The sequence below is a fragment of the Paroedura picta genome, chromosome 3, assembly GCF_049243985.1.
Source record: "Paroedura picta isolate Pp20150507F chromosome 3, Ppicta_v3.0, whole genome shotgun sequence".
NCBI classification, from domain to species: Eukaryota; Metazoa; Chordata; class Lepidosauria; order Squamata; family Gekkonidae; genus Paroedura; species Paroedura picta.
Window position 1 is genome coordinate 125,504,938 of NC_135371.1, and position 121,896 is coordinate 125,626,833.

The window sequence follows — 121,896 nt, forward strand, 5'->3', positions numbered from 1 at the left end:
CATTAAAACCAATTTCTGAAGGTGAGGGAGGTGGGGAGGAGGAGAAGGGGCACTGACTGATGTTAATTTGTGCATTAGATTGGCCTCAACCATATGCTTGGCAGAAGAGTGCCCTTTCGAATGTGCAGGCCCTTTGGAACTCTGTCCGTTCCAATAGGGCTTGAGTCTCAGCTGGCAACTCATTCTACCAGGCTGGAACTAGGGCTGGAAAGGCCCTGGTTCTGGTTGAGACCAATCACAGTTTCCTGGGGCCAACCAGTAAATTGGAACTTACAGAATGCAACACTTTGGATGTACTTGGAGAGTACCCAGAGGGTACTTGTTAGTGGTTCAGCATCTTCTTGGAAAAGAGTGACAAGTGGAGTACCCCAAGGATCTGTCCTGGGGCCTGTGTTGTTCAACATATTTATAAATGATTTGGATGAGGGATACTTATTAAATTTGCAGACGATACTAAACTGGGAGGGGTAGCAAACACAACTGAAGACAGCAACAGAATACAGGATGATCTTGATAGGCTCGAGAAGTGGGCTAAACTGAATAAAATGAAGTTCAATAGGGACAAATGTAAAGTTCTGCATTTAGGTAGAAAAAAACAAATACACCAGTATAAGATGGAAGAGACTTGTCTTCGCAGTAGCATGTGCAAAAAAAATCTAGGAGTCTGAGTAGACCATACGTTGAACATGAGTCAGCAGTGTGACTCAGTGGCTAAAAAGGCAAATGGGATTTTGGGCTGTATCAAATGGAGTATCGTGTCCAGATCACGAGAAGTGATGGTACCGCTTTACTCTGCTCTGGTTCAGCCTCACTTGGAGTACTGTGTTCAGTTTTAGGCTGGTTCAGTTGAAGAGGGATGTTGACAAACTGGAATGTGTCCAGAGGAGGGCAAAAAAGATGGTGAGAGGTATGGAGATCAAGGCATATGAAGAAAGGTTGGGGGAGCTTGGTCTGTTTAGCCTAGAGAGGAGATGACTGAGAGGGATCTGATAACCATTTTCAAGTATTTAAAAGGGTGCTATATGGAGGATGGAGGAGAATTGTTCTCTCTTGCCCCAGAGGGAAAGACCAGAATGAATGGGATGAAATAAATTCAAAAGAAATTCCAGCTAAACATCCAGAAGAAGTTCCTGACAGTTAGAGCTGTTTCTCAGTGGAACAGGCTTCCTCGGGAGGTGGTGGGTTCTCCATCTTTGGAAATGTTTAAACAGAGGCTGGATAGCCATCTGACGGAGAGGCTGATTCTGTGAAGGCAAAGGGGTGGCAAGTTACAGTAGATGAGTGATTGGCATGTGAGTATCCTGCATAGTGCAGGTGGTTGGACTAGATCAGTGGTCCCCAACCCCCTGGTCCGTGGATCAGTTGGTGCCAGGCTGTAGCTCCTCCTTGTCCTCCTCCCCGGCTGCTGCCTCAGGGGCTGCCCTGCCACTCTACTGCCAGATCACCTTTGGTGCCCCCCAGGGGGGGGGAAGTCAGGGGCACCAGTGGGAAAGCAAGTGGAGCAGGGGCAGTGCTCGGCAAAAGACTACCCCCCGGACCTCAGTAAAATTGTCAAGCATTGACCGGTCCCCAGTGATAAAAAGGTTGGGGACCACTGGACTAGATGACCCATGAGGTCCCTTCCAACTCTATTATTCTATGATTCTATGATTCTAGGTGGTACCTCAAGTATGCAGGTACCAGACCATGTAAGGCCTTAAAGGTCATACCTTAAACTTAATCTGAAATTCAACTGGTAACCAGTGCAGCTGCTGGAGGACCAGTCAAATACGTGCCCTCCATGGGGTCCTTGTAAAGACCAGAGCTGCTGCATTCAGGACTAGCTGCAGTTTCTAGGTCAAGGTCAAGGGTAGACCCACTTAGAGTGAGTTACAGAAGTCTAAGCTGGAGGTGATCATTGCATGGATCACTGTAGTAATTGTTATGGGGCCAGACAGGACACTAGGACACTAGTATCTATTACTAGACACTAGAGAGCCAGTTTGGGGTAGTGGTTAGGAGTGCGGACTTCTAATCTGGCATGCCGGGTTTGATTCTGCGCTCCCCCACATGCAGCCAGCTGGGTGACCTTGGGCTCACCACGGCACTGATAAAACTGTTCTGACCGGGCAGTGATATCAGGGCTCTCTCAGCCTCACCCACCCCACAGGGTGTCTGTTGTGGGGAGAGGAATGGGAAGGTGACTGTAAACCGCTTTGAGCCTCCTTCGGGTAGGGAAACGCTGCATATAAGAACCAACTCTTCTTCTTCTTCTTCTACTACTACTACTACTATAATGTTAGGGTTACTGACTTCATGGTAGGGTCCAAAGTTCTGTTGGAATTACAACTGATCTCCAGACTACAGAAATCAGTTCTCCTGGAGGAAATGGCATCTTCAGAGAACAGACTATGGCATCACATTTCCTCTGAGTTTTCTCCCCCTCCCCATCCATTCTTCACAAGCATGACCCTCAAATCTCTGTGAATTTCTGATTCCAGAGTTGGTAGCCCTAATACAATCTGTACTCAGTAATCACATCATCCATCCCTAAGAGTTTGTAACTTGAATTTGTTCTTCTGACAATAGAACCTGACATGCATCTCATTAGGACTGAAGCATACCAACTATATAAAATCACAACAGCAGATTCAATGTGTAGCTACATAGGCTATCAAGTATAAAACTCATCGAGGGATCATAGAATCCTTCTGTTAATATAATATGATAAACTTAGTTTAAACATGAGATTAAAATATTTTACTAATTAGATGACCTTTTCCATATTGTGAGCAAACAAAACATCAGAACCAACAAAGGAGCCAGAGGTACAATTATTAGATAAGGTATAACAATTTTTGGAGGGCAGGGGATATGCAGAAAATTGAGCGACCCATCACTGAGGAAAATATTGGACACATATTCATGCCTGAATCTTGTATTTACTAGAGGAGAACTAGCTGGAAGACTTGGATAAAAATAAAGGTCTTCTTAATCTGAATCTGAAGTGGTGGTGAGGCTAAGAAACTAAGCCCTCCGCCTGCTAGCACTTTTGGTGCTCTTTAAAGAATCATAATACCAGAAGGAGGGGCCAAATAACATGGCTCCCACCTTTCTTACTGTCATTACAGTTATATTAAAGAGCAGCTGTTGAATAGGTAACGGCCGCATATTGCCGCAGCGGGTTGACCAGCCAGTCTGAAGAAGTGACACTTGCCTGGCAGGCATCGGGCGTGAGCACCTGTCTGGCCCATTATGCATGGGGGGGGATAGCGCACATTCGGGGTGAAATGGCGGCGACTAAAATCACCAATAACGTACGGAGCCGGCTGCAACTGGCCGCAGATTCTGTGCATGCTGCCGAAAAAGCCGCGTTAGCGAAACGCAGAAGAAAGCGCAGCTTCCAGGTGACCGGGGCGCAACCAGAAGTGGCGCTGGGGTCACCGCGTGCATAATCGGTTACTCTGGGTTTTGCCACCATTGTGTCCCATCCCGTGCATAAGCGGTTTGCTTCACTTTTTCCCCCTCCGCATTTTCCATGTGGCCCGAAATTGCCGTTTCGGCGGCCGTGCATAATGGGCCTATAAGGTGCCACATGCAGTACTTCTGCCTGCTTCTGCCTCTCCACCATGTCCTGCCTCCAGAAAAGTTCCCCTCACTCCTGCCCCATGTTCAGGGGGGTTTGTTTGTATTTGGCTATGGTTTGTTTAAGTTCTTCACAGCTTCGGTTTTTGGCACGGAAATAAGCTTGGGCACTGGATCCCTGAGTCAGAGGGGTCTAGTAAAAGACCGGCACTAAGGAGTGTGGTGGACCCAGCTGGGCAGATCAGGGGCTCTGAGCCAGGCACGGATTGAGTCTGAATGAGGTGGGCATCCATCAGTCCTCATGTCCTGTGTCTCCTCGCAGTGAGGTCTCCAGTGCCAGGGTTCTGCCTTTAAAGACAGGAAGGGACAGATCCCTATAGCATCTGGAGCCCAACTGAGTAGCAGCCAGATGGTTGAAATGGGGGGCATTGCTCATTTTCTGTGTTGTGCCAACACTCATTCATGGTGAGGGAACAAGTTAATAAAGCTGTGGCCTTATATTTGCCAAAAAAGGAATGTGTTGCGTCTTCTTGGCTGGATGCCACTCTACTAGTCAATTGTTAGTAGCAGAAGGAGTGGCCAAAACCAGAAGTCAGGTTTTACCATAGCTCATTATGACTTGCTATTATATTATTTTTACATACATTATTTTTCTTACTGAATATTTCAGCAATAATGCTTTAGGGCAGATCACATCCTAATAGAACTCCTGGCCTTTACAGCAGTTTTGCCTTACGTCTTTGTTCATTTTACATGCATATGTATTTATTCAATTTATTCAATTATCATCTTAGGGGCATCAGAACTGAGCTAAGCCCAAAAGGCAAGTGACAAAGGTGTTATGTTAATATTGGATCAAGATAGCTCTGTAATTGGTAGTTTCTGAAACAATTCAGACATTAGACTATATTAGAGCAGGCTTTCTTAATCAGGGTTTAGTGAACACTGGGATTTCTTAATGGCCCTGAAAAGATTTCCTGAATGGGTGAGAGTTAATTAATTTTAAAACATTTTAAAAATTTGTTAAGCATTTATCAGAAGATATGAGCATATATGGTCATGTTGATCTCCCCCCCCCCTCAAAATGGCCAGTGATGGGCCTGGGTGGGGTGAAAAGGGGAGCGACCCTGGGTGGGCATGTACACAGCCATGCTTCCCAACCATATTCTGCACAATCACATCATTTCTGGGGTTTCTCAAAACTTGAAAAATGTTTCAGGGGTTTCTCAACAGTAAAAAAAAGAAAAGAAAAGAAATGTTGAGAAAGGCTGTATTAGTCATGCTGAATTACTTAGTCTAATTTTGAATTTGCCAGCCACCTTGATTATGTCAATAGAAGGGGATATTGAAAATAAAACCTTTATATTGTGCTGTCATTGCCTGTCATCTCTGCAAGCCCAACCATTATCAAGAACATCCCTGAATTAAGAATTAATTTGTTTCCCTACTCAATTTTCTTGATTATTGCTAGTTGGTATTTATTTGCATATTCTGACAGGTAGCAACAACAACAACAACAACAGGTATTTCTAATAGTAAGATGCAGCTGGTTCTCAGAGACTTTATCCACAAATTTCATGTTTTCTCAAAGACAATTTTGTCGTTGCTCTCTTGATGGTGCTTTGTAATTTCTAGATGGGGCCCTGGCAACACAATGATGGGGCAGCTTGGAAGTCTAATAGCACTTTGCAGTAGCACTGTCCTACACTCACATTGTCCATCACCACATCACTATCACCCCTTCCCCATGCCAGTTCCTCTAGTCATGTACATCATGCATATAGTGCCCTCTCCCCAACATGAACCTGACATGGCTTACACCACTCCCCTTCCTTCCATTTCATCCTCATAACAACCCTGTGAAATAGGTCAGGATGAGAGTGTGTGACTGGTCCAGGATTATCCAGCCTGCTTTCATGACACAGTGGGCATCCAAATGTAGCTGGTCTAGATTCAATTCCAATTCCCAAACCAATATTTGTTACATTATTGAACCAGCAGCAGGATTTGATGTGATGGCAACTGATGAATGGAGTTGCCAGTACTGACCCCTGTTCCTTTACATACTGTACTGGGAAGCATAATAAATCTACTGTACAGCTGGTTAAATCCTCCCATAGGGGAAGAGGGAACCAGAGTAAGCTGCGAGATGTGCTTAGGTGACCAGGGGATCCCTGTAAGATGGGGAGGTGGGAGGCATGCTGGTAGACAGAGAGGTTTAGAAGGAGATTAACATCTGAATATGCTCGGTCACCTTTTAATTTCCTTCCTATTGCAAGGAATGATGATCTGTATTCCCAGACTTCAAGCTTGATGTTGTGCAGTTTCAGATCAATTATGAATGGGATCCCCCCCCCAAGAATTTTCATCTGGCATGCTTGATGGAGATCTGGGTGGGCAAGGATTAAGGCTCTCACTCTGTTGATATCTCCTCCCCCCGGGATACTCAGCCCTTCATTAACCATGAATAGGATGATGGAGGGGGGATTCTCATCCAGGATTCTTTCTCCTTTAAGTGGCTTCCTGCATCAAACACCTCTGGCACTGATTGTGTAAGCCTGGCATGAAATGCCAGGGAGAGGATGGGAGCCTTGCTGGATTATTGTCCACCCAGTTTACCACCAGACTCCCTGCTGAGGTTGGTTGAGGCAGTGGCAGAGTGGGCCTCGCATTTCTCCAAACTGATACTTTTGGGGGGTTTCAATGTCCACACCGATGCTGCCTTGTCTGGTGCCTTCTTAGACATTATGGCTGCCATGGTTGTTGGTTGAGGCCGGACGGCAAGGGAAATTAGCCCCCCCTATGGGATTGGAGTAGCAATAGTGAATACCAACAGAGCCCTCCTGTCCTTTCTCCCTTCCCTCCAGTACAGTTTCTTCAGGGTATTGTGTTTTACTGTGTACGGGAATTTTTATTGGGGTTTTTAACATTGTAACTCACCTCGAGCCTTCAGGGAGAGGTAAGTAATAAATTTAAATAATAATAATAATAATAATAATAATAATAATAATAATACTAATAGCATCATTAGGACACTTAAACTAGAAGTGTCCTTATGGGAAGTTGAAGGGCCCCAAGTGTACATGAACACAGCTATGCTTCCCAACCACATCCTGCGCAATTGCACTACTCCTGGGGTTTCTCAAGGCCTGAAGAATGTTTCAGCGGTTTCTTAACAGTTAAAAAGTTGAAAAAGGCTGGTCTAATCTATATGACAACAGTAGAGCTTGGCTGTAAAAGCTCTTTTCTCCAAATGGAATCAGCTAAAGTTTACCCCTCTCCCCAACATGTCAAGGGATTTTTAATTATCTGTGTTTGCCCCATGAATAATCCTTTCTTGAGGTCTTCAAGAAGATGCAGTCTAGCCTCTTGCACTCCCAAGTCTGTGTGTCAACTTCTAGGTATCAGATCCCACGTAAGGTGTGAGCTGTCCGTTTCATTATCTTCAGCCACGATGTCAATTAGCATATCCAAAGCTTTAATGGTTGGTGCTTAGGTGTTGTTTGGGAACAATTGACTCCCCCTCCTCCCACCTGTCTTCTACTAGGAGGAAGATTTTTAAAAAACAAAATGAGTTCCCCAACCTCTGAAATAAATAGGCATTTTCCCCACAGAAGGATAATATGGGAAGGCACTTCTGAGTGTGAGAAAAGTCCAAGGGGTCCTGCAATAGATAGTGGCAATTGTTGTTGGTGGTGGTGGGGGGGGGGGGAGGCGAGCTGGTACCACCCATGCTAATAAAATATGTTTGTGTGTGTGTTAAATTATACATTTTAATATGAATTAACTTGCCAAATGTTTTATTGCAAGTTTCTACTCAGATGTTTGTGGTTCTGGAAGTAAATGCATTTTCAGTTAAAATTGTCACTTTTTCTGCCTAGCACCAATACATAATTGCATTGTATTTATACTGCAGCTATAATTTGCATGAAACATAAAGCTACTTGTATGTCAAGTAAAGCAATTTTGTTTTGCTGATGATTATGAATGGATAGCTGGATGAAGATTGGTGTTCATAAAATGAAGATTAGTGTTCATAAAATTTTATGCGGCTGCTAATGTGAAAAGGACTGATCAACAATTATTTGATAATGATGGCAACTGTAAGCTTCTCCCATACTGTACATTTTAAAAAGGAACATTCCATCATTTGAAAGAGTGCTGCTTAAAGCACTAGTAGAATAAAACTAATTATTTGGGCAGTATCAAAATGTTGGTGTTGAATTATTTTTTAGAATTTTTTTCTTCAAAGAGAAATTACAACTGCATAGCAAATTTTGATAATAAATGCATAAGGTTAGAGAACTGCAATATCTCAGTAATCTCAGGAGAACAATAGGAACTGATAAATTTACAAGGTTAATTTGAAATTGTCAGCTGAAAAATTATGAATGAGTTTCCATCCAAAGCAGTCCTCTCTTATATCTTATTCAACATCTTTATGCACCCTCTCACTCAGCTGGTGTGGAAGTTTGGGCTGGGTTGCCACCAATATGTGGATGACACCCAGCTCTTCCTCCTGATGGATGATTGCCCTGACTTTCCCCCAGAACCATTAGCCATATGTCTGGAAGCAATCAGAAATGGAACAAGCGGAGTCGTCAGAAGCTCAACCCTGCAAAGACGGGGGTCCTGTAGTTGGATAGGAAGGGACCATTGGCAGGAAGTGCATTTGCCCATTCTGGACAGTGTGCAGCTCTCAGCAACGCACTCCGACAGGAACCTGGGCATGATCCTGGATGCTTCTGTTACAATGGAAGCTCAGGTCACAAAGGTAGTGCAGCTGGCATTTTTCCACCTCTGCTAAGCCAAGCTACTAGCGCCCTACCTGGACCCAGAGTACATAGCCACAGTGATCCATGTGACGGTCACCTCTAGACTGGACTTCTGCAACTCGCTCTATGCAGGCCTATTCTTATCCTCGATCCAGAAACTGCAACTGGTGCAGAATGCTGCGGCCAGGATTCTCACTAAAACATCGTGGAGATCCCACATCCGGCTGGCACTCCAACAACTTGGCTGGCTCCCAGTAGAATTCTGGAATAAGCTTAAGGTTTTGGTAATTACCTTTAAGGCCATACATGGTTTGGGCACAGTGTACTTGAGAGACTTCCTCCCTGCATATACCCCCAAAAGAGCCATACACTCTGCCACCTCCAATTGGCTGTGGATCCCTGGCCCCAGAGAAGCACGTTGGACCTCAACAAGGGCCAGAGACTTCTTGATCCTGGCCCCCACCTGGTGGAATGAACTCCTTGAGGAGATCAGAGCCCTGCCCGAAATGCCACAATTCCATAGGGCCTGCAAAAGGGAACTCCTCCTCCAGGCATTCGCTTGTGGCCAACTGACTCGGAACATCTGCTGGTCCCCCACCCCGACACCCTTCCATGATTGAACACTTTGATTGCCCCAGTGTTGTTGTTATTCATGTTGTGTTATGATTGTTACCTGATAGATTGTTTTGACGTTCTATTGAAATTTGTATAATGTTATATATTGTTACAATGTTCCATGTAAATTTATGCAATGTTCCATGTAAACCGCCCAGAACCATAAAGAATGGACAGTATAAAAATACAAACAAACAAACAAACAAATCTTATGCTGATTTACCCCAATCTAAGCCCAATAAAATCAATGCATAGAATTGTTCTGCTTGAGATAATGATGTCATAGAATGGAGTTAATTTAACTGTATAGTGTTGCCCTTTCCACATATACTTTTGGTCAAAGTTAAGGAGAAGAAATTTCATCTTGCATTACAGTAACTGAGAGGCTTGCTGAAAGAAGCAGGAAGAATTGCCCTTCTAGCTCCCTTTACACAACTGACCTGGTAGATGATAGATGATTTAACTCTTTCTAATGGTTTAACTCTGATACACCTCAAAATGAGGTGGCCTTCTAGGAGCCAGTTTGGTGTAGTGGTTAGGAGTGCGGACTTCTAATCTGGCATGCCAGGTTCAATTCTGCGCTCCCCCACATGCAACCAGCTGGGTGACCTTGGGCTCACCATGGCACTGATAAAACTGTTCTGACCGGGCAGTGATATCAGGGCTCTCTCAGCCTCACCCACCTCACAGGGTGTCTGTTGTGGGGAGAGTAATGGGAAGGCGACTGCAATCCGCTTTGAGCCTGCTTTGTGTAGGGAAAAGCGGCATATAAGAACCAACTCTTCTTCTTCTTCTTCTTCTTCTTCTTCTTCTTCTTCTTCTTCTTCTTCTTCTTCTTCTTCTTCTTCTTCTTCCCAAATAATAATTTGTGTTTGTTCTTACACCATCTCATAAATTGCAAAGATATTTGTACCTGAGTGTGTCTTCCATGGAGAATAAACACATTTTTATTATAACATAGAATGTGGCTGAATGGGAGGTTTAAAATTATGTGTTATAAATATGTGTTGTATATATGGAAACAAAGGAGACATCCCTCCCCATCTCCTGCAATGCCATTTATTATTATTTAAAATTAAATATTTATAGTATTAAAATTCACTGCCAGTGTGAATGCAATGATTGTCACTATCATAGATAGCTTTAAAAGGCCACGGATCAGTATCTATAGACATGATGACTAACAGAACCACCCAGTCCAAAGACAGTAAACCTCTACCAGTTCTAGGAAGCAGAAGGAGGTATGTGTCTGTGTGCTCTGTTTGTTTAGCCTGTAAGGCAACTGGTTGACAACTGTGTGAAACAAGATGCTGGAGTAGGTGGATCACTAGTCTGATCCAGCAGGGCACCTGTTCCCTGCTGTAGACTATACCATTAAGTCAATCTCAGTCAAAACATAAACTCTGTGGTTTGCCTTTCTTTAGCATGTTTTCCTTTGGTAAGATCCTTGAACAGAGAGGGTGTTGGAGGTCTCTGAATTTATTTGGGGAAATTACCTATTTGATTGGAGACTTAGCGAGAGGCATGTAACTACAGGATGTCCACCTATATATACCAGGTTATTCCATTAAGAACCTCTCAAAAAAACAATCAGGTAAACAACTAGAAGTTTGCTTTTATAAGAGAGTATTTGAAGGAGTACAAGCACATAAATCCATGTGAAACATACACACAATTATCTAAGAAAAGGCAGGGGTGAAAGGAAATAGTGCTTAGGCAAGGAGGCAATGTTTACAACATGAAAAGGGGAGCCCACAGATTCAGCAAAATGACCAATGCCTTGTGGAAAGAAGAAAGCCTACACACAGGTAGGCAGTGTATGGAAGGCATCCAAAGAACACAAATGCAGATCGGTACTTCATGCTTTATTTTTTTATAGGGAAAATGTAACTTTGGACTATGGCTGACATGCTAGCCCCTAAAACAATGTTCTGATGATATTGTCTGTTATTGGAGGCATGTTCTATTGGAAGTTTGTCTGTGTTTGGACAAGCTTCTGGAAGCAACCATGATGGGTTCCAAGACAATAACTATGATTGCTCTACCAGAATAGAACTAAGATTGTTAACAATGTTAACCCCTTGATATATGGACAATAAACTGTCAAAGTGAGGCAGCTGTTAGGAATAGGAACTGCTAATTGAGAATAGGAATTGCTAATTGAGTTCCATGGGTACAAGAGGAAGGAGACATTAAGGAATTGGCAAAATTAGTTACCAGTCTTGAAGAGCCTATTTCCCCAAAGGTATGAATCTCATTTGGCTATGGAGAGAAAGCCATCAATAAATCATAGAGTCATAGAGTTGGAAGGGGTCATATGGGCCATCTAATCCAACTCTCTGCTCAATGCAGGATCAGCCTAAAGCAGCAGTTCTCAACCACTGTAATGTTGTGACTCCAACTGTTATGGCAGTGGTAGTGGCAGCAGCGTGCCCAGTTGTACAACAAACTGGAGGTGGTATGGAGGCAGCCAATGCCATGGCTTCACCACCACCACTGGCCGCAATCAGCCGTCACCGCTACCCGCCACTGCCCGCTGGCCACCACCGGCTACCACTGCTGCCACCAACATGTCCTGCCGACCTCACAGAAGGGGCCAGGTGACCCTACTTGGGGTTGGGACCCCAAGGTTGAGAACCAGTGACCTAAATTATCCAGCTTTAGGGTCTGTCCAGCTGCTGCTTGAAGACTGCCAGCCAGGAAGAGCTCACACCTCCTTAGGCAGCCTATTCTACTGGTGAACTACTCTGACTGTGAATCCCCCCCCCCCATATGCAGCTGGTATTGTTCTACAAATTGTTTAAGCCCATTACCATAGGTTTTATCCTCTGCTGCCAACAGGAACCACTCCCTGCCCTCCTTCAAGTTACAGCCTTTCAAATATATAAAGAGTGCAATCATACCCCGTCTCAATCTCTTCTCCAGGCTGAATATTCCCAATCTAATCTAAATGTCCAGGTATGTTTTAGAGATTGACATCTGGATGGTGTTCATGTTTTCTGTACCTGCTTGAAAGTAGATACTGCATTTTGGCAAGTGGAGATGCAACTAGTATCTATTCCAAATATCCTTCCAGCAAGAATTGATATTTGATGCAGGGTTAAAGGGAGGTTCTTTTATGTAAGCTGCCAATAAACTACCCCTCAATATGAAGAGGGGTCTAGATGCTAATAAGAGAGGAGAAGTGATAGGAGTCAACAATAGTATTACTAACATAACTATAATGCAACTCCTTTAATAAAGCCATTAGGATGTAATGAATTCCATTAGCTGAATTTTATTTTGAATATCTGCTCTGTTTACTCCATGATTGCCAAGAATGTGTGGAAACAAATGTAAATCCAAGAGAAGTAATCCCTCCTGTTAGATGTTTTCAGGGCTGTATAATGTGTTTGATTATACAAGCTATATCCAGAAGAGATCAGTTAATCTCTTCTGATATAACTGAGATCCTGAATTCCTAATACTCCAGCTGATCTCTTGAACTCCTAATCTTCCTGATGCTAATCTCATTACGGATGCATCTCCCCAATTCATAAAAATGAGCGTCTAAGTCTTCTGCTTGCCTTTTCTAAGGTCATGCCTTCACTGGATAAATAAATGGAAAGTGGTAAATGCCATAGATGAGAACAATCTCTCTCATTTTCTTTCCTTTCCCTTTCTCCAATAAAAGCTCTATGTTTCAATGACTTGAGCAATATATGAGTGTGGAACCTCATTTATAATCTCTGTTTATTTTTCCCCAACCCCCCCCCCCCAAAAAAAAAGATTTTAAAAGGCCAATCATACATTTTGGATTCCTTTTTTAAAGTAAAAAACACTACCTTTGACTTCTGGCAATTTACTTTCAAGTCTTACTTGCACCAGTAGTAAAAAAAACAACTTTAAGGATCTCTGGAAACCAATATGAGTTTGGGATAATAAAGTTGCATCATGTGCATACAGCAAAATAGAAATACTATGATGTGCTAGAAAGGAAAATGACAGGATTTATCTAAATGGATTGACAGTAGAAAAAAGTTTGTTAAAGCAATAAAATAATCAATTACACTTGTCCCATGGGTACTGAGGTAAATAAAATCCCCTTCTGGGTCTACTTTGGCACAGCTTTTACTATCGCCAAATTCCTCTGGAAAAGAAAATTAGCCAATTCTAGTTTATTTGCATTTCTTACAGAATGTTTGGATGATTTATCAATCCAGAAGGTTTTGAAGAAATTCCATATAGAGGATTAAGACCCCCATGAGAACTGGAGCTAATTTCTTGCAGGCCTTTAACTAAAAAAATCATCAGAATTAACTATCTCCTTGAGAAGGAGCATTGATCTTATAATAGATTTTCTTAAAGGTATCTGCAATTAAGAAGGTTTGATATGCCAGGAGTTTTAGGATCTCTCTCTTTGTAACAAAATATTTTTATTCCTCAGGAGAAACCCAATTTTTATCTCAAGATATTATTTGAAGGAAATACAGTGGTTAATCTGAAATGTCTAAACACCTTGTACAAGAAAGCAACCTATCAGAATTTTCTGTCTACATAGTTTGAAGTCCTTGATCTTGTTCTATTGGTCTGGGAGCTTGATGTAGAAGTCATTGTCTTAATAAAAGATAGTGTGGATTGGTTTTAATGGTTTTAACTATGGGTTTTATTGTAATTTTTATCTTGTAATTTGCCATGAGCCTAAGGGAACGGCAGTGTAAAAGTTTAATAATAAACAAATAATAAATAAATAAAAGTTAGACATATCTCTTGTAGGTTTTTTAGATTTTGGATTGTCACAGTACTCTCAGGCCTTACAGAAAATTCTATAAAATGGCATCATTGGTAGACAGGCCACAGTCCTTTTGGTTACTGGCTGTGCTGGTTGACAGAGTAGTGCCAGAGTATTAAGGGCAGCCAGACTATGTGCTCAGTCTTGCAGATAATCCAGTGGGGATTTATCCAGTATATAACATCTGAATTTAGATACAATCTGTGTATCCTGGAATCCTTTTATACGCCACACTCTGGAAGGAATTAATCACATTACGTATTCATTTATCACCTTCAGCTTTCTCCCATGCCTGTTCTGAAAAGTATTCATGCGTTGTCATATACATACTGATTTTAATCCAGTAATCACTCATTCTAAAGTTCCTATATGAAATGAAATCACTGAATCGTGTAGATATTGTTGCTCTACTTTATTTTCATAAACTTGACTCTTACCCATTTCCTTTAATATTTGCTTTCTCCACATCTGTGCATTTAAATCATTTGAAAGTATCGCTTGATTCTCTCATTTATAAAACTATGCAGGGTTTGGGCCTCTCATGTAAATTGCCTTTCCCTGTCAATATATTATCTCTTTATGTTTAGATATCATTGTTGATGATTAAAATTGATTCAGTTGGTCATTCTGATATTGGTAGTGATCTGATGAAACTGAGATGGGTTACGGATGCTCAAACAATTCAACTCATGTCCTGTGTGCCACTTGCGAACAGGAAGCCAATTTTTCAATGGGCTGATCTTCAATCTGTTTGTATCTGTTTGGCTGGTTGCTTCAATATATTTCCTGCTTCACATTGCAGAACAGTGCAGTTTTTCATGTATGCATGTTTTCCTAAAACCCAGGAGTATTTCAGAGGTGGAGCTTAGCAATGGGCAGTGTTGCAGGTGTTGTGATGTCATGGTGTGCATGACACTTCAGGAATTCCCCCAATCTCCATGATAAAAACCATAGAAATTTGGGGACATTCCTACAGTGTTGTGGGCTCCATAGTGTCAATTTTAGGCATCACTTCCAGGAAATGAAGTTGTAGCACCCATTTTTTCTCCTGCTGCTCCATTTGCTGAGTGTGGAGAAGGAATTTGATGTGGAGGGCTGCCTGCTACAAAGAGTAACTGGTAAGCCTTTTCTAACGCCTTCATATTGGCTGTGATGCTGCTCCACTCAGCTGGCAATTGTTAATTCAGTCATAAATCATACATTCCAGCATAAAAATATTCTGTGGTTTAAAAAAATTCTACCACTCAATATTAATCTAAGTAGCTGTTTGGTTTAGCAGCGTTTACATGCAAGGATACTTTTGAAAACCTCCTGGTGCAAACCTGTTCCAGAGGCATTAAAATCAAGTATTGAACAGAACAGGCTTGATGATTGGCTCATGGCTGGTTGCCCCTATTGAACATGGAAAGCTCAATCATCAAACACGTTCAGTGTGAAATTCACAGCATCCATACCATGGCTTGACTGGTGTGGCCTCCTGGCTCCGTGGAGGCAATTGTCTGCCGCACGGCTCCTTTCCTCTCTAGGTACCTCTGTTTGCACATTTCTGAAATTCCCCAAAAGAAATAAACTTTGCAGCAAAGAATTACCTATGAGGTTCCAGGTAGTTTGTGATGAATTGTATCCAGAGTACTTATGAAATGAAGTTTTCCACCTCACCCTTTTGCTGCAGCCCCCTGTCATGGTGCCCCCAGTAGTCAAGGAACCATCTGGGTTCCAATAGTTTGTGTGAAGCGAAAGCCCAAGCTTCTGTATAGCTCTCCTGTATTGAAATGACAATAACAATTCCTCATTTTATAGGATGCTTAATTGTTTTTGCAATCATTTCCTAATAAGCTATACATAACAGGGAGCACTATCAACCCCATTTCCTTGCAAGAAAAAAAAGCAATAAGATATGAAAGCAGTGTGTAGGAGGTCATTCAGCAATGACAACACCAGCAATAGCACTCAAGAGGCCTAATGCCATGCTTTGGCTTTCTTGAATAGCCCAGATTCTCTCCTTTAAGACCCTTGTGATATTATTTATAGGGCATTTTCTCACATAGTCGGTAGGACATCAAATATTTCTAATTATATCCAGTCATGTCAAATGACAATTATGTCTTTAGTCAAGTTTGCCAAACAATGCTTTATGGAGAAAGGTTAGCCAAAATGCCTTGCATGAAGAATGGCTGGGGAGGAGGTCAGGGGCTGGTACTTGAGCTCATCCGATAGTATAAAAGGGCGTCTAGGACAAATGTGCCTTGTCCTTCTTAAGATATTTAATAAGTAAGTGCTGGGGGGATATGAAGGGGGATATGGTGGGGACAGCATCCCCTGAATGCAGCACATGCTGCTTCATTCCTTCTGCATCATCCATTAATGCAAAAGGATTGCCTGGATGAGCAAGGATTTCCAATGTGCCCATCCATCTCCACTCAATAGTCACCAGGGCAAGGATTTCAAAACGAATTGGTGAGGAGTGATTCACTTTTAATTTTTTTATTTTATTTTGCAGTATTGGCCAGTGTTGATCCTCTACAATACCCATTTTGTACATCAGGAGGTAAGACTGATTTTCTCTTTCTTGGTGAAGGAGGGAGAAGTATTCAGAGAAATACCACCCTTTAGTGTGAGCAGGGGGGCACTCTTTTCTATTGATTTTCTGCACGAAATGGATATCGTATTTCAATTGTGCTGCATGGCATTCATGGTGACTTTTATGCGAAGTCTTATTAACAAATGCTCCTCCCCTTCAAGCACATGCTTGGAGCTCTAGCTTTTAATTGCTTTCTAGGGCATAATCTGTCAGAGGAAACCTTACTGCCATCAGGAAAGGATGCCTTGCCATTCTTTTTTAAATATTGTTCATTATGTTTGAATATATTACTTTTTGAGTATTTTTATCCTGCTCTTCCTTCCGGAAGTGTATGTGGTTCTTTTCCCTCCATTTTATCCTCATAACAATGCTGCCCGAGAGAAAAATATTTGCCCAAGATCACTCAGTTAGTTTTATGGCAAGTGGGAGTTGGAGAAGAGCTGGGTTTTGTATATGCCACTTTTCTTTACCCTAAAGCGTCTCAAGGCAGCTTACAATCACCTAACTTCTCTCTCCTCCCAGGTGAGGTAGGTGGGGCTGAGAGAACTGTGACTGACCCAAGGCCACCCAGCAGGCTGCATGTGGAGGAGGGGTGGGGAATCAAACCTGATTCTTTAGATAAGAGGCTGCTACTGTTAACCATTATACCAAGCTGTAGTGCAGAAAATAAGTAGGGTCAAAACATGGATGGGAGAGTACCAAGCAAGATTCTGTAGAGGAAAGCAGTAGCAAACCACCTTTGCTTCTCACTTGCCTTGAAAGTCCCTCTCTTGGGGTTGCCACCATAAGTCAGCTATGACTTTACAGCACGTTACACACACACAGTCACTATTCTTGCATGAATAAGTATAGACAGAATCTGACTTAATCCAATGCACGGTACACAGTAAAGCACGGCTTCTGTAGGGAGAGGTGGACTGCAGTTTCTTTTCCTCACTTTCTATTGTATTTTAAAAAAATAACCTGCACAGAGGCGCAGTCCAGTTCAGAAGGGCCAGATTTCCCAATCCATCATGTCAGGTTCATGAAAACACCTTTTGGGAAAGACTTTTAACCACTTCACCAAGCTGGCTCTCAACCCAGATTGCCTAGTCCAACTTTCTGGCTGCTGTACCTCCATCACTGAAGCTATGCTATTAGCTGTATTGACAAACTTGAATGCGCAGAACTGATGTTTCTCATAGGCCTCTACTAGAGCTGTTTTATGCTAGATGAACTCTGTGTGAAGTACAATGGCAACTGAGGGAAAGGCAGCTGCTAGGCTTGAATGTGATTTTGTGTGCAATTCCTGTCACGGATAGCTTTAAGAGGCAGGATCTAAACTCAAAGAGACTCTCTCATATGCTGTCAATATCTTCCCTTACCCCCTCCCGAGCAAACAGGAAAGAAAAGAAAGGAGAAACTTTAAAGATGTAAGAAAAAGGCTAGAAACAGAACCAGATATTGAGAAAGCTCAAGAAATATGCTCATTTTAAGAGGCCGTCAATTTGAAAGATCAATGCTTGATAGAAATCTGGAGGAAAATATATCTTAGAATCACCCCCCCTCCCCAGTTCCTGAGTGATTATATTTCTGTATTGGCAGCTAATTAACTATGCTTCCAGTCTGTTTTAGATACTAGTCATTCTGCCAACTCTAATCCATGCATTAAAGAATGCGAAGGTTGGGTCCAGGGTCCCTGTCCTGCGTTCTGTGTGACAATCACACTTAGATCAGTTCCTCCGCATGCAATGCCTGTTATGGTATCTGTATTGGTTGCTATTTTGTTAAATTAAACAAAAGTCTAGCAGCACCTTGAAGACTAACAGCATTTATTTAACTATGAGCTTTCGGAAGTCACAGCTAGATATGTGAAGGAATATCATACTGGAGTACCCCTTTGCTTATTTGCGGTTAGAGTATCAGACTAGGATCTTGCAGACGTTCTGAGCCTAACTTACCTCATGGGGTAGTTGTTAGGATAAAACGGAGGAAAACGGAATATTGTAAGCTGTTTTGGGGCCCCATTGCATTGAAAAGCAGGATATAAATGAAGTAAACAAATAATACAGTTGATAAAGAGAGAAGGTAATTGGTTGGTGGGAAGGAGAGAAGGTAGCAGGGAAGGTAATGATATGGGGGGCGCCAAGGAGAAATAGACGGGAGAGAGAGAGATACAGGGGGAAACTATTTTCCCCCATTAAGTCTTTGCCTGTTCCCCTCTGTGAAAGTTGGCCCAGCTCAGCCTCCAGTATTGTACAACTGGGCAAGAGTTTTCCCAGGGAGAAGTCATCAGAGGAAGGGAAGGAGAGAAAACTAAGGACAGGGGCAAGAATGATAGGTTAACTGGTGGATGGGAAGAAAAGGAAGCAGGAAAACTGGAAAGGAAATGGGGACTTACAGGAACGGGAAAGAAGAAATAGTGGGAGAGGGGAAAAGCCCTTGTCCAAGTCCTCGTGGGCCCCTACAGCTATTTCCTAATTCCCATGGTTCACAGATGGCATTTTCTTCTAGCAATAATGATGGTGATTACTATGGCCTATTATGCACGGAGGGGAAGGTCCGCATTCAAGGTGGAATGGCGGCTGCTAAAATCACTAATAATATACACCGGCGGCAGCAGCCAGGCACAGAATTGACGTAGGCCGCCGAAAAAGCTGCGTTAGCGAAACACGGAAGAAAGTGGAGCTTCCCGGGCGACCAGGGCACAACCAGAAGCAGCGCCAGAGTGGCCACGTGCATAATCGGGGAGGTCCGTGGTGCACAGGGCTTCTGGGTTTGCTTGCTCTCTCCTCTTCCGTACCCTTTGGTTCCGCTGACAGGGCCTGCACCTGCGCGTGCCGTGGCTGCCCTGCCTGGCGGCTGCTTCCAACACAGCACCATGCTTGGCGGCCCAGCCTCGGTCAGCACCACGCTCGCCTCCCTTCCTGTTTTCTCCGCATCGCCGCTTCGTTGACCACAGCCAGCAGCTTCTATGGGTTTTGCTGCCATTGCATTCCATCCCGTGCATTTGTGGTTTGCCTCGCTTCTTCCTCCTCCGCGTTTTCCATGCGACTGCCAACCACCGTTACGGCGGCCGTGCATAATAGGCCTATGTGATGTATACACTAACAATAAATTGTCCCTTTTCTGTAGAAATCCAAGAACAAATAAAAAACCTCTTTTTATTGAAGTTTGGAAAGTGTAAGCAGATTTAAATTAAATGTACTAATTAATTATTTTTAAACTTGCTCAACTTAAACATCTTTGTTTGACGGCCCTAAACTGGACCACTGTTTTTGTTTTTAAATTATGAATGTTTAATACATTAATTTTTCTAGTTCTCTCTAGTCAGATTTGCTCACTACTTGCTATAACCTGATCTTCAGTAACCTTGAGGCTAGATCACTGTAATGTGCTCTGCATGAAGCTGCCCTTGAAGGCAATCAAAAAATCTTCCGCTGGTGTAAAATACCCATTTCTTATCTAGCTGTTGAGATAATGTCATTTCTACTCTGAGTTTCTTTGCTGGCTTTCTATAAGCTTCTGGATCCAGTTCAATGTGCTGGAGCGCACCATTAAAGCCTTTCATGATCTATGATACAGCCTTGGAAGGACTCCTCCCTGCATTTTCCTATATAGTAGCTTCATTCTTTCCAGCAAGGTCTACCATCAGTCCCCTCTTATCTAATAAAGGAACCCAACAACCCAGACATCATCTCTTAACACCCCAGTACTCACTGAGTTTTAATTTCACAAGGCAGTCTCTAATCACTTCCAACAAGGGATCTCTCCATTTTTCAAAGCTATCTCCCTGATCTAACTCAGTACAAAAATTTCTTCTCTTACTAGAAGGCCTTTTTTTGTAGTCTAATTATCCATTCTTCCTTGCCAACTTTCCCTCAGTTCTCCATGTTAAACTGTTCTCACTCAGGGCTGAATTCAAAATCTGACAGTATTTGACCATTCTGTGGCTGAATTTCTCCTCAGCTCTCAAGTCTTTCTCTGCTCAGCTAATGTTGCCTGTTACTGAAGGCCTATCTAGGTCTGTGAAGAATAAAACCTTCATGGTTCTTTGCCTGTTTTCTACAGCAGTGGTCCCCAATCTTTTTATCACCGGGGATCACTCAATGCCAGGGACCACTCACCGGGGACCACTCAACGCCTTTTACTGAGGCCTGGTGGGGGGGGGGGTAGTTTACTCCTCTACTCTCAACCACTGCCCTAACGCTCTCTGATCACTATGGTAATGTTTAAACATCCCTTCAAAATAAGATACAGACACCCCACAACAATGAACATAAGGACAATGACAAATCAATGGGAACCCTGAGCTTGTTTCTCTGCAATGAGATAGTCCCATCTGGGAGTGATGGGAGACAATGACACCCGAAGTGTGTTGTAAAGGGCCGGGGGGGATGAAGTAAAGGGCCGGGGGGGGAGAAGGCGTCCTTCGGGGCCCACCTCCAATTAGTCAAAGGACCACATGTGGTCCACGGCCCACAGGTTGGGGATCACTATTCTACAGCACTTCTAAGATTTTAAAGTCCGTCATACCTACACTTGGGCACCAAATACTTAGGAGAAAGGGGGTCATATACATATTTTAAATAAGAAATAAACCCATACAATCTTAATTAAAACAATTTAACAAAATGCCTTACACGTGCCATAACTTTTCAATACTTCGCACCATATGCCAAACTTATGAATGTAAGATATTTATGTACAGGGTGCTATAATATTGTGATCTTCATGCGAGTTATTTTTCCTCTATCCTAGTGTTCTTTCCTAAGCCACAGCCATGGGTGACGCTGAGATGGCAGCCTTCGGGCCAGCTGCTCCCTTCCTCCGCAAGTCAGAAAAGGAGAGAATTGAGGCTCAAAATAAGCCATTTGATGCCAAGTCATCAGTCTTTGTGGTGGATCCAAAGATCTCTTTTGCAAAAGGTCTTGTCCAAAGCAGGGAAGGAGGGAAAGTCACAGTTAAGAAAGAAATTGGTTCAGAGGTGAGCAGGGACACATCAACCTGTATAGAAAAACATAGTGGCTTGTTTTGTTCTGCCCTTCATAATTCTAACTGGATGAACACGTGTTTCTTTGCAGGTTGTGACTGTTAAGGATGACCAGATTTTTCCTATGAACCCACCAAAATTTGATAAAATTGAGGATATGGCCATGATGACCCATCTCCATGAACCTGCTGTCCTGTATAACCTCAAAGAGCGTTATGCAGCCTGGATGATCTATGTGAGTGCAGTTTGAAGTTTCCCAGAATCTTCACCATCTAGAACATTATTGCACAGGGAAGCCAATTTACTATCTAGTTTTCCTCCACAGACGTATTCAGGTCTATTCTGTGTCACTGTCAATCCCTACAAGTGGCTGCCAGTGTACAACCCAGAGGTGGTAAACGCCTACAGGGGCAAAAAGCGTCAAGAGGCTCCTCCTCACATCTTCTCCATCTCTGATAATGCCTATCAGTCCATGTTAACTGGTGAGTAAGTCAACCTAATGCAAAAACTATTGTGAACGAACAGTTTCCTAGAATGAGACCATGTCCTTTCCAGAAAGTATAATACATGAGCAGTTGCAGCAAAGGATTACATATGTGTTCATCATATAAAGAAATATATGGATGATAGATAGACAGAATGCTTGATTAATTTATTTTATTTAAAACATGCCTATGCCAGCTTTCCATGCAAATTCGGTGCCCAAGGTGTCCAAAAACATTAAGACAGCATTTAAATTAAATGTGTGTATGTGTGCAGAACATTCTTCCTCTGAAATATTCTAACTGCAATACCAAATGAGGTTTTCAAAAGACAAAAAGTGTAACAGTTCAGATTAAGTCATTATGATTTATGATAATCAAGCAATACAATTATATATTTAAAACCAAATCTGTTATTTTTTTCTAGATCGTGAGAATCAGTCAATCCTGATCACGTAAGTATCTAGAGTATCTAGAGTCTAGCTGAAATTAAGCTTGGCATGCATTTCAATGTTTATAGTGTGCTGTATTCCATCTGCTTGTCTTGATAGTGGAGAATCTGGTGCAGGAAAGACTGTGAACACAAAACGTGTTATTCAGTACTTTGCAACAATTGCAGCAGTTACTGATAAGAAGAAGGAGGAGCCACAACAAACAGGCAAGCTAAAGGTGAGTAATGGATCTGGGATAAGGTACTATTTTTCTTTTTGTTCACTGCTACAGGTTTAAAATAGATAATCTGGTGACTATATTTTTGCAGGGGACCCTTGAAGATCAAATCATCAGCGCTAACCCCTTGCTAGAAGCCTTTGGGAATGCCAAAACTGTGAGGAATGACAACTCCTCCCGCTTTGTAAGTCTGACTTTCAGAAATGTATTTGGAATCACTGAATGAAATATTTTAAATTTATTTGTTCAAAGATTTATATCTTGCCTTGTCTGCATTAGAGAAGCTAAAAGCCTACCACTGAAAAATACATTTGCAGCCATATACTTATTTTTATGTCATCCTTTCTGGCATTTAAATACTGATGAATTTTTAAACTCAGCTGATCCCGACCAAGGACCAGTACTATGATCCAGTACTACGAAATGGGAATCATTCATTATACATAGCAAAAAGAGGCAAATATCAATTTATAAAAGCACTGGATGCTCTTCTCCTTTACTAAAAGATCCAATAAATTTCAAGGTTGTGCAGATCTAGAGGTTCTGTGGTTGATGCTGAGACAACATATGCCAGCCCATAAAACAAAATGACCACCCTAGAATCCTAGAGGCATTCTGGTAACTAAAGAGGTTGCATTATATTATACTGTTTGTGCATGTTTGGAATGGTGCTCAAAGCCTACTCCAGTCATGTGGGTCTTTTGGTTAATGGGAACTGAAAATGTGGCTCTCTGTGTTCCACAGAGTATATACCATTGAAACAAATATTCCTGTGAATGCTTTACTTTTATTTAGTGAATAGTGTACAGTGTTATTATCATGTATCATCTCTCTTAGAGGCCTAGCCAGCAATATTTCATGTTATTAATTCAATTGAGTTTTGGGGACTTGGCCTAAAAGGTCTTTTTTGGTTGACTGAATGTCAGTTTCAGCTTTTGCATTAGTTTGCAAACTTTCTGCTCAAGTAACTCCTTTTTGGCCAACATGTCTCCAAGAAACCTGGTCCAAGGACTGTAATCCATAGATGGATGCATAATAACCTTCTAGCCACATCAGAGGAAAGGAAAGGAATAGCCAAAGGAGGCCTGGCTCTTTTTATAGCTACAAGAGTGCATGTAACAGTCAGACTGATTCCACACAAGGAATCTGCCCCTTGACAGCCTCCTGTTGCTGGTGGGTTTTAGAACCCACTCCACATGATATTGTCTGCATCTTGGGGCTGTCCAAATGCTGGATCAAGTTTTGGCCAGATTTGCCTCGAGATGAGGGAAATCGCCAAAACTAGATTTGCCACTTGTTATCTCACTTCACATCAGGGAGCAACCAGGGGCAAGCCTGTATGGAGGGAGAAATGTGCGACAGTCTCAGCAGCATTTTGCCTGCCCTCATACCCACCCTCCCCTCTCCATTTCCTGCCCCTAGAATATTTTTTTAATGGCATGGTCCACTGCTGCTGGACCATAAACCTACTTTGTCAAAAAAAAATCTTCTGTAAAGTGTCCGTGGTCTTTTTGGGATCAGGCAGGCAAAACACAGTCCTATTTGTGTTTTCTGGCAGTGGGGAATGAACAGGGAAAGGGGGGGGGGCGCATGATGAAGCCCTCTCCCGATCAGGTCCCCAAGAGAACCGCTTTGCTGTGATTGAAGGCTTGCTGTGATTGACAAGCTGAGGAGCAGGGGGAGAAGTTCAACTAGTTTTTCCTTACAACCTCATAGGGAGGCAAAAACCTGTGATGAGGCAGAGGGAAAGCCACACATTTGCAAGCAGGAGGCAGCAGGAAATTTGCGCCTCCATGCAGAATTGGTCTCACCATGCCGAATCACTAATATCATGTGAACACTGGGCTCAGGCTTGCATGGTCCAGTACAAGAAATAAATCCTTCTGATTATAAAAGTTCACCTACTTTCTTATGGCAACAAACAATGGGTACACAAAATGAGAACCAAATTTGAGTTATATCTAAACTTGCTGCTCTTTTTCAAATATACCTCTTGTGGTCACAGGAGATTTCAATTCCAGACCTGGACCTGCAGACAAATCACTATATACCTCCAACTCAGTTACACAAATGAAAGTTTCCTTAATGCATCCAAAATTTCTCTAGAGCTGAAAACCCTAAAGCAGCACTACAAAAAATGAAAAGCACGCAGAGGCTCCTGGACCTGAATGATCTAAGCTTCTAAATCAAATAACCCAACAACTTTTTGGCACTTAATTAGGGCAGAGTTCCATAGAGTCCCCAAGGATAAGCTGCAATATCTCTCCTTGGCTTTGAGAATCTCATTTCCATATACTTCTCTTGAGATCCAACTGCAAAACCTCCCAACATGGCCACCAGTATTGTTTAATGAAGTTATAAAATTAATAAATCAGTTGAGATCTGGCAAGGCTCCTGGAAATAACATGATATCTCCAGATATGATAAAATCCACTATTGTTTGGTAGGCCCCAATGTCATAGAATCATAGAATCATAGAGTTGGAAGGGCCCATACAGGCCATCTAGTCCAACCCCCTGCTCAACGCAGGATTAGCCCTAAGCATCTTAAAGCATCCAAGAAAAGTGTGTATCCAACCTTTGCTTGAAGACTTCCAGTGAGGGGGAGCTCACCACCTCCTTAGGCAGCCTATTCCACTGCTGAACTACTCTGACTGTGAAAAACTTTTTCCTGATATCTAGCCTATATCGTTGTACTTGAAGTTTAAACCCATTATTGCATGTCCTCTCCTCTGCAGCCAGCAGAAACAGCATCCTGCCCTCCTCCAAGTGACAACCTTTCAAATACTTAAAGAGGGCTATCATGTCCCCTCTCAACCTCCTTTTCTCCAGGCTGAACATTCCCAAGTCCCTCAACCTATCTTCATAGGGCTTGGTCCCTTGGCCCCAGATCATCTTCATCGCTCTCCTCTGTACCCTTTCAATTTTATCTATGTCCACGGCATTCTGTGCTCACATTAATCTGTTGGCCAATATCCGCTCAGACTGGCGCCTTGCAATTATTGTTCCACCATACAAGAAAAGGGGAAAATTGAATCCTGCTCACTACCAATCAATTGGTTTCCTTAGCATCATTAGTAAGTTATATTCAAGATACTTATGATGGAAAATCCTTGACTGATTAAATGGAGAAAATATACTGATAGATGAGCACACAGGTTTCAGAGCTGGTCATTCTACCACAGACTAGTGTCTGATCTTGCACCATCTTGCAGAGAAGTAAAGTTCTAAGCCTAATGGAGCACTCTGTGCTGCCTTAGCAGCATTAAGCAGCATTAGACAACATACCCAGGAATAGGCTTTGGGCTAAACTTGAGAAGACCTCAATAGACTGAAGACTCGATATACTTATTTACACACAAATACTTCTATAGCTCAGATAGTTTGATTTATCATGGAGCTGCTGCAGTTTTGTGAGGGGAGCCCCAAGATATTCCTGGCCCCACCTGGCCTCAACCATACACCTGGCAGAAGAGCTCTGTCTTGCACGACCTGTGGAACTGAGACAGGGCCTCAATTGCTCCAGTTTTGTCAATGTTACCAGAAAGATCTCAACAACTTTGTCTCTTTCTTGCAGACTCTTCAGGAGATAACAAATAAAGTTGCTGAATTTTGCCTTTGGGCATGCGAGCTGCACAAGCAGCTGAGTTCCAATAAATTTACCTGTCTGTCAGAGGAGGGCATTATCATCTTCTCTGCTCCCCCAATCTGCACTTATTGTTTTGTGCTTGTTGCACTACATGTGTTCTCCCCCCCATTACTGCCGATTCTCTAAAGCTGATTTTGTATAATGTTTTTTTAACTTGAACTATCCCATATCAAATTCTGGAAAAGCACTCTGCAATTTAGAAAAGTAATGTAAAATCTGTCATTAATTTTTTGTAATTAAGTGCTGTTTTTCCCCCTTAGGGCAAATTCATCAGAATCCACTTTGGTGCTACAGGCAAACTGGCTTCTGCTGATATCGAGACATGTAAGGGAATTTGTCAGAAATCCTTCTGTCTCTACTTTCCCTGCTTCTTTTCTGTTATGGCTAATTGTGTTTCACTGCCTTACCAGATCTGCTAGAGAAGTCCAGAGTTACTTTCCAGCTAAAAGCTGAAAGAAGCTACCACATCTTTTATCAAATCATGTCCAATAAAAAGCCAGAACTGATTGGTAAGAGGCATAATTTCTGGTGACAGCAGCTAATAAACATTTAGCTCTAATGCTTGATTCCATGACTGATGAAAATAAATTCTTACCTACTGTTCTCTTTATTCAGAGATGCTTCTGATTACTACCAACCCTTATGACTTCCATTTTGTCAGTCAGGGTGAGATCACTGTAGCCAGCATCAATGATCAGGAGGAGTTGATGGCAACAGATGTAAGTAGCTGTCACAATGGTGTACATCAAGTATTAACTGTTTTAGGCAGGATTCTCATTATTGGCTCACTTGACAGGAAGCCATTGACATCCTGGGTTTCAATGCTGAAGAAAAGATAGCCATTTACAAGCTTACTGGAGCTGTAATGCACTATGGGAACATGAAGTTCAAGCAGAAGCAGCGGGAGGAGCAAGCTGAGCCAGATGGCACTGAAGGTATTTAGAAAAACTGATGGTGTGTTTTCCAATATCCCCCCAAAATGATCACTCATTCCGTGGAATGCTATATTAGGCCTAACTGGATGGGAAACCACAGAAATCGGGGTCTCCTAATATCACAATACCATGACCAGAATGGTCCAGGTTAGCAATCTTGTTAGATCTCAGAAGCTAAGCAGAAAAAAAGAAAAGAGCTGTTTTTTTTATAGCCTGCTTTTCACTACCCAAATGAGTCCCCAAGTGGCTTATAAACATCTTTCCCTGCTTCTCCCCACAACAGACACCCTGTGAGGTAGGTGGGACTGAGAGAGGTAAGGTCATGTGGAGGAGCAGAGAATCAAACCTAGATCTCCAGATTAGACATGGTTGCTTTTAACCACTACCCTACAATGATAGATTCAAATGGGTAGCCGTGTTGGTCTGAAGTAGCACAATGAAATCAGAGTCCAGTAACACCTTTAAGACCAACAAAGATTTGGTCTTAAAGGTGCTACTGGACTCTGTTTTCATTGTACCCTACACTGAGTCAGCCCTGGCTAGTGTTTGATTGAGAGACCCCTGAGAGTACCAGCATCATGACATGGAGGTAGGCAATGGCAAACCACCGCTGAACATTTCTTGCATTGAAAACCCTGCAGAGTCACCATCAATCAGATGTCACTTGACGGCCCATTCACCACCAATTTTAGAATAGTGATATTACTGGAATAGTTGTACAATCTTCCCCCTTGGGCACAATCTGATACATCTAAATCTGAATATGTGCTCTATTTGCAAAATAGCCACTGCTGTTTGGCACCAGGAGAAAGATTTGCTTTCCAGAGGGGGGTGGATGCAAAGGTGCTCTTACACATCTGGAAAATAGTGTCTACTCATGGAAAGGGTGTTTTAGACCTCACACTAGAATGCTGTGCAAGAAAATAATAGAAATGTGTCTGTAACCATCCATTATTAGGCACAGTTACTGGATGGGATATCAAAGAATATGAGATGCAATTTTTAAAGAGAGCAGTTAAAAACTACTATTTTCTATATTTCCCATTGACCCCACCCTTCTGTACTACAGAGCTCAGTGTTGCCTAAGTGCTCCCCTTTCCTTTTATCTTCACAGAATTTTGTAAATTAGATCACCTTGAGGCATAATGACTAACTTTGAATCACTCACTAAGTGTTATGAATGAGCAGTCTGATTTCTTGGGCAGAAGTCCAAACCCAGTCATAACACCACACTACATCTTAAAGTTTGAAATTTGTGGAGGAAACTATTGTGTCCACGATTTCACATTATATGAATGCTGGGTGACGACCACTGACTAATTAATGTTCCTGTGTTGATACTGATATATCATTCCTCTCATGTCATTATTCAGTTGCTGACAAGGCTGCCTACCTCATGAACCTCAACTCAGCAGATCTGCTTAAAGCTCTGTGCTATCCTCGAGTCAAAGTCGGCAATGAATATGTCACCAAAGGCCAAACTGTCCAGCAGGTGATGTCCCTATAGACAAAGCCCATGGTTTGATTTAACTGTCAGTAAGTTACTGCTGGAAGAAAAGGACATAAAACCAAACACTTTCCTCTGCTATATAGGGTGACTCCTGTCTTTATTTTACCTTTCTAGGTGTACAATAATGTGGGTGCCCTGGGAAAGGCTGTCTATGAGAAGATGTTCTTATGGATGGTTATTCGTATTAATCAGCAACTGGATACCAAGCAACCCAGACAATACTTCATTGGTGTGCTGGACATTGCTGGCTTTGAGATCTTTGATGTAAGGAAATAGGCAGAAAGATGGGATAATGAGATATAATGTGATGATAGTGTGATCATGTAATCGATTTAGTTTTAAAATTTCCCTTCTAGTATTACTTTTTAATCACATTATTAGCAACTGTGAATTTCCAGCCCTAAGCCTACACCTACAACAAACCACTTCATATATTTTTTAAAAGGCTATGGCATCTACATAAGATTCAAAATGTGCAGAAAGTTGGGATTAATCTTACATTTACATGAGCATGATAAAAACGTCTTGGTTTGGATGAGGGAGCAGAAACATAAGTCTAGATCTAATCACAAACATGCAAAGATCTCATAAGACTGAGAAAAAAGTTTTCATAAACATTGAATTGATACATGCATGCTGTGCACATGTATCTGTAAATGTTCTACAAGAGAAGAGGATTGTTGAGACTTTGAGGACAATAAATTACCTTGGTGAGTCATAAACATGCCTCTCTTTTTTTCTGTAGTACAACAGCCTGGAGCAGCTCTGCATCAACTTTACCAATGAGAAACTGCAACAGTTTTTCAACCATCATATGTTTGTGCTGGAGCAAGAGGAGTACAAGAAAGAGGGAATTGAATGGGAGTTCATTGACTTTGGAATGGACTTGGCTGCCTGTATAGAACTCATTGAGAAGGTATCTTCAGCAATACAAATGCATGCTATTCTTTGGAAATTTGCAGTTGTTAGGATTCCCATGAGCCCATATATATAGTTTATGCAAGCAGCTCTCCCATAAGCACAACATTCTGCACAGTAAAAAGCTGCTGATGAAGGAAAGTTGGATGGATGGTGTGACAGTAGATAACATTCATGCACAGAGCAATGTATGCAAGGTATTCCTGATATTTCACATTGAATTTTTGTCTTCCTCATTTTATCATTTAAGGATTTTGTGTTCAGCCTTTGTTTGTGCAGATCAACTGATAAATAGGATCCTGGTATCTGTTACTACAAACAATCTCAATTTCCTGAAACTTGTTGAGAAAATATTATTCCCCTTCAACCTTTAATAATTTATTTATTTTATTCACATTTATATACCGCCCTCCCCGAAGGCTCAATCAGTGGTGATTGTGGTGTGCAGAATTGTACTCATGCAAGCATCATAGGCACCATAACATTATTTTATGGCTATTATAGTTAGTGCTAATAATAAGGAATTCATAATCTCCCATTATATGGCACAGAATACTAAAACAGTCTTAAAAAACAGCAGATCATTAATACCCTCATAAAATCATAAAAACCCTTTGCCTGAACTGTTAAAACTTTTATTGGGTTTTTGAAAAAAGCATGATTTGAGGCTGAGGGTTAGGAGTTTCATTATTAAAATATTGGTGTATGTGAGGCACAGGGTGGTATAGAGCATATCCTATACACTTTCTGTTCTGTGAGAGATGTATAATGTGGTATAGTGCAACCCACATATACTTATATTTTTTTATGTAAGAAGTATGTTTTCTGCCATGGCTAGATGCAGAGGCTGGTTTTGGCCCTACTCCCAATACAGAATGAAGAGTACAGTGTTGCAGGCAGGCAGAGTGGCAACAGGATGCCTTATATAAACTGACCAGGAACAACTGAAGACCATTATACCACTTATACATAGGCTTTTTGCCTTGGTACCTCCCCACCCTTGTGAAGAGTAATATGGGACTAGTTAACGGCTTTGGGACCAAGTAAACCAGGATGCCCATATGCCTGCAGCTTACAGATGGCAGTCCATTAAATAACCCCTTCTAAAATGTGTGGGATATATTAACTAGAATATACAATCCAGTCATAAAAATAAAGCCTAGTTTAATCCATAAAATGTGTCTCATGTTTTCATTCTGCTTTGTGAGGCTAATTGAGCATTAGATCAGACATAATGTTCAGGAAATGTATGCATGAACCATTTTCAGTCTTAGTCACCGCACCTGAGCTATCAGGGTGGGCTGAATAAAGTATGACATGCATAGTTTGCCCTGCAGCTCTAAGAATGTATTTGGAATGGAAACTGATGTAGTCCTGTTCTTCATGCAGTGACCCCAATCAGGATTTGACTCTGTCTAATCTAAGTTATTGCATATGAATTTCAAGGAGTCACACCTAGTTTGGCCTTGAGTGTAAATAGATGCATTTCAGAATTTTCTAATGCTGATTGCATACACTGGGTTGGTTCTTGTCTGACAAAAAACACTTTTTAGCCAGCGAGGATCACATTTCACATACAGTGATTCTTAAATATCTGTCTTTCACATCTCTCTAGCTGTCACCTTTTTGATCTTTCTTCTAGCCAATGGGCATTTTCTCCATCCTGGAAGAGGAGTGCATGTTCCCCAAGGCAACTGATGTATCTTTCAAAAACAAGCTCTACGACCAGCACCTTGGAAAATCTGCCAATTTCCAGAAGCCGAAGCCTGTCAAAGGCAAAGCTGAGGCCCACTTTGCCCTGGTGCACTATGCTGGCACTGTGGACTATAACATCACTGGCTGGCTAGAAAAGAACAAGGACCCCCTGAATGAAACTGTTGTAGGGCTATACCAGAAATCCTCCATGAAGACCCTGGCTCTTCTGTTTGCTGATCGCCCTGCTGATGCCGGTAATTACTCCATGGTCAATGTCCATATGTAAAGAGATCTTTATGTTAAATGGAAATATTAATAATTCATGGATCTATGTGCATTTCAGAGGGTGGTGGAGGTGGCGGCAGCAAGAAAGGTGCCAAGAAGAAGGGTTCTTCCTTCCAGACGGTCTCTGCTCTTTTCAGGGTACAGTATAATCCCATAAATCTTCCCCCACCCCCAATAGGAGTTAGAGAAGTGACTCATGAAATGTCATTTTTGTGCATTTATATAAAAGCCACTTTGAATGTTCTGAGACAGATATAGAACCTGACAAAGTTTATGGAATGCCTTTCTTTAGTTTTTGTTGCAGAATTAAACTGCTATGTCCACTTCATTCCATTCAGATATGAAGAAAATATGCTGCATATCCATTTTAAAAATCTCTAAAATAAAAACACACAATCACATTCATCTCTAAGGAAAAAAAACAACATACATATTTATTGATATACTTCAAAAACTACTTTGCCTAAAGCAGTTGTCTATGTGCTGCAGTAATGTATTAATATAGAATTAAATCCAAATAAGGAATATATGGGTTTAGCAGTATTTAAAAAGAAATTTTTGCATGATTTCAGGAAAGCAGTTCATACAACAATGGAGAAAAGTTGTTCTTAAATTTGATTAGTAGATTGCTTCTCTGACAATGTAAAATACTGCAGCCATAATATTTTTAAAAGTAGCTTTAGCTGTATGTATTAGGGTTTTCTAGCAAACTATGCTTGTTTGGATTATTGCCCAAAGTATTTGCTTCTGTCCTACAGGAGAACTTAAACAAGCTGATGACCAATCTGAGAAGCACCCATCCCCACTTTGTACGCTGTATTATTCCCAATGAAACAAAAACACCTGGTAGGTAGTGTGGTGTAGAGAGATAAAGCTGTGACAATACTTGTGTCTCTGTGGTTTGGTACTGATTTCTGCTTTGATATGTTTTTCAAGGTTCAATGGAACACGAGCTTGTGCTGCACCAGCTGAGATGTAATGGTGTGTTAGAAGGCATCCGTATTTGCAGAAAGGGGTTTCCCAGCAGAATAATTTACGGCGATTTCAAACAGAGGTTAGATGAGACCTCTTATGGAGCTTCATTGCACATGCTTTCTTCATGTAACAGTTTTAAAGCTCTTGAACTTTTTCAGTTTAATTTGTTTGAACTGCAAGATTAGATTTGTTTAAATATCACTGTTGAGCCATCTCCTCTCCACTCTGCTCCAAACATCCTACGTTATGACAGTATTTTATAACAGCTGTTGGTATTCCTTGATATGGAGTCCAGGACAAACAAGAACCACTGTTTATATAGCAGCTAAATTTAACAGCATGACATCCACACTTTGTGCTTCTTCCAACAGGTACAAGGTTCTAAATGCAAGTGCCATCCCAGAAGGCCAGTTTATTGATAGCAAGAAGGCTTCTGAGAAGCTTCTTGGATCCATTGATATAGACCACACTCAGTATAAATTTGGCCACACCAAGGTAAACTTTTTCTATAACCAAAAATTCTATAATCGGGTTTGTTGGGACAGTGAGCAACATGCTATCAGCATCAATCACATCCAGTACAAATTTGGACATACCAAGTTATGGACTATCTTTGATGTGAACATGGCTTATTAAAGCTTATTTAGAGATTTTATAACATTTCTTTGCTTCAGGTATTCTTCAAAGCTGGCTTATTGGGTCTTCTAGAGGAGATGAGAGATGACAAGTTGGCACAGCTGATTACACGGACACAAGCTATGTGCCGTGGTTTCTTATCACGTGTAGAGTACCAGAAAATGTTGGAGAGGAGGTATGAGCTCCATGATTACATACAAAAACACTATTGGAGTACTCGGTATGTTTACTACATGCCATTTAATATGTATTTTACCTTTATCAACAGAGAGGCCATCTTTTCTATTCAGTACAATATCCGTTCATTCATGAATGTCAAGACTTGGCCTTGGATGAAGCTCTTCTTCAAAATCAAGCCTCTGCTGAAGAGTGCTGAGTCAGAGAAGGAGATGGCCACCATGAAGGAAGAGTTTGAGAAAACTAAAGACGAGCTTTCTAAATCAGAAGCCAAACGGAAGGAACTGGAAGAAAAAATGGTATCCCTGATGCAAGAGAAAAATGATTTGCAGCTCCAAGTCCAAGCTGTGGGTATAAATAATTAAATGATTCAAAAATTGTACTCTAACCTTCTGAACTTAGCATTAAATTTAGCTGGGTTTTTCTTTTGTTACTATAAATGTGAAACCCCATTTAGAAAAATTTTAAAACAGAAAACTAATTGCATTTGGGCATAGTACATGAGAGAGAGTGTGTGTTGAGAGGAAGGCAGTGCCAGTAACAAGCTTATATTTTGATCCTGTTGAAATGAAAAATAAAAAGTTCATAGAGTAAGGGCAATACCTGTGATCTGCAAGTAAAATGTTAAGTTTGGAAAATTATCAAAGGCTGTTTGTGATTCTTGGAAATATCAGTAAACCAAACAATGGATATTTTTACCCTTAGACAACCTAACATCTTTATTGAGATTTGATATAGTAAAAATAAAAAATATTATAAAAGGCATTAGGTTTAGATACTAAATTTATGGGCATTCAAAAAATGTAGGGGAGAATCACTATAATGCTATGTTAATCAAAAATAGGTAGGTGGCTAAAGTTTTTTAGATCAAAAATAGGTAGATAGCTAAAGTTTTTAAAAAACAATATTTTAAAAGGCTTCTTTGTTTTAGGAAGCTGATGGCCTGGCAGATGCTGAGGAGAGATGTGACCAGCTGATCAAAACCAAAATTCAGCTGGAAGCCAAAATTAAGGAGCTGACTGAACGAGCAGAAGACGAAGAGGAGATGAATGCTGAGTTGACAGCCAAGAAGAGGAAACTGGAAGATGAATGCTCAGAGCTGAAGAAAGACATTGATGACCTTGAGCTCACACTGGCCAAGGTTGAAAAGGAAAAGCATGCCACTGAGAATAAGGTACTACCACTGACCGAAATATACCGAAATCCATAAGAAATAGTAAGACTTCACTAAGGGTTGCCAGGTCCACCCTGCCACTGTTAAGGGATGGGGAGGTGGGTATGGCTGCCTGATCCAGGTTTGTAGATAGGGCCTGGGGAGAACAGGATCCTCAGTGGGATATAATTCCATAGAGTCCATCTGTCAAAGCATCCATTTTCTCCATGGGAACTGAGCTCTGTAGTCTGGTGATGAGCTGTAATTCCAGAGGATCCCCAGGTCCTACTTGGAGGTTGGCATCTCTAAATGTATAACTGTCATTGCATAGTATAATCAAATCCTTTATTTATTTTAAAAGGTTAAAAACCTAACTGAAGAGATGGCAGTTTTAGATGAAACCATTGCCAAACTGACCAAGGAAAAGAAAGCCCTCCAAGAGGCCCATCAACAGACCCTGGATGACCTACAGGCAGAAGAGGACAAAGTTAATACTCTGACCAAAGCAAAGACCAAGCTGGAGCAGCAAGTGGATGATGTGAGTTTAATAATGTGAGAAAAAAGTTCTGAGATGAAGGTAAATTCATTCATTCATTCATTCATTCATTCATTCATTCATTCATTCATTCATATTTGCATTTATTGACCATCACTCCCGGGCCCTGCCAGCTCATGGCAATTTACAGTAAAAAACATTAAAACATAATGTTTTTTATATAAAAAAATAAAAATTAAATGATAAAAATTAAATGATACATGTTAAATGACTTATTTCTCTTCAGCTTGAAGGGTCACTGGAGCAAGAAAAGAAGCTTCGCATGGACCTTGAAAGAGCCAAGAGGAAGCTTGAAGGCGATCTGAAATTGTCACAAGAATCCTTAATGGATTTGGAGAATGATAAACAGCAGCTGGATGAAAAGCTTAAGAAGTAAGGGTGGTTTACTTTGAAAGATTTTCGTGGACTCTTTAATTTGGACTCTTTGTGCCATATATTAGATATGGCCACTCACACATTGTGTTTTGTTGTGAAAAGGAAAGACTTTGAAATCAGCCAACTCCAAAGCAAGATTGAAGATGAGCAGGCCTTAGGCTCTCAACTTCAGAAGAAGATCAAGGAGCTACAGGCAAGTTGTGTTGCGGTCTCCTTGGGTCTGGGTGAACTGATTTATCTGAGAAGCAGGTTTGACTCTTCATGGTCGCTTCCCTTCTTTTAGGCCCGTATTGAGGAACTAGAGGAGGAGATTGAGGCTGAACGTGCATCTCGGGCTAAAGCAGAGAAGCAGCGGGCTGATCTCTCCAGGGAACTTGAAGAGATCAGTGAGCGCTTGGAGGAAGCTGGTGGGGCAACTTCAGCTCAGATTGAGATGAACAAGAAACGTGAGGCAGAATTCCAGAAATTGCGCCGGGACCTTGAAGAGGCCACTCTGCATCATGAAGCTACAACTGCTGCTCTCCGCAAGAAGCATGCAGACAGCTCAGCCGAACTTGGGGAACAAATTGATAGCTTGCAGCGTGTGAAGCAGAAGCTGGAGAAGGAAAAGAGTGAGCTGAAGATGGAAATTGATGACCTTGCCAGCAACATGGAATCTGTCTCTAAATCTAAGGTATGCTTCAGCAGTTTGCCAACCTAGGATACATTATTATGGCTATTTTCATCCAGCTTGTCTTCAAAAGTGGTGTAATATGCTTGACAGCACCCGTACAATGTTCATTTGATTGTCCTCTTTCCAGTTTTCCACCAGCTTTGCTCCAATTTTTCCCAAGCCTACTTTGTTTTCATCTTTCTAGTTGGTTCTAAGAGGTTTAGTATACCCTCAGGATTGTAGAGTCCATCTACAATGGACTATGTGCATTTTGGAACCTTCTGCTATGTTACTCCTGAAAATTAGAAGTATAGCATGATGTGTTTATTTCTTAAAAGCCTTCCAGGGAAATGGCAGCAGGAGGGAAATGGTGTGTATGCAGAAATGACTAAGGAAAGTATGTAGAACATTTCCATATGAACATCCCCTTGCTTCTGTAAATGCTTCCATTCAAAGCAGCATTAAACTCACAATACAGAATAATCATTGTACAGATGCATCCTTAATGTCAAGTTATTTACATATTTGTGGCTTTATGCTGGAATGGAGCCAGATCATCATATTTGTAATATTTTACCACCTGTGAAGAAATGAACAAATAGAAGAGTATTGTTAAAAAACATTCCAGTCAATATATAGTATACATTGAGAGTCTTATTTTTCTTTGTGTTGAGTAATATACAGTACCATCCTAAAGAGAGTTACATATTTTAGGTTAATTTAAGTCAAAAGAATTAGAAGGGTATAACCTGCTTAGGGTAGCATTGATCTCTCCTAATTAATTTTTATTAATTAAGACTTACCTCATTCTCCAGAGCTTCATGTCTATAGAACCTTGTCTTTTTATTCCTCCTTTAAATATCTTTCTGTCACTTCAAATATCCTTACTCAAATATATGCTCTGAGTATGAAACAAGATAGAATCCACTAACATGAATCTTTTTCACATTTAGGCCAATCTTGAAAAGATGTGCCGCACACTAGAGGATCAGCTCAGTGAACTTAAAACAAAGGAAGAAGAACACCAGCGCAATATTAATGACTTGAATGCTCAAAGAGCTCGCCTACAGACAGAAGCAGGTAGGAGACTAGGCAAAAGAAGATGGATTCTTGGCAGAATGACATCATTTGGCTTGCAAAAGATAGCCATTTATAGCTATGACCACTGAAATATTTATCAAATTATCGGCTGAGCTGATTACTTAGATAAACTAAGAGTGATTAAATTAAAATACTTTATCATTTTAAATAACTTTTTTACTACAAAGAACAATTCACTTGTGACAAATCCTGTTATATCTTCTCTGTGTCAGGTGAACTTTCACGGCAGGTAGATGAAAAAGATGCGTTGATTTCCCAGCTCTCAAGAGGAAAGCAAGCTTTTACTCAACAAATTGAAGAACTAAAAAGGCAACTTGAGGAAGAGATAAAGGTATGGATTTTCAAACATGAGTTTCTTTCATTGACTTTCATGATGCCAACACTCTGTGCCCTGGAAAACTTTGTTACCATCTTCCTAATACAATACTAGTCTTGCAAATAGTTTTGTTAATGCTTTTTCCATCTCATACCCTCAGTAATAACACCTTCTAATAACTTGATGGATGGACAGGGTTTATTTATTTATTTGCATACTCAAACAATACTATGTTAATTCTGTAGGCTAAGAATGCACTGGCCCATGGCTTGCAATCTGCTCGCCATGATTGTGACCTCCTTCGAGAACAATATGAAGAAGAGCAGGAAGCCAAGGGTGAGCTCCAACGTGCTCTGTCCAAGGCCAACAGTGAAGTTGCCCAGTGGAGAACTAAATATGAAACAGATGCTATTCAGCGGACAGAGGAACTGGAGGAGGCTAAGTATGTAGAAGCATTAGAGCCAATAATGTGTTTTATTGGGGGAGTGACAAACATATAGTTGTGTAAGGATAGTTAGAAAACAATGCATCCACTTGATGGACAAACAGATTCAGATATAAGTTGTTTTTTATTATTTGATCTAGGCTTAATTTGAGTTAGGAGAATTATGTATATTTATACTGAGTTCTAAAGGCTTGAGTGATGGCCACAGAACAGAGTTGAACTACATGGCCTTAGAAATCCATACTTTCTTGAATGAGATAGATTATGCAGACCAGGGGTCCCCAACCTTTCTAAGCCTGTGGGCACCTTTGGAATTCTGACACAGGGTGGTGGGCACAATTACAAAACAGCTGCTGTAATGTCCCCTTCTTACCATGGGTTCCTTGGTTATGGTACTCATTCAGGCACCCGGTTTAGATCCATTCAAAAGAGAAAGCCGTTTCAAAAGACCAGGATCTATTCCATGTGGTGGCAGCCACACTAGGCCACTGCCAGGAGTTTGCAACAGGGCTGTTTGCCCTGCCGCTTCCTGTGTTCCCATGGGGAACCATTTCCAGCAGTGAACCCCATTTGCCCTGGATTTCTGCCTCCACATGCGGCATCTGGAGCTGAAAGGTTCTACCATGCAATGGGGCAGGGGGGTTATTTTCATGAAGGTGGGATTGTGCAACAACCAACATTTTAAAATGCCCCAGTTAGCTCTGTAGTGCTGCTGAGCAGCCTGGGGCATTTTTGTCCCTTCTGGGATGCTGTAGGCAGGGGATGAGCCGAGCCTTGAAGGCCCGACTCTTTCCCATCCACAAGGACCTGCCCTGGGATAGACCCTGTTGGCACCCAGGGCAGAAAAGAGAACAGAGAAATATCCATGTTCCCTGCCTGCAGGGCAACGGAGGCACTAAAGTGAGCCAGACTGAGGCCAGGGTCGGGTGAGTGCCGATATCATGTGGAAGCAGGGATTAATTCTGCTGCCATATAAGCGCTGGCCTGACCTTTTCCCTTCATGCGGAAAAGGTACTTGAGATTATTTACAAGGAGAACACTCCAACAACAAGAGCTTCAGCTAATAAACAAACTGGAAACTATAACAACAGCTCTACTCAATAGGGCCAAACTAAAACACACAGATAGTAATGGAAAAGCAGACTGTTCCATTACATAAATACATATATACAATCAATATACCACAACTGCTATTGGAGTAGAAGCTAGTCACAAATTAGCTACTGCAGGAGGTGGAGCCAACCACAAAATGTCAGGGAGTGAGGTTATATATAATTCTGATACTACCTCTTCAACATTTCTGGCACAAGCCCTGTTTAACAGGATATCTTGTAATCTGCACAGCCAATCAGAAGTCCTGCTGGGCAAAGGCCCCACTAAGCTCTCCCCACTTTCTAAAAGCACTTGGCAGGACCCAGGAAAGGTGTTTGCAGGCATCCCAACAGGAACTCCTGATTTATATCCATTTCAGTCTGAAGGCACAGGTGTGTTTGTTGAGGGCAAATAAACAGAGACTCAGACTGGGCCAAATTGAGATGTTGTTAGTCATCAGTGTCAGGGACTGAGCAGTCAGCTTGTCCTGGGTGGGAACTGCACTTTCCTGAAATGAGTTGGTTCATAGATTGGGGGTGTCTATTGTGGGGAGAGGAATGGGAAGGTGACTGTAAGCCGTTTTGAGCCTCCTTCAGGTAGGGAAAAGCGGCATATAAGAACCAACTCTTCTTCTTCTTCTTCTAAGATCCATGATTACAGAAAGAGAGATCTGGCCAGTGGTCTGCATTTTATATGGGCCTGCCTCTGAAGACTGTTCAGAAGCTTCAGTTGGTTCAAAATACTGCAGCAACATTGCAGGCTGGCTTAAATGACAAAGAGCACACCTCTCCTGGTTTTAAAGAGTGTACCTTCCAATTTGAATCCAGGCACAAAGAGCACTAGTTCTTACCTTTAAAGCACTAGCTGTTGTGGGACCATACAAAATTGGAATTTTTATACAAATAATAGTAAACAGATTTGTTTATTACAGCGTTCTATTTGAGGGTCAAGCCTGTGTGTCACCATGTTCAAAGGCAATATGAGTAGTAAACAGCTTTTTCTACAGTAGTGTATCAAATGTGGAATGTTTTCCTCATAGTACTGAGACTTGGTTTATTAAGGTTTGGGTACCTGATGAAAACTTGCTTTGCTTTGATGTACATTGCCTTTGGATTTTTCCTTTCCTTGTTTGGCACTTTTTACATGTGTTCTTTTGGCCAGTATACTGAAACTTTAATGATATTGATCTACTTTGAATCCCTTTTGATTGGGTGACAGGTTTTTAGCATACCTGAGGTCTAAATGCTTCAGACAAAAATGTGCTTAGGCGAGGCCATAATAGGAATAGCATTCCTCAGGTAGGGTCTATGGATCTTCTGAAATTACAGTTCATTTCCAGGTGACAGAGATCAGTTACCCTGGAGAAAATGGCTGTTTTGGAGAGTGGACTCCATAACATTAGCCTCCACTCCCTGACCCAATCTACCCATTCCCTAAGTCTCCCAGTATTTCCCAGCTCAGGGTTGGTAATCCTGCATATTGCCAATTTACTCTAAATTATCATATATCCTAAAGAGGAGGTTATAGCACCCCACTAACAGCTGCTTACACATGAATTTGATATTTATTTTACCCTTAATGAGTAATGTTTTACTATTTCATTAGGAAGAAGCTTGCCCAGCGCCTGCAGGAAGCTGAAGAGCATGTAGAGGCTGTGAATTCCAAATGTGCTTCCCTTGAGAAGACAAAGCAGAGACTGCAGAATGAAGTGGAGGATCTGATGATTGACGTGGAAAGGTCCAATTCAGCCTGCGCAGCTCTAGATAAGAAGCAGAAGAACTTTGATAAGGTAATTTCGGCCACTGTAAAACCATATGAGCATATTGCACAAAAGTCTCTGGCCCATGGAGACATTGCTGGCCAAGTCATAGTAGCATACATTCTGCTGATAAAGCTTCCTTTAGTCTTTACATTTCTGCATTGATATTTCACAGGTTCTGGCAGAATGGAAGCAGAAATATGAGGAAACCCAGTCTGAACTGGAAGCTTCGCAGAAGGAGTCTCGCTCTCTCAGCACAGAGCTCTTCAAGATGAAGAATGCTTATGAGGAGTCCTTGGATCAGCTGGAAACTCTGAAGCGCGAGAACAAGAACCTGCAGCGTGAGAAAGGCCATAATTTTTAACAAATGCTTTCAAAGTCAAATATATTTATTTGTATTTCCAATTATTTCCATTTTTCTTTTAGGTTATTTCTGGGTGCAACCAATACCTCTAATTAAAATCAGTGGGAAAACTTTAATTGATTTTAATGATTGGTGTGCTGTTTACCATGTACTCTGCATATATCTCAATGGAGGAGTATTCTCATATGTCTTCGACCTGCTGTTTTTAATATATGTCAACAGAGGAGATTTCTGACCTAACGGAACAAGTTGCTGAGAGTGGGAAGGCAATCCATGAACTGGAGAAGGTGAAGAAACAGATTGAGCAAGAGAAGACAGATATCCAAACTGCTTTAGAGGAAGCTGAGGTATATAAGCAATTATACTTTGGTATTTTATGTACTAATTCTGAAGACAAAAAAGTTCAATATGTATGAAGTTGTTTTTTTTTTTAACTTGCTAAGGCATCACTGGAACATGAAGAAGGCAAAATCCTCCGCATTCAGCTTGAGCTCAACCAGGTGAAGTCTGAGGTTGACAGGAGAATTGCAGAGAAAGATGAGGAAATTGATCAGCTGAAGAGGAATCACCTGAGAGTGGTAGAGTCCATGCAAAGCACACTGGATGCTGAGATCAGAAGCAGGAATGATGCCCTGAGGCTCAAGAAGAAGATGGAGGGAGATCTGAATGAAATGGAAATCCAGCTGAGCCATGCCAACCGCCAAGCTGCTGAGACACTCAAGAACCTCAGGAACACACAAGGACTGCTCAAGGTATTTTTATACTTCATTAAACCAAAAAAAATAATAGTGGTTAGTACTGTGCAAGGAATTCTGGTTCCACCACAGTATTGTATTATTGTTTGACAGGACACACAACTGCATTTGGATGATGCTCTAAGAAGCCAAGAAGACCTAAAGGAGCAGGTGGCCATGGTTGAGCGCAGGGCTAACCTGATGCAGGCTGAGATTGAGGAGCTCCGAGCTGCTCTGGAACAGACAGAAAGGGGCAGGAAAGTGGCTGAGCAGGAGCTCCTGGATGCCAGCGAACGTGTGCAGCTCCTCCACACACAGGTCAGCTTCTAGCCTCTAATATGGCTATAAAAGCCCTAAAGTAGACAACACATGTGACAGTACAGTTGTTATTTCTGTGATTCTGAAATGGTCATTGCATGTTATCCATCCTGCCTAGTATTTATTTATATGCATACATCCAGTTCTTTTAGAAATGTGATTGGATACATTTTATTATTTGTGTTACTGAAAGAAGCTTTATGACATGGCCAAGTGTATCCAATATGTCTGCTCATAAAAAATTCCAGTCATACCAATGGAGCTTGCACCAGCAAAATGTTTTGAGTACTGTAAAACCAGTGTTAAATGTCATAACGTTACATCAGTTTAAGTGGTGGAAGAATTATCACTGTTTACTGCTGTTGACCTTAATGCTTGTCAAATTACTAGGGGTAACACCCACCTCCAAGGAAGAATTAAGTTTATTCTGAAGACATGAAGACTTTCAGGCTAATATAAATTTCCCAATTTTATTATTTTTAAACAGAACACCAGCTTGATCAACACCAAGAAGAAGCTGGAAACAGACATCGCCCAAATCCAGAGTGAAGTAGAAGAGACAATTCAAGAAGCACGCAATGCAGAAGAGAAGGCCAAGAAGGCCATCACTGATGTGAGCTTGAGGGAGTTTCTTTTGAAAATCTGAATATGCCTACAACTGGTACAAATAGCTTTCTAAATGCAATTGATTCTTTTACTTTTAGGCAGCCATGATGGCAGAGGAGTTAAAGAAGGAGCAAGACACCAGTGCCCACCTGGAGAGGATGAAGAAGAACCTTGACCAGACTGTGAAGGACCTGCAGCATCGTCTAGATGAGGCAGAGCAGCTGGCATTAAAAGGAGGAAAGAAACAGATCCAGAAACTGGAAGCTAGGGTATGTATAGATAATATAAGACCATCTCTGTTCATTTCAATTCTTGTACAATAATTTCCAAATTTTAATGAAAATCTTGCAGTCTTCTTTTTCTAAACTAATTTGCCTGTGCAGTACAAGGGTCTCTATTTCAGTATGCTTTCAAGGTGGCATGCATAATTACCACTTGATTGAATCCTCACAACTTGGTGAGGAAGGCTAGGCTGAGTCTTGGGTTCTCTAGTTCAGGGGTCCTCAACCCCCGGTCTACAGCCCGGTACCGGGCTGCAAAGGCCATGGTACTGGGCCGCCAGCGGCCGCGCCTTCCTCCCCCCCCGCAGCGAGAAGGGGGGAAGAAGCAGGCACGGCCGCCGGCACGCCAGCAACGCAAAAGCGCACGCACGGAGCTGCCGCGCATGCGTGTTTGCGCCCCTGCTGGTGAAAACGCGCACGCGCAGCAGCTCTGCGCATGCGTGTTAGCTCCACGCAGTGGCAAAAACGTGCATGCACGACAACTGCGCGTGTGCGTTTGCGAGCGGCGGCAGCGGCCGGGCCGCCGGCTCTCTCCAACCCTCGGAGGCGGTCCCCGACTACTAGAAGGTTGGGGACCGCTGCTCTAGTTGACCTGGTGGGAATTTGAAGCCAGATATCCATAATCTTGACACTTGCTAACTGGTACACCGCAGTAGCTTAATGTGCCACATTCTATCTGGTATATTACATCAGCTATCCAGTCAGTTTGATGACTATCTTACTAGCATGTCCACTTGGATAGACTGTGTATGAGTAGGACTGAAGGGAAGAAAGAAAGGAGATAGGGATAAAGATTAGGCAACAGATGACGATGACTATTACTACTACTGCTGCTGCTGCTGCTGCTACCCATCTCTACAATCAGGTTCATGGCAGTTTACATCATAAATTAAAACATTTATAATCAAATTTTAAAACATCCTAAAGTTAAAACTAAAGATGGCCGGGCCAAGAGCGGCAGCATATAAATGCAAGAGATTAGATAGATGATGATGATAGATAATTCCCACCTCATTCCAATCATCTTCAGTCTGGCATGCAGACTGGCTAAGAACATATGCCCAGCCAAGAAGCCCCCCCCCCTTCTTGGCTGGGCATATGTTCTTGGCCCCCAGACCTGAAGAGGAGAGGCAGAAAGCCCATGTGATGTTAAATTGCTCTGGCCTCAGCCATAGGCTAGGCAGAAGGACCTGAAGAACTGTGACAGCTCCATCAGGGCCCTAATCTCAGACATCAACTCATTCCACCAGGCTTCTGACATTTTTGGACCTGGCCCTAGTCGAGACCAGGCAGATCTCTTTGTGGCTAGGGTTTGCCAATAAATTGGCACTTGATGAACACAGTGTTCTATGTGTATATAGATAAAGACAGATAAAGGGTTCCAAGTGATTAAGGGGAGGAAGAAGTAGGTCCATAGCTGCTAGTAAAAGTAATGACTGTGATTAATTCATCCACCTCTTGTAGCTCATCTTTATGGCCATGTTTTCATATAGATTCCCACAGTCCAGTAGAAGTCTCACTAACAGGCCAACAACAAAAATATTTATTTTTTCTGTATTTCAGGTGCGTGAACTAGAATCTGAATTTGAGAATGAACAGAAGCGTAGTGCTGAAGCTATCAAAGGTGTGCGAAAGTATGAGAGACGTGTCAAGGAATTGACCTATCAGGTAAGAAAGTAGACTTTCAAAGGTGTTGAGAAAAATAAATATGTATGGATGAAACAATGGAAGTAGCATTTTGCATATTATCTCAACTTTTCCTTTACTTTTTGATTCAGTCTGAGGAGGACCGGAAGAATGTTATGAGGCTCCAGGACCTGGTGGATAAACTTCAGCTCAAAGTGAAAGCATACAAGCGTCAAGCTGAGGAGGCTGTAAGTAGTACATAGAATATTGCTATATATAGTGCTTAAATTAACATATGCATTGTGTTAAAGTAAACTAAGTAAATAATGAAGTTCTTTTTAACAAAACATGGTTTAAATTCAATATGAATATTGCAAATTTACAGTGTTGCCCACAAACATGTTGCTGTCATCTTCCTATGTTTTCCTGGTGAACACTTGAAATTCTACACTAGGGTTTCCTAACCATGGTACCACAAAGGCCCTTCAATGGTATTGCAGGATGGGTGTTTTCAAAATGGCATCTGCAGAGAGCCCTCCCAATCTATGTTTACTCTTTCTGGTTCCAAGTGATAAGGGGGGGGCAGTTTTAATTTTAAAAATGCTGCCCCCATTTGGGCAATTTGACCCACCTCCTCCCAAAGTGGCCAATGATAGGCCTGGAGGGGGTGGGAAGGGGAGAGGTCTCAGCCATTTAAACCTTTGCCAATCATGGCTTCTTTCACTTCCAGGGATGGGTTGGCATGGAGGTGTGGCCAGCTGCCATGACTTCCTGGTACCTCAAAGTCTGACAAATATGTCACTAAAACCTCCACAATCAAAAGGTTGGAAAAGGCTGCTCTACACTAATAGGGATTACCCAGTTTGCATTCCTTGTTTTTAGAGTTTGGCTTTATAGATTTTTTTTTTTAGCACTTTGAAATAATGTGAAGTGATTCAGAGTTGTGTGTTCCCATTGCTGGGAAGGAGTGGCTGTGACTACAGCAGGGCCACCAATTGATGCTGCAGAGGGCATCCCCTGCAAGACGGGCCATGGCACGGCCCAGCAGGAGCGTGCCAGGATGGCACACTCGGGAGCTGGCATGGGAGGCAGGCTCACAGGTGCCTATATAAGGCATCACATGGAGGAAGCCCTCTCTCTCCCAGCTTTGCTTTGGGACTGTTGCCCCTTGTTAAGGTTAATTTTAATGTATGTAGAGTGTTATTGTCACAGCTGCGATATGAGGCATGGGGAAGAGCCTGTTGGCAGGGAGTCCAGTTTACACACTGGGCTCCCTGAGTTTGGGGAGTCTCAATAAGAGGCTGGCTGAGGGAGAGGGTGGCCTATCCAGCTGGGAGACTAGGGGCTCAAAGCCGGGCGACCGAGGTAGCCAATTAGGTTGAGCACCTGTTGGCCCGCATCCAGGTCACACCCCTGGTAAGGGATTCCAGGTGGCAAATGACCCACTCCTGGCTGGGAATGAGAGGGTCCCAGGGCACTAATGGACCCTGGGCACGGAGCAGCTGGGTGGCTGTGGGGATTCAGGCTTCTCTCCAGCGTGCCAGGTCAACCCTCTGGCTGGAGGGTACAATCAATAAAGCTGGGGCCACGTTTAATGCCAAAAGATCTGGTGTCACATCTGATTGGAGACTGAATGCCCTCCTGCTAGTCAATTCAGTTGTGCTAAATGAAAAGTGGTCTTACATATTTCTTTGTTTCTTCCCAGGAGGAACAATCCAATGTGAATATTTCCAAGTTCCGCAAGATTCAGCATGAGCTGGAAGAGGCTGAGGAACGGGCTGATATTGCAGAGTCCCAAGTTAATAAACTACGGGTGAAGACTCGAGAAGTACATAAGAAAGTTGTTGTAAGCGAAGAGTAACTCTCAAGTAGAAAATGCAGAGTGATTGAAGAGATGCACAAAATGTGAAGCTCTTTGTCACTTCTTGTATTTATTGTTAATTTCCCCTCCAGTCTTAGGAAATAAAGATGGTAGACAACTTTGCATACTTAAAATTGGTGTGGCTTTTCTTTTTCATGCCCAGTTAAAACATAGAATGTAACAGACTGTGTTCAGCTCCCAGATTCTTTGTAACCATAAAATGTGCTCTGCTAAGTAGGGATGCCAATCCCCAGGTAGGACCTGGAAATCCTCTGGTATTGTAGCTCCTCTGCAGACTAAAGAGATCAGTTCCCCGGGAGAAAATGGCTGCTTTGGAGGGTGGGCTCCATAGTATTATACTCCACTGAACTCCCTCCCTGCCCCAAATCCCTCCCACTCCCAGCTCCATCCTCAAAGTCTCCAGGTATTTCCCACCCTAGAACTGACAACCCCACTGCTAAGGCCTACCCATACTAACCATGCCTGACTGTAAGGGCCAATTCAAATGAATCCAGGTGGCACCACTACTATTTGGGATCAGATGTGAGCCTAAACTCCTCTGCTAGGAACTCAGTTCCTATCCCACAGTCCTAATCTTAACTGAGAATGAACACACCCAAGAACTGAATTTCTAGCAGAGAAGTCTAAGCTCACATCTGGGCCAAAGTAATTGTGGTGGCCACATGGACTTGAGTGAATTGGCCCTTACAGTCAAGCATAGTCAGTTTGTGTAAGCCTTAGCAGAGAACATTTTCATGAAATATATGCAAGCAGAACGTTAGGCCAGACCCTTTATATATGTAGAGAGAATGCAGTTTTATGACAAGTAGCTTTCTCTTTCTCTGAGGTCCACTGTGATTGCTATGAAAGATCTACCAAAAAGAACTGATAACCTCAAGCTGTGGGATACTTTGCAAGCAGGATAAAGAAAATGAAAAATGAATCGTGCTTAAATAAATTGAACCACATTTAATTCCATTGCTGGACTGTAGCCATGGTGTCTGAGGAAATGGCTTGGCTTCTGGCTGCTCTCCAATGAGCTATGCAGCTCCAAGGATATACAAGTTCAAGGGGCAGAAATATGAGTCTGTTAAATCAGAATCACAAACTCTCCATGTCATTAGTTATTATAAAATGTCAAGTGCAAGTATAAGCAGCTATGAAATCAACACATGTATCTGGATTCTTCTATACCTTGCTGTTTAGTACCATTAGAACTCAAGTGGAGGGAATATTAACTATCTGGTGCATCTCAGCAAATAATCTTTAGCAATATGTTATTTAGTAATCCAGTTCTGTAAGTGGCTTGGAGGGATCAACTATGTTCAGCACTATTTCAGGGACATTGTAAAAATCTAGTACTGTGGCATTGATCTATTAAGCAGATATAAAAGCTTCTGAAATGCTAGCATAGACTTCTCAGTCAGTTACTGTTTTGAAATATGTACAATTCACACACACATCTCCTACAGTGAAATAGCTTATACAGAAAACAGTACCTGAATCTGTTCAATTATAAGGCAAGCAATGACCTTAACCTTCAAGTGTAATCTTTGGCAAGCTTAGTGTAAACCCATAAGATGGCCTTAGACTGCACTGAAGTCTATAGTATTATACTCCACAGTATAGTATTATACTCCACAGTATAGTATTATACTCCACTATAGTATTATACTTCACTTGCACAGTTCTTGAATAATAAAACATTAAATCCTATTTTGGATTTTAGTGCTTTTGATTTTTGGTGCTTTTTGGTGCACTGGCAGTCTTCAAGCAAAGGTTGGATACACACTTTTCTTGGATGCTATAGAATGCTTAGGGCGTTGAGCAGGGGGTTGGACTAGATGGCCTGTATGGCCCCTTCCAACTCTGTGATTCTGTGATTCCACTGGTAGATATTTGTATTTATACTTGCAGTACTTCAAATGATGTAGGAATACAGGAGGGGATCCCTCCATGACGATTAACCAGTCTGCAAAAGAAATTTGAGAATGGTGAGGAAAAAACTCCTAGCAGTTTTCAAGTTCAAGTATCAGAAACATAAATTAATAGAAAAAATCCTTGGGATGCTGAGAAAAGTGTGCCTGGATAACACCAAGTCTTGAAAGTTTAACCAACTGTAGCTAAACCTGTTCAGGGATTTACCTAAAATGTTTTTAAAAAATGATGGTTAAAGGTGGCCTGCACCAAATTTCAGTGATTTTTTCTGTTGTTTAATAAACTCATTCTAGTGAAATACTTGAGTAATGTTTTCTAAGGAACTTCTCCCTTCTAGGAACTAAGTATTAATTATATATTAATGAATTAACCTGTTGTCCTCTTTTTGATGGGCACAGAAAACCATTGGTTTCCATCTTCAGTTAATTTTCTTTTAGCAATTTTAGGATTTGGGAAAAAAAACTTTTCTTCTTGAAGGCATATATATATATATATATATATATATATATATATATATATATATATATATATATATATATATATATATATATATATATATATATATATATATATATATATATATATATATCTTTAAACAGCCCCGGACTGAATAAAGCAGTAAGGGCTCTGTGGGAGGAGTTAGGGCAGGCCCTGTCCGGGATAAAAACTTGGAGGGGCCAATCAGGAGCCGCAAAGCTCTTTCTAACAGCATTAGACAGTTATGTTGCATTTTATAATCTACTTTATAATTATTCTCGTTGTTGCTAATTTTCCATGTATAGTATTTGTATTTTGTTAGGACTACATCTAAAAGAAAACACAGTTCTGCTGACACAACCAACATCTCCAAGTCAGTTTCTCCATAATGTATAGCAACACTTGCTCTACAGGATATTTATAAGCAGCTTTGGAACTGCCTCTTCTGTATTGTGTTTGCAGGATTGTGTATGTTTGTCCTCTTCTTTCAGCTGCTGTTGAAAGGAGCTGGATATTACCACTGCATCACAATATGGACAGATTAGTACATGTAAATAAGCCTTTCATGGTAGCCACCTCTTGTTTTGTCTGAACTGCAACTTAGTACCTGGTACATAGTTCTAATTTCTAATAATTTGGAGGTATAATGTAAACCGGATCAGTATTAAGGAAAGGAAACTAGGTTCTGCATGCACACAAGCCTGAGATAAAATGCTCAACAGAAATAGGTCATAAATTAGAATATGGAGTTGGTAAGAGTTGTAAGTTCTTAGAAGACAATATTTTGGGGACTATAATTAGGAAATTATCTTAAAGCATTTTCTGTCTCTGATAGATATATTCCACCTCATATTGTTTGTTAAGTTGTACACATCTTGGAAAATCTGGAATTTTCTTTCAGATGACGTGGAGTCGACATAATGGTGGAAAGGGATGAAATCTCTTTGTTATACCTATCATCACAACTGTTCGTATAACCATCAAGCACTTAACAGTTAAGCTCTTACTGGAGCACCTGAACAGACACTCTTGGAATGCCAGCTTCCAGTTACCCCTTAGAATTACAGCTCATCTCCAGAGATCTGTTTCCCTGGAGGAAATAGATGCTTCAGAAGGTGGATTCTATGGCATTGTACCCTATTGAGGTCCCTGTCCTCCCCAGGCTCCATCCTCAGATCTCCAAGAGTTTTTCTACCTGGATCAGGCAACTAACTCCTCCCACCCCATCTCTCATTGTTGGCCAGGGAGGACCCAATAACCCTACTTGATTCCCCTGGAAAGTTTTGCTGATGGAAGGGATTTGCATCAGCAGAACACAGCCTACTCACTGAAGCCTGAAATGCCATGAAATGTTTTTCAAACAACATGAGAAGGAGCTGGAGGTCAACAGATGAACAGAGGAACTGGCAAAAACCCTCTACCCAACCCAGCTCAAACAGTGGAGATACTATAGCCTCCTGGAGTTTCTACAATAACACAATGTTCACTGTCAGTTGCTTTATAATGTTGGAAAGCAAAAGGGATTGAATAGGCCCTGAGCTAGACAGGAGAGGCATACTGGAGTATTCTCAGACTAGTGTCTGGGAAGAAGAAGAGCATGGGGGAATCTGATCTGCAAAGAATAACTTCTCAAAATAAATGGAGTTCCTACTGTAGCAAATGAGAACCACATACCTTTATTCCTAACTAGAAGGTCATTCATTCCCCCGTCACTTCTGTGCTTCTTTTTTCAAGTGTATTTGGCTTGCAGTTGCATAGGGCAGGTCCATTCCTTCTCAAGAGCTTCACTTGGATTGTGTTGCATGCAGAGCACAAAATTCTCATCATGGTCTAAAGGCTTTTATGAGTACTGCGTTTGTCCAAAGTGGTAATCATAGATGGGATGCCATCTAAATCTCTTGTCACTTGCAAATGTCTATGAACATAGCTCCTTACTAGACCTCATTTCAGAACAGTAGGCAAGTTTACATAGCCCCATCATAGAAGGTTTGTGTGTGTGCATGTGAGTTTAATACTGAAAATTAGGTCTTTGAAGTAGCAAAATTTTAGAATTAATATCCTGATGGCTTTTTTTAACCCAGGGTTTTTTTCCCCTGGAGGATGGAAGGGGGGAAATAAAATCTAATTTATTTTCTTTTCAGTTGTTTAATCTGTAAAGAAAAAAATTGAGGTTTTAATACAAATGAACTTTAAAATGACGTCTTTTGTTTATTCTAGGCATGGAAATAGTTGTGTGTGCTTTAATGTTTTAAAGTGAAAAATGTAAAAAGTCAATGAGCTCTGTAAAATATATTTAGAAATCATACAGTTGCTTGTAGGAATGCAGTGACTCGAATTTTTTTTCTATTCTAAATATATCCATGGATAATATGAGTAAGAATCATGCTTGCAGTCAACTTTGCCAAACAATACTTTGCCAGAAATATTTGACCTGTGGAAGAGGAGTGGCCATTCTGACAGACCTTATATAAGAGATTCTAAAACCTGCTCTGGCTTTCATCTGCCTCCTCTTTAGCCAGAGCTCAAAGGTAAGTTCACTGGAGAAAGATGATATATTTGTAGCAGAGGCCTGGAAGTTTGCACAACCCAGGGCCATACTGGTACCTGTGGAACTCATTTATTATACGGATATCCCAAGCTGCTCTTGCATGCTTCCATCCGTGTTCTGTCTATAATTTATTCTTCATGTTTTTTGACTGCAACAACAATTAGTTTCAACATTTAAAAAAATATATTTTGCAGTCTCAAGCCAGCATACGATCTCATTTGTGCAAGTTGAGGTAAGAGACAAGTATATTAATTCCCACAGTATGGGCAAATATAGTTTTAAATGCATACCATCACTAGTCATTTTTTTTAAAAAAAAATTGGAAATCAGAATTTTAACACCTATGGAATTAATAATTGAAATGAAATATTGACTTTTTAAAGCGAATCTGAAGCAACTTTTAAATATGATATTTCAAACCAGAAATATTTCCCTATTTTTTATTCATGTCCTATCAGAATATTTTACATATGGTTACATATGGAATTTGAAAAAACTTTAAAAAGATAGGAGCTATGTGAGACTGGAAGATGGACAGATGTTGGACAGATGTGTTTTCCCTAGTACTACCCATCCTCTTTGCCTCTGGTTCATTACATTCTTTGATTAAATATAGAATCAATTGACATTAGTTCCCCTTTGGATTTTCAGTACACTACAGAATTCTGTTTATATTATTAATATTTAACCAATGTTGTTGACTATGGAATGTATACCAATGTCATAAGATGTTGAGTTCTACAGACATGGAATACACGAACAGAAAACACTTAATGTCTCTTAAAAGAAATTACAAACAATATCTTACCATTCTCAATGAAGAGAATGTCAAGGTTCTTTAGAAATGGGAAATGAAAATAATATTCACTATGAACGAAAGAAACATGTGCATTCCATCTATGCTCATGTATTCAGATGTACATGTTAATAGTTTGCATTTATGGTCTTTCTTTCAATGGAGGGATAATGTATTTGTGAATGCACATATAATTTACTTGTGTATGCAAATCAGAAGTACTTGAAACAAGAAGTTCTATATTCACACAGGTCCTCTGTACTCATAAATTATGGTATAGCCTTGATGAAAATTTGCTGAAGAAAGTTGAATCAGTTTCATAGGAGGTCTTCAATCACTCCAAGAACTGATGGACCTTTTTTTTGTCATTAGTGATCGTTGCTGGGGTACCTCCTCCAAACTGAAGCCATGTCTTCGGATGCTGAGATGGCCATCTTTGGGCCAGCTGCCTCTTTCCTCCGCAAATCAGAAAAGGAGAGAATTGAAGCACAAAACAAGCCATTTGATGCAAAGAACTCTGTTTTTGTGGTGGACCCTAAGATCGCCTATATGAAGGCCAGTGTCACAAGCAGGGAAGGTGGAAAAGTCACAGCCAAGACTGAAAAGGGGGAAGTAAGTAAAAGATGGGAAATGAATTGTTAAAATGGTCTCCTCTCTCCCTTCCATAAACATATTAACTGTTGTGTTTTTTTGGTCAGTCTGTGACTGTTAAGGATGACCAGGTTTTTCCTATGAACCCTCCCAAATATGACAAAATTGAGGACATGGCCATGATGACCCATCTCCATGAACCTGCTGTCCTGTATAACCTCAAAGAGCGTTATGCAGCTTGGATGATCTATGTGAGTACAAAATATTTTGTTTTTCACTACTGCAACTTTTAGGTAAGGTCTAAGTGTCAGAAACAGAAAATGTTTCTCTTTGGAACTATGTAGGCTATTCATTGTCTGAAAGTTACAATTTAAGGCATTTTCTATACCCTGCTAATTATGCCTTCAACATTTTTATCATTGAAACATTCTTCTGGCTTCGAGGAATGCCCCATATGGGCCTATTATGCATGGCCGCTGAAACGGCGGCATGGAGAACACGGAGGAGGAAGAAGCGAAGCAAACCGCTTATGTACGGGATGGAACCCAACGGTGGCAAAACCCAGAGTATTCGATTATGCACACAGTTACTCTGGAGCTGCTTCTGGTTGCGCCCTGGTCCCGGGAAGCTCCACTTTGACCGTTTATGCACTGGAGGTTTCATGCTGGGTTGCAGGCTGGAGTTTTAGTCGTGGCAGGTGGCCCCACCTCTTCCTGCACCCACACAGGGGAGCATTTGGCCCAGTGCACCTCATCTGCCCCCTATTTGTGTTCCTGCACGAGAGCTGGGGCAGTAAAGTGCCCAGTGCATAAACGGTCTTTCTTCCACATCTTGCTAACGCAGCTTTTTCGGCAGCATACGTTGACTCTGCACCTGGTTGCCGCCTGCGGCGTGCATAACTGGTGATTTTAGCTGCTGCCATTCCACCCCGAATGCGGACCTTCCACTCCGTGCATAATGGACTGTGGTTGAGAAGCATAGCGTTATACATGCCGACCTGGGGCCCTACCCCTTTCCACCCCCTTTAAGCCCATCACTGGCCATTTTGGGAGGGGAGGGCAGGTTGACATGACCATACATGGTCATATCAACCAATAAATGTTTAATAAATTTAAAAATATATATTAAAAATTAACTTCCACTCATTCAGGAAACCCTTCCAGGGCTGTCAAGAAACCCCAGAGTTTCATGAAGCTCTGGTTGCAAAAGCCTGGCATAAGTAATAGGTGCATGGATTTCTATACAAATAAATCTAAAACACAATGTGCAGAGTTGCATAGATCATGATGAATCCAGAGATTCTCTGACTTATTTAGACTCCTCAGGATGCTTCCCTAAAGCCCATTATGCACGGCCGCTGAAACAGCGATTTCGGGTCACATGGAAAATGCAGAAGGGGAAGAAGCGAAGCAAACTGCTTATGCACAGGACGGGACGCAATGGCGGCAAAACCCAGAGTAACCGATTATGCATGCAGCAACCCCAGCACCGCTTCTGGTTGCGCCCCCGTCACCAAGAAGCTGTGCTTTCTTCTGCGTTTCACTAACGCGGCTTTTTCGGCGGCATGCACCGAATCTGCGGCTGGTTGCAGCCTGTGCCCCGTGCAAAATGGGCCTAAATGAGCATTACAATAAGGATGTACATACCTCTAAATGAATCATTCAAAGCACACTTTCTAAAAAAAAACAATGAAACTACCACCCTGCTACTAAATTGTTAGTTTAGTGGATTATAGTTCAGAGGTGGTGACTAATTGTTGTAGGTAGAAGTCTAGTCTGATATATAACTCTTCATTGAGTTGGAGCAAACATGAAGGAACAATTATATCCTTAAGTTTCCTGTCCTTATGGTTGAAGTTGAAAGAATGCTTTCCTTCTGTTATAAAGGCTGTGTTTTTTAGATATTCATTTTCAGCATATAATTAAAGATACTGTAAAACAAGTGGCTCAGTCTTACTGTTCTATAGGTACTAAGCAGTGTAGATAATGCAGCTGTCTTGTGCCCCCGGACAAATTGTGATTTACGGGTTAACATTTATTTGCAGCTCTCATGAAGTATTCACATTGTAAAATCCTGGAAGAAACAGAGAGTTGGTTGGGTAGACTATACTGGCTACCTGGACCTACCAGCCAATATTTACTTAAAGGTAAAGGCATCCCCTGTGCAAGCACCGGGTCATGTCTGACCCTTGGGGTGATGCCCTCTAGCCTTTTCATGGCAGACTCAATATGGGGTGGTTTGCCAGTGCCTTCCCCAGTCATTACTGTTTACCCCCCAGCAAGCTGGGTACTCATTTTACTGACCTCGGAAGGATGGAAGACTGAGTCAACCTTGAGCCGGCTGCTGGGATTGAACTCCCAGCCTCATGGTCAGAGCTTCAGACTGCATGTCTGCTGCCTTACCACCCTGCGCCACAAGAGGCTCTTAATTTACTTATTGACCCCCAAAGCCATTGGCTGGGTATCTATGCAATTCTCATCCATATTCTTTCAAGCAGTTCAGCTACCACATGATGGCAGCCCAAATTCTCAAGAAGGATTAAATATTCACTACTGGCAACCCCAAAACAGTTTGGAGATTGCAGAGATACAGCTAATACAACTCTTCTTAGGGTGGATGCAGGTTCTGGCAGCAGTCTTTCTCCTGAAGATCTGTTGTATATGTAGAATTTATGCATCCTGTTGTCTGCGTGCAAAGCCAAGAAGCTGGATCAAATTGATCAATGAAGTAGTTGTGCAATTAACTGAAACATGACCTGAAACATGACCTGAATAGGCCAAGAACCCTTCACCCCCATAGTATCATTATACCATGACCCAATCTTTTCTCTCTATTGAGCTTCTCTCTCCAAATTCTCCCAGTCTTTGCCCTGCACTTACTATGCTTTGTCAACAATGTTTCATGCTGCCTTGTCACTGTTAGTCATGATACCAGGTCTACCAGGTCTACAATAAAACAAAAGTTAAGGAGTCTTGATTTTCCAAAAAGCAAGGTTCTGGACCTGTTTTACTATACTTGCCCCAATGTTTGTAGAAGTACCTGTAGTCTCAGCATTTCAACGCTTTAAGTATTGCCAGTAATAAATGTAACAGGTTGCCTAATATCAAGAGTAATGTTATAATAGAAACAAATTTCTATCAACATTTGATGGCATATCAAAGAAACAGTTTGATTTTGCTATATGTGTGCACATTACTGAAGAAACATCTGACTAAAGTATCCCAAAATATTTAATTTGTTCAATGCATTCCAAGTACTTACTGTACATAATATGGCAACACCAGCAAGGAAGCTACAAAGATTTGTAAGAGTCACTTCATCTTTCTCTGTATCCCCTTCCCCACTCTGTATCCTCTTTCTGTCCTCCTAGAAGCCCCCATATCATCTCTTTTCTCTTTTTCCTTCTCTTCTTCCCACTTCCCAACCCATTTCTCTTTTATCTGCCCGACTAGTCCTCTATTTATGCCTCACCTTTCTCCTCAGTAGGAATCCAAAACAACGTACATCAACCTCCTGTCTTTCATTTTAACCTTACAACAACACTGTGAGATTGATTAGTCTGAGAGACAGTTTGGTGGCCTTCATCCACCAAACAAGCTTGTATGGGAAAGTAGAGATTTTAACCTAGCTCTCCCAGATCTTACTCCAGCACCCTAGCTACTACCCCACACTAGCTTTCAGATATCCCTCCTCTCCCCTCACTCTTGGAAAAAATTGTGTCGAGAGCCATCTTGGTGTAGTAGTTAGGAGTATAGATTAAGGTGACCAGATTTTAACATTGGTAAAGTGGGACACCATTGACCGGTTCTTGATTAAAAATTTGGTCTATATGGAGCAACAAAAAGTTTCATAGAATGCAAAAATAGTATTGTAATATATATATATATTTATTTCAACAGAAGTACAATTTGCCAGGTACCCCCAGATGTCCCTCCAAAAATGGGACAATCTGGTCACCTTAGTGTGGATTTCTAATCTGCAAGCCAAGTTTGATTCCCCATTCCCCCACATGCAAACAGCTGGGTGACCTTGGGCTCACCCATGGCGCTGATTAAGCTGTTCTGACTAAACAGTAATGTCAGGGCTCTCTCAGCTTCACCTACTTCACAGGGTGTCTGTTGTGGGGAGAGGAAAGGGAAGGTGAATGTAAGATGCTTTGAGAATCCTTCAGGTAGAGAAAAGTGGCATATAAGAACCAACTCTCTTCTTCTTCTTCTTCTTCTTCTTCTTCTTCTTCTTCTTCTTCTTCTTCTTCTTCTTCTTCTTCTTCTTTGTGATAGCATATTGTTCAAGTGACTTGTGGTGGCTACTGCAGGGCCCATCCAGGTTCTGCAAATGGTGAGGAGTCTGTGGCAAATCCCAGTCAAGTTGTGTGGCATAATGCTGTTCAGTAGCCAAGTCACAATGATTTCCCCCTCTAGAGCAGGAAGAAAAAGAGCATGAATGAATTACGAAGCTAAAGCAACCCAATAAAGTTCCCAGTCTTCTGCCTTTTCATGGCAGAAATTGATTTCAATGGCTGCCACTACTATTGTGATTGCCTAGCAACCCACAAAATGGTTACTGAAATCTCAGAGGGCATTCATTCCTTAAAGCTACACATACTGCTTCTGTTTTAGATTTCAGATTTTTCTGCAAGCCTAAATTTATTAAAAGGTCTTCATCTGTTCATTGCTCTTATCTCTAAATTTAAGTATCCATGGATGGTTCCATGCTGAGAATAAGATACACTGGTGTAATTGATCAATGCATTACCCAAGTTTTACAGATATTTTCTGGACAAGATCAAGATCTCATTAATCATTAAAAAATGATAATCCAATTACCACTCAGTTACAGTAACATGTTACCAATTAGTTATAACTGATTCACCATAGATTCCAATAAGACGTTCTCTGAAGAATTTCTCTCTTACAGTCTGAATCCAGCAGGAAAAGAGAAAAATTGAATTATTTTCCAATGCTTTCTTTTAAGCAGTGTTTTCCCCTTTCTAGTTAAAATGGCAGTGGTAGAGCTATTCATGTGTTCTTAAGAAACAAGCAGCAGACAGACAAGCTTTTTAAATATTATCATAACACTCTGCTAATTTGGGATCCCTCCTTTAAATAAAACTTTTAAAATATTTGGGATTTATAAAGAAGAAATGTTTGTGGGATAATCCAAATTGTGTCTATAATGCCCTATATCCCCCGCAGGGCTTTACGCTCTGCGGGGGCTAACCTACTGGTCGTTCCCGGCCCCAAGGAAGCCCGCCTGGCCTCGACTAGGGCCATGGCCTTTTTGGTCCTGGCCCCAACCTGGTGGAATGAGCTCCCGGAAGAGCTGAGGGCCATGCGGGAATTACCAGCATTCCGCAGGGCCTGTAAGACGGAGCTCTTCCACCAGGCTTATAACTGAGGCCGGGCGGAAAGAAGATCAGCCCCCCCTCACAAACTGGCGGTAGAGAGTGTCACCCCCCTCCGTAGTTGAGGATGCGGAGAGCAAATGAGTAGATTACGCCATCGCTGTTGCCATTACTGTAAATTATTGGTTTTTATTGTCATTTTATGTTTTTAGGGGACGGGGTTATGTAAGCCACCTCGAGCCTTTGGGGGAAGGCGGGGTATAAATATAAATATAAATATAAATATAAATATAAATATAAATATAAATATAAATATAAATATAAATATAAATATAAATATAAATATAAATATAAATATAAATATAAATATAAATATAAATATAAATATAAATATAATAATAATAATAATAATAATAATAATAATAATAATAATAATAATAATAATAATAATAATAATAATAATAATAATAATAATAATATGAAGGACTTGGTGTTCTGAAAATTAAAAATTCCTCACCAAACATTTTTTTTCTGGAACTGCTTAGAATACATCCTCTTCTTCTTTCTCCACCTCGATAATGAGTAATAATTATTTATATAAGATATTTTCCTGCATATATGTGAATAAAAATGTGACTAAAATGAGCTGCTAAAGTGCCAGTTACTTTGTTTTACTTTCACAGACGTATTCAGGTCTCTTCTGTGTCACTGTCAATCCCTACAAGTGGCTGCCAGTGTACAACCCAGAGGTGGTAAATGCCTACAGGGGCAAAAAGCGTCAAGAGGCTCCTCCTCACATCTTCTCCATCTCTGATAATGCCTATCAGTCCATGTTAACTGGTGAGTAGACAGATACCTTTGAAAGTATGGATGTTATCTCCAAGTGTCTTTAGTGGTGTGGCTTCAATAACAGGTCTGTTCATTGTTTCAAATGGAGATAAGACTTAAATAGATGTGGATCTGTCATAGTTTTATATATATAATAAATGGAATATATTATATATATATATATATATATATATTTCAAAAGGCTGTAGGGTTGTATTAACATATGTATATTGATTGATTGATTGGTTGATTGATTGATTGATATACCGCATTCCCGTGAAACTCAGGGCGGTTTACATTGAACAAAGAAGAATACAATGAATTTATTACTTTTAATTATTTCACATTCATTATGTTGATATGAAACCATCTGGTTTCATTCAAAGTAATTGTTTTTTCATCTTCCCAGATCGGGAGAACCAATCAATTCTGATCACGTAAGCATTCTTTCTTATGTTTGTGTCTCCTACGCTCTTGAAATTTGTCCTAAGGCATTATCACATTATTAGGAAAAGTATCATGATATCATTGTCATTCTAAGATACAACTATAATATATACTTAAACTGGGTGAGAAAGAAGGTCTGGTGATCTCTAATAGAAAATTCCCAAGTGAACAAAATTTGAGTCCAGTAGCATCTTTAAGACCAATGAGGTTTAATTGTCTACATGCACACATCATCCTTGCAAAACAGCTAATCCCAAACTTCTGCCACAGCAGGTTAAGCTGGTATAAAACCAGTGGACATTGCAGTGTAAAGCGAGGACAGTCTTTGCCATTACAGAATGCAGAGTATATAAGAAAACCTCAATTTTATGATCTTTCTTTATTGGCATTCTTCTTTCTGATCAACAGGGGAGAATCTGGGGCAGGAAAGACTGTGAACACGAAACGTGTCATCCAGTACTTTGCAACAATTGCAGCCACAGGTGATAAGAAAAAGGAAGAGGCAGCACCCCAACCTGGCAAAATGCAGGCAAGTGTTGTTTTTTTAAACAGTAAGGCCTCTTATGCATGGAGGGAAAGGTCCACATTCGGGGTGGAATGGTGGTGGGGGAGGAAATCACCAATAATGTACGCTGCCGGCGGCAGCCAGATGCAGAGTCGACGTAGGCCGCCGAAAAAGCTGCATTAGCGAAATGCGGAAGAAAGTGGAGCTTCCTGGGTGACCAGGGTGCAACCAGAAGCGGTGCCAGAGTGGCCGTGTGCATAATCAGGGAGGTCCGTGGTGTGCTTGTTCTCTCCCCTTCCGGGCTTCTGGGTGTGCTTGCTCTCTCCCCTTCCGTGCCCTTCAGTTCCACCGGCAGGGCCTGCGCATGCCGTGGCCACCCTGCTTGGCAGCCCAGCCTCGATCAGCACTGCACTCGCCTCCCTTCCTGTTTGCTCCACATCGCCGCCTCGTTGTCCACAGCCCGTGGCTGCTCTGGGTTTTGCCACCATTGCGTTCTGTCCCGTGCATTTGTGGTTTGCCTCGCTTCTTCCTCCTCTGCGTTTTCCATGCAACTGCCAACCGCCATTACAGCGGCTGTGCATAATAGGCCTAACTAATGACACATGAGTTTGCTCAACTGGTCTACAACAGAGGATAGACATATTAACAGTAATATTGTCCTTACAGGGGACCCTTGAAGATCAAATCATCAGTGCCAATCCCTTGCTGGAGGCTTTTGGAAATGCCAAGACTGTGAGGAATGACAACTCCTCACGTTTTGTAAGTCTTTTGCATCATCGAACATTGGCCTGCATTTTGGAAAGTTTAGAGGGCTCATAAGGGACATCTTTGGCATAGCATATTAATGACATGCCTTTTCTGTCTATAGGGTAAATTCATCAGAATTCATTTTGGTACCACAGGCAAACTGTCTTCTGCTGACATTGAAACATGTAAGGGTTTCTTCTTCCTTCTTTGGTAGATAGGCAATTATTCAATTTCTGTCCCACTGGCTTCTTATTTGGATGCTTCCGTTTGTCCTTTCTTTTCAGACCTTCTAGAAAAGTCCAGAGTTACTTTCCAGCTGAAAGCTGAAAGAAGCTACCACATCTTTTATCAGATCATGTCCAACAAGAGGCCAGAACTCATTGGTAAAAATCATATTTGCCATTTTCCACTAACAACAGCAAACAGGTGTTTAATTGAAGCAATATTGATGGAACCTGTTCTTTTCTTCCTTCAGAGATGCTTCTGATTACCACCAACCCTTATGACTTTGCGTATATAAGTCAAGGAGAAATCACAGTCGCCAGCATAGATGATCAAGAAGAGCTGATGGCCACAGATGTAAGTGACGTGCAGAATGGAATTTTGGTGTATCTCCCTTAAGTGTATTCACTTACAGAGCTTGCTCATTCAATCGACAGAGTGCCATTGACATCCTGGGTTTCACGGCTGAAGAAAAGATAGCCATTTACAAGCTTACTGGAGCTGTAATGCACTATGGGAACATGAAGTTCAAGCAAAAGCAGCGTGAGGAGCAGGCTGAGCCAGATGGCACTGAAGGTACTAGTTAGATCCACTTCACATTTCCTAGTTATATTATAGCATGGAACCCATCATGCTGAGATACCTAATATAATATTCAGGATATATTAAGACATATGGAAAGAAATGGGGGAAAATAATCTTAGCAGACATAGGCTTAGGGGTTGAATACTTGAAATGAAAAAATATTAAAACTTGTTCATGTGTAAAAATGAATGTAGAAGATCAAGTTTCTTCCGGCATATTTCTTCCATATATTCAAGGGTAATCCATATCCATAGATGATAAGTGTGCAGAGTTACAATCATAGGCTTTCTGCACATAGGAAACTTAATTTTCTGGGGGTGGTAGGATTAGTAGGTGTTACCCCAATTTCTTCTCCACATGTAGTATTTTATGCCAATCTACGCATGAATAGTCTTTTAATTAAAATACACCCAAGTGTAAGGAACAGGAAAGCTATACTGCTGCTAGGTAGCATATGTGAAGAATAACAATTGCAAGTAAAAATGCAGGATCGTCTAGAAATGCTATCTTTTTTGATTACGTGCGGATAATCCCTTCCTATCATCTCTGTGTTAAGTTGCTGACAAGGCTGCCTACCTCATGAACCTCAACTCAGCAGATCTGCTTAAAGCTCTGTGCTATCCTCGAGTCAAAGTAGGCAATGAATATGTCACTAAAGGCCAAACCGTCCAGCAGGTGATGGCTTATGAAATAAAATTTCCAATTTGAAGTTGTCACATTATTAATTATTCTTTGTGAGCAATTCCCTTTTGATCTAACTCTCTGTTTCCTGCTCATATTCTGCTTCTTCAGGTGTACAATTCTGTTGGTGCTTTGGCTAAGTCTGTCTTTGAAAAGATGTTCTTGTGGATGGTCATTCGTATCAACCAGCAATTGGATACCAAGCAACCAAGACAGTACTTCATTGGTGTGCTGGATATTGCTGGCTTTGAGATCTTTGATGTAAGGGAAAAAACTTGGTACTAGACACTAGGGTAGTTTTCATTCACTTCTTCTCTGGGATCTTCCTTTGGAAACAGCCCCAAAGTTTCAGCTGGTAATTTAGAAGCTATTTTAAAATGTTATGATAGGCCAGCATTCTTACAAAAATTTATTCTCTTTTTGGCTCCCTAGTTGAGCTCTGACTTTCCCTAACAGTTTATAGATAATTATAAGGTCCTAAATTTTCTGAATCCAGTCCTGTTCAGATGGAGATTATAGTTTCCTCCATGGTTGGGTAATCACAAGACTAGCAGCCACTAATAAATTATGGATTATGTTTCTATAAGCGTATATTGCGTGTCCATAATTTATATATCTTAACAACATTGTCAGTGGGTCAAAACTTAGGTCATAGGCAAGAATCTTTGATTTTTTTTTTTTTGCTTATCATAAAATGATGAATAGAATTAAAAAGTAGGCAGTACTTAACTGTGTTTCTTTTAACTGTTTCTTATTTTATTCTTCTAGTACAACAGCCTGGAGCAGCTCTGCATCAACTTCACCAATGAGAAACTGCAACAGTTTTTCAACCATCATATGTTTGTGCTGGAGCAGGAGGAGTACAAGAAAGAGGGAATTGAATGGGAGTTCATTGACTTTGGAATGGACTTGGCTGCCTGCATTGAGCTCATTGAGAAGGTATTTTTAAAAAGAACTTACTAATCTTACATACTGCTTCATTCAGGAGGTCTTTAAGTGGGAAAACTACATCCATACTTTCAGCAGAATAGTAGCCTCATTTTGTGTACAGACACAAGAGATACAGAGAAACTCAGTCATAGCCTAAATATGCCATATTTCTGAAGGATTTGTTTACCTTCATAATTTAGAACATTACTTTTTAAATTTTAAAAGAATTGGAATGATAGTGTAGAACAGTGGTTCCCAACCTTTTTATCACCGGGGACCAGTCAACGCTTGACAATTTTACTGAGGCCCGGGGGGGGGAAGTTTTTTGCCAAGGGATGTCGCTGGCGCCTGAGCCCCGGTGCCCCTGACTTCCTGCCGCCCGCTGGGGGGTGCTGCCAGCAGCAGCTGTGCAGTGCCACGCCGAGGGGGAGCCCCAGCCATGGCTGCCACCGGAGAGCACCAAAGGTGAGCCGGCAGCAGAGCGGCAGGGCAGCCCCTGAGGCAGCAGCCGGGGAGGAAGATGAGCTACGGCCCGGTACCGAATGATCCACGGACCGGGGGTTGGGGACCACTGGTGTAGAAAGATTCCTTGGAGCTACCTGGGTACAACTCTCAAGTGACTTTTTTTTTAAAGTGCAAAATCAAAACGCTTATTTAGAGGTCACCCACATTCTTTTCTTGTTCTGCCTTCCACAAATGGAAAGCTATTCTCTTGTTCATGAAGAAGTAGATTTTTGCACGTATTGAACAGCCTAAAACATTTGGAGCACAAATCTAATTGGAGTCCTAAATCTATTGATTCCATATTCCATATTTTCTGAAAGGGCTTTGCAGTAGTAATGTCCAGACAGGCCTTCTATATTTTTTGAAGGGCTTTGCAGTATAAATGCAAACTCGTAGAAAACATTTCCTACTTACAAAAAAAACACCACCCTTGTTTGTTCAGTCAGTAGCCTTTCTACATTCCTTGACTATATAAACAAGGAATCATTCTCTTTGCTTTCCACTATGTAATGATAGCTTTCCTTTTATGTTCAAATATTTTATTTTCAAAAATGCTTAGTGTTATTGTAAAAGTCATGTACCAAGTTAAGTAACTGCTTGAAAATGTTAATGTAGTTACATTTAAAAATCACTTCCTCAGATGTACCTATGAAAGATATGATTGGCAAACTCTTTCTTTCCCTGTGTTTCTTCTAGCCAATGGGCATTTTCTCCATCCTGGAAGAGGAGTGCATGTTCCCCAAGGCAACTGATGTATCTTTCAAAAACAAGCTCTATGACCAGCACCTTGGCAAATCTAACAATTTCCAGAAGCCCAAGCCTGGCAAAGGGAAAGCTGAGGCCCACTTTGCCCTGGTGCACTATGCTGGAACAGTAGACTACAACATCACTGGCTGGCTGGACAAGAACAAGGACCCCCTGAATGAAACTGTTGTGCAGCTATTCCAGAAATCCTCCATGAAGACCCTGGCTCTTCTGTTTGTTGATCGCCCTGCAGATGCTGGTAATCCTGGAGCCTCAAAACAGATTCATGAATAAAACCTTGATCGGCACGTGACGTTTTATGGCCCATTATGCACGGGGGGGGGATAGCGTGAATTCGGGGTTGATTGGCGGCGACTAAAACCACCGATAACGCACGGTGCCGGCTGCAACCGGCTGCAGACTTGGTGCATGACGCCGAAAAAGCCGCATTAGCAAAACGCAGAAGAAAGCGCAGCTTCCGGGTGATCGGGGCACAACCAGAAGCGGCGGCGGGGCCGCCGCGTGCATAATCGGTTACTCTGGGGTTTGCTGCCGTTGCGTCCCGTTCCGTGCGTAAGCAGTTTGCTTCGCTTCTTCCCCCTCCGCGTTTTCCATGTGACCCGAAATTGCCGTTTCAGCAGCCGTGCATAATGGGCCTATGTGGTGTTACAGCACTACAAACCAAAACCAGTTCATTTTGTTAAAAAGTAGCAATATTTCCTACTGTTCTGTTCTCTGAGCTCTGTTCACTAGTTAAAGTGAACGCATGTAAATACACTTGGTTTTTATTTTAAAATACACATCGGTAATTCTTATGTTACATTAAATGAATGTGCAACTGAATGAGCACTTGAAACCTTTCTTTATCCAGGGGACGTTTGCCCATTTCACTTGTAAAGGAAATGTGTGTTGGCTTTTATATAGAGGCAGGCTCTAAGTGTGTTAACTGTGGTATGGGTCTACTGTTATCGATTATCAATATAACAGTAGCAAGATAAATTAATCAGGATTAGCACCTTGCTGCTCTGAATTAGTCAAACAGCTCAGTGTATGGAATTGAGAGGTTTTAAGAAGATGTGAGAAGGACCATGACTTTGGAAACAGGCTCATAAGCCTCTTTATGTTTAAGCCTCATTTGACTGACAGGAGGGCAAACTAGGAGACAAGAAGATGTGCACTCAAAGTAACTTTTTATGGCTTAAAACACAGCCATACCTTTTTATTCAACATTTTTGGGAAGTGTTGGCATGGCATAAGGTTCAGAAGCCTGCATAAGTGGTCAGCCAACCATGCCCCTGATCCCAGCAGACCCCAAGTGCTACCTGCCCATTTCCCAGCCGGGAACATGGGCTCCCTTTCTGCTGAGATCCCTTACTAGGGAAGCGTACCACCTGAGGTGTCACAGAGGGCATACACCTCCATTGGTCCACCTCAGGCCCCCTGGCAGTGTGAGCCCAGTCTTCCCAGCTCACACCCTGCCACCTCTTACAGAGCCCCCTGAACCTGGGGAGTCTGGTATTCCAACCATATGTTTTCCCAAAGCAGGCTACACCTTAAGCCAACCCACAAGCTGTGACAATTGCTTAACTTTAATCAATACAACCCAACTATAACAAGTTCAAAAACCACATAAAGAGAGGGTGGGTGGGTGGGAAGCTGTCAGGCCACAGCACGAGGTGAAAGAGGCTGGAGTCAGTGCACATGGCACCATTTATAGGCTCTGTGCCTCCCCGCCCCTTGCAGCATGACATTCCCTTGTGATGTGCTGCCAAAACACGTGTGTCTCTTGCGTCTCCTGCCTGCACCTCCTCTTGCTGCTTGCTCCTCCACTGCGTCAGCTTGCAGCCCAAGTGAGTCAGGGACCTTTTATGTCATAGCCAGTTTAAATCAAATACTATTTTAGGCAAACTGAAACTGACCTTTATGCCAGTTTTTCTTTCTTGACTCAATCTCAGTAGCACTCAGTCCATATGTAGCATAATCATTGACCCAAATATGTACATGTCAATATGGAGAACAATTTGCCTAATGTGATCTCTGTGGCAGAGTAATACTTGAAATGTGAGTCTTTTAATTGTGATATTTTCTTTTATTATTCAGAGGGTGGTGGTAAGAAGGCTGCTAAGAAGAAGGGCTCTTCCTTCCAGACCGTCTCTGCTCTCTTCAGGGTACAGTAAACTCTTTTCTTAAAATGTCTTATTTTTAATGGGAGAACATTTTGGTTGTGTAGCCATAGATAGCTGACCAATTTATAAAGAACGTAAGGATCTAAAGGTTCCTATCTCCAGAATAGGACAATAAAATCAGAGTTCAGTAGCACCTTTAAGACCAAGTAAGATTTATTCAAGGCGTGAGCTTTCAAGTGCAAGCACTCTTCCTCAAACTAAGACCCATTCCACACAAGGACCAATGTTGCCAATTGGTCACACAAAGCAGAAATGCTATTTTTAAAAGTGCAATCCCGGCGTTACGCATACCTGCTTTTTTAGTGGAATCCAGTAGCGTTTCATTCGTTTCCTACAGGTTTCCAGTCTTGCAAAAATCGCTAGACAGGAAGCGATTTTTCCTGTGCTTTGTCCTGACCCTGGCCATCAGTCAAACAAACAGCCAATGGGCGGTTGTTATCATGCTCCAGGAAAGCCCCTTTCCCTTTAAGAAAACTTTAAAAAAAAGAAAAAACACGTTGCAACGAATATGCGTTAATTCGTTGCAACGGAGAGACCCATATAGCTGGCAGCTGGCGTGTGAGCTAGCGATTCATCATTGCCACGCTCCCCTGAGTGAAAAGAAAAATCCCCCCCCCCACGGGCACAATTTTCGGCAGAAAATAAAGGGAACTTGCAAACGGGGCTGTGTTGTGCTTGGTGACTTAGGGGAGCTTTAAAGCAGTGGTCCCCAACCTGCGGGCCGCGGCCCGGCGCCGGGCCGCAAAGGCCATGGCACCGGGCCGCGGCTCCCTCTCCCCGCCCCGCCCCCGCAGTAAAAAACTTCCCAGGCCGCAAGCTTGCGGCCCGGGAAGCTTCTTACTGCGGGAGGCGGGGAGAGGGAATCAGGGCCGGGCCGCGCCTGTGCGGGCCATGCCCGCTCGGCCCGATCCGCGGGCGCGGCCCGGGCGCGGCGTGGGCGCGCGCGTGGGCGCGGCGTGGGCGCGGCCCGGGCGCGGCCCGATCCGCGGGCGTGGCCCGCACGGACGCGGTCCGCGGGGGCGCGGCCCGATGCCCTGCCGGTCCCCAGCCTCGGAAAGGTTGGGGACCACTGCTTTAAAGCACTTCTGTGGAGGGACTATAGCCGGAGAAGCCTCGCTGGGTGAATGAAGGCTCTCCGGTTCATTGGTTTCTGCTCGCTCCAAGAAAAAAAAATGGTGATGCTTTGCCAGAAGTTCGGAGGAGAGAGCCAGGGGAAGGGACTTGGATGGAACCGCAACAATGGGAACGCACAGGTCTTTTTCGCTACTGCTGCAGATTGTGCTAGAGAAATTACAATAAACCAGACCACCTGGCGCTTTGTAGACCTGTTGAAGTTTCTCAAGAAGTGTCCCATAGATCACATGGTAATTAAAAGTTTTAGAAGTTGTCAAGGCAAGCATGGTGGCCAACTCTACAGCTCAGGATAGAGGCACACCTAGTGAACTGTAAAAAGATAATAGAAAGCATTTGTGGAAACAGATGCCACCAAGTATCTCTGCAGCATCCTTGAGCAAAGAGCATATTTCTTAGGGGAAAGTTTGACACCATTGCCCACATGCAAACCATTCCCATAGCATTTTTTATAACACCAAGGGCCATTTCGCACGGCTTCAAAATAGCACAATGGTTGCTAATTGGAAACACTACTAATTTGCCATAACCCACGACGTCGTAGACAATCTGCAACAATCCTGAAACCGACCCGCAAAAAGCGCTTCATTGTAGCGCTTTCAGGGGAATCCAGAAAAGTGGATTCACCCTCCGGATAGCGATACACTCCTGCAACCAATCTGCAACAGTAGCGCTAAAGACCTGTGCATTACCATTGTTGCTGGTTCTTCAAAGTCCCTCCTCCTGAGCCTGTCCTCCAAACTTCCGGCGAAGCGATCGCCATTTTTTTTTCTCCGAGCAAGCGGGGATAAACGCACCAGTGAGCCTCTTTCTGTTTAGAGGCTTCCCTGGCTTCAGTCCTTCACCTTTAGTCACTAAGCACAAACCACATGAAAGCCCGTTTGCTGAAATAAAGTCCCTTTATTTTTTACACATAAATTCAGCCGAAAATCGGGCCCGTGAGAGGGGGGGGGGGATTTTTTTTTTATCACTCGAGGCAGCGTGCCAACGATCATACAATCAAACGACAGCTCACATTAGGCAGCTGGATGGGTCTCTCCGTTGCAACGAATCTACCTAGATTCGTTGCTATGGGTCTGTTTTTTTTTTAAAAAAAAACCTTTCTTAAAGGGAAAGGGGCTGTTTGGGAGCATGTTAACGGCTGCCCATTGGCTGCTTGACGGCCAGGGGCAGGACGAGCTTGGCAATAGCGCTTCCTTTCTAGCGATTTCTGCCGAGACCGGAAGCCTGTGGGAAACGCTAAAAAACGCAACTGATTCCACTACAAAGGCAGGTATGCATAACGACGAATTCCACTATTTTAAATGGCGATTTTTCATTCCGCAAACAATTTGCAACAAAGATCCCCGTGCGAAAAGGCCCCAAATTTTCCACTAATTTATTGACTGTGTTCCTCATGTGAATAGCGCTCCGGGAATTTCACTGTGCATTGATTTTTTTCCCCTGATATTATATTTAGACGTGGAATTTATTAACCAGACCTTGACTTGTGATCACACAGGAGAACTTAAACAAGCTGATGACTAACCTGAGGAGTACTCATCCACATTTTGTACGCTGCCTCATTCCCAATGAAACGAAAACTCCAGGTAAGCTATGGAGCTTGCTCAGATTTTTAAAAGAGGTGTGATATATATGCATGTATATATCTCTCCTGGTGTATCCTGTATTTTCATACTTTCTCTTGTTTTCTAAGGTGCCATGGAACATGAGCTTGTACTACATCAGCTGAGGTGTAATGGTGTACTGGAAGGCATTAGAATTTGCAGAAAGGGATTCCCCAGCAGGATCATTTATGGTGACTTCAAACAGAGGTCAGGCTGGTTCTATGGTTAATATTATACTTGGGTTGTTTAAAATTGATGTGAACCTGATTTCACAGAGCTTATACAGTTTTGGTAGACATAATCTAATGTGGAAAGTGGCATTCATTTGTAGATACATTTGCCCTGGCTCCTTTCTGTCAAAGGCAGCATTGACCAAGGTTGCAGATGTTCCAGACAAGGGGGTGGAATAAGAATGGATGAAGAAGAAGAAGAAGAGTTGGTTCTTATATGCTGCTTTTCCCTACCTGAAGGAGGCTCAAAGCGGTTTACAGTCGCCTTCCCATTCCTCTCCCCACAACAGACACCCTGTGGGGTGGGTGAGGCTGAGAGAGCGCTGATATCACTGCTCGGTCAGAACAGTTTTATCAGTGCCGTGGCGAGCCCAAGGTCACTCAGCTGGTTGCATGTGGGGGAGCGCAGAATTGAACCTAGCATGCCAGATTAGAAGTACACACTCCTAACCACTACACCAAACTGGCTCTCTGGATACCTAACCACTAAACTGGATAAGCTATACCCCTCCAAAGTGTGCATTTACAATAACCGTAGCATGTAACTGTGTAAAAGAAAAGTCATAGAACATGACGGTTTTAAAAAGCTAGTACAGAAAATCTCAGGAATAACAACTGTCTCCTCATTACCAGTGAGATTTTACCAATCACTCTTGTTCAGGTTTGCTTGGAGACCATGTTTTCTTTTGACATTTAGGGCCGTCTTACCATTTCTTACCATTGCTGGTAACCTGGTACTGGAAGAGGTAGACACTTGTTTGATCCAGGAGTTTTTAACCCTAGGTTCTTACAGTTACAGCTTTGAATGAAAAATATCATATTTTACTTTTTAAAACAGATACAAAGTTTTAAATGCAAGTGCCATCCCAGAGGGACAGTTCATTGACAGCAAGAAGGCTTCAGAAAAGCTTCTTGGATCCATTGATATTGATCACACCCAGTATAAATTTGGCCACACTAAGGTAAAATTATTCTGCGGTTGGGGGACAAGACCAAAAAATCTGGCTTTGCTGGTATTATGACCAATATTCTCAACTATTTTACTTCTCCAGGTGTTCTTCAAAGCTGGACTTCTGGGTACACTAGAAGAGATGAGAGATGACAAGTTGGCCCAGCTGATTACACGTACCCAAGCCATGTGCCGGGGCTATGTGATGAGGGTTGAATTCAAGAAAATGATGGAAAGGAGGTAGAATTTTTACATCATTGACAGGATTCATAACCTAACTACACAGTAACTACAGAGATGTATAGTGCTATTAGGGCCGCAAAAAATATGTCAGCAAATATGTGTGTTTACCACAATGTGCATATGTGATCCACGCACAAACCCAGTTCCAGCTCATTGGAACAGATAACTTTCCTTTCCTTTTGAAAGCTCCTATGATCAGATGATCTTGAGTAATGTCTAAAAGGATAATACATTATTTACTTAAGGAAAAAATGTTTGACAAAATTTTGGCAATCAAGTAGGTTATGTTTGGGTCACAGTCTAGCATCAGGAGAGAATATTATCCCCTTGGAGTTTATTAAAATAAGAGCATGCTAAAAGTGGTGAGATCCAGTGGTTCCTAAAAATGGTAAAAAAACCCTACATTCCAATATGTTAGAGTATCAATTTTACCCTGATAGGGAATGTCACATTAAAAATGTATTTGCTGTGCATGCACATTATGTTTTAGAGGGCTTGAGAACTGAAATGTAATAAACAAGCTTTAGTCACACCTATTTTTTTTCCCTGGAATCATCCTTAAGATGTCATGTCACCTTCTTTACAGGGAGGCGATCTTTTCTATTCAGTACAATATCCGTTCATTCATGAATGTCAAGACATGGCCTTGGATGAAGCTGTACTTTAAGATCAAGCCTCTGCTGAAGAGTGCTGAGTCAGAGAAGGAGATGGCCAACATGAAGGAAGAATTTGAGAAAACTAAAGAAGAGCTTGCAAAGTCAGAGGCCAAACGGAAGGAACTAGAAGAAAAAATGGTGTCCCTGATGCAAGAGAAAAATGACTTGCAGCTCCAAGTCCAGGCTGTAAGCATTACTGGTGACCTTAAAATATGCATTTTTTTCTCATTGACTGTATGCTTAATGATGCCATCCTGAGAATACTTTCACAGGAATATAATCACTGAGTAGATAAGAGTAGAATTCTGAAGAGACCTGCTCAGGATCCTACTGTAAAAGTAATGGGAATTCAAACACTCCAGAAGCATTTCTGGTGGGAGGGGAGAATTAGACTTTTCTAAAAATGAATACCGCTTGTCCCAGTATATATATTTCATGTGAAAATCTGCCCTGTTTATTTCAAGAACAGAAAATAAGAAAATAAGTTATATTGTATTAGTAGATCTTTGCAACTGAGACAAATTTTTGTTGAATTATTTGGATATATATGATGGTCTGAATAAGAACAATGACACTATTCTGAGACAATTTGAGACATATTTTTTCCATCTGTAGGAATCAGATGGTTTGGCAGATGCTGAGGAGAGATGTGACCAGTTAATCAAATCCAAAATCCAACTGGAAGCCAAAATTAAGGAGCTGACTGAACGAGCAGAAGATGAAGAGGAGATGAATGCTGAGTTGACAGCCAAGAAGAGGAAACTGGAAGATGAATGCTCAGAGCTGAAGAAAGACATTGATGACCTTGAGCTCACACTGGCCAAGGTTGAAAAGGAAAAGCACGCCACTGAGAATAAGGTATTGAGAAGAATATGTTCAAATCCATAACAACAGCTCAGAATGTACTACTGTTATTGTATAATTCATGGAGAATAGGCCTATCAGTGGTTACTAGCCATGGTGAGTGAAGGGAACATTAAACCACTAAATCCCAGAGACAGTTTACACACTGGGAACTTCACTGCCCCAGCTCCTATGCAGGACCACAAATCGGGGGTGGATGAAGTGCACCTGGCCAAATGCTCCCCGTGTGGGCGCCGGAAGAGGTGGGGCAACCTGCCACGACGAAAACTCCAGCCTGCAGCCCAGCATGAAACCTCCAGTGTGTAAGCAGTCAGAGTCAGGAGGCCACATCAGGGGAAGGCCTCAGCCTCTGTGCCCTGTTGTTGGCCCTCCAGAGGACCTGGTTTCCCTGGTTGGCCATTGTGTGAGACAGGATGCTAGACAAGATGGACTGTTGGTCTGATCCAGCTGGGATCTTTTGATGTTCTTAATATGATATGATAAAAAGCTTCGATCTATTTCCATTCTAAAAGGTGAAAAACCTTACTGAAGAGATGGCAGTCTTGGATGAGAGCATTGCCAAACTGACCAAGGAAAAGAAAGCCCTCCAAGAGGCCCATCAACAGACCTTAGATGACCTGCAGGCAGAAGAGGACAAAGTGAATACTCTGACCAAAGCAAAGACCAAGCTGGAGCAGCAAGTGGATGATGTGAGTTCAATAATGTGAGAAATAAAGTTCTGAGATGAAGGTAAATTTCTGTTGGCAGGGTCATTAATTAATTAATTCATTTATATTTGCATTTATTGACCATCACTCCAGGGCCCTGCTGGCTCATGGCAATTTACAGTAAAAAACAGTAAAACAAAAGAACCACATAAAAATGAAATGTTAAATGACTTCTTTCTCTTCAGCTTGAAGGGTCACTGGAACAAGAAAAGAAGCTTCGCATGGACCTTGAAAGAGCCAAGAGGAAGCTTGAAGGAGATCTGAAGCTGGCTCAGGAATCTACAATGGATTTGGAGAATGATAAACAGCAGCTGGATGAAAAGCTTAAAAAGTAAGTACAGTTTATTCTGGAGGAACTCCGAAGAACTCTTTATAACATATTTTTGGTATGGCCTTTCATGCATTGTGTTTTGTTGTGAAAAGGAAAGACTTTGAAATCAGCCAACTCCAAAGCAAGATTGAAGATGAGCAGGCCTTAGGCTCTCAGCTTCAGAAGAAGATCAAGGAGCTACAGGCAAGTTGCGCTGTGGTCTCCTTGGGTCTGGGTGAACTGATTCATTTGAGAAGCAGGTTTGACTCTTCATGGTCGCTTCCCTTCTATTAGGCTCGTATTGAGGAACTAGAGGAGGAGATTGAGGCTGAACGTGCATCTCGGGCTAAAGCTGAGAAACAGCGGGGTGATCTCTCCAGGGAACTTGAAGAGATCAGTGAGCGCTTGGAGGAAGCTGGTGGGGCAACTTCAGCTCAGATTGAGATGAACAAGAAACGTGAGGCAGAATTCCAGAAACTGCGCCGGGACCTTGAAGAGGCCACTCTGCAGCATGAAGCCACTGCAGCTGCCCTCCGCAAGAAGCATGCAGACAGCTCAGCTGAACTTGGGGAACAAATTGATAGCTTGCAGCGTGTGAAGCAGAAGCTGGAGAAGGAAAAGAGTGAGCTAAAGATGGAGATTGATGACCTTGCCAGCAACATGGAATCTGTCTCTAAGACTAAGGTATGTGATGATATTTTGTATGGTGCTTCACCTTTATCAGACAGTGTCATAACACAGTAGAACATTCACAATAGTATACCATTGATAATATGTATGAGCAGATTAAGATAATAAATTTACATAAGGATACATATAATAGATTTATAATCTAAAATATATAATCTAAAATGGTACACTGTTTAGCATGCCAGTTTTAAGTATGGAAAACCATGTTTTTTAGAGGTGTACACAAAAGTATTTTATATATATTTATCATAAATTCGTAAGTGATATATTTCTGTCAAAGCCCTTTTCTAGTTGGGTGCATTGTTTAGGTGTACATGCCAGAGAGCCTGGGCTGGCAGTGTTTTCCTAAAAAGTATAAACATGGCAGAAAATACCTTTTAGCTGCTTAATGTGTTGGGTACTCAGTAAAAACATGTAGTGATTAATCATATAAATGCTTTGCACATCCCTGTGTTATCTTTCTGAAAATTCTGTTTCTGCATTATGATACACAGTACAGGGGTAGATAGTTAGAGGGTCTTACAACATAGAAACTACTTATAATAAAGAAAAAGACAGAATAAGACTTTGTTGTTGAAGAAGTATTAGAATAATAACGGAGTGTTTTGATGTTGCATTCTATTCAATTTTTCTAGACCAGATTTCTATAGCAATGTATTCCTTCTTGTTATTAAACCCCTTTCTTTGAATACAAAATATTTTTGGCTCACATCATCAAACTCTTTCCTTTTGAACAATTCACATCTAGGCAAATCTTGAAAAGATAAGCCGCACCTTAGAAGACCAGCTCAGTGAGGTTAAAGCCAAGGAGGAAGAACATCAGCGCACCATCAATGACCTGAATGCCCAAAGAGCTCGTCTACAGACAGAAACAGGTATGAAACTGGAGCAAATAGCATTAATCAGTATCTTAAGAACATAAGAAGAATTCTCCTAAATCAGACTACTGGTCTATTTCACGAAGTGGCAAACAAGTTGTCCTTTGGGGATGAAAAACAGGTCATGGAGAAGAAAGTCTCCTTTTAATGTTGAGTTAAAGCACAGATTTGCTGCCTGTTGGTCATCATGAACCTATCCTCCATGAATAGTAGCCATTGAGGGGTCTATGTTCCGTGAATCTGTCGAATCCTCTTTTGGATGGATAACTATGATGACATGACCGTTGGCAGTTATTTCAGCAGCTTAATTAATCATTGCATTAAAGAGAATTTGACATCCTGGGAATTGCAAACTACCCAGTTTGTGTTATCTACTTCTAACCTAATTCAGGTTCCTTGATTATGAAAGTAATTTTGTACCTTTAATAGACCATTTGCTTTATTCAGCCTTATCCTGTTCAGAAGTCCCACTAATTTAAGTAGGACATATAATGGAATAGCTGAGGATATTCTATTGCATTATTATGCCACCTAAATAAATTATTTTCTACATTTTGCAATCTGTTTTGACTTCCAGCAAGAAAAGCAAGCTATAAATTAATTAATACTTGTGGTTACTTTTATTTTAAAAATACTTGTGGTGACTTTTATTATTAAAATAATGTGCAATTTTAAATTCTGAAAGTTTAATCAATTTTCTCTTAATTAGGTGAATTATCACGTCAGGTAGAAGAAAAAGATTCATTGATCTCTCAACTCTCAAGGGGCAAGCAAGCCTTTACCCAACAAATTGAAGAACTGAAAAGGCAGCTTGAAGAGGAGATCAAGGTATGACTCTAAAAAAAATTACTTTTACATTTCTATTATTTGCTGTTTACTGTTGCCATTATTCTGATCATTATTCCATAGACTTTAGGAAATAAATGGATTTATAGATTCCTTATCCAAACACTGAAGATAGTTTCCCATGTTTTTTTTCTTCCCGTGTACAATTGGGTAAAATGTCCACCATTGGGTAAAATGTCCACCTGCTGAGAGGCTTACCATCCAAGAAAGTTCTCAAGGGCTGATTCTGCATGGGCAGAAAAGGCCATGAGGGAGCTCATATGGAAGTAGGGCTAATTCCTGCTTTTATATGATGTTGCCACCAGGCTGGCTCCCTCCTGGGTCTGGTGCACCTTAGGCTGCTGTTGCCCCGATTTAAAAAGAAAAGTTCTTATATGCCAGGAGTCTCAAAGTAAAGTAACTCTTTCTTTCAGGCAAAGAATGCACTGGCCCATGGTTTGCAGTCTGCTCGCCATGACTGTGACTTGCTCCGGGAGCAGTATGAGGAAGAGCAGGAAGCCAAGGCTGAGCTACAACGGGCCATGTCCAAGGCCAACAGTGAAGTGGCCCAGTGGAGGACCAAATATGAGACTGATGCCATTCAACGCACAGAAGAGCTGGAAGAGGCCAAGTGAGTACTGGCAGTGATGGCATGTGCATGGGGAGAGGAATGAGGGGGAAATCAGATATGAAAACATCAGCTTATCGAAAATGGCTTAGTTCCTTTACATTCTATCGCTCACTTTGTGCCTTTATACATTCCATTCCTCCAGGAAAAAACTTGCCCAGCGCCTGCAGGATGCTGAAGAGCATGTAGAGGCTGTGAATTCCAAATGTGCTTCCCTTGAGAAGACAAAGCAGAGATTGCAAAATGAAGTGGAAGATCTGATGATTGACGTGGAAAGGTCCAATGCAGCCTGTGCAGCTCTAGATAAGAAGCAGAAGAACTTTGATAAGGTATTTCAAGCTAAAATCAGAGGTCTGAAAACAGCTCCTTGCTTATATTTTCTTGATGAATCAGAATACCTTTATTTTCTTGATGGTATGTGCAGGTTCTGGCAGAATGGAAGCAGAAATATGAGGAAACTCAGTCTGAACTGGAAGCTTCACAGAAGGAGTCTCGTTCTCTCAGTACAGAGCTGTTCAAGATAAAGAATGCTTATGAAGAGTCCTTGGATCAGCTGGAAACTCTGAAACGGGAGAATAAGAATCTTCAACGTAAGGCCATTATTTCTTAAATTCACAGGCTACCAGTTCACTTGTATAGTAGCAACATGTCAGTTACTACTACAGTTACTACACAGTTTTTATTATTTATCTATTTCATTTATATCCACATCTTTTCTCCCAGTGGGGATCAAAAGTAGCTTATATTGTTATTTCCTTCATTCTCTCCTCACAGCAAATAAAAAATAGGGCCAAGGCTGAAGGTACAAAATCAGAGAGAAATGTTTTATTACTCAGTTAAATTTCCAAAAATTCCTTATGCATTTAGCCAACAGGCTTCATTAGGGGAATCTATAATATACAATAGCAACACTGAGTATAGTTAAAATTATATAATTAAGACATTGTATTTAATAAGCTCTAGAAGTTTTGTATCTGACTGATGTTTTAGGAACTGTATTTTAACTTTCAATACAATGGCTTAATTATATAGTTTAATTATATAAGCTCAGGGCCTTTCTGAACCCGTTAAATATAGTGAAATGCTTACCTTAGGTAGTCGTTATATTCCAGCCACTCCGCATGACATCGCCAACACCCAGCATCCAGGCAGCAAACAACTGGCTACATCCTCCATTTTAAAGTGCTAGTTGGGGAATCACATAAAGTGGATTCCCAAACTAAAAGTGCTTTTCACCAGCGGACAACCAGAACACTACATGCTAAAGAAATGTATGGAGGCAGGCAAGCACTATCTCCTCCTCCAATGTTCCACTCTCATACCCACCTTCCTCTCCCTTCTCCTGGGAATGGGATTTTTTTTTAAACCAACGGCCTGCAGCAATGAATAGGCATACAAGTGTGCGGGCAAAGCCAAAAAGATTTTTTTCCCAAAGTTGTCACACAAAGCATGCCTCTCTACAGTCCCCCCCTCTCAAAAAGAAATGAGATTCATTTTTGAATGACTGAAGACTCGTAATTCCATAAGGGGTGGCATAAAAAGCACTATGCATCTATGATGCCGCTATCCCACCATCATAGGGGTATAGAAATGCCCTGTTCAGCTCCACAGCACCGCAAAGCCGATCACGGCATTTTCTGTCCCTACAGGTACACTGTAGGTGTGGGTGAGGTTCCCTTACACACAGGCCTGTCTCAGCTGGGCCTCTGCTGGCCACTGGAGCAAGACAGGGAACGTGGGAGAATCCATGTTCTCTTGCCACAGGCCATCCAAGGCTCTGATTTGGGTCAGGGTCAGGAGGGGGCCAGGATGGCAGTGACATTGTACATATGCAGGGATTAACATCACTGCCCTGTCACCACCAGCCTGGTCTTTCTGCACTGTGCATAATTGGTTTTTCTCATCCTAACCAATTCACAGGGTTGTTAGGAGGCTGAAATTGAAAACCTTGTTTAATGGTGTTACCTCCTTGCAGGAATAGGGGGATAAAAATGCATCAAATAAATAACAATTTTGTCTTTTCTCTTTTTTTCGTGGAAACCAACAGAGGAGATATCTGACCTCACGGAACAGATTGCTGAGGGAGGAAAGGCACTACATGAACTGGAGAAAGTGAAGAAGCAGATTGAGCAAGAGAAATCTGAAATCCAGGCTTCTCTAGAGGAAGCTGAGGTAAACAATATTGTTCAAAGAAAAAAAAATTCTTTAACACTGTGAAACAATATGATGGCAAACAAAAAGGACTATGAACAAAATGTAGGAAATATAGGACAGTTAATATGGGTCAATTTTACTCCACTATTAACAGTTTGAAATGTTTTTTTAAGGCCTCACTTGAACACGAGGAAGGCAAACTCTTACGCATCCAACTGGAGCTCAACCAGGTGAAGGCAGACATTGACAGGAGAATTGCAGAGAAGGATGAGGAAATTGATCAGCTGAAGAGGAATCACCTGAGAGTGGTAGAGTCCATGCAAAGCACACTGGATGCTGAGATCAGAAGCAGGAATGATGCCCTGAGGCTCAAGAAGAAGATGGAGGGAGATCTGAATGAAATGGAAATCCAGCTGAGCCATGCCAACCGCCAAGCTGCTGAGACACTCAAGAACCTCAGGAACACGCAAGGACTGCTCAAGGTACTTTTATATTTCATTAAACCAAAAAACATATAGTGGTTAGTATTATACAAAGTATTCTGGTTCCACGACAGTATTTTATTATTGTTTAACAGGACACACAACTACATTTGGATGATGCTTTGAGGAGCCAAGATGATCTGAAGGAGCAAGTGGCCATGGTTGAGCGCAGGGCTAACCTGATGCAGGCTGAGATTGAGGAGCTCCGAGCTGCTCTGGAACAGACAGAAAGGGGCAGGAAAGTGGCTGAGCAGGAGCTCCTGGATGCCAGCGAACGTGTGCAGCTCCTCCACACACAGGTCAGCTTCTAACAAACCGTGTACCCTTACAGGGCCCCTGAGAGCGAAGAACAGAGAATATGCAGGCCTCGTTCTAGAAAGCAACAATTGTGCTTGGTCAATAGGTTACAGAAATCTGTTTTCCTATCTTTATTTCTGAATATTTGGTTGTTTCCATGACTAATATTTGTTCGGCTTGACATGAAGCATGAATGGCGATTTAGAAGATTGCTATTAAATCCAAGTATGGAATTCGGGGGAATTTGTAAGTTTAGAAGTGAGACTAGGTATCACACTCATTTGCATTAATTTCTGAGCTGATGCCATTTGCTCTTGAATATAATTCTCCCTTTCAAAGTATTATTGCTTGACAGTTAAGACTACCTTTTGTATTTAAGCAATAATGCTAAACATTTTCTTTCCCAAACAGAACACCAGCTTGATCAACACCAAGAAGAAGCTGGAAACAGACATTGCCCAAATCCAGGGTGAAGTGGAAGAGACTATACAGGAAGCACGCAACGCGGAGGAGAAGGCCAAGAAGGCCATCACTGATGTGAGCTGGAGGAGTTGTTCTTTGAAAAGTGTATTGTGGTTTTCATGGCATGGCTGGTTTCTTGAACTGGGCCTATGTCCTTATTAATAGGCAGCCATGATGGCAGAGGAGCTGAAGAAGGAGCAAGACACCAGTGCCCACCTGGAGAGGATGAAGAAGAACCTTGAGCAGACTGTGAAGGACCTGCAGCACCGTCTTGATGAGGCAGAGCAGTTGGCTATGAAAGGTGGCAAGAAGCAACTCCAGAAACTGGAGGCTAGAGTGAGTAGCCACAGTAAACTGGTTCCTACCAGTAGAAGCCCTTAAGCGCCACAAAAAGGAGGAACTATTTGGAAATACTATCAAGTTTTTCAAATTCTTCCCCACCAGCATTCACTACATTCTCAGGAGCATCAGCAGCTTTTGTTCTCCCCCTTCGTCTCTTTAACTAATGCTCAGCTGCTTTCATCCCTTCTGGAATATTTTTGTTATTCATCAAAGTAGTTTTTGAGAAGTTTTTTTGGGGGGAGGGGCTTTTCATTTGAAAATCATATATATTTTTTCTGCATACCAGGAAAATCTCCCAAATAACTGTATGTGGGTGACCTGGGTTTGAGGCTTTCATCATTCACATAGGGCCAAATCACTTTACAACTAGATATAGTGGTATTCCTAACATACAAGTTACAACTGAAATTTCCTATTTCCTTTTTCTTCAGGTGCGGGAATTAGAAGCAGAAGTTGAGAATGAGCAGAAGCGTAGTGCTGATGCTATTAAGGGTGTGCGCAAATATGAGAGACGAGTAAAAGAGCTGAGCTACCAGGTGAGGATAGAAGATTTTTAAAGGGAATTAAATGTTCATCAAAATTTCAGAAGTACCTTCAGAGCCACTCATTGTTCTGTATTGTTATCAATTCTATTCAGTCTGAAGAAGACCGGAAAAATGTTCTTAGGCTCCAGGATCTTGTTGACAAATTGCAATTGAAAGTGAAAGCGTACAAGAGACAATCTGAAGAAGCGGTAAGTATATTTCTGAATTTGGTTTTTATTTGTATCAGTAATGAAAGAAATTACTTAGCACAAAAATGAGTTCTATAAAACACCGAAACTGAGGACCCAGACATATCTATGTGTAACACATGTGCATCCTAATATAGTGATTAGAGATATGCAGTCCCAGTTGTAAACTAATTCATAGGAAACCTGTGCACATGTAGGTGTGAAAGGAGTGAATTAGATTTGCAGGGGTGCCAGCTGATTTTGTAGCTGGGAATCTGTGAATTAAATCTGGGACTAGTTATATGCCCTACTGTTTACACAGAGCAGTTCTAAAGCTCAGGTTCTTACGGCTGGTAAACTGAAGGGTAGCCATTTATATTCTGAATAATCAAGAAGCATTTACTGAATCCAAAGACATGGTGTTGGACCCAGTGCAGCATTTCCATAAACTCAATGATTTCTGCTCACAGAATGTGACTTTCATGGCTGTCTCCTCCTCCAGAAGCCCAAAATGCTTCTTGTTGAATGATGCATGTAATTTTTATACTCTTCCACACAAATCTTTAAATAGGACAGGGTCCTATTAAATAAAGAAGTAAGGCCACCTGGGGAGGAGTTAGGGCAGGCCCTGTCCAGGATAAAAACTCAGTCTTCAGCTTCGCGGCTCCTGATTGGGCCCTCCGAGTGTCCATCCAGGGCCAAGCAGCCAATGGGGAGGCGCGCAAAGTGCCTTCCTATTGGCCCCTCACCAGGACAGACCAAAATTCCATTCACCCAGCCCAGTCTGGCTGCCAGTCTGCTCCTGACCACCAAAGGGAGAGGAGGTCAGAAGGGAGGGGGGTGAGAACAGAGGCTGTGCCAGCCCTTTTCACCCCAAGGCTGTGCTAACTGCCATGTCCAACTGCAAATTGCCTCAAAACTCTGACAGACCTGGCTGGAGGCTGCAGAGTGCTCCCCCTCCCCCCCTTCAGGCCTGCTGCGAAGGAACCTCTGACAGGCCCTGACTGAGGGAAGGAGGCCTTTCCAAGAGCAATGCAGGGGAGCCTGAGGGCCTTCCTTTTGAGGGGGGGGACTTTCCCCTTCTGCCAAACAGTTGCCTGACAGGGAGGCCACAGAAAAGCCCCTTCTCACTTAAAATACTGCTCTGGCCGGGGGTTAGACACAGCCAAGCCATGTGTCTTTCTTCTTTGCAACTCTCTGCAGATTTGAGGCCACTGCACAGCGTTATTCTGCAGAGGAAGCTGGCTCTTTTGTCTCCTGTTTCATCTGCACAACAACCCTGTGCAGTAGGCCTCAAGTCTTTCAATTCAACAACAACCTGTGTGGGAAGCCTTAAATATTTCTTCTCTACCACAACTGTGTCCAAAGTAGCCCTTTCTGCCTGGGAGCTGATCTTTATACTCTGCAGGTGAGCTGTAATTCCAGGAGCTCTCCAGGCCACACCTGTAGGTTGGCTACCCCTGGGTTGGAAATATTCCTGGAGGTTTGGAGGTGGGACTTCAAAATCGTACAATGCCTCAGAGTCCAGCCTTCAAATGAGCCATTTTTGCCTGCAGTTGGTAGGGAGTGGTGCAGGAGTGTCCCTCCTGGCCTATGGGTTATGACCAGCCCTTATCAGCAACTGTTTGTAATCTGGGGCGCAGACAGGCAGACCAGCATCAGTCCTGTGAGTCTGGAAAGTGCAGGAAGATCTAAATAAATAGTTACAGCCTGAAACTAAATAGAGAACAAGTAAATGTGAAGCTAAATAGAGAACAAGTCTGGAGACACATCGTAACTGAAATAGTAACTGGCAAATAACTTTGGCCTGGCAAATAAAAAAAAAACAGTATTACAAACCTTACTAAGTGACTGTGCACAGACAACCCTTCCTCTTAGGGTTGCCAGCTTCCCCGTGAGGCTCGCTACCCCACCTCCCTCATGGGGAGTCTGCTATGGGGAGAGAAGGGGAAGACGATTGGAAAATGCTTTGAGACACCTGAGGCCTGCTGGGTCACTGCGGCCCATTCCCAGTTCTCTCAGATCTCTCACAACCCCACATACCTCACAGGTTGACTATTGTGGAGAGACAAATGGAAAAGGTGTTTGTAAATGCTTTGAGACTCCTTTGGGTAGTAAGCAATAGGGTACAAAAATCCGTTCTTCTAAGGAGCAACCATGAAAGAAGCATGTGGGCACATAACATTTTACCAACAGTGAAAATATGGGAGACAGAAGGAACAGGGTGGACACTTGTGTACTGTGACTACCCTATGTGTATTAGGGCAGAGGGGCATTTCGGTGAATGTGGCCTAATTCACACAAGAAGGGAAATGACGCAGAACTGGGGGGAATTGGTTGCCATGTAATCTCCAGTCTCCAGTCTGATTTTCCCTTCACATATCTGAGGACATGGCTCTGGAAAGCTCATCTGTAACCACTATGCCACAATTCCCAAAGGTCAGTCCTTTCCCACAATCAACGAACATTCCACACCACAGGTTCTTGACACCCATATCTCCACACCCATACCCTCATTTGCCACCATGCCACCACAACCTCCCACACAACACACATGACAACCCCATGCCCTTACAGACTGGACAACTCCTCCCCTTCCTCTTCCCACTGCCAAGCTCTAGCACCCGTTGTATTCTTGGAGACAACGGGCTTTGCCCCTAGTATTTCATAAAATTGCAGTGTCTTATCTACTTAAGAGATCAAATTGCCAGTATTTGGATTTCATATTTAATTTTCTCCTTTCAGGAGGAAATATCCAATGTGAACCTTTCCAAGTTCCGCAAGATACAGCATGAATTAGAGGAGGCCGAGGAAAGAGCTGATGTTGCAGAGTCCCAGGTCAATAAACTCAGGGTGAGGACTCGCGAAGTACACAAGAAAGTTGTGAGTGAAGAGTAAACTCACCAAAAGTGTCAAAGTGATTGAAGAAATGCACAAAATGTGAAGTTCTTTGTCACTTTTAACTCCTGTTTATTTGTTATCAGTTTCTAGAAAATAAAGATTGGTAGATTCCTTTGCAGACTGAAAAACAAGTGGCTTTTGTGGTTTACTTGCTGTCTACTGCTAAGAATTTTTATGTTGTTGTATCACACATGACCTTAATGAGTGATGGACCTTCTAACGGTCATGAGGAAACTGTGGATTAAAAAATTTATTCATCAAAAACCTAACAAAGAAGTAAAAACTTCATTAACATATTCATACATGGAGTTAATTCAGTCTAAAGCTGTTGTCCAAAGAACAGGTAACAGTAAGCAATAGTAACTAAAATGGGATGTATTTCTGAGTAAACACACAAGGGCTTGCATTGCAAGCTCATTGATATCATTAGACTGGAATAGGATTAAATTTATAGAATTTTTATCCCTTTATAGCCCACATACTGTCCATTATAGTAGCGATCCCCAACCTGTGGGCCACGGACCACATGTGGTCCTTCGACTAATTGGAGGTGGGCCCTGAAGGACGCCTTCTCCCCCCCCCCCCCGGCCTTTTACTTCATCCCCCCCAACCCTTTACGACACACTTCATTGTTGTGGCGTGTCTGTATCTTATTTTGAAGGGATATTTAAACATTACCATAGCGATCAGAGAGCGCTAGGGCAGTGGTTGAGTGTAAAGAAGTAAACTACGCCCCCCCACCGGGCCTCAGTAAAAGGCATTGAGTGGTCCCCGGCGTTGAGTGGTCCCCAGTGATAACAAGGTTGCATTATAGAACTCAATATGGCTTACCAATAATGTGGTTTGGTAATTTTTGAATTCTAACTTAATGGTCTTAACTTAGTGAACGTGTGACTCAAAGAAGTGACAAAGTGAGCATGTTTTGCCACAGAAGGGGGAAGGAAGAGCCAACTACAATGATGCTGCATTCTTTGTGATGGATTTGGGGAAGGAAGATGATGTCTGTATAAGAGCTGGTTATCAGCCCCATCCCCTCATCTTTTTGACCCTTGGCAAGGGTTCTCTCCTAAAAAACTTCTTTGGGGAGTTTCCTGCAAACAATTCAACATTTAAATTTCAAATGTAGAGGGTTCAGACTTATTTCCAATGTGCAACACAAGGGCAGAAAGAATATACATTGGAGAGGAAGACTGTTCGTCAAATAACAAAGACATCAATTTGGTTCTCTAGAGTCTTCAGGCTTTGGACCTGAGAATGATTAGGCTTATAAAACTTTGTTCTGTGACTCTTTTGAATAATTAAAGATCATGGTATAAAAAGTAACAGTGCCTTTCTGAAGATAACATAAAGCTATCAGGCTCACAAATTCAGGACTCTGCTTCCTGATTCTCAAGTACAAACAGTGGCTGGACAGCTGCTTATCATGGATGATTTAGGGTGATCCTGAATTGAGCAGCAGGTTGGACTGGATGGCTACTCTGGTCTCTTCCAACTCAATGATTCTATTATTTTCTTTATTAACTACTTTCATAGTACACTTTATGATAATCAAGAATGTCAAGAAAGATTCCCAGGAGGTCTTCTATGTCACCACTGAGCAGACTTAGATCATTTTAACTTCAACCAAGTTACTGAACCATGAGCCCTCCAACTATACCTTTAAACAGGTGCAGTACCTGTTTACAACTTTGGCATTCAAAATGCATTAAAGTCAACAAGAAAACAATCACATTCACTGTGGGGTTTTTTTTAATTTGCCAGTAGGAAAAACTATTTCTTCACATACCTCTTCCATAAAGAGCTCTCTGGTAAAATGACTGGCAATTGTAGTGAAATGGCTCAGAAATGCAGGCCTGAGATAGTTTTACACCAGCCTTACTCAGACTTTTGTGCCATCCATTTCCAGACCTCTGTGGCAGTATAAAACCATCTCTTTACTGTCTGTTTTGTACATGCCGGAACCTGGAAGCAAAAGCTTGATAACTAAACAAACATGAAGGATGAGCATATATGCCGGGAAGCATAGTTTTCTTTCCAAATAGTTTCAAAAGTGCTACATGGATTTAGAAGGGAGGCAGTTAGCTATATGCCCAGAGCACTGGTACCTACCAGCAGTCATAGAGAAATGTGTGCTGTCAGTGCCTTTTACACACAAATTGCCCGAGGGACTTGCAGTTGTACTGCCGCAAGTCCTCAAGGCAAACTCATGAAAGAAGTAATGTGGTTTGCTCTCAGGTTCAGCTTGTTTCCACCCCACCTCCAACTGTAAACCATAATGGCACAAAACAAAGAAGTTCTGTGAGATAATATATGTGAAGTACTTTGAATACTTCAGGACACATGCACACTTCATTTTTTTTTTTTTTGCAGCTGAAGCTTAAAAGCTATGGATTGCCATCTAGAATAGATTTTCTGCAATTTGGCTACTGCTTCCACACAGCCCCAATGTTAAGAAATAATTTTCTATTTAAATGAGTTAATGTGTATGGGTTATTTTTCCTTGTGAAACAAGGGTTATTTTTCCTTGTGAAAACTAGGAGTAAATATTATAGTATCACTTAGCATCACTGGCCATGCTACCAAATGGCCTGAAATCACTGTGTTATTGAGCCTGCCCCATGAGCATCAGCCTTGAAAAGATCACTAGAGTAATGCTGACTTACACCAGCTGAATGTCTGGTTCTTAGCTTTTGGGTTCTTAGAATGCCAAGCGCTCCTGAAGAATAGCTTTGTGCCCAGCATGAAATTCAGTCTTCCCAATCTCACTGAAGCCTTCACATTCAGATCTACTAAACAGGCAACAATCTGATAAAACAGGAAAAGGAGAAGTCTGAGGCCTGCCTCTGTGAAGGAAACACTGGTATGGCACTGTCTCTGCAAGTGAGACTCATGAAGAAGGAATGAATCATGGCATTGGATTCCCCCTCCTGTGTTATTTCATATTTAGCTCTGTATACTGCAGAAATTGATGCCTAGAAGGGGCAAGAGACACCTTTGGAATATCCTCTCCCTTGAGGACCACCTGGTGCCTACCTTACTGTCATTTAGGTATCTGGCCAAAACATTTCTTTTGACCCAGGCTTTTAACTGAGGTGTTCCATCTTTTTAGCTGTTTTCAAGAAGAGAAGTGTCATCCAACAAATCATGTCAGTCCTCCTGTACTTGAATCATAATGAAATTCCCTTAGAATCATAGAATCATAGAATAATAGAGTTGGAAGGGACCTCATGGGTCATCTAGTCCAACCCCCTGCACTATGCAGAACACTTACATCCCAATCGCTCATCTACTGTAACCTGCCACCCCTTTGCCTTCACAGAATCAGCCTCTCCGTCAGATGGCTATCTAGCTTCTGTTAAAAAAATTTCCAAATATGGAGAACCCACCACCTCCCGAGGAAGCCTGTTCCACTGAGAAACCGCTCTGTCAGGAACTTCTTCCGGATGTTTAGATGGAATTTCTTTTGAATTAATTTCATCCCATTTGTTCTGGTCTGTCCCTTTGAGTAAAGAGAGAACAATTCTGCTCCATTCTCCATATGGCACCCTTTAAATACTTGAAGATGGTTATCAGATGCCCTCTGAATTGTCTCCTCTCTAGGCTAAACAGACCAAGCTCCCCCAACCTTTCTTCATATTTCTTGGTCTCCAAACCCCTCACCATCTTTGTTGCCCTCCTCTGGACACGTTCCAGTTTGTCAACATCCCTCTTCAACTGGGGTGCCCAAAACTGAACACAGTACTCCAAGTGAGGCCGAACCAGAGCAGAGGATTAGATTAAAAGGTGCTACTACTCAGGACTGGTTTAAGGATTTGCAGGGCCCATTGCACTAGAGCCAGTTTAAGGATTTCTGAGGCCCAGCAGAGTGCAATGGAGACAGGAGCAGCCAGACTGTGGGTGGAGTGGCCCCTCACAGTGGAAAGGGGTGTCACTCCAAGTGTCCTTTGAGAGGGAAAAGGGGAGAAGAGAGGGGCTACAGCCCTGATTCATGCTGAGCTCCTGGAAACACGGGGCCTGTAGCATGTGCTACATGGATAAACCAGCCCAGCTACTACTACTACTTGGTCACCATATGCCAATGATAGTATCTCCAAAGAGAATGCATGTGGAATGCGCCAATTGTGTGACACCATTTGTCATTGTTACACTAATTTAGGATAGGTAGTGCTGGTGCAGAAACTGTGTCTCATATGTGTTCCACACATCACTAGTTGGAATATAATAAGGATGTAGCATGGCAACCTTGGAAATAGCAAGCATACAACAGCCTTACATTGGAATAAGGTTAAAGATTCTAAGTAAGACGATAGTAGTCACACATATAGCTTCCCATAATAATGACTTTGCATCAGAGATGTATAGGGTCACCAGCTCTGGGTTGGGAATACCTGGACTGATTCCACACAGAGGCGTAAAATGCGTGCTGCCTCCTGCTTGCAAACACGCAACAGGAAACCGCGCATTTGCATGCTTCCTGATGGGAGACCCCTCCCACATTATCCTGGTGCCTTGTTGCAGCTTTTCGCCTCCTGAACCCGAACTTCTCCCCCCGCTCCTCGGGTTGTCAATCAATGCAAGCTCCAAATCCCTTCACAGCAGTTGTTTTGGGGACTCAAACTCCCCCCGCCCCAAGTCCTGAAATTAATCTTTTTATTAAAAAAATACACTTCCATGTTGCTATGGGGAAATGCCACAACAATAAAATGTTTATTTTTAAAAAACTTGCACTTCCACATTGCTTTAGGATCACACCACAACAATAAAACATTTCCTTACATCTCTTTTCTGGATTCTTTGTAATAATGGTCTCACTTTGGGTAGATTTGTGATAGGCTGGCCATGGTAACTGGTCCCTGATGATTGTGTGCTCATGATAAAATTTAAAGATTTAAAACAAAGAAAACAGACGCCAAGCTAATAGGGAGAGGGAAGATGCATCCCCCCTCTTTCCCCATTCATACCCCACTGCCATAAAACACAAACAGAAATGTGTTTTAGCTGCCCGATACCATACACACTGAAGAAATGATTTTATTTGAAGTGAGACACATTGCTTTGCGGTCCCATAGCTACACAGCTCACAACATTTTGTAAAAAAAAAGGGAAGGGGAGGTGCAAGGGCGGGCAAAATACTACCAATGCTGTTGCACATTTCTCCCTCCAGACAGGCTTGCCCCTGTTTGCGCCCTGATTGGAAGCAAAACAAGAAGTGGCAAATTGTGATTTTGCGACTTCCCTCATCACGAAGCAAATCTGATGAAAACCTGCGCCAGCCACTTGAGAGCTCCAGGTTGCTGCTGACGTCATGTGGAAGCAGCACTAAAACCCGTAGGCAATGGGAGGCTGTCCAGGAGAACATTCCTCATGCAGAATTGGTCCTGGAGTCTTTGGGGGTAAATCTGAGATTTGGGGTGGGGAGGGACTTCAGTGAAAAATAATGCTATGGAGTCCAATCTCCAAGGCATCCATTTTTTCCAGGGTAGCTGATATCTGTAGTCTCAAGATGAATTATAATTTCAGTGGATCCCCAGGTTCCAACTGGGGACTGGCTTCCCTAGAGATAAATACAAATTTGTTTGCAAAAAATCCTTCTCATATTTCTCCTTTCTGAATTTTGATGTTTCATAGAATCATAATGGAGTTGGAAAGGGCCATTCAGGCCATCTAGTCTGTAACCCTGATCAGCCTCAAACATCCATGAAAAGTCTCTGTCCAGCTGCTGTTGCAAGACTGCCAGTGAGGGGGAGCTCACCATCTCCTAAAGCAGCCTATTCTACTGCTAAGCTACTCTGACTGTGAAAATAATTTTCCTGATATATTTAATATTCTCTGGACATTTACTGTTCTCCGGAAACCATTGATCCAATGACATGTAAGGTTATTTGACATCTGGTAGCATTTGACAAATGACAAGCAAAATATTTAATGCCTGAATGCATGTGATTGTTGAAATGCAAGACTGATATTATCAATCTTTAATTGATACTGCTGACACTGTGGAGAGAAATTCTCCTTTTCCTACACATGATACAATGTGATTTTTGCAGCCTTGATCTTAACTATAAACTGTCAGCACTCCAAATTGTCACTTATGACTCTGGTCGGTACTTTGTTTATCCTCTATGTTCCCTATCGACATTTTACAAGACCGTTTGTTTTCCCCCTGTCACATTCCCTTTTGTTGCACTGACCACAGTCCCCTCCGTTCCAGGAAGTTCTCTTCTGCAAGTGTTCTGACCCTCTTACTGGGATATGCAATTTTAATCCTGTTTTGGAGTTTTCTTTTTATCCAGTCTCTTGCTGCTCCAGCTTTTGGATGCAATCCTAAAAGCCCATTTCTGGAAGTAAGCCCCACTGATAAAACAGCACTTCTTAGTAGACCGGTTTAGGATTGTTCCCTTAGACTTACGCAAAGTAGGATTCTTCCTAATTACACTTCTTCAACTTGATTTCTTGATGGCTGGAGCACAGTATATATGCAGCCACTCTTTCTCGCCCTGCCCCCTCGCCAAATTATTTATAGATCAATTCATGGAGCCAATACATCTAATTATATCTATTCAGGTCAAATATGAATGGGAATCCTGCTGGAAGATGGACTGCCAAAAAGGTTTTGACCTAAGTCAGAAGGAGAGGCTGCTGTGTATGCAAATTACTCTCTATATAAGTAGCCCTGGGACGAGTCTCTCATGTTGTAGCTCTGACAGCTTGAAGGTAAGAGTATGAGGAGATTGGGTTTAAAGAAGTGGGATCACACACAGAATTCCTCATATCTGAGTACATTGCTGCTATTTTTGACACATCTGTACACCGACTGCCTGTGTCATTAAGGGATTTACACTTGGCCTCCATTCATTTTGCTCTGTAATATTTACTGGAGCTTCGGTAAAGCAGTAAAGAAAGGATTTGTCACTTTTATTTTGCAGTATTGGCCAGCTGGACCCTGCATTGCTACCTGCCTTGTACCAAAAAAGGTAAGACCCTGATTTGCTAAACCTCTGGGGGCAGCTAGATACCCTATAGTAAGGGATTTGAATGTTGCTGTGTGGACAGTGTTTATGGAGTGTGTGCAGTGATATCAGTTTTATTGAGGTTTAATTGTCCGTAAGCCAACACTTATAAGTTCATGATTTTTTCTTTGAAAAACCAATCAAACAGAAGTTTGCTACATCAACAACACAATTTTAACATAAATTGCTCAAAAACAATCATACATTATCAGGAAAGGAGGAAGTATGCTAAGGTTCTATCCTAAAATCACTGAAACCCTTATTAGCCCTTCTAATTAAATATTTACACTGATACAATCCAAAAAAGAATGCTGGAGCTCCATAGACATCATACCACATACTTACAAATAGCTATAATGATGCCATGGTTTAGAGTGCTGGGAACAATTTTGTTTGAAAGCACATTATTTTTATTTCAAGTGGGAGCATAAGAAAGTACCAGAGTAATAAAACAAAGAGTCTCAGTTGGGCACAGAAAGTGAGGCCCCAGGTTAGTACTGCTGAATTAGAATTCATCGAGGAGTTCAGTACTATCTGATTAGGTCTCAATAAACGCAGAAGAGTCTCATCACAGAAGTTTCATTAGATTAGCCTGTCTAGCCAGATTTATCACCTCTTACTGCTGTTGACAACGATCGCATGTTTTTGATTTATCTTCAAGGGGGTAGCCAATCAACATCAGAAAAGCTAGATCTGGATCCAGTAGCACATTAGAGACCAAAAATCTTGTTGCTCTGCAAGGTGCTGGGCTTGAATCGAGCTCTTGCTTTTTATTTGCATGCAACTGAGGTCTGTACAGAAATCACACAGATTGCCTCTTGCATTTCATTGACTTTTGACACCCTTGTTTACATTTCATTCTTTATCTTGTGTGTGTCTCTCCACCTAGCTACTTACCTACCTGCTAAGAAATGTAATCTATCTGATAAAATAGATTCTAAATTATAAATATTTATCCCCCAATTAAGCTGCTAGTCTTTAAGGCACACAAGAATTCTGAAAAGAAAGAAAGAAGTAAGCAAACTCCTTTAACTCCAATATTCCAATTACAGCAAATCAGGCTGAACAGCTCAGTTTGCACAAGCCTGCAGGAAATGGGTTATGATCAGTAGACATATAGTTTCTGGGTCTACTGTCAGTTCAGTCCATAAATTATATGCATAAAATTATATGGTGTTTCATCAGACTGGAGAGAGATGAGTAGCAGAGTACCTCAGGGCTCGGTGCTCGGCCCGGTACTTTTTAACATATTTATTAATGATCTAGATGAGGGGGTGGAGGGACTCATCAAGTTTGCAGGTGACACCAAATTGGGAGGACTGGCAAATACTCCAGAAGATAGAGACAGAGTTCAACGAGATCTGAACACAATGGGAAAATGGGCAAATTAGAACAAGATGCAATTTAATAAAGATAAGTGTAAAGTTCTGCATCTGGGTCAGAAAAATGCAAAGCATGCCTACTGGATGGGGGATACGCTTCTAGGTAACACTGTGTGTGAACGAGACCTTGGGGTACTTGTGGATTGTAAACTAAACATGAACAGACAGTGTGATGCAGCAGTAAAAAAGGCGAATGCCATTTTGGGCTGTATCAACAGGGGCATCACATCAAAATCACAAGATGTCATAGTCCCATTGTATACGGCACTGGTCAGACCACACCTGGAGTACTGTGTGCAGTTCTGGAGGCCTCACTTCAAGAAGGACGTAGATAAAATTGAAAGGGTACAGAGGAGAGCGACGAAGATGATCTGGGGCCAAGGGACCAAGCCCTATGAAGATAGGTTGAGGGACTTGGGAATGTTCAGCCTGGGGAAAAGGAGGTTGAGAGGGGACATGATAGCCCTCTTTAAGTATTTGAAAGGTTGTCACTTGGAGGAGGGCAGGATGCTGTTTCCGTTGGCTGCAGAGGAGAGGACACGCAGTAATGGGTTTAAACTTCAAGTACAACGATATAGGCTAGATATCAGGAAAAAAATTTTCACAGTCAGAGTAGTTCAGCAGTGGAATAGGCTGCCTAAGGAGGTGGTGAGCTCCCCCTCACTGGCAGTCTTCAAGCAAAGGTTGGATACACACTTTTCTTGGATGCTTTAGGATGCTTTGGGCTGATCCTGCGTTGAGCAGGGGGTTGGACTAGATGGCCTGTATGGCCCCTTCCAACTCTATGATTCTATGATTCTATGAAAACTGAAGAAATTGCACAGCCCTATTTTTTGAAACTCAAATAACACCTGGCTGGTTCTAAATAGAATAGATACTGATATCCCAATAAAATATGTGACAATGGGAACATTCGATCTTACATTTTAACAAAATTAATATTATTTTAATTTTTATCATAAAATAGCTTTGCTGCACTCGTTTTGATCCCCATTTATTTACAGAACATTAAAAATATGTATTTCCCTAGATTTCTCATCCTACTGGGCCTGTCATGCTTTCTCAGGGATGTTGTGAAGATGTCTTACCGTATGGTTAAATGTGATTCTCTGAGAGATAGACAACCTGACTAAATAAACACCATAGTCATATTCATCAATAGATTTAATTCTTAATGTGGTTAAATATGTAGACCCTTAAATCTGGGGAATGGAGCCATGAACAGATAGTCAGATCTTTTTACAAACCTGAAAAAGTTTTCAAATCTGAAACATAAAAAATAAACGATGTCAACAGTGGCTGTTGCCAGGCCCTGAAGTCTTCAGTCCTGTCCGTTAAAGGCAAGGAGAGGAGCAGGGTCCTTTCCAGGGCTGTTTTGGCTTTCTTTGTATTACATGTATTGTTTTAACTGTGTAAACTGCCCTGAGTCTTCAAGGGCATGGTGGCATATAAATGCAAAAATAAATGACATAAAAATTATGAATAATAATAAATTTATTTGTATAGCCTGCCCTTCCTGGTTGGCTCAGGGCAGGTAGCAACAGGCATGTTCATGTAATAAAGTTACATTGATAACAAGAAACCTTTTCAAATTAAATATTAATTAAATTATTTTGATATTTTTAACTTAATAAACCACCTATAAATATAGTCGAAAATTGGGGCCTGATAAAATGTAGGTTTGGGAGGAAGGAGAGAAGGAAATAGGGAAAGGTTATGGGAGTTGTCAGGAGAGATAAGGGGAAAGGTAAGGGGAAATGAAGTTTCCTTTGTGGGTCCGCTGTGGTTGGTCCTGTGCAACTGAGTCATCATTTCTCCTGGTAGAGAAGGAGAGAAATCTTAAGCCAGGAAGGCAGATAAAGACAGATAAAAGTGTGGTAGTTGGGAAGGAGAGAAGGAAGCAAGAAAAAGAAAGAAGATATAGAAGCTTTCATGGAAGAGAAAATAGGGGGAGAGGGGTAAATGAGATGCTCCCACAAGTCCTTGTTTCCCCCTCCCAAGTGTAATCTGCCTTGATTGGGAATGACACAAGTAATAATTGTAAGAAGAAAAACATTTCTACTGTTTTATGACATAATGTATATTTTTCTTTTGTTCAGTGTTTTCTTGGTGAGCTGTGCCCCATAAATCTCAGCCATGTCATCCGATGCTGAGATGTCCATCTTTGGGCCAGCTGCCCCTTTTCTCCGCAAACCAGAAAAGGAGAGAATTGAGGCACAGAACAAGCCCTTTGATGCCAAGAACGCTGTTTTTGTGGTGGACCCTAAGATCTCCTATGTGAAGGCCACTGTCACAGGCAGGGAAGGTGGAAAAGTCACAGCCAAGACTGAAAAGGGGGAAGTGAGTAAAATGCAATAAATGAAATATTATAATTATCTCCTCTCTGCTTTCTAAGATGATGGTAACTAACATTTTGATTCCTTGTCAGTCTGTGACTGTGAAGGAAGATCAAGTCTTCTCCATGAATCCTCCCAAATATGACAAGATTGAGGATATGGCCATGATGACCCATCTCCATGAACCTGCTGTCTTGTATAACCTCAAAGAGCGTTATGCAGCCTGGATGATCTATGTGAGTATGCTTTACAGTAGCATTTCGCTGCCCCTTTGTGGTGAAACTGGGTTCAACAACCATTCCCCCCCCCAAAATAGTGTATTTCCATTATCCAGTGCTTTTTTTTGGCACTTTGGGAGGGTGAGGGAATAACTAGTACCATATTTAATCTTCCCCATCTATTTAACATCTTGGACTTATCAAGGACAGAAGCATAGCAAGCATATTTAAATCCAATGACTGGAGCTGTGAATAGGCAAGAAAGATCTTTTTATAAACCTGAAATGTCCCAAGTTTTCAGGAAATGTGCAATCTAAAGAAATTTGGGTTTTTTAAAAAAACAAAAATGAGAAAAGAAGTACCTGTAGCTTTAAGCAATGTATTATTTCAGTTCCTGTTACTAGGCAACCTCAGTAAAATCAGGGAGGGGGACAGAGCCCTTCCTAGGCCTAATTTGGCCTTTGAGGGAGGGAACCTTGGGACCAGGCCTGACTAAATTTGCCAGCTCCAGTTTGGGAAATCCCTGGATTTTGTGGTGGAGTCTGAGTTTGGCAGAGTTTGGAGAGGGAAAGAGACTCAGCTGGATATAATGCCATCAAGTACACCCTCCAGAGCAATCATTTTCTGCAGGATGGCAGATCTTTGTCATTTGGAGTACAGTTGTAATTCTGGGAGATCACCAGGTCCCACATAGATATTGGCAAAAGTAAACCTAATAGGAGCCTCTGGATGACTTGATACCACCCATTTTACAAAACTCAACTAGGACTGATTGCTTGCTAGCCTATTGCAGCTACCCTATAAAAGCCAGTGTGGTGCAGCAGTTACATCACAAGAGTAAAGTATGGAAGACCAAGGTTCAAATCACCAGTCTTCCATGGAAGCTTACTAGAGCCAATTCCGCACAGGCAGAAAAGGCCAGGAGGGCTCTTATATGGAAGCAGGGCCAGTCCAGCAGCAGGACCATATGGACAGAGAAGATTATAGAATCATAGAATCATAGAGTTGGAAGGGGCCATACAGGCCATCTAGTCCAACCCCCTGCTCAATGCAGGATCCAGGCCTTCCAGGCCCTGAACGGGCCAAAAATGTCCCACTTGGCTTCATGGCACTTTGCTGTGCCAGGGGGTCAAAGGGGCCATTTGTTTTTGTTTTTCAGGAAAGCAGGATTGCATTCTGGTGCAATCCCACCTTCCTATAAAACAACCCTCCACTGTCGTCCCCCTCCCAGCAGAACCTTTCCACCATGGCTGTGCCCCCTTTGGGGACACATTTCAGCTGTGAACCTGCTCCACCAACGAAACATGTCCCCACGGAGGACACAGAAGCAGTGGAGTAGTCCGCCACTGAAATGTGTCTCCCGTGGGGACAGTGCACCAGCAGCAGCCCGGAGCAGTGTCACCAGTGTGGAATCAGCCTAGGTGATGTTTTGCCAATAATATACTTTCAGCCAAACCTACTCTGCAGGGTTGTTGTGGAGATAAAATAGTGGGGAGGAGAATTATGTAAGTTGCTTTGGTCTCAACTGTGGAGAAGGGCAAAGTATAAATGACATAAATAAAAAATACAGCTGAAGATGGGAGGCAGATAAAAACATAGGCAAATGAATGGCTAAGAAGGGGAGAATGAGGCAGAGGAAGGGGAGAGGATTTGGGAGTTGCCAGAAAGAGGGAAAGGGAAAATATGGTGGCAAGGGTGATACAAGGGAAAGTGATGTATTCCTCCTAAAATTCCTTGAGGGCTCCCTACCTTACAAGTGGGCCTGGCCCAGTCATCATATTCCTAGGTAAAGGATTCTAGGGAGAGGCAAGCTGAAGACAAACGGGCAGACAAAGATAGGTTGGCTGTATTGTGAGAAGGAAGGAAGGAAGGAAGGAAGGAAGGAAGGAAGGAAGGAAGGAAGGAAGGAAGGAAGGAAGGAAGGAAGGAAGGAAGGAAGGAAGGAAGGAAGGAAAAAGAGAGAGGCTCAGGGGACTTTCAGAAAAGGGAAAGAAGAAATAGTGGGAGAGAGGGAAATGAGATTCCTCTTACAAATCTTTGTGAGAACCTGCTTGTAAATCATGTTTCCTATTTCTTACAGACATATTCAGGTCTCTTCTGTGTCACTGTCAATCCCTACAAGTGGCTGCCAGTGTACAACCCAGAGGTGGTAAACGCCTACAGGGGCAAAAAGCGTCAAGAGGCTCCTCCTCACATCTTCTCCATCTCTGATAATGCCTATCAGTTCATGTTAACTGGTGAGTAGACAGATATCTTTTTAACTTAAGATCCTTCTTGGGAAATGAGAAGCCCAGTCTGTATAGCACAGAAATTTGTCATACAAATTCAGTTTGTCCTAATCCCTGCTCATGAATTAAAGCTCATGAATTTCCACCAAAAATTAATGACAAAAGAAATAACCCAAAAGACCCAATGAAAAAGTCTGCGGCGGGAGGGGAGAGAGCTGACGACTGAGAGGCAGATAACTGTAGGCCAGCTGTTGAGTAGGAAGGAAAAAAGGAAGCAGGCAAAGGGGAGAAGGTATGGGAGCTTTTAAGGAAAAGAAGAATAGTGGGGAATGGGGAAGTGAGATGTCTCTCACAAGTCCTTCCTGCTTGTCAGGATATACTTAGGAAGTTATGCATAACTGGAAAAAACTTAGATTCAAATGAGTAGCCATGTTGTTCTGAAGTAGCACAATAAAATCAGAGATCAAGAGCTCACAGCCTTGACTCTCCATGATACAGGAGCATTTGCCTCATTATATTCAAACTAGTAAAAAAGCCCATTGTATCCAGAAGACAATGGGCGCTAGCAGGCAGGGACCAGAGGGAGGGGCAGGCGAGGGACAGAGCAAGGGACAGGGTACCTGAAAGAGGAGGCGGGTGGCGGCTCCTCGGCGTCTCCTGGTTTTTGGTGGGGAGTCCCAGGCGTGGTGTGCTGGGCTGCGGCGGGTCCTGTGCGTTTATTTGATCTTCTGCGGCTGGGGGGGGGGGTTGGTTCTTTCCGCTGCTTCCAGGAGGCCACGGCCGCGGATCAGGCCGCGCCCGGCCGCGCCCGCGGGGCCGCGCCCGGCCGCGCCCGCGGGGCCGCGCCCGGCCGCGCCCACGGGGCCGCGCGGGGCCGCGCCCGGCCGCGCCCGCGGATCGGGCCGCACCCGCGAGCCGCGCCCGCGGATCGGGCCGCGTGGGCGCGGCCCGGCCGTGGTTCCCTCTCGGCGGCTGGAGTCTCGGCGGCTGGAGTCTTGCCGGGGGCTCCCTCAGGGGCCGGCCTGACTCGTCAGGCCGGGAGCAACTGCGAGCCGCGCTGCGCGCGGCTCGCAGTTACTGAGGCTGGGAATCAGAGGGACCAATCGGCAGGCGCTTCGCGCCTGCCGATTGGTCCCTCTGATTGTCTGTCATGAGGAAGGGTCCAATCCGGACCCTTCCTCATCCCGGACACATCCCGCCCCAGAACCCCTTACTATTTTATTTAGTCCGTGGCGCCCGCGGCGCCACGGGCGGTGTACAGATATTAACAAGGACGGACTCATTGCCACTGACGAAAGCCAGACTGAAAATGGAAAACAAATGAATCTAGAGACCGTTTTGGCAGAGTCAAAGCCTAAATAAATAACATAAGAGACTTTTTACCTTCTTATGCTTAATTAAGCCACTGGATAGATTCTGTCTCTCCTTCGTTACTATTTTGGAATCGTCCATTTTTTTTGTGCAGCACCTGGGTTTATACTAACATCTACCTTAGACTGGGGTGGGTGGGTTACTTGATTATTTAAAACATGATGATTATTTTTAATTCTAGGAGTTATTTCACATGACATATGACTTTTTTGTTCACATAAGCAGTAATAGCATTTCCTTGACACATAGTGAAATGAACATATGTGTGAACTATAATTTCAGCAGTTTCATTTCTTGCTGCAATTATTTACCCAGGAAATGTTGGAATTATGTGAAGAATTTACCTGTGTTCTTTAATTTGGACATTTGTTCATCTGTGCAGTTAGTTTTCTTACATATTCTTGAATTGTATGCTACACTCACACTCAAATATCTGATGCTTTTTCTGTCACTATAATAATTTCACATACACTATTTAGCAAATGAAGATTAGATTTTATCAGATAATTTTCTTTTAAGTTGATAAAATGAGTTTGCTGTTGGAGCAGGAGAAAAAATGCGATTAATTTTAAATGCGTTAGCATAATGTTTACTTCATTAAATTGTCACTCTGTTTAATCATATCCCAATTCCAGTTGTTTACTTCTACTATTACCAAAGAGAAATGTGAGAAGAGTTTTAATGATAACATATATAAAGAATATTTTAGCTAAGGCTTTCTGCGACTGTAAAACTAAATTCTGGCTGCAGACAATGTAAAATCTGCATCAAGGATACAATTTGAGTAACATGTACATAACAAATGCTGGCTTTGCTAATTAAGGAAAGAAGCAGAAGACTATGCAGTAAAACAAAGCCCCGCTCTGTTATTGGAAAACCTAACTCAGGCTCCTATATTTCAGCCAACCTCTCTCTAATTCACACATAGTACCCAAACAACCTTCCTAAGCATATTATTGTAGCCCTAAGGCCTGGGGAGGCCTTTTCGGCACTCCCACAAAACTGCAGAAACTGTACAGCTACTCTACATATTTATCTTATTAATCTACATATTTATCTGACGCTACATATTTATCTACTATTTATCTATATTTCTGCTCTTTCCTGTGCAAGCTTCTTTTTAATAATTATGTGCACTAAGGCCCTCAGAATTCCAAAAGAAAACCCCAGTGATTTCAATGGGATTCACTCTCAAGGAACTGTAAATAGAATCACAGTCTTATTAATCTAATAATGTTGGTTCTGTGTCTTTCCAGATCGTGAGAATCAGTCAGTTCTGATCACGTAAGTTTTATTTCCTTATTTGGGTTTATGTTGGCTTTGGAGTACCAAAGAATAAAGGATTTTTTCAACACTTTCTTTCCTTTCTATACCTGGGAGAGAAGCAGCATCATGCTATTGCATTCAGGATCCTAAATAATTAAATAACATAAACTCTCAATGATCTTGGCATTTCTACTTTTAAGAAAAGAGGAATGGAAAATCTGTGGGTATTATTTCTCTATAGGAAAGAGCATTCATCCAACCTAGTTGGTTTTGAACAAAAAGTAGCTACTAACCATTCTTATTTCAGTGAAAACTGGACATGACACATGTAGCTAGGTTGCAATTTAATCTTATGCAGAGATACTCCAATCAAAGCTCATTGAAACCAGTTAGCTTATACATGTGTAAATCTGAATAAGATTGCATTGTTAGCCAATAGGAACAAACTAAAACAGAAGTCCAGTGGAAATTTAAAGACAGTTATTCCAGCATCACCTTTCATGAGTAAGATCTAGATTGGGTGCTGACCAGCTTAGTGTAGTGGTTAGGCACACAGGCTTCTAATCTGGTGAGCTGGGTTTGATTCCCCACTCCCCCATATGCAGCCAGCTGGGCGTCCTTGGGCTCGCCACAGCACTGATAAAGCTGTTCTGACCGAGCAATAATATCAGGGCTCCCTCAGCCTCACCTCCCTCACAGAGTTTCTGTAGAGGGGAGAGGAGAGGGAAGGCGATTGGACACCGCCTTGAGACTCCTTCTGGTAGAGAAAAACGGCATATAAGAACCAACTTTTCTTCTTCTTCTACGCAACTGTGGGAATACGTAAGCCAGAAGAGAATTTGTGTGCCTACATCTCTTTCACACACATGCACACAGATACACATTCTAATTTCTCTGGGAGACAAGTAAGGCCAGGGGAGAGGAATGACTGTATTTCCTGGTAGTAGCAATTATTTTATTTATTTAGATAATTATACCACCCTTCCCTACGGCTCTGGGCGGTTTACATAAAACATTTTGGAACATTTACATAAAACACTCTCAAAATCAATATAACAATATAACAATAACATACCAACTAGAACAATTATAACAGTATTTCAACAATAACTTTGAGGTTCGATCCCTCAGTCTGGGGGGGGGGGGGGAGACGACCTGTAGATGTTATAGGTTACCGGAGGAGGATTGGGCCCCAAACATACGTGGTGTGGTTTTCTCACAGAGAACAATTTGGGGATCAAAGAGAGTACAAGCACTATTTCTTGGACTGCACAATGTCCAAACATCACTATGTCAAGGAAGACTAGAGAGACAGTTTGCATCTGACTCACAAAAGCTCATGCTGGCATAAGTGCTACTCTTTAAGCTATCATCTGACTTTTGTTTTGTCACGGACATAACACACACTTGACTTTGATCTATAGGGGAGAATCTGGAGCTGGAAAGACTGTGAACACGAAACGTGTCATCCAGTACTTTGCAACAATTGCAACCACAGGTGATAAGAAAAAAGAAGAGGCAGCACCCCAACCTGGCAAAATGCAGGCATGTGTTGTTGTTTTTTACCAGTAACTGATGACATATGAGTTTGCCCAGCTGGGTCTACTACCAAAGATAGATAAATTGACAATAATATTGACCTTACAGGGGACCCTTGAAGATCAAATCATCAGTGCCAATCCCTTGCTGGAGGCTTTTGGAAACGCCAAGACTGTGAGGAATGACAACTCCTCACGTTTTGTAAGTCTTTTGCATCATCGAACATTGGCCTGCATTTTGGAAAGTCTAGAGGGCTCATAAGGGACATCTTTGGCGGAGCATATTAATGACGTGCCTTTTCTGTCTATAGGGTAAATTCATCAGAATTCATTTTGGTGCCACAGGCAAACTGTCTTCTGCTGACATTGAAACATGTAAGGGCTTCTTCTTCCTTTTTTGGTAAATAGGAAATTATTCAATTTCTGTCCCACTGGCTTCTTATTTGGATGCTTCTGTTTGTCCTTTCTTTTCAGACCTTCTAGAAAAGTCCAGAGTTACTTTCCAGCTGAAAGCTGAAAGAAGCTACCACATCTTTTATCAGATCATGTCCAACAAGAAGCCAGAACTCATTGGTAAAAATCATATTTGCCATTTTCCACTAACAACAGCAACGGGGTGTTTAAATGAAGCAATATTGATGGAACCTGTTCTTTTATTCATTCAGAGATGCTTCTGATTACCACCAACCCTTATGACTTTTCGTATATAAGTCAAGGAGAAATCACAGTCGCCAGCATAGATGATCAAGAAGAGCTGATGGCCACAGATGTAAGTGACGTACAGAATGGAATTTTGGATTCTCTCCCTGAAGTCTTCCACGTGTCCGATTAGGCTGTGATCACTGCTTCTTTGTGCACAGATCTAAATTCCGATTATTATTATTATTATTATTATTATTATTATTATTATTATTATTATTATTATTATTATTATTATTATTATTATTTGATTCATTCCCCGCCACTCCCTTGTGGCTTGTGGCAGGTTACAACATCTTACAACATTAAAAGTCCATTTTGCACAGAATTGGGCCTGAACCAGGGTGGTCCCAGGCCCTCAGTTGCCCCACAGCAGGTTCCAGTGGTGTGCATGTCAGGGCTGGGCCGTGCATAAGGGGGAAATCTCAGTCTGTCCCCAGTTGGACATTGCTCCCCACTCCAAGTGTCACTTCCATCATCTACCCTTGCAACTTTGAAAATAAAATAAACATGTCTGATCCCATTGAAATGCGATTCCAAAGTAATGAAATATCAATTAAAAAAACTCACCAGACACCATACTTGGTCAGGCCCTTTCCTTCTTTCTCTTCTTTCTTGGTTTTAGTGAGATCAGGGACAGACTGTACGTGTGTATATGGGGGGAATGGCATGATAAAACAGCCCACTTATTTATCCTCCTGTTTGTGTTGTAATGTAATATTACAATGCAACTGTGGTAATTTTTTAAATGTTATTTTGGACTTGAAGGGACTTGAGGAATGTTCGCCACAAGACAATGATTGACGAGTAAAACAAACGGTGGAAAAGTTTTGACTTCCTGTTCCTTGGCTATTCCTTGTGTTGACAAATCCTGGGGGAAACCAGGGGGGAGAGCAGGGCAAGGGCTCCCCGTGCAGTCATTGTACAAGATCAGGAGAGCCAGCCCGAGGCAAACAATCAGGGGGCAGTGCAGCATAACCTCTGGGTGTGTAAGAGGTCTTACAGAGCTTGCTCATTCAATTGACAGAGTGCCATTGACATCCTGGGTTTCACGGCTGAGGAAAAGACAGCCATTTACAAGCTTACTGGAGCTGTAATGCACTATGGGAACATGAGATTCAAGCAAAAGCAGCGTGAGGAGCAGGCTGAGCCAGATGGCACCGAAGGTACTAGTTAGATCCACTTCACATTTCCCAGTTATATTATAGCATGGCATCCATCATGCTGAGATACCTAATATAATATTCAAGATATATTACGATATATGTTCAGATGTCACAGCACTTTATATAGCTCCGTGCAGTAATGTAACTTATAACTTTGTTCTGCATAGATTCACGACACTTCACTTGTTCCCTTTCATTTAACTGTGCAACATTAACTAGAAGTTCAGTTGTAAGAATTAATGTGGACAGAAATGGAGGAGGAATGCTAGGAGATACAGGTTTAAGGAACAAATTACTGAATGAGAAGTATTAAATCTTGTTCATATTTAAAAATGAATGTGTGGGTGGGAGATCAACGTTCTTCCTGCATGTTACTCCCATATACCCAAGGCTAATCCATACCCTTATCTCTGGTATGTATTGTGTATACAGAAGATTATAAATGTTGAGGGCTATAATCATATGCTTTCCGTACGTAGGACCCTTAAATGCATGGGAATGGTGGGATTAGTGGGTATTGCACCAATAGTTTCTCCACATGTACCTTTTTGCACAAATCTATGCATAAATAGTGCTTCAGTTAAAATACACCCAAATGAAAGAAATGGAGAAAACTAGATTATTGATTGGTTTAGGGCTAGATAGCATCTACATTAACATCTACATGGAATGGGATAAATGCAATAGTCTAGATATGTCTTTTTTGATTGTCTTGATAATCTGTTTCTGTCATCTTTGTGTTAAGTTGCTGACAAGGCTGCCTACCTCATGAACCTCAACTCAGCAGATCTGCTTAAAGCTCTGTGCTATCCTCGAGTCAAAGTCGGCAATGAATATGTCACCAAAGGCCAAACTGTCCAGCAGGTGATGGCTTATGAAATAAAATTTCCAATTTGAAGTTGCCACAAACTGTTTTTGCCAAAGGTATTTATCCATCTGCTTGAAATGCTAACTTTCTGTTTCCTGTTCACATTCTGCTACTTTAGGTGTACAATTCTGTTGGTGCTTTGGCTAAGTCTGTCTTTGAGAAGATGTTCTTGTGGATGGTCATTCGTATCAACCAGCAGCTGGATACCAAGCAGCCAAGGCAGCACTTCATAGGAGTCTTGGACATTGCTGGCTTTGAGATCTTTGATGTAAGGAACACAGAGTTTATGGATTGGTTCTGTAAAAGCCACAGGGATCCTAATGGCTAGAGTAAATCTTTTAAATGGTTACGGATATACTTCAATAATGTTCTGAATGCAAAGGCACTGAAGTAGTGATTTTTTTTGTTGAGATCTTGACTAGAGAGGGAAATCTCTGGCACAGATAAGTAATCTACTACAAGCTTTCTCAACCAGGGTTTCGTGATGGCTCCAGAATGGTTTCCTGAATAGGTGGGAAGTAATTCGATTATAATACATTTTTAAATGTGTTAAACGTGTATATGAGATATGGCCGTATACGGTCATGTCAACCCCCCCCCCAATGGCCAATGATGGGCCTGGAGGGGATGGGAAGGGATGGGGCCTTAGGTGGGTGTGTACACAGCTCTGCTTCCCAACCATATTCTGCACCATCACACCCCTTCTGGGGTTTCTCGAAGCCTGAAGAATGTTTCAGGGGGTTTTCAGTGATAAAGATGAGAAAGGCTGATCTGGCATAAAGATTGGACTCATCAATTCAAGGCATTGTTGGAGTGTAAGCAATGTCTTTGAAAGTATAACAAACAGTGAATTTTGAGGAGATGAGCAATTGCAGGCTCAACAATATTATAAAACTATAGACTCAACCTAATAACACATGATAACTATGAAAAATAAAGATAGATTCAGGTGGGCCTGTTGGTATGAAGCAGCAGAAAAAAGTTCAGGTCTAATGACACCTTTAAGACGAGCAAAGTTTTATTCAAGGTATATACGTTTTTGTGTGGAGAAGTGTGCACATGAAAGCTTATACCCTAAATAAAACTTTGTTGTCCTTAAAGATGCCCTGGGGTTGAACTTAATTATGAAAAACAAAGAAACCTTTCTGCTAAATTTATATACATATCTCCCTACTAAGAAGGAAGGCCTGTAAGGATAACTGTTGGGAACTTGATTAGAAAAACTCTGGTCTCATTTGTTTTTGTTTTTTTTTGTTTTTTTAATTTTCATTGTCTAGTACAACAGCTTGGAGCAGCTCTGCATCAACTTCACCAATGAGAAACTGCAACAGTTTTTCAACCATCATATGTTTGTGCTGGAACAAGAGGAATACAAGAAAGAAGGAATTGACTGGGAGTTCATTGACTTTGGAATGGACTTGGCTGCCTGCATAGAGCTCATTGAGAAGGTTTGAATAAAAATATTGTGATTTATTTATATAAAACATTTGTATACTACCAAATATAAGATCCTGAACAATCAAAATGTTAAAATAGCCTTTGAAATACAGGTAAATCTCTACAAAATATTTTAAATGAATAAAGAATCTAAAGACAGACATAAACGGGAGGAAGGTTAATGAGAGCCAGATAAAACAAAAAAGATGATGATAGAGTGACCCTGCTATCAAGAGGACCCCTTAACCTGCATGTAGTGGTCAAAATCCAAATATTTGGAAGACCTTTGAGTCCATGTTTAATTCTATATGCTAAAAATTGCATGAAGATATGTATCTTTTTGCCTAAGGGCAAAATGCAGGGGTATGACTTCATATTCTATGTATTGTACTCAATTGTATTTTACTGGATTTTATGCTTTAGCATTTGTAAACTGCTGCGAGCCAGCTAGTCTGAGAGCAACAGTGAATAAACAAAGAAACAAACAAACAAATAACAAATATAGTTAATTGAATTAAATTACGTTCACCAAGTGCTCACTATGCAAAGTTCAAACTTAATAAATGATAATTTGATTCATCTCATTTTATGTATATCTGCTATTTTCCCTACAGCCAATGGGCATCTTCTCCATCCTAGAAGAGGAGTGCATGTTCCCCAAGGCAACAGACACTTCTTTCAAGAATAAGCTCTATGACCAGCATCTTGGCAAGTGCAAGAACTTTGAGAAGCCCAAGCCTGGCAAAGGGAAAGCTGAGGCCCACTTTGCCCTGGTGCACTATGCTGGCACAGTAGACTACAACATCACTGGCTGGCTGGACAAGAACAAGGACCCCCTGAATGAAACTGTTTTGCAGCTATACCAGAAATCCTCCATGAAGACCCTGGCTCTTCTGTTTGCTGATCGCCCTGCTGATGCTGGTAATTGCTGCATGGCTGGCAACTTAAGTGATTCCACAGTTTCTTTATTCCTCAGCTTTGTACATATAGTCATGGAATAATTCATGAAATTATTTTTATTAAATTATTTGTACTCTGCCTTAGTGCCTTTATTGCAGAGACTCCAGGTGAATGTATAAAGCATAAAAACAACAAGGCAATACAAACTAGAACACATTAATCAATATTAAAACTAATTACATTTTTTTAAATTAATTAGAGGGCGGTGGCAAGAAAGCTGGCAAAAAGAAGGGTTCCTCTTTCCAGACCGTGTCTGCTCTCTTCAGGGTACAGTGAATTTTTTTATATTTTAAGAACTTTATTCCATTTCCAGTCCCTTCAACCATAGGTTGGAGGGATTATGAATTATGTTGGTAGAATTATGGATAAAACAAGAACTTTTAATTTATTTTTATTTGTGAAACTGAACATAAAAGTCTCAGAACTTGTAAACTCAAAATGAAAACTGAATGAAAAATTCTTTATGTCAAATGGAGGAATGCATTCAGTGTGTGTGTGTGTGTGTGTGTGTGTGTGTGTGTGTGTGTGTATGTGTGTGCATGCGCGTACATTGTCTACAAAGAAAAACAGCTTTGGGCTATTTGACACATCCAAAGAGTAGATATAGATCTGGAGGAGAAATATGAATTTGTTTTATTTGCAATAGCTCCTCTTGACGAAGTAGTAGTCTGCTGAACAGTTTCAAAAATGGCCTCCCTGTGTGGCAGGCCAAACTAATCGTGTTTCATCAACATATAGATTATAATAATAGCTTCTGGTCCTACAGGAGAACTTAAACAAGCTGATGAGCAACCTGAGGAGCACTCACCCTCATTTTGTGCGATGCCTCATTCCTAATGAAACTAAAACTCCTGGTAAGATATTGAGATTAAAAGATAAGTGTGACACATCAGTTTCTTCTAAGTCCTACCATGTAGCACTAAACCACATTCTAATGTTCTAAGGTGCCATGGAACATGAACTGGTATTGCATCAGCTGAGGTGTAACGGAGTGCTAGAAGGCATCAGAATTTGCAGGAAGGGATTTCCCAGCAGGATCATTTACGGTGACTTCAAACAGAGGTTAGTATGTCCTATATAAGGCATTTCCAAACCGTGACTCCCCCCTCCCGACATGTACGGACCACAATTACCATGAGTCCCTGCCATAACCATAAGCTAGACTTGATCTCATTTAGATTAGAAATTAATTCATGTATATAATATTCATAATGTATGAGGTTAAGGAAGTGAGAATGGGACAAAAACATAAACTTGGTGTTTCATAATTTAAACAGAAATGATGCTTCCCCCCTCCCCCTCATGGACTTTTAACAGCACAATAATGGATCTTCAAGAGAAGCTTTATAGACTAGATAGTGACACAGTTCCTCATTAATTTGTTAGTAAAGTAAAGCCTATGATGGGAGAGTTATCAGACTTACATTCCATAGCAAAATTAGTATTTGTTCTTACTGATGCTTATAAATTAAAAAAAACAAGTTTTACATCATTAAAATGACACTTTCCCCCAAACAGATATAGGATTCTAAATGCAAGTGCCATCCCAGAGGGACAGTTCATTGACAGCAAGAAGGCTTCAGAAAAGCTTCTTGGATCCATTGATGTTGATCACACTCAGTATAAATTTGGCCACACTAAGGTAAAATTATTCTGGGATTGAGGGACAAGACCAAAAAATCTGGCTTTGCTAGAACCATGACCATGACTATTTCACTTCTCCAGGTGTTCTTCAAAGCTGGACTTCTGGGTACTCTAGAGGAGATGAGAGATGACAAGTTGGCCCAGCTGATTACACGGACACAAGCCGTGTGCCGGGGCTATGTGATGAGGGTGGAATTCAAGAAAATGATGGAAAGGAGGTAGAATTTTGACATCTTTTATAGGATTGATGACCTAAGGAGCCTAGTCACAACATGGATGTAACAGTACTATAAACTGGTATTAGGGACACAAAATATGTGGTAACAGGTTTGTACATTTGCCACAGTATGTATATGTGGTGCACACACAAGGCCAGTCCCAGCCCTATGACATAAAGAACTGTCTTTTTATAGTAGAAATATTTCATTTTATGCACATATACATTTTCATTATTACATACAGATATGTAATCAGTTTTAGAAGCAAACCTTAATAATGCTCAGTTTGAAGTAGCATCATAAATATGTACAAATTGCTGTAGCCCTTTTTAAAACCATGTTTCAGTAATATAGTATGAATGTTACCAAATAGATTGGAATGAGGAGTGGAATAAGCTGTAGACCAGAATAAACAAATTTTAGTCACACCAATTTTTTTCTGGAATCATTCTTAAGATGTTATGTCACCTTCTTTACAGGGAGTCCATCTTTACTATTCAGTACAATATCCGTTCATTCATGAATGTCAAGACATGGCCTTGGATGAAGCTGTACTTTAAGATCAAGCCTCTGCTGAAGAGTGCTGAGTCAGAGAAGGAGATGGCCAACATGAAGGAAGAATTTGAGAAAACTAAAGAAGACCTTGCAAAGTCAGAGGCCAAACGGAAGGAACTGGAAGAAAAAATGGTGTCCCTGATGCAAGAGAAAAATGACTTGCAGCTCCAAGTCCAAGCTGTAAGCATTACTGGTGACTTTAAAATATGCATTTTTCTCTCATTGATTGTATGCTTAATGATGCCATCCTGAGAATACTTTCACAGGGATATAATCACTGAGTAGACGAAAGTAGAATTCTGAAGAGACCTGCTCAGGATCCTACTGTAAAAGTAATTGGAATTCAAACTCTCCATAAGCATTTCTGGTGGGAGGGGAGAATTAGCTGTAATGTAAGTCTCAGTGGTGTAGGTTAGAAATTCATGCATTGCAGAAAAATTTCCAAAGAGAACTATGTTTAAGAAGGATTTTCCATAAATCATTTGGTCCAAATAAAGGAATTACCCAGGCTAGAATACTGATCCTATTAACTACAAGGGTGGGAACTAATCCATATGGTTTATGTTAATAGATTGCTTAAAACCATTGGATTGAGTTATAGTACACAAGAAATCTGTATCTGCCAAGGCTTACATAAAGTTCTGTATCAGGGAAATGATACTATGCTGGGAGATACATGTTTTCCATCTGTAGGAATCAGACGGCTTGGCAGATGCTGAGGAGAGATGTGACCAACTGATCAAAAGCAAAATCCAGTTGGAGTCCAAAATTAAGGAATTAACTGAACGAGCAGAAGATGAAGAGGAGATGAATGCTGAGTTGACAGCCAAGAAAAGGAAACTGGAAGATGAATGCTCAGAGCTGAAGAAAGACATCGATGATCTTGAGCTCACACTGGCCAAGGTTGAAAAGGAAAAGCACGCCACTGAGAATAAGGTATTGAGAAGAAAATGTTCAAATCCAGAAGAAATACTCAGAATGTACTACTGTTATTGTATAATTCATGGAGAATAGGCCTATCAGTGGTCACTGGCCATGGTTACTGAAGGGAACCCCCCAGTTAGAGTCATTAAACAACTAAATCCCAGAGGCAGGAGACCACACTAGGGGAAGGCCTCAGCCTCTGTGCCCTGTTGTTGGCCCTCCAGAGGAAATGGTTGGCCACTGTGTGAGACAGGATGCTGGACAAGATGGACTGTTGGTCTGATCCAGCTGGGATCTTTTGATGTTCTTAATATGATATGATAAAAGGCTTGGATCTATTTCCATTCTAAAAGGTGAAAAACCTTACTGAAGAGATGGCAGTCTTGGATGAGAGCATTGCCAAATTGACCAAGGAAAAGAAAGCCCTCCAAGAGGCCCATCAACAGACCCTGGATGACCTGCAGGCAGAAGAGGACAAAGTGAATACACTGACCAAAGCAAAGACCAAGCTGGAGCAGCAAGTGGATGATGTGAGTACAATAATGTGGGGGAATAGCAGCTCTGAGATGGATTTCTGTTGGCAGGGTCTTTATGATTTCCTTGTCTTCAGCTTGAAGGGTCACTGGAGCAAGAAAAGAAGCTTCGCATGGACCTTGAAAGAGCCAAGAGGAAGCTTGAAGGAGATCTGAAGCTGGCTCAGGAATCTACAATGGATTTGGAGAATGATAAACAGCAGCTGGATGAAAAGCTTAAAAAGTAAGTACAGTTTATTCTGGAAGAACTTCGAAGAAGTCTTTATAACATATTTTTGGTATGGCCTTTCATGCATTGTGTTTTATTGTGAAAAGGAAAGACTTTGAAATCAGCCAACTCCAAAGCAAGATTGAAGATGAGCAGGCCTTAGGCTCTCAGCTTCAGAAGAAGATCAAGGAGCTACAGGCAAGTTGTGTTGTGGTCTCCTTGGGTCTGGGTGAACTGATTCATTTGAGAAGCAGGTTTGACTCTTCATGGTCACTTCCCTTTTTTTAGGCCCGTATTGAGGAACTAGAAGAGGAGATTGAGGCTGAACGTGCATCTCGGGCTAAAGCAGAGAAGCAGCGGGCTGATCTCTCCAGGGAACTTGAAGAGATCAGTGAGCGCTTGGAGGAAGCTGGTGGGGCTACAGCAGCTCAGATTGAGATGAACAAGAAACGTGAGGCAGAATTCCAGAAACTGCGCCGGGACCTTGAAGAGGCCACTCTGCAGCATGAAGCCACTGCAGCTGCCCTCCGCAAGAAGCATGCAGACAGCTCAGCTGAACTCGGGGAACAAATTGATAACCTGCAGCGTGTGAAGCAGAAGCTAGAGAAGGAAAAGAGTGAGCTAAAGATGGAGATTGATGACCTTGCCAGCAACATGGAATCTGTCTCCAAAGCCAAGGTTTTTCTCCTTAGTACTTAAGAATAAAATTTACATTTAATGTTGTTGAAAAATAAAAATATCCATACTGACGTAGGCCTCTTATGATATAATTCTGACATCACATATAATTCAAGTTCAGGGGATGTAGCATTTAGCTATTAGCTATATTATCAAACCATAGCAAAACTTGACAATATATCAGCATTATCCATGCAGTCAAAAAGAAATGTACTAAGTTCAAGAATGTTCAAGAAGTGGGTGTCATTAATTGTATTCGAACAAAAACTTCATAAGAATACATTCCTAGCCACAAGGCTAATTTGATAAAATGGGGCCTACTCTGAGTAGACCTGGTCAGAATTGCTTCAATAATGTGTTGTTTATTATATTTGTTCCAAAAATTCTTCTTGATTTTGGCTGAAAGGAAATATATGTGATCTGGTACAATAGACCATCTGTATTTTTTTTTTTTGCATACATGGTCAATTTTTCAGCTTCACAGTTCAATATATGCTATTTCTCATTCTTACAGTATTCATTTGAAGTATATTTCAATCTATTTTCTTCTGCTCATTTCAGTCAACTCTTGAGAAGTTAAGTCGCTCCTTGGAAGATCAACTCAGTGAAGTTAAAGCAAAGGAGGAAGAACACCAACGTACAATTAATGATCTGAGTGCTCAAAGAGCTCGTCTACAGACAGAAGCAGGTAAGACTGGTTATAAAATACATAAGAATTATGACAAATTTTACGCACCAAAAAGGTCCATTTTGGTGTGGAAAATCACCCAAACCAGGAAGTTAGCTAGTAGATAAAGGTAGTGTAAGGCTCGGCTAAGTTCAAAACTCAGTTCCTGAATGGCAAGGGAGCTAGCCAAAAGCTAACCAAAGACTACGCAGCTATAATGGCTTCCAAGTAGAAAGTGAAGATTGGCAGTTTCATTCTTGCTGGTCTGTCAGAGGGTACCCTGATCCTGGAAATAGTTGTAAGTGTATTTTATCTTCGGAGGATGAGCTAGGGGGATATGAGGCATTGTGCACCCAGCAAGTACTTCTTTATGTAAGAATCGCTTCAAGTTAACTGTTTTTGTTGTTTCTGCATCATGAGGAATACTGCAGGAATACTATTGAATGTAGGGTAGTATGGGCATGGGTCAAGGTGTACATGTTCTATCTCCTCTGTTGTCCTTTTCAGGTGAACTTGCACGTCAGGTGGAGGAAAAAGATTCTCTGATTTCCCAACTCTCAAGAGGCAAGCAAGGCTTTACCCAACAGATTGAAGAACTGAAGAGGCAACTGGAAGAGGAAACAAAGGTGTGCTTTATATTTATCTGGTAGTTTTTTCCACTGGTAAAATACTATTCTACACAAAGTGGAAAAAAATCATGAGAGCATCCTATAAAACACTAATATTGTACTGATAAACATAAACAAAGATGTTTTAAGTGTTCTATGGTGCTTAAAACTTTGAAGTTTACAATCAGTAAAAACTGGAGTGCCATAAAGATTCACCAACTAAAGGTCTTGACACAGATCGGGAAACAGATCCTTAATTTTTGTTTTATCGATTTGTGTTAAGTTTAACAAAATTATATCTGGTTCTATCTGGAAGTAAGAATATAGTTATTTTCAGAAAATTTGGCTAAAAATACTTGTAAGGGAACCACTGATCAAATTAATTCTTTTGTGCAGGCAAAGAATGCATTAGCCCATGGTTTGCAATCTGCTCGCCATGACTGTGACTTGCTCCGGGAGCAATTTGAAGAGGAGCAGGAAGCCAAGGCTGAGCTACAACGGGCCATGTCCAAGGCCAACAGTGAAGTGGCCCAATGGAGGACCAAATATGAGACTGATGCCATTCAACGCACAGAAGAGCTGGAAGAGGCCAAGTATGTGTGTGGTGGTGATGGACAGGGGGGTTGTGATGAGTGTGACTGTTCTATAGATTACTCAGGGTCCTATATGAGTTATGCACATCTGTTTGCTTTCTAACACTGCATACCACACTTAACCCAGAACATACCAACTTATCCCAGAACTGGAAATAGTTATGTAAATTTGTATGTCTTATGCTTCATTTCCCATTTTTGTACATATTATGGTCAGAAGAGACACAGGCTTGTATTCAACAAGCTCTGACCTATATAAAACAGTTTTTGAGTTCTGTTTTTCCCATCTTTGTATAGATTAAAAAGTTATTTATTTCATAACTAATTTAAATATTATTTGCTTTCTGTAAATTCTGATATGTAGCCCAGTAATACATTTTAGATTAATAACCTATGAGATTTAACAGAGACTATATTGTTAATTCCCATTTATATCTACAACAAAAGAGCTTCTATTCACACATCATACCACATAAAAATCTTCATCCTTCTGATGATGTGCTGAGCCTCCGACTGGCCATCACTTGGGAAAATCCCCCCAAGAGGGTGACGGCAGTCCCTGACTGAGGGCCACTCAGAGGCTCTTTCCTGCCCACTTGCTCCTCCTCCTCCTCCATGCTGCTTCCAGGCAATTGGTATGAGAAGGGCAGCCAGGAGGTAACTCATGGAGCTGGGGCCAGCTTACGCTTCCCACCCTCCTGGCTGTTGGGAAGGCAAGGAAGGTCACCTGACCATGCTCTGTGGCAGCTGTCCCATGTGTCAAAACCTCCTGGCTGCAGGGAGAGCCTGGGGGCCATCCAGCCCAGCTCACCACCTGGCCCTCTGTGCTCTGTAGGAGAAAGGATTCAAAGGGCAAAGGGTGGCAGGGCTCCTGCAAAGCACAGTGGCCCAGCCAGCGAGCTCAGCCTCCCTCCTCTGCAGGGGCCCTTCTGCCCTTCTACAGATCATTTTAGAAATGGGCTTTGCTCCTAGTATATACTAATTGACTGATTGTGCAATGAGTGACCCGTTGCACATCTGAAGCAATAAAAACAGATCAACAGTCACAAATGAAACTTTCTTATCTCACACTTGTCATACCTTTCAGTCAACAAATATTAAGAAATTATGTACCTGGATGTGTTTTATGGCCCTGTTTGTAATAGCCTTAATTATCAGAAGTTTTAGAATTATCATAACTTCAAAATAATTACCCTCAGAGATTTGACCTGTGGTAACTCCCATGAGTACATTGCGTAATTCCTCAAAAGTGCTTAAGGAAAATTTAAAAAGAAATCTCAAGGAAATATTCCCATATCAAGGCATATTGCTGGTTCATCATTTCATTTTAAAAAATTCATCATCATCACTATCATCTTTATTCTTGTATGCTGACCTTCCCCTGTACGGCTTAGGACAGTTCACAACAAATACCAAAAGTTCATTAAATACATATAATAAAATATTTAAAAGAATGTAAGAAATACCTCTTCTATATCTATTTCTATATCTTACCTATCCATCCATCCATCCATCCATCCATCCATCCATCCATCCATCCATCCATCTATATCTATCTTTCTATCTATCTATCTATCTATCTATCTATCTATCTATCTATCTATCTATCTATCTATCTATCTATCTATCTATCTATCTATCTATCTATCTATCTATCTATCTATCTATCTATCTATCTATCTATCTATCTATCTATCTATATATATATATATATATATATATATATATATATATATATCCTTACAGAGGGGGCTACCTGATGTTGAGAGGGTTTGTGGGTTAGATCTGGGTGGTTGGATTCTCAGGTAGGGAAGCCTGGCAGACAGCTCAGTCCTACAAGCCCTGCAGGGCCCTGATCTCATTAGGTAGAGCGTTCCACCAGGCCAGGGTTAAAAAAAAATAGTCCTGGTCAAGTCAGTTTTACCTCATTAGTGATGGGGACCTGAGCATATTCTGGTCACTTGACCGCAATATTGAGATTAAATTATCTCTTCAGTGCTGCATATAAATAGAGTCTGTCTGAAAAAAAAAGATGTCCAGTGGGATGGCAAAGTTCTTTCTACCATTTGATTGCCTAATTAGATAAATTCAGTTTGCTTCCAATATTTTTCCTCCAGGAAAAAGCTTGCCCAGCGCCTGCAGGATGCTGAAGAGCATGTTGAGGCTGTGAATTCCAAATGTGCTTCCCTTGAGAAGACAAAGCAGAGACTGCAGAATGAAGTGGAGGATCTGATGATTGACGTGGAAAGGTCCAATTCAGCCTGCGCAGCTCTAGATAAGAAGCAGAAGAACTTTGATAAGGTAGTTTCAGCCACAGTAAAACCATATGAGCATATTGTACAAAATCTTCCAGCCTATGAACTCATTGCCTATTTCCTGGTGTTTTTTTGCAGGTTCTGGCAGAATGGAAGCAGAAATTCGAGGAAGCTCAGTCTGAACTGGAAGCTTCACAGAAGGAGTCTCGCTCTCTCAGCACAGAGCTCTTCAAGATGAAGAATGCTTATGAGGAGTCCTTGGATCAGCTGGAAACTCTGAAGCGCGAGAACAAGAACCTTCAACGTAAGTTCATTATTTTCTAATGTAGAAGTAGGACATTGTGCCCCGCAGTGAGAAGCTATTGCATGACTTCTATGAGTGAAGCAAGAGAACCATTTAGATGGTGTATGCTGATTCAAAGCTGAACAGACACTCAGGTATAAGAATTTAAATTTTGCCCTTGATATTACTGGCAAAATGCACCTTAATACTCTGACCCATATGGATGACTCAAGAGCCACTTTTTCACTAAAATAGAGAGTATATTTGTTTCACTTCATCCTATATCTCAACCATATAAACACTCTTGTCATTTTTTCTTTAATTTTCTATAATTGTATGTGACAACCAACAGAGGAGATATCTGACCTCACGGAACAGATTGCTGAAGGAGGAAAGGCTATCCATGAACTGGAAAAAGTGAAGAAACAGATTGAACAAGAGAAATCTGAACTTCAAGCTTCTCTTGAAGAAGCTGAGGTAAACATGAGATTGGTCATAGAGAAAACTGGGCAAGGAACTCTTGTCTTATGATGTGCTATAAACCACCAGACAAAGAATTCAAAAAGCCTTCAAACAGCCACTCATTGAAGAGCTCCTATTCCAGCCAATACAGAACGAAATTTTAATCCCCGCTCTATCTCCAACTAGAGCTCAGACTCAGAGTCCATTAGAACTTGAGACTGACCAGCCAGTGTCTGACCCACCAAGCTCCTCCTCAAGGGTCCTCTCAGAGGCTTCTGTAAGTTTGCAGCCCTCTACAAAACAGCTCCCTCAGGAGACCAATTTTTCAACACCACAAGCAACATCCCTCTCACAACATCTGCCCAGATGGCAATTGGGCTTAAATTAATCAGAGTGGGATTTCTCTGCTAACAGTCTGGGGGACCCGAATGAAAAAGCAAACTGAAAAATAACATAAAACAGATCTAAACAGTTCTGCTGTGCTGATAGGTACAGAAAAAGGAATGCAGAGTATTTTATGTTTAATGTTATGTCTACTGCATTTTAGAACACTAGAAAGAAGCTACCAATTTTAGTTAATTGTTAACAGCTGTAATAAATGATTTCCCTAGGCTTCATTGGAACATGAAGAAGGCAAAATTCTCCGCATCCAACTGGAGCTCAACCAGGTGAAGTCTGACATTGACAGGAGAATTGCAGAGAAGGATGAGGAAATTGATCAGCTGAAGAGGAATCACCTGAGAGTGGTAGAGTCCATGCAGAGTACTCTAGATGCTGAAGTGAGGAGCAGAAATGATGCCTTGAGGGTAAAGAAGAAGATGGAGGGAGATCTGAATGAAATGGAAATCCAGTTGAGCCATGCCAATCGCCAAGCTGCTGAGGCACTCAAGAACCTCAGGAACACACAAGGACAGCTGAAGGTATATTTAGGGAAATTTCAGGCTATTGCCCAAAAGGCCTTGATGCTATAATTACAAAGATTTAAAGACTCACAACAACCTTTTTCTGATAGGACACACAACTGCATTTGGATGATGCTGTGCGGAGCCAAGATGATCTGAAGGAGCAGGTGGCCATGGTTGAGCGCAGGGCTAACCTGATGCAGGCTGAGATTGAGGAGCTCCGAGCTGCTCTGGAACAGACAGAAAGGGGCAGGAAAGTGGCTGAGCAGGAGCTCCTGGATGCCAGCGAACGTGTGCAGCTCCTCCACACACAGGTCAGCTTCTAATGAACAGTGTACCCTTACAGGGCCCCTGAGAGCGAAGAACAGAGAATATGCAAGCCTTGTTCTAGAAAGCAACAATTGTGCTTGGTCAATAGGTTACAGATGCCATTTGCTCTTGAATATAATTCTCCCTTGCAAAGTATTACTGCTTGACAGTTAAGACCACCTTTTGTATTTAAGCAATAATGCTAAACATTTTCTTTCCCAAACAGAACACTAGCTTGATCAACACCAAGAAGAAGCTGGAAACAGACATTGCCCAAATCCAGGGTGAAGTGGAAGAGACTGTACAGGAAGCACGCAATGCGGAGGAGAAGGCCAAGAAGGCCATCACTGATGTGAGTTGGAGGAGTTGTTCTTTGAAATGTATATTGTGGTTTTCATGGCATGGCTGGTTTCTTGAACTGGGCCTATGTCCTTATTAATAGGCAGCCATGATGGCAGAGGAGCTGAAGAAGGAGCAAGACACCAGTGCCCACCTGGAGAGGATGAAGAAGAACCTTGAGCAGACTGTGAAGGACCTGCAGCACCGTCTTGATGAGGCAGAGCAGTTGGCTATGAAAGGTGGCAAGAAGCAACTCCAGAAACTGGAGGCTAGAGTGAGTAGCCACAGTAAACTGGTTCCTACCAGTAGAGGTCCATGAACTGAAAAAAGGAAGTACCATTTGGAAATACTATTCCACTTCTCAAAATCGCTCCCCCGGCATTCACTACATTCTCAGGAGTGTCAGCAGCTATTTCCACCCACCCACCCACCTCACCCCCAACTTCCTTTCCTCAATTCTCAGCTGCTCTCAAAATTCCATCCTTTTTGGAATGTTTTTATTTTTCATCAAGGAGGTTTAAAGAAGTTTTCCCCCTTTTCTTTTTTGATTGATTTACAAAATGTTGGGTTGGACCAAGACTAAACCTGAAATTTCCATCAATTCCTTTTTCCCTTGACAGACTCTCCTTATGTCATTTCTCAGGATCTCCAGGAGCAGCATTTTGTGGAGATCAGTGGGCTGGAGAGGCAGAAAAATACCCTTCTGCCATTAGGAAATTTAATTTGGATCCAACTCCATATTTTTTGGTATAGCAGGGGAAATCTCCCAAATAGACATAGACTCACATTGTATTTAAATGACTTGGGCTTTGTGGCCTTTACCATCCTTATGGGGGCTAGGTATTGTACTGTATGATATAGAGATGCTTATAATTTTGATATATAAGTTACAAGTGAAATCTTCCATTTCTACTTTCAGGTACGGGAACTAGAAGGAGAAATTGAGAATGAGCAGAAGCGTAGTGCTGATGCAGTTAAGGGTGTGCGCAAATATGAGAGACGGGTCAAAGAGTTGACCTACCAGGTGAGCACCGTAAAAGTTTACCCATACTAAACAGTCTAATGAAATTCTTAATCATTCAAAATATGCATTAATAACAGTGCAAAGAAAGCATAATAAAATACTTTTAAAATCATACTAATGGTTAAGGAGACGCATATATTTATATCCTACCATTACTGGGCAGTACACTACAATTTCATGAACCTGAAAATAAATGTCTGCCTAGAAGTAGAGTAATATAAATTACATACTGACCCATCTGTTTATTATCCCCCTTTCCCTTTTCCCACATAATTAATACAATCACTGTTAATACCCTGAAGAGAAAATGAAGAGAAAAAAAAAGAGAAAATGTGAAAATGTTAATACTATTCCACACTATGCTAGCCTTAATCCTACCTAATCCAAACCACCTCAATGGACCTTCCATCCTGAATAAACCACAATAATCTGCTTGCAATCAAGCCTCTAATTTACCTAATTCATTGTATTCCACCATAATCCCAAGCATATTGTACTCGTATCTTTTACTCATCCTTCTGTTGTAGAAAAATTAGGAAATATTGGACTGAGAGAAAAAATTAAATTACAGAAATTTAAATTGTCCTTTCCATTATCCAAATTTTATTCAGTCTGAGGAAGATCGGAAGAATGTTCTGAGGCTTCAAGACCTGGTGGATAAACTCCAGCTCAAAGTGAAAGCATACAAGAGACAATCTGAAGAATCTGTAAGTATTTCACAGGAAAATAATTGCATTTCAATTTAATTTAGCAAATTGTTATATCATGTTTGATTAATATGCTTGTGGATGGGCATGGGAGGGAAGGGGGTATGGTATAGCCTGATCTTGTCAAATCCCAGAAGCCAAGAACGGTCAGTATTGGATGGGCAACTACCAAGGAACACTCTGAAGAGGAAGGCAATAACAACCCACCTTTGCTTCTCACTTTCCTTGAAAGCAGCTTGACAACACTTATGGAGGTTGCCACTTCCATGTTATTTAAAACAGGATAGAGAAAGGGTGAATTTAAAAAATGGTTTTCAAGAGAGGTACCAACTTCAGTCATGAACCCAACAGTATTACTTAAATGGAGGGATGATCCTACAGTAAAATGGAAGAGATATAATTTATATAAACCTGGATTATTTCAGGACATCCCACAGTTTTCTGATAGCAAAGAACAAACAGAAAATCCCCACCCTCCTAGATGTTAATTCACAGGCAGTCGGGTATCATGGGCCCAAAGAACGACTTGCACACTTTTATTATGTTGACATAACATGGCTACAGCTCTTTATTTCACATAGGAGTGTTGGTCCCGGCATACAGCAAAGTTCTACAGGAGTGGTCAGCTGACCTCTCCCCTCCCCACTACCTAGATCCTAGTCCCATAAAGGGAATCCCCCCATCTCACAGCCAGAAGCACGGGCTCCTTTGCCACTAGGATTCCCTTTCAGCGAAGTGTCCAAGGTTCCTCTAGGGGCATACACCTCCATTGGGCCACCTTGGGCCACCTGGTGATGTGAGTCCCTGGCCTGCTCACCAAGAGTCAGGCCCCACTCACTCCAAGCCACCTCTTAGGAGACCCTCAAACCTGGGAGTCTAGGATGCAGGCCAGATCTCCTCCAAAACCTGACTCCCTCTATGCCATCCTGCAAGCTGTGATGACAGCAAAACAATCAAAATATAAAATTATAACACTGCAACCATCCAACAGAGAATAACCCATTATTAACAAAGAACCAGAATTAAGGGCAGGTGGATGGGAAACCATCTATCACTGCAGCTTCAGGCGAATGAGGCCAGGCCAGCACATATGGCACTATTTAACGGCCCGCCTCTTTGCTCCACCTCTCGTGCCTGACACCCAAGCATCAGGCCAACTTGACGTGCTCCTGCATGTCATCTTCCTGTGCTCCTCCTTTGTGCCTGCTCCTGCTGCCTGTCAATCAGCACCCCCGATGAGTCAGTGCCTTCTTTTAATATAGAGAAGAAAAATGGAATCTGAATTCTCGGTGTCAAGGCTGCAGCCATTTCCTGCTGCTAATAGATCTGAGTTTGCCATCTTTTCCCCTAGCCTCAATCTCTATGTAAACATGACTAGAAGTTCAAAACTGAAACTTTTCCTAGCAATGAGATATGTGAGTTGGGGGGGGGGGTGGACAGGGGAAAACAACACACCCAAATATGGGCATTACGGCATAAGGGCATATGAAGATCTTGCTGGATCACAGCTGTGCATACTGTTTCATACAGCAGCACTGGAACCATCCCATAAATGAAAGGTTTTATACGTATACAGTGAGATGAGACCCTAAAAATATACCGTATGGTACACTTTGCTTTCTTCTCCCTTTGTAAATGGATCTAATTTTTACACACTAAATGTGCATTGTTCTCAATTGCTCCAAATAAAACCCTCCTCAATTTTGAATGTATTTTATGTTACGGTTCCAAATGCCTTAGGGTGCCATTCTGATTTCTGTGTCCTCTTATGAATATATTCATGCAAGTCAGAACTCCAGAAAACCATGTATGCCTGAAGCATTTGATTAAAAGCAACATCATCTCATTAACTTTACAACTTCTATTAAAATACTTATGTTGAAATTTTTGTTTGACTGGATTGTGGATCCATCTACAGATATGACACCTACTTTGGGCAGCTACATTCTTCATTTATTGATTGTTTCATATAGACTGTCATTCTTTGTAAGCTTGTCATTGTCCAGTTGCTTAGCTTTACCCAACACTAGTGTCTCATGAAATTTTAAATTCTGCTAGCTCAGTTATACCTTGGAAGCTTACACACTAAATCCAATTCACTTACATTAAATTGACGTTATAAGTAATTATAAGTCATTTTAACATGAATTTCTTTAGCTTTATTTTGAGAAAAGCAAGATTGTCATTTGTTCTTACTGTTTAGGTTTAGGTAGCTGATTCCAATCTGTACTGTCACCTTAGCCCCCAAATGAAACAGAAGTAGAACAGGACAGACTTTGATTCTCACACTTTTTTTACCATCCTCAGGAGGAACAATCCAACCTCAGCCTCTCCAGGTTCCGCAAGATTCAGCATGAGCTGGAAGAGGCCGAAGAGAGGGCTGACATTGCAGAGTCCCAGGTTAACAAGCTGCGTGTGAAATCTCGTGATGCTGGGAAAGCAGTCAAAAGTGAAGAGTGAGCTTGCCTAGACGTGGAAGGTGAATGAAGAAATGCACAAAATGTGAAGATCTTTGTCACCTTGTTTTGTAATTATTGTTTATTCTGTCCTCAAGGGTCTAGGAAATAAAGATTGTAGAAACCTTTGCATACATAAAAATGTGTAAACTGTTTTTGTGACTCCTGTCCTTTCACACATTATGTTGGGCCAAATTCCTCAAGAGATAGCCTATCAGTCCTCAAACTGATAGAAGATGAAGACAAAGAAGATGAAGAAGAAGAGTTGGCTCTTATATGCCGCTTTTTTCTACCCAAAGGAGTCTCAAAATTGCTTACAATCACTTTCCCTTTCCTCTCCCCACAACAGACACCCTGTAATATAGGTGAGGCTAAGAGAGGCTGGCAGATACAATTAACTGAGGATTGGAGCCATTTGGCTATTATTCACAGTTATTCTTATAATTACATATTCTTCATGCCTC

General features: G+C 41.7%; 3 protein-coding genes across 5 annotated transcripts; all 3 read left to right on the forward strand.

Moving 5' to 3' along the window:
* Positions 1 to 15,977: 15,977 nt before the first annotated feature.
* Positions 15,978 to 48,263, forward strand: LOC143832749 (myosin-4-like). Of its 2 annotated transcripts, XM_077327599.1 has the most exons (40): positions 15,978 to 15,996; positions 16,226 to 16,273; positions 21,047 to 21,272; positions 21,370 to 21,513; positions 21,604 to 21,760; positions 22,188 to 22,215; positions 22,312 to 22,429; positions 22,521 to 22,613; positions 26,338 to 26,401; positions 26,488 to 26,586; positions 26,693 to 26,796; positions 26,874 to 27,012; positions 28,386 to 28,504; positions 28,637 to 28,786; positions 29,268 to 29,438; positions 31,083 to 31,389; positions 31,479 to 31,558; positions 32,179 to 32,266; positions 32,357 to 32,474; positions 32,767 to 32,890; positions 33,070 to 33,206; positions 33,300 to 33,555; positions 34,140 to 34,382; positions 34,723 to 34,899; positions 35,144 to 35,289; positions 35,395 to 35,485; positions 35,576 to 35,965; positions 36,898 to 37,024; positions 37,258 to 37,376; positions 37,607 to 37,803; positions 40,504 to 40,687; positions 40,833 to 40,998; positions 41,244 to 41,368; positions 41,465 to 41,773; positions 41,870 to 42,073; positions 42,561 to 42,686; positions 42,778 to 42,948; positions 44,524 to 44,628; positions 44,739 to 44,834; positions 46,292 to 48,263. In XM_077327599.1, the coding sequence occupies exons 3-40, from the start codon at positions 21,069 to 21,071 to the stop codon at positions 46,445 to 46,447; spliced, it is 5,832 nt and encodes a 1,943-aa protein (XP_077183714.1). In that variant the 5' UTR covers positions 15,978 to 15,996; positions 16,226 to 16,273; positions 21,047 to 21,068; the 3' UTR covers positions 46,448 to 48,263. The 2 variants fall into 2 exon arrangements, with proteins under 2 accessions (XP_077183714.1, XP_077183715.1); XM_077327600.1 differs by lacking the exons at positions 15,978 to 15,996; positions 16,226 to 16,273 and adding an exon at positions 16,019 to 16,182.
* A 2,586-nt stretch (positions 48,264 to 50,849) lies between these two features.
* On the forward strand, positions 50,850 to 83,852 carry LOC143832752 (myosin-4). Of its 2 annotated transcripts, none has more exons than XM_077327605.1 (39): positions 50,850 to 51,390; positions 52,579 to 52,818; positions 52,905 to 53,048; positions 58,825 to 58,981; positions 59,379 to 59,406; positions 59,825 to 59,945; positions 60,588 to 60,680; positions 60,790 to 60,853; positions 60,953 to 61,051; positions 61,144 to 61,247; positions 61,328 to 61,466; positions 62,032 to 62,150; positions 62,268 to 62,417; positions 62,925 to 63,095; positions 64,287 to 64,593; positions 66,435 to 66,502; positions 69,153 to 69,240; positions 69,348 to 69,465; positions 70,327 to 70,450; positions 70,541 to 70,677; positions 71,267 to 71,522; positions 71,952 to 72,194; positions 72,713 to 72,889; positions 73,093 to 73,238; positions 73,331 to 73,421; positions 73,512 to 73,901; positions 74,656 to 74,782; positions 75,495 to 75,613; positions 76,045 to 76,241; positions 76,384 to 76,567; positions 76,663 to 76,828; positions 78,286 to 78,410; positions 78,566 to 78,874; positions 78,970 to 79,173; positions 79,583 to 79,708; positions 79,799 to 79,969; positions 80,407 to 80,511; positions 80,613 to 80,708; positions 83,433 to 83,852. In XM_077327605.1, exons 2-39 carry the CDS (start codon positions 52,615 to 52,617, stop codon positions 83,583 to 83,585), a joined length of 5,820 nt encoding a protein of 1,939 aa, XP_077183720.1. In that variant the 5' UTR covers positions 50,850 to 51,390; positions 52,579 to 52,614; the 3' UTR covers positions 83,586 to 83,852. The 2 variants fall into 2 exon arrangements, with proteins under 2 accessions (XP_077183720.1, XP_077183721.1); XM_077327606.1 differs by lacking the exon at positions 50,850 to 51,390 and adding an exon at positions 51,623 to 51,642.
* A 6,353-nt stretch (positions 83,853 to 90,205) lies between these two features.
* LOC143832751 (myosin-4-like) lies at positions 90,206 to 121,574 on the forward strand. Its single transcript, XM_077327604.1, has 40 exons — positions 90,206 to 90,302; positions 90,515 to 90,562; positions 94,080 to 94,320; positions 94,409 to 94,552; positions 96,615 to 96,771; positions 99,390 to 99,417; positions 100,824 to 100,944; positions 101,047 to 101,139; positions 101,249 to 101,312; positions 101,412 to 101,510; positions 101,603 to 101,706; positions 102,664 to 102,802; positions 103,548 to 103,666; positions 103,789 to 103,938; positions 104,948 to 105,118; positions 105,722 to 106,028; positions 106,267 to 106,334; positions 106,834 to 106,921; positions 107,012 to 107,129; positions 107,586 to 107,709; positions 107,793 to 107,929; positions 108,409 to 108,664; positions 109,178 to 109,420; positions 109,762 to 109,938; positions 110,019 to 110,164; positions 110,257 to 110,347; positions 110,438 to 110,827; positions 111,389 to 111,515; positions 112,002 to 112,120; positions 112,499 to 112,695; positions 114,813 to 114,996; positions 115,089 to 115,254; positions 115,586 to 115,710; positions 116,307 to 116,615; positions 116,708 to 116,911; positions 117,133 to 117,258; positions 117,349 to 117,519; positions 118,165 to 118,269; positions 118,881 to 118,976; positions 121,284 to 121,574. The coding sequence occupies exons 3-40, from the start codon at positions 94,117 to 94,119 to the stop codon at positions 121,434 to 121,436; spliced, it is 5,820 nt and encodes a 1,939-aa protein (XP_077183719.1). The 5' UTR covers positions 90,206 to 90,302; positions 90,515 to 90,562; positions 94,080 to 94,116; the 3' UTR covers positions 121,437 to 121,574.
* The last annotated feature ends 322 nt before the right edge of the window (positions 121,575 to 121,896 follow it).

What these genes read in the sequence shown, in the direction of transcription:
- LOC143832751 (XM_077327604.1), top strand. Translation starts at nt 94,117, where the DNA reads ATGTCATCCGATGCTGAGATGTCCATCTTTGGGCCAGCTGCCCCTTTT. An exon ending in TACGGTGACTTCAAACAGAG is followed by an intron (nt 107,130 to 107,585) that starts GTTAGTATGTCC and finishes TCCCCCAAACAG; the next exon opens with ATATAGGATTCTAAATGCAA. An exon ending in AGAGACAATCTGAAGAATCT is followed by an intron (nt 118,977 to 121,283) that starts GTAAGTATTTCA and finishes TACCATCCTCAG; the next exon opens with GAGGAACAATCCAACCTCAG.
- LOC143832752 (XM_077327605.1), top strand. Translation starts at nt 52,615, where the DNA reads ATGTCTTCGGATGCTGAGATGGCCATCTTTGGGCCAGCTGCCTCTTTC. An exon ending in TTCTGCTGACATTGAAACAT is followed by an intron (nt 60,854 to 60,952) that starts GTAAGGGTTTCT and finishes CTTTCTTTTCAG; the next exon opens with ACCTTCTAGAAAAGTCCAGA. An exon ending in AATCTGTCTCTAAGACTAAG is followed by an intron (nt 73,902 to 74,655) that starts GTATGTGATGAT and finishes ATTCACATCTAG; the next exon opens with GCAAATCTTGAAAAGATAAG.
- LOC143832749 (XM_077327599.1), top strand. Translation starts at nt 21,069, where the DNA reads ATGGGTGACGCTGAGATGGCAGCCTTCGGGCCAGCTGCTCCCTTCCTC. An exon ending in GTATAGAACTCATTGAGAAG is followed by an intron (nt 29,439 to 31,082) that starts GTATCTTCAGCA and finishes TCTTTCTTCTAG; the next exon opens with CCAATGGGCATTTTCTCCAT. An exon ending in AATCTGTCTCTAAATCTAAG is followed by an intron (nt 35,966 to 36,897) that starts GTATGCTTCAGC and finishes TTTCACATTTAG; the next exon opens with GCCAATCTTGAAAAGATGTG.